Source organism: Hibiscus syriacus, unplaced genomic scaffold (genome assembly GCF_006381635.1).
Source record: "Hibiscus syriacus cultivar Baekdansim isolate YM2019G1 unplaced genomic scaffold, ASM638163v2 tig00110266_pilon, whole genome shotgun sequence".
In the NCBI taxonomy this organism is placed as follows: Eukaryota; Viridiplantae; Streptophyta; class Magnoliopsida; order Malvales; family Malvaceae; genus Hibiscus; species Hibiscus syriacus.
In genome coordinates this window covers 850,860-980,320 of record NW_024062654.1, presented here as the reverse complement: position 1 = coordinate 980,320, position 129,461 = coordinate 850,860, and the positions used below count along the sequence as shown (strand labels likewise).

General features: G+C 34.5%; 2 protein-coding genes and 2 pseudogenes across 3 annotated transcripts; all 4 read right to left on the bottom strand.

Moving 5' to 3' along the window:
• Positions 1-30,056: 30,056 nt before the first annotated feature.
• Positions 30,057-35,810, bottom strand: LOC120115586 (annotated as a pseudogene).
• Positions 35,811-38,660: 2,850 nt separating this feature from the next.
• LOC120115585 (cytochrome P450 94A2-like) lies at positions 38,661-40,316 on the bottom strand. The gene is made up of 2 exons (XM_039136252.1): positions 39,795-40,316; positions 38,661-39,728 (listed from the first exon to the last, which is right to left on the bottom strand). Exons 1-2 carry the CDS (start codon positions 40,314-40,316, stop codon positions 38,742-38,744), a joined length of 1,509 nt encoding a protein of 502 aa, XP_038992183.1. The 3' UTR covers positions 38,661-38,741.
• Positions 40,317-56,353: 16,037 nt separating this feature from the next.
• LOC120115597 lies at positions 56,354-58,615 on the bottom strand (annotated as a pseudogene).
• An 8,982-nt stretch (positions 58,616-67,597) lies between these two features.
• LOC120115584 (ubiquitin carboxyl-terminal hydrolase 13-like) lies at positions 67,598-93,149 on the bottom strand. Of its 2 annotated transcripts, XM_039136251.1 has the most exons (32): positions 93,054-93,149; positions 92,759-92,822; positions 92,373-92,517; positions 92,118-92,275; positions 90,593-90,858; positions 90,295-90,513; positions 90,088-90,196; positions 89,891-90,006; positions 89,425-89,523; positions 88,548-88,657; positions 86,118-86,192; positions 85,925-86,003; positions 85,681-85,827; positions 85,509-85,589; positions 85,308-85,427; positions 79,187-79,309; positions 78,719-78,796; positions 78,536-78,624; positions 78,352-78,460; positions 78,202-78,270; positions 77,899-78,006; positions 77,222-77,277; positions 76,935-77,112; positions 76,724-76,825; positions 76,555-76,626; positions 70,597-70,662; positions 69,295-69,360; positions 69,016-69,099; positions 68,750-68,866; positions 68,494-68,568; positions 68,316-68,402; positions 67,598-68,009 (listed from the first exon to the last, which is right to left on the bottom strand). In XM_039136251.1, the coding sequence occupies exons 1-32, from the start codon at positions 93,081-93,083 to the stop codon at positions 67,968-67,970; spliced, it is 3,339 nt and encodes a 1,112-aa protein (XP_038992182.1). In that variant the 5' UTR covers positions 93,084-93,149; the 3' UTR covers positions 67,598-67,967. The 2 variants fall into 2 exon arrangements, with proteins under 2 accessions (XP_038992182.1, XP_038992181.1); XM_039136250.1 differs by having other exon boundaries at positions 78,202-78,460.
• Between the last annotated feature and the right edge of the window lie 36,312 nt (positions 93,150-129,461).

Below are 129,461 nucleotides of genomic sequence, written 5' to 3'. Positions count from 1 at the left end.
TGCTCGATCTGAATGAAATGGAGGAGTTTCGAGCACAAGCATATGAAAATGCCAAGCTCTACAAGGAAAAGACTAAGAAGTGGCATGACAAAATACTTTTGCCACGACATTTTCATGAGGGCCAGAAAGTATTGTTGTTTAATTCTAGGCTCAAACTCTTCCCAGGCAAATTAATGTCACGGTGGTCAAGACCATTTGAAGTCCACCATGTTTACTGGTACGACGTTGTTGAGATCAAGAACATGGATGATGGGTCCATCTTTAAAGTCAATGGCCAACGCCTTAAGGCTTTCCAGGGAGTCCCACCATTGCGTGACAAGTCGGTGCTTCTCTTACTTGACGTCGATACAGGCCCGACATCTTAAGGATGCCCTGACATTTTAAATTTACTCCTATGCATAAATAATTTTTACTTTCCCATCATTTTAGTCTTTCTTATTTTTAATTAATTGTTTTTATATTATTTTTGTTGCAAAGATATCCCACGCATAAGGCACGTGGAACGTATGGTGGAAGTTGGGCAAATTTGGGCGGCAAAATAAAAACAGTAAATGAGGGAAAATTTTACTATTTCATCTTTTTACTTTTAACTTAAAGTTTTATTTTTTTACTCTTTCATTTTTGTCTTCTTCTTCCCGCCTAGACCCCACCATCCTATTTAATCTTTCCCCAAACAAAATCTTTCTTTTGTTCTTATCTTCTTTTCACTTTTACTTTACCTTTTCACTTTCACTTTCACTTTCACTTTCTTTCATCTTCTTCTTCCCTCCGGTTTGACCGAACCTCCATAGCCGACCAAGCTACAAGCTTCCTTCCTATATCTTTATTCCGTGTTTTCATCATGGTATGAGCACAACAATCTTCTTCTGCACCACCACATTTGTGGATGATGCTGCCCGAGACCGATTCCAAACCATTAAAAACCGGTGGGTCTTTTTCGAGTTGGGATTTGTCTTATCCGATGAGGAGGATACTGCCTTCGGAAGTGAGGTGCTCGATGTGGTTAACAAGCACAAGTGGCATAAATTTGCCAAGTATCCGGCCACAGTCAACGCATCAATAGTGAAGGAGTTTTACTCAAATATCTCTGAGCCAAACCAGCATGTCGTCATGGTTCGCATTATTTCTATTCGATTCACTCCTACTGCCATTAATCGATATTTTAAATTGTAGGTACTGGAAGACCACCGCACCACATTCGTACAAGACGCATACAACCAAACATACCAAGGCATTCTGGAATACCTCTGTCTTCCCGACACCCAATGGAACTGCCAGCAATTGAGTCGCAGGACCATGGACCATGGACCGGGAGAAACTTCTCCCGCAAGTGAAGCTGTGGAACCATTTTATGAAGTACAAGTTGCTGCCCACTTCCCATAACACCACCGTGTCCTGCCAGCGGATGCTTTTACTACACTCCATCATACTCGGGCGCCCCATTGATGTGGGGAAAATCATTGTAGAACAAGCCTATTTATGCCTGAAGCGAGTTGAAAGTACCCTGGTATTTCTGAATCTCATCACTGTTTTATGCCGTAAAAAGAAAGTTCCTGAGGAGCAGTTCGACAAGATTTTATCGGGTATTGCTAGGATTACCAAGGTAAAAATCCCTATGTTGCTGGGGTTGAAGGACATAAAAAGAAAAGAAAATGAGGTAACCACATCTCGTGTTTAACCATCTCCACATGCCAGGGCAAACTTAGATGCCCTGGAGCAGGCAATCCAATGCACTCAAGAGCACGTTGGGTATCTTTCCGACAAATTGATGACATATTTTGCCTACGCTAAGCGCCGAGATGAATTTTTCACCAATGCCTTCTTAGAGTTTCTCCTGTATATGAACTTCACCATCCCAGACTTCCCTGCAACACTAATGACACCAAATGAGGATGCTGAGGCATCTGCAGAAGTACCTCATCCTGCCCCTGCAGACGCTCTGAATCTGAAGAGTTCGTTGAAGCTGAAGAGCCCACCGACCCTGATCCCGTCCATGCTGTGTCACCCGATGCAGATCAAGAAGCTAACCTCCAACTCACTCATCGCTTGAAATCCCCACAATTTGTTGAACCCTTGGCGACAGAACATCCTGATATGCTGCAACCTACTGCGCCAATGGAAGTAGAGCACCCAGAAGTACCGCAGCCCACCGAGTTAATCGAGGAGTCAGAATCTGAGATACCAAGGTAAGATCCTTTACGTAGAAGCCGACGTCGCTTGAAGAAGGCATCTACACGTGAGGAGCCTCAACTCTCAGCTATCCCAGAAGGCCCTAGCACTCCTCTAGCCTCACCAGCTTCTGACTCAGAACACTTCAGCCTCGCCAAGCTGAGAAAACGCCCACGCCGCGCGACCGCTGCACCACCACCCGCTTAAAGACAAGATACCTTGTATTTGCATTGCATTCATAGCATGTAGTTTTATTTTTCTTAGTTTTAGTAAGCATTGGGGACAATGCTTCTCTCAAGTTTCGGGGAAGTAGGGTTCTCAACACATTGCATGATAGTATGAGTAAAATAAATATGCCATGACATTAGTAAGAATTTGAATAGTTTTCTGGAATTAGTTAAGGATTCCCGATGATAATGAATTTTTTATGGCTAGGATAGAATGTACATGATTGGTTGAGGATGATATAACCAACTTTAGGACTTGTTTCTTTAAAATCCTTGAATACACGATTGTATGCTTTCCATGCTTGAGAAACTTAGAAATTTTTTATAAGAGAATTCTTAAATGCCATGGCATAAAACTTTTAATGATGAAAACTCCTGAAAAAAATGAAATGAATGAAATGAAGTTGAGAATAAATTCCTAGGCATATCTGTAGAGGGACACTCCGCTATGCCATGGCATATGAGTGATTGAAAGATGTCATGGGATGACTCTACATGACTAGCTCGGGGGTGGAATGTATGCTTCATTTCACCTAGAGTGTGGGATGGTAGAATGATGGGCTGACTCCCCTTAAAGCAGAACTAATAAAAGAAAAGAAAGGCAAGGTGGGAATAGATTTTGAAAATGTCATGGCAAATTAAGAAAGCTTGTTTAGAAAAATTGTAGGTCTGTTAAGCATGTATTGGATACAAGCACGCACATACCCACACAAAGAATCTTGTTCTAGGGGGCAGTACTTGAATTCTCAAACCTAGTCTAGTATGTTGAAGCCATATGTGCTGAGGGCTGAAATTTTATCACATATAACTATTTTGCTTATGAACCTGTCATGGTATTTTTGTTTTGCTTACTATTATCCATTGCTTGAGGATAAACAATAGCTTAAGTTTGGGGGTGTGATAACTCCGTAAAAGGTCACATTTTGGGACCTTTTCACTTAAGTTATTGAGTGTCTAATAGCTCATTTAGGACTATGTAGATGCATTTAGAAGCATTTAGTTGCATGTGGTGGAATTTAGTTTGCCGCAACATTTTATTTTTAAAGTGGTGCTGCCTTATGGGAAAGGTGTTTTGTTTGATGATGTACAGGAATTGAAAGCAAGGAGAAGAGGAAAGAAAATGTCGTGACATAATGAGATTGTTGAGAAAAATTAATTTTCCAAGTTCAACCGACATTTTGAAAGTGCTTAAAGTACGAGAAGATATTTTTGAAGCCAGTTGTATCCGACTTTCCGAGAGCTCTGTCCGAAAAGTCCACCTCGAAGATTCGCCTGGAGGGACCGGTACTGCAACCGCCGGTTCTGATGATGACGCCGCCTGACCCTGTAGATACTGTCTGTCCTTGGGTGCCTACAAAGGGATTATGCCAGCTACCCAGGCTGTATCATAGCCTGTTCTGCCCGACTCCTAAGCATCTTAACTATGGTTTTAAGGTTTTCTAGGATAGTCAACACCATGTCCTAGGATTAGTTTTCCCCTATAAATAGAGGATGAAGCCACATTGTTGAAGACTTTGGTTCTCCCCAGATTTAAGCCTAAAAAGTTAGAGAGAGAAGGTTTCATCTTTCTCTGTCAATCCTACTTGCCGTGGCATTTCTCCTAGACAAGCTTGAGGGAGTGGCGTCCTGAGCGTCCGAGAGGTGCCAGTTCGTTGGGAGCAGTTCTTGGTGGCCGAGGGAAGCATTGGGCAGTGCACGTCGAAGGCTTTCTCTCATCCCCTTAGTTCTTTGCTTTCATATTTTGTTATTGGGTTGTAAGGAACGAACGGAACTTGCCTTGTACTTGTTTATTTCGAACCCCACCATGAACTAATCCTATTTGGTGGGACTTCGCATGGATGTTTAAGTTTTATTTCAATGAATGGTTGTTTTTATATGCTTTAATCTATTTTATTTATGAAACTTAATGCCTTAAGGTTGTAGGAGCTACGAGAGTAGCCTTTCCTTATGAGGTTTTGAGGGTTCGAGAGAATACCTTGGCAAAATATACTTAGTATTCGAGAGAAACTAGGGAGGAATCACATAAACAAGGGGTTTAAGGTAGTAACTAGGCCTAATCCACCTTAGAGATAAGGATAATATTTCATTCGACTAAAAGGAGTAGAGCATAAACGATAGGTTAGATGTTAATGCTGCCGCAAAAAGGTATTGCCCAGACATATCCTGTTATCTAGACCAATAGGATCACTGCAGGGGCTTACGCCAATCGGTTTTTCCAGGGCATCTTCAATCTGTCGAGTCCCTTACTAGAGATAGCATAGGGCACCTCAGTAGACTCTGTCGGGTAGGTTAGCCATAGAAGAAATACCATTCGGAGAAATAGATTTAGATTTTCCTAGTGACTCTCATCGCTCATTCCCATAGCTTCTTGTCTTGTGAGAAAACTAAAGTCCTACATATTAAATCCCGTAATTGCATTTCATTTTTCCTTGACATTTCCATTTGTTTGTATGCATCACAATTTAATTTTCCACAACATAATCAATTGTTACCACACCACCATCATTCTGTTTCTACTTCAGTCATTCCATATTGCCACAACATTCTCATTTGTATATACCATCACTAACTTTACTCAGGTGACAAAGTAAAGTGCCTTGACAAATCTATTTGATTTCTCCAATTCCCTGTGGAGACGATACTCAACTTATCACTTTATTACTTGTTCGATTGTGTATACTTACACACATATCCGCAATCATTTATAGTACTCACAAAGAGTGGACAATTGGCCATAAAAAGGGTAACAGTTCATCCTTTTTCAATCTTAGTTTGGGGGTATTTATAGTAATACTAGTTTGATGATGTCATACATAAGGTAATTATAACTATTTGTTGTATGGCAAGCTAAATAAATGGTTAGATCGTGAATCTTGCTTTAGTAGATCATGTGGGTTTATTAGAGGTCTTATCTATGCTTATAGTTAGTTTTTAAGTTATGGTATTCCAATGGTCAAAGGATATAGGTTCTACGATTTTAGTAAACGAAAAGGTATATTCGAAGGTCATGGTTGGTGGAGAACTTACAGTTTTTGGATGTTGTCTCCAGAGGTATAACAATTTATCTCCCTTGATAGAGGGAATGCTATAATGTAATATCCTAAATTTTGGACTAGTGACTAAAATGTAAATTTTGAAAGTTTATTGGCTAAAGTGTAAAGTTGGGAAAAGTTTAGGGATCAAAGTGGTAATTTTATCAAAAAGAAATTTTATACTGTAGATGAATATTTCATCCCCAAGAATGATATTTTTGTGAGTTTTAGATTTTTTATCCATAGTTTGTAATAGAAGCTATTAAGCGATAAAGTTCGGTAAATATTCGGAAAATCAGATCGAATCGAAAATTTGGAAAAAATTGAAAGATGATATTATGAGTTTAATAATATTATTTATATATTTTTAATCAGTATAATTTAACATGGATCATTGGATTTAGGTTATTTTTCATGTTAAATGGGGACAGTTGATTAAAGTGGTAAGATTGTGATTTTTGAAAAATACATGGGCAAAGTCAGAAACTAATAAAATATTAGTTCATGCTTGACTTTGATGATGTAAGGATGATGATGGAATCATGATGTAGCATGGTAATTTGGTAATTATCATGATTTTAAAGGGTAAAAAGGTCTTTTAGTATAAAATGAATTTATATTCATTTTAATTAGCCTTTTAACAAGTGTTAATAGATATTTTATTAGAACAATCAAGAATTTGCTCATCTTCATCCTCTTTTAGTCATGACCTCCATTGTTAAGGTAAAGGAAATTTTACTTTTCGTTTTCAAGCTTATTTAGTTGATTTTTGGTTTAAGACATGAAATAGAGAATTAATCTACATTAAATTCTCTATCATTTGGTTTAAAGGGGAAGTTGAAGTTCATTGAATTAAAATTGAATTAAGATGTTATAAAGTCTATAGAATCATTTCTAACCATGAATGGTGATTAAAACCAATTAGAAATGCTTAAATAAGATTTGGCCACCCCAGGGTATATGGAAGACTTTTTGAATTTGGATTGTTTTTCTTATAGGGATTTGATTGAGTTGGCATGGAAATGATGGTAGGAGCTTGAATTCATGTTGGAATCAAAATGAAAACTATCCCCTAAGGTTCAAGATATGTTCGACCCTAATGAAGAAATAAGGGAAAAATATAGAAAAATTTCCTAAGGGCTAGAATTGATATAAGAATGATTCTATATGCCTTGAAATGTGATTTGGACCAATTTGGAAAATTGTGAAAGTATAGGGACCTATTCTCATGTTTTTTTTAAAATTGAGGATTAAAGTAAAATTGTTCAATAATTGATGCACTATGCTAAAATTGAATGTTAGAATGTTAATTTTGCTGTTAGAAGGTTGATTTGGAAGTTGTTAAAGTTTGGGGTCCAAAACATAAAATGCATGAAAGTTGGGCTTCAAATGGAAATTAGTATAAAGTTGATGAATAATGTTTAAATACATTGTTGGAATGTTTGGAGTTGGTGATTGATATTGGATTTAAGGTGAAATGGCAAAGGGCCATTTTGAATGAATTTTAAAGAAATGTTATTAGTTGTTAAATGTGAAATGTTGAAAAGTATTATGAATTATCATTAAGGATGCATATTTCAGGAACGTGAAAATGTTATTTTGAAGAAGTTAAAGTTAGCATTGATCATGTGAAAGAGAATTAGTATCGAATATACATTAATTATATTTTTAGCAATTTTTATGCTATTATATGCCTATTATGTTAGTGAAGATACTAACATGTGCTTTGAAATGTGTATTTTGTGTAATTGACTTTCGTGTAGATCATAACGATAAACAAGATCAAGGCGAATTGAAAGCGAAGAAAAAAGTACGAGAGTAAAGGTTATCAACATTAAGGGTTTTATAGTGAGACCTTTAAGGTGAGTGCATTCTTACCTATTATATATATGATATGAGGAAGACTTGCGATGAGTCAATCTCGAATGATTGGGAAAGAAAATTATTTAAATCATATTTTAACTTATTTTCCTATTGTTTTATCAAAATGGTATTCAGATGATTTGCCCAATACATTTTTATATGATGTTTTTACTAAACGATTTATGATGATTTCGGGTATGAACTGTCCAATGCACTTTTATATGATATTTTGATATGTTAGTACCTATGGATACTTCTGATAAATGGATGAGATATGATTTTGAATATAAAGCCCATTGTATGTGCATTGAGAGTTATTGGTACAATTGGTATGCCATGAGGTTGAGTGATTTTGTATATGGTACAATTGTGTACATTTATCTGGCACTATATGTGGGTTATGAGTTTCACGATGTTTTGATGTTATGAGCTACCATGTCTGATTTCTAATTTTAGTATAGCGATGTTGTGTTCCTGTAATACCTCAAATTTTTTATTAGTGACCAAAATGTAACTTTTGAAGTTTGGTGGCCAAAGTATGAAACTTGACAAAATTTAGGGAATTAAGTGATAAATTCCTAAAAAGAATTTTTTTCCATAAATAGATAATTTACTCTTGAGAGTGGGGTTTTATAGAAATCATATTTTTGGATTTGGAATTTTAGTAAAGAAAATTTTGAAAATTAAAGTCCGATAAGGAATCGGTAATTCAGATCAAATTGTAATTTTATAAAAATTTGAAGGATGTTATAAAATGGTTGGAAATATTATTTTAATATTTTATATCAGAGAAATTTGGTTTGGAAATGTGTAATTTTTCTGATTTAACATAAACAGTGGAATTTAGTGACTAAAACGCAATTTTTGAAACTTTCATGGGAAATTTCGTAAATTAAAGTTAAATTAATTCATATTTGACTTTGGAAGATGATAAGGTTGATGTGTCTTGATTTTTTTGGTGAATAGGAATATTCATTCAGGGTGATTTGGTCTTATCTCAATTAAATGAATATTTTATTCATTTAAAGTGGAATTAAATGTAAACTAAGATGAAATGCACCTAACATTTCATCCAACTTGCTCATCTTCTTCTCCAAGCTGCCGTGGATTTCTCCTAAGGTGAGAGAAAGTTTCAATTCAATTTTTAAGCAATTTCCTTTGGATTTTGAGTATGCCATAAAATCGAAATTTGTTATACGTGAAAAATGCTATCATTTGGTACCAATATTGCATGATAATCTTGCTGGTGTTCAAAGATCCCAAATTATACATTTTTTTATATAAGGGATCATGAGATTGATGATGGATCTTGATGTTTGTGAGGTAGTTGATTCATATTCAAGCATGTATGATGATTAGAACATGTTTAATCTTTCTAGAACTTGTTCTTTAAGTTTCGGCCATGGATTGTTTGAGTGAGAAAAATTATGGAAAAATTATATAAAGGCTGGAAATGATGAAGGAAGTATTCTACAAGCCTTAGAAAATTTTGGGGACCATTTTGTAATTTTTGAAAAGTTGGGGATCAATTTAGTAATTTTGGAAAATTGATGGGTTGTTGTGTAAGTGTTACATAATTGATGTACTATACTGGAAATTATTGATTGGGAATTAAAAGGAGTGTTAGAATGTGAAATTTGATTATTTTGGTAAGTTTAGAAAGTTTGGTGATTTTAATGCAAATTTTGAATTGTTTGGGAGTGTGTATCTTTGTATGGGTACTTGGTTGATAATACTTTCAATACTGGAATTTTTGTATTGATATTTTAAGTTGCAAAATGGTGAAAGACCATTTTATATAAGTTGGAAAAGTTGGTGCCAAAATTAAAAAGAAGTAATAAGTGTTAAAGTATTTGGCGGTGAATAGTTTGAAGTATATTATGGAGTGATTATGGGATATGTTTATGTTAGTACAATACTAACATATGTATCGTTATGAATTTGTGATTTATACAGATCGTGATTGATTTGTGATCAAAGCAAGTCAAATAGAAAAAGGGTTTATTGTGGACAATAGTGAGGCACATATATTTTGAAAGATATAAAGTGTCAAGTTGAGTGCAATACATGCATGACAATATACATGGATGTTTTATACATCATCAGGAAGACTTGTGATAAGTCGACCTTGTTTATATCAGCATGATATTATGTTATTTTTATAACTTCGATATGACATTGATATGTCGTAATGTGAAATTTTAATGATTGTTCATGAATAATGTGATATTTTACCATGAATGTTATTTCGGGTATGAACTATCCAATGTTAAATTGTGATAATATACTTTGCCATGGATTGATCAAATAAAATAGACTATATTCCCAAGTAAGTCATTGAGGAACAGGGTATAGTTGGCATGCCATAGAGTATAGCAGCTGCAGGTTTATATTACACTATTATGTGTAAGGACACTAAGTGTATATGGTGGGCACGACCTTATGTGTAATACACTTCGGTATATATGGTGGGCACGACCTTATGTGTAATACACTTTGGTGTATATGGTGTGCATGACCTTATGTGTAATACACTTCATTGTATATAGTGGGCACGACCTTATGTGTAGCACTACGGTGCAAATATTACTCGAATACCTAGGGTCCTCAGGGTTTTATACCGGGCTATTGTCTATGGTTTATGATTTATTGGTTAATAAATGGTAAGTATGCAAATAAGCTTACAAGCTTATGGAATAAATGGCAAGTATATAGGAAAGAATTTTTATATTCAGTTGTAATAATTTGATCATGGTAAAATATTGGATATACTGGTAACATGATTTTAAGGCATTTTGATTTTGAAAATAAAACTCATGCATGAGTGGTATTGCACTGTTTATTATTTTAATTGTCTCACTAAGTATATACTTAGCGTGTGATGATTTTCACGCATAGATAAAAAGCCAATAGTGGAATAAAGGGTTCAAAGCAACATAAAGCATCGAGGAGTATATTTCAATATCAGTAAGACATCTTATGATGTAATGTTGACATTATTAGTGACATGTACTTATTAATGTTCTATTTGCAGTGTTGAACATATTTGGAAACAAAATTGTAACTTTATAGTGATGAAAGGTTAAGTTTTTATGAATTTTATTTATATATATATTTTGTTGAAATTATTGTAGCAGTGCATCGATACACATTTTAAATTCGATGTTTTTGTGCATCGGTACACTGTTCATGGTACTATTCATAAAAAATTTTGCTTTAAATTTGTTATAACAAAATATAATTCATATAATATGATATTTTTATAATATCATTTACCATTTTAAGAAAATAATTTTTAAATCACTTTTGAATTGAGAATAGTTTTAGAAATTCAGGTGACATCTATAATCTGTATAGGTATAATTATACGGGTTATGGGTGTTACAGTTATTGGCATCAGAGCTACAGGTTTAGCTGATTCTAGGACTAAATCGAGTTTTTTTAATTTAAAAAGTGTTTACATGCCACTAGGATGTCAAAAGTTACTGATAGTTGTATATATAATGTGATGACGTTTATTGGGAGTAAAGTTACTCTTTACTAATGTAAGATGATTTTGACTGTGTTCAGATGTCAGATCATCAAGAATCGAGTAGGGCAGGCGAGCATGTTACTCCTGTACAGAGTGGGAGTAATGAGGTAAAATCAGAATCCACCCAATGTTCAGCCGAATGTAGAGCCGTCTAATCTGAATCAATAGGATATGCATGTTCAAGATCGGGGGTTATTCTTACAAGCCTTAGACAATATTATTAACCGTTGAACCTCAATGTCAGTTCCGAAAGAACTGAGAAAGATGAGAGCACCTGAATTTTGAGGTGATTCAGATGCTAATCCGATGGCTGCTGATTTCTGGTTGAATGATGTTAAGAATATGCTCAACAGGATTCCTTGTGATGATCAAGGAAAGTTGGAAGGGGTTGTTTCTCTACTAATGGAGCAAGCTAGTGTGTGGTGGAATACAGTCGTCGCACAAGTTTCCACTGAGCAGATCACACGAGAATTCTTTATGAGGGAATTCAAGGAAAAGTATATTGGGGACGTGTTTTTTAATGAGATGATGCAACAGTTCCTAAACTTAAAGCAATCTGGCAAAATAGTTTATGAGTACGAATGTGAGTTTCACAAGCTGAGTCGATTTGCTTCGGAGTTTCTTTCGACTAAGAAATCTAGAATTGATAGATTTATTTCTGGATTGGATTCTCAATATAAGAGAATTCTGGTTTCTCATCATTTTACTGCTTTTTAAGAAGCGGTAAACAAGGTTAAAGCTATGGAAAAAGTTGACCTTGAAAATATAGAGGCGAAGAAGGCTCAGACTAACAAAAGGTTTGGAAGCTCTTACTCTGCACCATTTTCCAAACGCAACAAGGGCTAGTAGCAGAAAACTTATGGGCAGAAAAGGATTTTCTGGAGGAAAGTCCAAGCAGACACAGGAAACTTCAGTGGGTACTTAAAGTCCGGGATTTTGTCCAGTTGCAGAGTGTAAGTTTTGTGGAAGGAGGCATTCTGGTTAATGTTGGTTTGCTGAAGGAAAATGTTATAATTGTGGGCAAGCGGGTCATTATAAAAGGCACTGACCAGAGTTAAATCTAGATTAGACAGTATCGGGACCCTAGAGGGGTATAGGTGGCAAAATGGGTAAACATGGTACATCTGAGACTGCATCTAATCGTGAAGGTAGAACAACTGCAAGAGTTTATCACATCAAGACTGATGATGATAGAGATGCTCCTGAGATTATAGCAGGTACCTTTTATCTCTTTGATGAACCTGTTTTTGTATTGATTGATCATGGTTCTACATACTCGTATATTAGTACAAAACTGGTAAGAGATAGGGGAATCTATTTAGAACCTATTTCTAGTGATATTGTGGCAATCAATCCATTGGGCCATAGTGCAAAAATTTTCAGATTTGTAACAAATGTCTGATAAAGATACAAGGTACTATTCATAAAAAAAATTACTTTAAATTTGTTATAACAAAACATAATTCATATAATATGATATTTTTATAATATCATTTACCATTTTAAGAAAATAAATTTTAAATCACTTTTGAATTGAGAATGGTTTTAGAAATTCAGGTGACATCTATAATCTGTATAGGTATACTTGTACGTGCTATGAGTGTTACAGTTCTACAATATCTATACTTTTGTCTGGCACTAAGAGTGTAAGTTATTTCTGGCAGTTATGACTACAGATAACGTGCACACTCGTCTAACTCATGTATCTTGCATTCTCATCTGATATACATTCGACTATGTTTTATATGAATCTAAAAATTACAGGTTTACTGGTTCATTGAAAGTAAAACTTTCATTGAATAATCTAATATGAGATTATGTGACAACTGTTATATGCAAGTTATGAGGAAAGAAAGACTTTAATAAATTTGTTTATATGTTCTTATATTATTATAAGATATTTTCTATATAATGATTCTATGATATTTCTATTCCAATATGTTTCATTACTCGTTTATAATGTCTTACTAAGTTATTCTTATCGTGAGATTGTTCCACGCGTAGGTAAAGGAAAGTAAAAAGTTGCGGAGTGAGGAGCATAACGAGCATCTCTTTTGTGGAATCAGATCTATATCCAGTATCAGTATGAATATCTTTCGATGTTACTTTGACTTATATAGTGACATGTATATTATAGATGTTCTAGTTGCTCTGATATAATAATTATAGAATGGTATTGTATTATAAGATTTATACCTTCTTAAATGGATAATATTAGGTATAATTAGTCGTATGAATGAATAGTATTTTATTAAATTATGTTTTAAATGTTTATTGGTTGATTTAAATCAGGTAGTGTTTAAGCAGTTTTGATTATGATATGAAAAATATTGAACTCCCTAGTTGTTGCATGAAATCGAACTTGAACTGGATGTTAAAATATAATGTTTTGAATAAGATAATGTTTTGAATGTTTGACGTGATATCTCTAACTCATATTCGGATACATATACGAGATAGGGGTGTTACATATAAAGTGGATTAATCTGAAACTTATTGTGAAAAATATATTTTCCCTATTTTTATTTGGTTTAATAATTGAGGCATCACGACGTTCTTATTCTCGAGATAGAGGCAACACATTTCCCTTTAAGGCAAACTACAATTATGTAGGTATAGAGGTAACTCAATAGTTCTACAATTCACGGTCGTAGACATGCATCATATCAGAGAAATCTCAGGCTCTTCTAGTGATAACTTCGAGTTGTATTAGAGGGAGTGGGGACGTTTCTACACTTGTCAGATTTTCAGAGATATCTAGAGCACTTAATTTGTTAAGTGGTTGGATGTGTGTTGACGATGTTGGATGCAGAAGTATTATTTCACAGATTGTTCTATGGAGAAGTGAAGAGTCTCAACACTTAAAGACAAAGATGTTATTGGAGGTATTTGGATAGTTCGATTTGATTATTAATGGAGGTCTCTCTTATGTATTATTGGGGAAGAGCCTCGACGCTTTATACATAGGAATTAATCGAAACTCTTTTTTATGCCCTTTTCTCACTGCTCCTTACACTTTATTGTTCTCATGTAATGTTTCTTCGCGGGAGGTGGCATCTTACGCAAATAATTTAAGAGGGCATTGATCATCTCGACATTGTTCAGGGGCATTGGAGGTTTTTCAACTCTTTTTAATCAGTTACAGAATTATGGAAGGAAATTTCCCTAAGCCACCGACTGATGAAGAGACGACACCATAAAAAAAAGTCAAATAATCAAGTGGAGACATCTTTACCATTGTGACATCATGGAAGAAATGTCAACTTTCCTCTTACTAGAGTAAAAGCATCTCGACGCCAAAGTCGAGACATTTCGAGACTCTTTAAAAGCATTTTCATGTCGTATCAACAAAAGTGGGAGACATTTCTTCATCAACAAAATTTCCAAAGACTTTTCAACATAATATCATCCATGAAAACTTTTTAAATTAAATAGTTACACTTTAAAAACATAAAATAATGCGGTATGCATGAAACATGGAATAAAATTCCAGTTACCATTTAACATGAAATAAAATTTGGGTGATGATTTAGTAAAATAAATATTAAATGAAATCCATTCAATTAATTGAAATATTATATATATATAATACCACACGCTTGAAACATTCATTTATTGATTAAAAAAATAAGGGCTTTATATTATATTATTTATTAAAAAATTAAATATTAAATATTTTTTAGACTTACATCAGAAGTTAAACCTTAAAGCTAAACGCGGGGATAATACTTTTTATTGATCGATAAATATACATAATATTAATGTACTGTGTTATCCAGGGTTGTATTAGGTAAGGCGGACTAATATACGGTTAATATACGGTGGGACCGGAAACATAATAAGATACTTAACAAAGTCAATATAGCGATACCAGAAATATTGAGTAATAATAATATTGTAGGTGGAAAACATGAAGAAATATTTAAAAAATTGGCAACCGACAAACTTAGTTTATCGGTAGGTATTAGCACCTTACACACATGTATTGATACATAACAATATAATAGGTTGAAGTTTGAAAAAACCAGTTTCAATTTGACAAAACCAGTAGAGATACTGGAATTGTTGAAATTTGTATCCATACTTTTCTAAGTATATGCACTAAATTATCGGTACTTTAAGAATTTAAAAGAATTGCAATAATAGCGCCTAGAAAGTATCGATATCTTAGAAATATGTATCGGTACATGACAATATAAAAGGTTAAAATTTGACAAAACCAGTTTCAATATGACAAAACCGCTAAAGCGCTACAAGATATGTTGAAGGTATTGATACTTTTATAAGTATATGTATCATATTATCGATACTTTAGGAATTGAAAATAAAAGAAAAAAATGAAAATGTATCAAAAGTATCGACATCTTACACAAAAGTATCGAGACTTGAGTAATTGTATCGATTAAATATAAATAACATATACGGTTAAAATATCAAAGGCATAGCTATATTTCCTCTGAAAAATAGAAAAAAGAGGGTTGTAGTTTTCGAAATCGAAGCGTATTAGTTGCTACGAAATAGAAGCAATGCGTTTTTGAAAGTGTAGTTGTTTGTTTGTTGTTGCAGTCGAATCCAAAAGTACGTTGTCGAAACCTAGTTTTTTAGTATTACAGTAATCGGAAATAAGGGTTTTATAGGTTTGAGGATTTTGAAGTAAAGAAACATTTGGGACCGATTACAAGTAGAAAGTGATATTCTAGGTAGAAAATAAATATCGATACTTTTATATAATATTATAGGTAGAAAATGATATTGTAGGTTGTATAAATTTATTAATACTTGTAGTAGAGATTATTCTCATTCCTTTGAAGGAAACCCTAGTTTTTTTAGTATTACAATATTTGGAAATAGGGATTAGGGTTTATGAGTTTAGGGTTTTTGAAGTAAAGAAGAATTTGGGACCGATTAGAGTTAGAAAGTAATAAAACTTGATAACAAATCAATTAATTTACCGGTTATGTTATAATCAGATTTCTAAGGCTCCATTAGCTTAACCTTTGGTAACATTTTAGGTGTTACCTAATATGTTGATAATACTGATAGCAAATCAAGTAATTAACCTATTTTGTTATCAGGGCCGGCCCTGAGCCCAGGCGTGGGGGCGACCTCCTAGGTCCCAGGTTTGGAGAGGGCCCTGACTTTGATATTTGGAGGGGCTCAGGTTTAGAAGGAGCCATGACTTTGATGTTTGGAGGGGGCCCAGTTTGGAGGGGCGTATATGATTTCACATCCTTACCGGTAATTACTAGTGATATAATATTTGATAAATAAATTTATATGGGGCCCTTGCTTTATATACTAAGAGAAACAATTTTAGCCCCAAAGTCAATACGCCAACAGGTTTTGAAGCCCAAATAATCTTTGTTTTCTAAAAGTTGAAATAAACAAACCTAATAAAAATAAAAGGAAAACTGAAACGAATACTAGAAACTAGAAGTAATTCCTAGAGGTAACCTAAGCAGGAGCTTTTACACAAGCAAGGGACAAACAAGAAGGGAAGAAAAGTGGAAAATTTCATCTGCAGTTGATGATTGTAGATGGTTATTCGCCACTACCTTTGAAGAGGAGAAATTCACGAATATTGATTCCATGGATGCTGCATCAGCTAAAGTTTGTCCCTTTCTTTTAATTTTCTTGATTTAATATTTGTATTTGGTGACCAGAATCTTGTTTTAAGTGATGGATTGATCCGGGTTTTTACTTTGATTTTTTGTTCATGTGATGGGTCTGGTTCTTCTTGTTGTTTATTCAACTGGGTTGTTTCCTTTTCTTGATGTTAGATGCCACTAGATATTCCGCATAATGATTGGGAGAGAATTTAGGTTCATTATATTTCTATTTGAGCTCCAGTAAAGATAATTGTTATTAGCTTAATTTTGATGGAATGAAGCTTCATCATGGTTTCTTTTGTAATCTTTATTGAAGAATACTTGCTCATCCATGAAAGTTGCTCAGTAGCTTCCGTTTTAGTTCTTTTTTTTGGGTGAAATTGCCGCTAAAAAGTTAATATGAGTACTTAGAAAAAAGGGAAAACTATTTCTTCCCCTTCTTTGTTTGAATCTTTGAGCGGCTTTCTGTAGTACCCCTATATAAGGAATATCGTGCATATGAAGTTGTTGAATCTTACTAAAGTCTAGCTTCCACCGTGTTGTGCTTCCTCTGGTGTTTGTAGAAGAGATAAGTAGATGTATGGAGAGAACTCGGATTTATCATATTTGAACCTCGTGATCCTGATCTTAAGAAGAGCACATTTTAAGTACATTCTCGAAAGTGTTTTATATTAGTCATATGGTTGTCATAAGTGTCAGAGACACAACTTTGGCTTTCCTTTATGCAACTATATTTGTAGAAACCGTTCATTAGAACTTTGATTGTAGACTCCTTAACTTGTGTGATATGCCGTACGCAGATTGCGGGCTGTTGTTACTCAATTTATTTATTTATTACTTCCTTGAATTGATTTTAGGCTAAGCTTGCTCCTGCAAAAGAGAAACATGGAAGAGAAATTCGTGTATTTGAAACTGCAGGACCGTTGTCAACTCAAAATGAAGTGCCCAACACTGGTACTACCCGCCCCAAATAATGTTGGTTAATGTAATAGAATCTACTCGTATAATTTTTAATGAAAAAATTTGTTTGGCATTCACAAAATTTATTCTTGAATTTTAAGTTATTTTTTTAAGGGCCCTTATCTCTTATTTTTGCCTAGGGCCCGTAAAATGTCAGGACCAGCCTTGTTTGTTATCGTTGGATTTCTAAGGCCCCATCACCTTTAAAAGGCGCTACCTATTATGTTACATAAGCGCTACCTAATATGTTATTATGCTTGATAATGTTTTCAGTAATTAACTGGTTATGTTATCGTCGGATTTCTAAGGCTCAATCAGCTTAAACTTTGGTAACATTTTAGGCGTTACATAATATGTTGATAATACTAATAACAAATTAAGTAATTAACATATTTTGTTATCGTCGGATTTCTAAGGCCTCATCAGCTTTAAAAAGGCACTACCTATTACGTTACATAAGCGTTATCTAATATGTTATTATGCTTGATAATGTTTCCAGTAATTAATCGGTTATATTATCGTTGGATTTTTAAGGATCCGACAACTTAAACTTCGGTAACATTTTAGGCTTTACCTAATACGTTGATAATACTGATAACAAATTAAGTAATTAACCTATTTTGTTATCGTCAAATTTCTTACCCATCAGCTTTAAAAAGGCGCTATCTATTACGTTACATAAGCGCTACCTAATATGTTATTATGCTTGATAATGTTTTCAGTAAATAACCGGATATGTTATTGTCAATATTTTTTTCACATTTTACATATAACGATAACATTCTACCATTATTATTACCAACACAAATAATATTTCCGGTGAAATCATATAACATTTCCGGTATCGATTTTAATCGGTTATCTATTTAACCAATCACGAACCTTAAAGCCAATAGACAACTTGCAAAGGATTTGGTTGAAAACCGGAGTCGAACCATATTCAACAAGACTACAAAGTATTCGTCGAACCTTAAAGCCAATAGACAACTTGCAAAGGATTTGGTTGAAAATGGAGTCGAACCATATTCAACAAGACTACAAAGTATTCGGAACGAGAAAAAGTTGTGATTCCGTTGAAGAAGCCATCACCGTCACCATTGAAGAAGAAATCAGCAACGGAAGTGAGGGAGGCTGATTTAGATTTGGAATTAGCGCCCCACAAGAAATCAAGTTCATCGGGGCGCGGCGGCGGTGTTGGAGTGCCAGAAGCAGCAGCGCTGGTATATGAGGTGAATCCAGGAACAAGTTCCAAGGCGGAGGTGGAAAGAGGTGGTGTGAGATACCTAAAACAACAGAGAGGCTGCAAGCGTCATATGGAGATAGAGAAGAAGATGAGAAAGTTGAAAAACTCTAATAAGAATACCGTTTGCTTTTTTGCAAACTTCCTTTATCATCATTGTAAACACAAACCAATTTTAGCACTAATAAATATATCAGATTTGTTGTCTGCAAATTTCAATATTTTCTTGATTATAATCTTTTGGATATTGCTTAGGTTTGCATCCTTCTCTCCATGCTTCTATCTCTTCTGTTTTTTCTTTTGAAACCACCATTGTCAAAGTACAAGTCTAGCAAGAGGGAGAAAACTATAAATTGGTTAAGTTAAAGAGAAAATACAAGAGTTTTTTAATGAAAACTCATGAGATAGAATTGATTCAAGTGAGAAGAGAAGATATAGGATTCAAACTGTTCGATTTAGTTGTTTAATCTTCAAATGGATTATTTTTAATAGGCAATTTGGTTTGCTGGAAGCAAATGATGTTGCTCATGAACTTGGAATATGGTGAGTGTAATTGGATCGCGTCTATAAACATGCAAATATATACTCCATGCTTTTTGAAAATTTGTGGGTTAATAAATATTTTCAATACTTATATGTTGTTTGCAAATCGTGTGATTATAAGTATTTGAATTAATAGTACGAATCAAATAATTTTCACAATTAAAAGAATTATTATTCTTTTTTAAGATCTTAAATTCGAACACTACATATATATAAATTATGTCTGAATATTTAATATTAAAAAAATAAATTTTTAGACAAATATTACGTTATGTTATTCACGTAATAATAAAAACGTGGCATTTTATTATGGATAGAGCTTTTCATTTAGAGAAAATAACCTCAGTGACCAAAAATGCCTTATAATATACGAATTTAACTAACTTTTTTTGGATTTGCCAAAATGACCAACAAATTCGCAACGCGAATTCAAATTTCGCAACCCAGTTTCCAATTTCGCAACGCGAATATGTAAATCGCATTGCGATATTCCAAATTCGCAACGCGAAAGTCAAATTCGCAACGCGAATTTAATTTCGCAACATGTTTTAGTTTCGCAATACAAATGTTTTGGGTATATAACAACGCAGCAGCAGCAACTCATAACCTAAATCCCTAAATCACAACTCATTCCACCTCCATCTATCACTCTCTCCGGCGACATCCGTTCCTATATCCAACGACATCCTTCCCCATCTCTATTTTTTTACATAATTTTATTTCTATATAATTTTTCAATGATTTCTCTCCCAAATTATCAACTATCAACTTAATAAAGGTATGCTTTTCTCTAAGTTAGTGATGATATCTAGTTTATAGCTCGTTTGTTTAGTAAATTAATTTACAATTTTTAGAATGAAATCATCTAATGTTGATCATGTTTGGATAGATTTGTGTTTTAGAGGGTCATGGGAGAATGTTCATGGTGTTTTACAATATGTGCCTTTACCCATGAATCTTCAACTAAAACTGTCATTAAAAAAGTTAACTTATGAAACTATAATGTTGCGTGTTGCAAAGAAATTGAATTTAGAGCCTTTAAGTGGATTTAGACTATCTTATCTGAGAAAAGGTAAAGTTTATTTGTTAACCGACAATGAAGATGTTGAACGATTCATTGCTTATATTAGTGTTTCGCAAGAAGATGATGTTACATTATATGTTGTTGAACCTAGAAGTAGTGAAGTTGGGTCAGTAGCGGGTAGTAATCAACTAAGTTCTTCAACCCAAAATTTAATGGTTCCACCACAATTTCATCACCAAGCAAATTTTGTTTCACCACATTTCCAATACCAAACACAATATCAAACACAATCTCAAAACCCACAGCCTTTTCCTAATCCAAATCCCAATAAACTTTCAGCACCAAATTTCGGTTTTCGTATTGACCAGTTAGACGATTATGAGCCAACAGAAAAAATTGTGAGTACTAGTCAGTATTCGAAATTTGATCTTGGTCAATACCCGGACTTTGATATTGGTCAATACTCGGATTTTGATGATGTGATGGAAGAAGAAACAGACCCTTCATGTAATGATTTTGATATTGGTCAAAATCTAAATTTTGATGATGAAACAGTCGCTGCCGAGGAAGATGGTGTTGATGATAATGAGGAGGAAGTTATGACTGTGAATGAACATGTTGAACATCCATTCTGTAATTCATATAACCCTGAAGAAGAAAAAGAAGAAGAAGAAGTCCCCGAAGAAAGGAAAAAGAAGAAAATGCCACGAGAGTATAACTGAAATATGCCAGAATTACTTCAGATATCGGAAGAAGAGTTGGTAAAGATATCAGTTGATTGTTACACAAAAGTTATTCGTATCAAGAAAGATGATTGTTTTGATACAAAGGAAGACTTGAATATATCTTTGTATACGAAATGTGTGGAAGATGGCTATCAACTAAGAGTTAACAAATCAAGCAAAGATCGTTTCGAAACAAGGTGTATGATTGACAAAAACTGTACGTGGCGTATGATTGCTAATAGGATAAAAGATTGCGAAATGTTTCAAGTTAGGACTTTTATTGATAAACATACATGTTCAAGAACCCAAGTTTTTCCTCACCATATACAGGCAAACAAAAAGGTGTTGGGTGGTTTTCTGGCTGAGTTAATGTTTTTGAATGGAATGGTATATCAGGGACATGAAATTATGACTGACATGAATGCTTGGTTCAAGATTAGTATCTCATATTCTCAAGCTTGGAGAGCCAAATGTTATGCCTTGGAATTATTGAGGGGGTCGCCAGAAGCATCGTTTGTCCAACTGCAGGCTTATTGTCACAATTTAAAGATGAAAAATCATGGGTCGGTAACTCATATCAAAACAGATAGAGATGGACGCTTTGAGTTGCTGTTTATCGCCATTGGTGCTGTGGTTAGTAAATAATTATAATTTTGTTGACTCATTTTTGTTAGTTGCATGCATTTCACATTTAAATGATTATATTTCTTGTGTATATGATTTTGTAGATTCGTTCGTTTTATTACTTGCATGCGCCCAGTTATTATAGTTGATGGAGAACATTTGAAAGGTCGATACCTTGGAGTAAACTTATTAGCAGTAGCCATGGATGCTAACAATGGGATACTTCCAATAGCTTACGGGGTTGGCAAATCTGAAACCTCTGATTCATGGACATGATTTATGGGGTATCTTAGGGATTGCATAGGTCCTATTAACAATCTGACAATCATATCCGATAGGGCAAACTCAATTGACAATGCTGTTAGAAGGTGTTTCCCAGATGCTTTTCATGGACTTTGTGGTGTTCATTTGTACAGAAATCTAAAATCAAGGTATGCTGGTATAAAAAAATCACAAATGGACATACTGGAAGGCTGTAAAAGCTTATCAGGAAGTAGATTTTAATAAGCATATAAATTGTTTAAGACGTGTTTTGCCTCAATGTGCTCAAACACTAGAAGATGTCGGGTTTGAAAGATGGTCAAGAGTACATCAACTTGGAGCAAGATATGGTTTCATGATGTCTAATAGTGCAGAATCAATCAACGCTCTAAGTCATCATTCCCGGAAATTACCCATTACTATGTTAATGGAGTTTTTTCGAGCCTCTATTCAACAGTGGTACTACAAGAAAAGAAACCATACATGTATTATTTCTTTAAATTCGTAACTTATCATGTTACACACGTCGTGTTACACCATGGACTGAAAAAAAGATAACGAAACGTGTTGTGAAGTCAACGTCCTGGAGAGTTGAACCATGTTCAAACACTTTGTTTGAAGTATTGGATAATAATTTAAATGGGCTTGTCGATCTAAATGCAAAGACGTGTAGTTGTAAGAAATGGCAAACATCTGGTTATCCGTGTGGCCATGTTATAAAAGTTACTCTTCATTTAAACCAAGATGATTCAAGCGTATACGCTATGGATTGCTACACTACAGAAGTATATCGACAGACTTATGCCGAGATTGTCTACCCATGTCCACATCCTTCTGAGTGGTACATACCAGATGACTTACAAATAGTTTTGCCACCAGTCATGGACAGCATGCTACCTGGCCGACCAAAAAATCACGATCGTATTCCGTCTAAGGGTGAAGAGAAGAGGATATCGACTTGTAGTCGGTGCAAGGAGAGTGGTCATATAAGGTTGACATGTGGATCACCAGTGCCATCACAATCATCTTTTCCTCTACCAAAAAATGGATCCTCATCAAAATCCAAAGCTCATATGTTGCCAAGCAAAAGGAAATCAAAATCGCAATCAAAATCAAAATCCCAATCACAACCGGCTTCACCTTTTGGGACTTATTAACTTAGGTGATTTTTAAATGCAAACGTTGTATTATGTGTATTTTATGTGTGAATGCATACATTTTCAGTTAGACATTCATTAGTAACTTGAGTTTGAACATTGATATGATCTGTTCAGTTGTTTTCATGTTGGGATTTTCTCTTGTGTTTGATTGCTTGGATAGTTGTTCTCTTGCTTCTTCAAGTGTCCTTAGCTTGTATTTATAGCTTGGAATGTGTTTGATGTTGTATATACCTTAATGTTGTATGTTGCGATCAACACGAAAGTCAAATTCGCAACGCGAAATAAGCATTACGGTAGTCAAATTTACAACTCGAAATAAGCGTTGCGATAGTCAAATTCGAAACGCGAAAGTCAAATTCGCAACGCGAAATAAGCGTTGCGAATTTGACTATCACGTAGCAAATTTGACTTTCGCGTTGCGAATTTAACTATCGCAACGCTTATTTCGCGTTGCGAATTTACCTTCAACAGGTCTTTTTTACCTTCAACATAATTCATATTGAAAATTAAACAACAAATCAATTAAAAATTGTTGTGGGTACATTATTTGAACATTGTTGTGGGTACATTATTTGGAAAAATAATGTTCTGGACTTCGTTAGAAATAACCCTTTTTCATCGGATTAATTTCATTTTTGTGGGTACATTATTTGAACATTGTTATGTATAAATTTGTTGTGTATGTATGTTTTGGTTTGATTATATTGTATGTAAATTTTCATTCATATGAGATGGGCTGTGTATAACAAAACAATCTATCTCTTCCATGTGAGTACTTTATTCCAACCATGTGACAAGTGTGACAATCCCATCAACTCACAACTCAGCTTTGAACTCAATCAATATCATAAAGCATGTTACTTGAACAATATGAATCAATTATGCAATTTTCATGTTCAATTTAACACTACATTTCAAATTCATTTCATATGTAATTGGAGTTTGAATTTCAATTTCAATTTCAATTTGAGTTTGAATTTCAATATAAATTTCGGCTCCACTATAAATATTAGCCCAAGCCAATATGTGTGTTATCATTGATTATTCCTAATTTCCATTGTTTTTTTTTCAACTTTAAATGCGAGGGAAATCCCGACCATCGTATTTTTTGGTCAACTTTAAAGTATCAGAAACGTTTTGGGCGTATGATCTGGGTGATATACGAGAAATGCAACAAATGACAACTAAAAATCCCGATAATTGAGGGCTACAACTTGTAATAATACAAAAGTCTGAAATGCTTCTGAGTACCACCCAAATCATAAGTCTGAAATGCTTCCGATGCTCATCAAAATCCAAAGCTCATATGGTGCCAAGCAAAAGGAAATCAAAATACAAATCTCATATAGTGCCAAGCAAAAGGAAATCAAAATCTACAACTTGAGTTTGAACATTGATATGATTTGTTCAGTTGTTATCATGTTGGGATTTTCTCTTGTTTGATTTTTTGGATAGTTGTTCTCTTGCTTCTTCAAGTGTCCTTAGCTTGTATTTATAGCTTGGAATGTGTTTAATGTTGTATATACCTTGATGTTGTATGTTGCGATCAACGCGAAAGCCAAATTCGCAACGCAAAATAAGCGTTGCGAAAGTCAAATTCGCAAACCGAAAATCGCGTTGCGAATTTGATTATCGCAATGCTTATTTCGCGTTGCGAATTTGACTTTCGCGTTGCGAATTTGTACCTTCAACAGATCTTTTTTACCTTCAAACATAATGCAGATTGAATTTTTTAGAAACAACAAATCAACTTTTACAAATCAATTAAACAAGCAAAAAAATAATTCTTATTTACAAATCAAATTAAACAAATCAACTTTTACAAATCAATTAATCAAAAAATAAATCTTATTTCCTCATCAATTGTAACAAATCAACTTTCAATGTAAAATTCAATTGTTTACAAAGAAAAAAAGTGTACCCCAGACTGTTGTTTATGCACAAATACATTTCACGCAGCTCACTTCAGGATTAACCTGCAGAAACTAAACATTTGCTCAAACAACAATTTCTACACATCTAAAACCAACAAACAATAAATTACTGAATTCTAGGTACTTAACCAAATATTTTCAAACCAATTAAAGAGTACTGAATTCAAACTTACCAATTGTTTATGTACAACTTTCAGCACGCGGATGCAGGTAGGCAGCGTCTCGTATATATTGATCTGGCCATATAATGCCGAAACCACAAGCCTACTGCAGCTCTATCTCTATCTGTGGGAGGTAGATATTGTATACTTCCTGTCGTCAAACGTTCCAAGCACAAGCATACTAGAGGACCACAATCCCCTCTGGCTCCCTGCATTTGTTGTGGCGCAGTCTCGTCTCTGATCATTGTAATTTTGATCTTCTTTGGCTTCTTGTTTCCAGATTTTGTCCAATAATCAATCGCATTCAAGTATTTAGCCAAATGATCGCTCAATCTCTTTATAATAATATCTCTCAAATCAGACAATGGTATGTAATTCAAGTGAGTTGCGTGAAAAGACGTCGGCATAATAGTCCATCGAATATATTTTTTCTTTAATTTCCTTATTATTAGAAGACGTGACACCCATGCATCAATATGTTGTTTTATAAAAAAATAAATATATTAGTGAATTTATTAATAATTAAAAAAAATTAATCAAAATGCAATATAAGAAGAATATAATACTTACCCCCCTTCGAGGTAGTCATTATCTTCAACCCCTAATAAAATACCCCACCAAGACCGATCAAGAAACAAATGAATAGCATCGTCGATTTGGCATAGGTTAGAATAACACCCCTTGCTCCGCTCATGTAGATAAAAATCAACTGCAGTCTTAACCCAAAGGGTATTATCCGTAATTGTGTCCGGTAATGTTTCCATCTCCTGCTGAGGAATGATATTGGCCGGTAACTCATACGAAAGCCAACATGCATCCATCATATCGGGCACGGGAGGTGGTTTATCAATATGTCGACATATGACGCCAAATGAATCGGGCTCTTGAACGGCGGGCGGGACCACTTGAACGATGATAGGGGCCTCTTGAACGGTGGGAGGAGCTTCTTCGATGATGATAGGCACCTCTTGAATGATGATATGTGCATCGGGCTTATTCTTACGGAGTCTTGGCACTAGTGGGGTGAACGGAGACGTAATGGCACGTGAACGATGTCTGATGCGTGAACCCCGTCGTGCAAGAAAAACCCGACATAAAGCATCTACCTTAACGGGCCGCTGAAAATAAATTAATATATAAATCAGTAAATAAATAAATAATGTCGAAAAAAAGTTATTTGCATTTTTAGTATAGTATTAAACAAATTTACCTCATTGCGTAGAGTATTAACCTCATTATGCAATAATGAAACAATCTCGCGTAGAGCGGCAACCTCATCACGTAAGGTATATACCTCACCGCGTAGCGCACCATTGTCATCGCGTAAAAAATCTACCTCACCGCGTAAAGATCGAACCTCATCACGCCATGCACCATTATCTTCACGTAAAGTATCGACCTCATGACGCAAAACACCGACCTCATCACGTAATTCCCCTAACTAATCCCGTGGAGGTGGAGAACAGGGAGATGGAGATAGACAGAGCCTCTTTGTCGGTCGCCTATCATGAGGTGATGGTGGAGAAGAGGCTCGATGATGTGATGAAATAGGTGATGGTGGAGGTGGAGAAGAGGCTCGACCAGGTGATGGCTCTGGGTGTCGAGCTATAGAATCAGCCCGATGGGGTGATGGCTCTCGAAGTGGGGGGGTGCTCATCATCCGTCCCATCAAAAAATGGCTTACTAGCTTGCCACCAACCAGTGGCAAGCTCAGCATCTGAGGGTGTCAGCCTCTGTAATGGGTAGTTGGCCTCCTAACAATATAAAAGCTCAAACAAAGTTAAACGTGTACTAGTAATAACTTGTTTATATATGGTAGTATTTGTGTGTTAACTTACATCATTAATCGTTGTATATGGGAGTAAGTCTTCCCAATCCAACATGCGAATCCTCTTCCAGGTAATAGCCCTAGGAATATCATTTGATCTTTTTATCGCATATGTGTGCATGCTAGGGAAAGCCTCAAATATCCAAATCTACAAACAATATAATACACAAACATTAGTAATTGTTAAATAATTAATTATAATTTTGGAAACATTATATAGAAATTATTACCTTAAAGGCCCAAGTAAAGCCTGTCAAAGTGTATTTAGAACCATCGCCCCGCAAACTTTTTCGGTCCTCGAAGGCAGACGACAACTTCTTCCAGGTAGCTTTCCATATATATGAACCCCACGGAAACATGTTCCATGCATTTAGGTCCTCTACCAATAATATTAGGTCCTCGGATATTGGTTGTCTACCCTCTTTGCCTAAAAAGCCGGCATGCAAAAGTAGTAAATGGCATACTCGGACAACATCAAAGTCATCCATCCGAGTAAAACCATCTTTATCAAATAATCTCTTCAAGTCATCGACATGTATACTCGGCTTCGACTTTACCAGCTCAGGAAAAACCCGATATAACCATGATGGGTGGGCAATATGACTAGTGTACCGACCTACATCATCGTGTCCGAAGCGTAGACCGGTGATTAAGCAAAACTTCTCCCGCCCAAAAAAAAGTATACACCAGTGCCGGAGGAAAATGAAACCATATCTCTTCATCACCACGTTGTAACCCCTCGGGTAGATCGTTAGTCATGTTCTGAAGAAACAAATGTGTCAACATAGCATCTCCACCCGGATGTTGTACTTTCAACCATGGCCCGAAGCAAGTATCCTCAAACAATTTTCTTTGTAGAGGTGTAAGCGCCGACGCAGTTTTAGTGGCTATGCTTAATTTATTCCTTAAGGTCAATTGAGCCGAAAATTTTTTTCTACAAAAACAATAAACATACCAAGTTAGATATACCAAAAACTACAAATTATACACTACAAACAGACATGATATTAAACAGTGAAAACAAAAGCAAATATGTTTCAAACTAGCATGGTATTCACCCAAGTCATTATTCCATCATAGTTCACAAAATGCATCAGATAACATTCCAGAAGTAAGCACTTATATAAACATTTAAAATGACAACATATAGGTTTAGTGCAGGTTCAATGGCAATATAAAGAGTAGTAGTTTATTCTTGAAACTTAAATTAGCAACACTGTGAAGTTAGTATTTGTCTTTGTTTTTTGGTTGAAGTAATGCAATTCATTCAAGTTTCAATTTGCAGAATAAAAGAAGTTTTTGAAACTTAAATTCGCAACGCGAAAATGAAAATCGCAATGCGATTTTAATTTCCCGTTGCGATTTTCATTTTCGCGTTGCGAATTTGGTGTTGCGATTTAGGGTTTCTTCAACAAAAAGACAAAACAAAGACAAATATTAACTTCACATGGTTAAAGACTAAACAGTTTAGCAGTATTGGCAGCAACCGAATGAATTTAGCAATCTCAGTGAAATGGTTAATCTAATAATAATACAAAAATTTCAAAAAAAAATAAGAGATTAAAAAAACTAACCCTCGGTGGTTGATTTTCCATTTCTGACCGTGAATGGTTGTGAGGGTTGATCGGAGAGATGGAGATAGACGGATTTCGTTGGAAATGGGGACGGATTTCGTCAGAGATGGGGACGGATGTCGCCGTAGAGAGTGAGAGATGGAGATGGGATTGAGTTGTGCTTTAGGGTTTTAGGTTAGAGATGATTTGCGATAATATTGTTTACATTTGTGTTGCGAAATTAATATTGTGTTTCGCGTAAAAACATTTGACTTTCGCGTTGCGAATTTGATTTCTGTGTTGCGAATTTGGAAAATCGCAACGCGATTTATATATTCGCGTTGCGAAATTGGAAATTGGGTTGCGAAATTGGAATTCGTTGCGAATTTGTTGGTCATTTTGGCAAAGCTAAAAAAAGTTGGTTAAATTCGTATATTATAAGGTATTTTTTGTCATTGAGGTTATTTTCTCTTTCATATATTGAATGCGAGAATTGTTGATATGTGTGTTCATACCTACAGCCACCAGACTCAACTAAGATGACATAGCTAAAATATCTTTTTCAAAAAGAATAAAGTTAATATCGTCAATTATTGCATGTAGAATCAGACATCAAATGTATAAATGAATCAAGTTTGAATAAACAAAATTGTGTTTATGTTCATTTTTTAAGGTGATTATATTTAATTCAGATTTTGTTTAAATTTTTAATATTGTATTTATGAATATTTTTTTATTTTTAAAAGTATTTTTTTCACTTCATTTAACATTTGTAAATATATTCGTTTAACATTTAAGAACATATTCATTTAACGTTTACGAACATGTCATGATAAATGGTGAAATTATGCGCTAGTCTTTAAGCTTCACAATTTGAACTTTAAAATTCACCATGTCTTCAATTTAGTCCATACTTTCAACAATATTTAAAATGTAAAGAAAAGTAAAAGGAAAAGACGATTCAGATAAATGAGTCCATAAACAAACTTTCAAACAAGTTTGTTCGTGAACATAACCAAACCAAACATACCTTTGTTTGTATTCATTCATATATTAAATACATATAAAAAATTTATTCATACTTATTTTTTTAGCTTAATAATGAACATAAATAAATGTTATACGAACAATTCATCAAATGGTATATTCATTTACACCCACCTAACTACAATTGTCAGATAAAGTTTCTAAAATGCCTTTGTCCATAACTCTAATCAGTTTCTACTTGTGTTATTTGTAGTATAGATTTATGTTGATTCATTAAGATTTGATTTTGATTATCTCATTGAGTGTCTGAAACTCAGTTCACTCTATCATATGTGCAGACTATAGGTAAACAATTTATATAAAATTGATTTATTTTAGTTTTAAAAATTAAAATAATTAAGATTAAATATACGAAATTTAATGATCCAAATTTTAATAATCCAACTATCAAGATCTGAATACAATGAAAACAAAACTACAAGTAATCTAAATTCGAACAACCTAAACTTAAAATTGATATCCAAGTATCTATACTCAAATTAAATTACAAGATTAACAGAATTTGAATAAATTTAAACTCGAAATCGATATAGTCTAATATTGTCGGCCAAAACCTTCAACATGTAATACATAATACATATTGTCAGCTAAAACCTTCCATTATTCATTTTCCTAGTTTTACAATAATATTCATTAGAACATGAATTGGAAAAAATAATAATTCAAGTTAACTTGCAGCATCTAACCTTAAATACATGCTTCCTTCTTTCAGATTTCCAGCTGCTTGTTCTAGTGCAGCTATGGCGTTTTCTTGTTTCTACAGGCACACAGCCATAGTCTTGGATTCAAAAGATCGTCGTCTGCTATACTGGGAACGTGCCAACTACCAGTTGCCGATTCCTACATCAAAATTAACAAAATTTGTATTTTAACCAGTAGAATCATTGCATCTTATAACATTAGATATTTGATCAAACCCAAGGGTTTAACCAATCTCTCACCTGAATAACAATGGAATACGGGGGAGGCATAATAAGCACAAGACCAGTCCTCGTCATAGATAACCGAACCTACAAAATATATAAAAAAATGATCATTAATATGGGATTGTTGCTTAATTTATAGGCAGTAAGATTTGAATTCATACCTGCCGAAAGGCAATTCTTAAGAGTGGCTACTACATGAATCAAATAAGCTAAACTCTAAATTTGTATATTCATGTATTTAATTTCGACAGTCGATAAATGAGGAGTTAATGGGAATAGACAGAATACCTGATGCTTCTCCTTCCATCTTGGGAAAAAGGAATTCCCCAGTAGCTGGAACAAGTGGTCCCTCATTTCGTCATTCGTTACTACCAAACACTTGCAACTAACAGCAGCATATAGCCAATACCTACAAAAAGAAAAAGCATGCAATTGTCACCACCTCCAATAGCACAAGATTTTTTTATTCGAGTTTTCAGCACTATATGTCGGTTTACGAGGAAAGCTATCAACACTAAATTCATAAGGGGTATAGAAAACATCTTTTCTGCTATATGTTAGCTGGTTCACTCCTAATTAGATGCATGAAGCAGTAAGTTTATGAAAAGAAAATAAACATACAAAATAATGCACTATTTGTCAGAATATAACCAATAAATAGCTAATATCTAAATTCAGATTACTTTTATGGCTTTGACAAGGAGTGTTTTATTTACGAAAAAAATCGTATACTGTGTTTAAGTAACACATCGTCCTACAAATCTACCTCCATAGTTTGGGGCTGGACTAGAACCATAACCAATTTATGACACTGCCTCAATCTTATGAGGTGCATTTGAAATTATAATTTTAATCTATCAAAATCTAGCAATGTTTTAATGTAATGGAAACGGAGGATACATCTAAAAAATCAGAATATAGATACGAAAGAATAAATATGTTTCTGAACTATATAAAGACAAACCTATGGAACCAACTCATTTTACCCAAATCAAATGGAATAGATCTCAACAGGTAAATGAGCTTACAATTTTACTTTTGCTTCAATCCCATCAGTAGATCTCAGCTGGTCTTCAATTGATGCTAATCAAAAACCCTAAAGTTTCTTTTTGCAAATGAACAACTTCCCCCCTTTCCATTTTCATTTACAAACAAATGGATCAGCATTCAAACCAAACAAATTTAACCAAATGATGCCATTATTCAAAATTAACAAATTACTTAATTTGGTCATTTCCAATTTGTTTCCATGAGCTTAAGACTCGGTATAAAAAGAAGGGCATCAAACTCCTTATAATGTTTATGCCTTACATTAGAGGGTTTTGTGTTTATTTTGGGAGCCACACACTAAACTTTTAACTGCCTCCAAGATACCACCCAAAAGGTGACATGGCAGATTATTCAATTAGCAATTTAGCACAGCTACAGTGTCACATATTTATTGATAGATAATTTGTGCATCTGATTACACAATGAATACCTATAAGGCTGAAATTGAGAGCAAAGAAGAGCCACAATTGTTTGCAATATCACCAGGCTAAGGGTCATAAGACTCATAAATGAAGATACAGGATGAAAATGATGTTGAGAGATGGAGATGGAGGTGGGAGGAGGAAAGATGGGCATTGCATGAGGAAGGGATGGGCAATCCAATTGCAGATATTGAATTCACTGTTGAATTGCTTTGGTAAAATGCATATTTTTCAAGGTAATTTTACATGAACATCATTGACCACCACCCACAAAAAAATCAGATATTGAAATACGAAAAAGAAGATGATCATTTGAGCAGAATATGTTGAGAGCATCTACATTGAGAATATGGAACAAGAACTAACCAATCATCATTTGATCCATAAGGAGTAGCATAAAGTATCCCAGCCCTTTTCCACCTCTCTAACCATTGCCTGTTTTTAGGATCTCTTGCAACCCGACTTTGATGCAAAATAACAAGTGGATACCTTTTTGATGGACTCATTTGTTGTAATTGATTTACAACTTTTTTAAGCTACAACCATAAAAAGCACTCTTAAAAACAGCATAGATGTATATGTCTTGAGTCAGTATCATCTGTCCTGCATATTTCTCAATACCTCTATCCTTACAATAAGACAATTCCAGGCATCAACCCATATATGATTCTCTTTAATCAGTCAACTGGTTTAGCCTCAATTTGCAAAAATTAGATCATTTGCTTAAAACAACATAATCAACAATGAAGGTAACATTTAATTGATCCTAATACAAATATGCAACATAAATCCAACACTTTACTTGAAATAATTTAGGAATATAACCAAATTTTAGAAGTGTGGGTCAACTTTAACTTTTAAAGGTAAGCAAAACAAAATCATTAATGTATTATTAAAAAAGAGTATAATACTGACCAAAATTCATTGTTCGTGGTAGCATTAAACATGCAACATGATTTATTTTCTGTAAAGAAGCAAAATCATCTAGCAGGATAAATAAGAACCTTTCGAGAGTACCTTTATTCTTTATTATAAAAACAAAATTTTCAGGGGATAAAAACAATTTGGACATTACCCTGATTGATAATTATCTATGATTAGATTTAAAAGAATTGATGTGATTTAGTTTTGACTTGAATTAAGATAAAATACCAAAATGCTTCGACAGAGAAACAGGGAAGATGACATGGAAATATTTTGTTGATGGGGCAGAGGCTCAGCCAAATATTTGAGACAGATGATCTCAATCCATGATATGTCTTTGCTTAAAATATATCAAATTATGCTTCTACTGAAACCGCTTACCTGGTTTAAATTGAAATTTTCCGAGTTGATAAGACCCACATTTGCACCATCTATAACTGCATCAAATGGTCCATACTGCTGCAACCATTCCTGGATCAGTGCACTTTCTAATCAGTTATGCTTTCATTGAGAACCATTTGATGTAAATATGAAGCAATAGCCTAAAGCATACAGAAGTACATAATGGTTATATACAACTTGGTAAACTTAAAAAAAACACACACACACATGGCCAAGAATGAATTTCATTAACATCAGAGCACGTCATCTATATCGAGAAAGAAGAAATATAAACAGTTATACTTTCATTGAGAACCATTTGATGTAACTATCAAGCACTAGCCTAAAGCATACAGAAGTACATAATGGTTGTATAAAACTTGGTAAACTTTCCAGAAACCACATCGCCAAGAATGAATTCCACTAACATCAGAGCAAGTCATCCATATCGAGAAAGAATAAATATAAACAGATAAAGGATACAAAGCCATTACAATTTTTTCATATCATTTACAATGAAATATGGAATTCTTACAAATCACAACATCCATAAATTCAAATATTGATTCCAAACACTGATAAAAAGGAAAGTGGCATAAAAAAAACAGAGGAAAACAACTAATAAGTTATGCTATATCTGGAAAGTTGAGGACTAAAACCCCAAAGTGATGACCTCTAGATGTTATTAGATTCACCCAAAACATTAAAGAAACTGGCACGCCAAATTCTGAAACAATTCTAGTTTTTCCAGTACAGAACAGATAATTACAGTCATAATTCATGTAAATATGTAACATATAAAGCATTCAACCAGCTAGTAGCTACCACAGAGGAAAAGTGATGTGGGTAAGCAAGAGAAACAAGGGGATGGGAGACAAAAGGTGTAACAAAAGAAAATAGACAGAGGAAAAGGTATGGAAGAGAGAGAGATAGAGTAAGAATTGGATGAGAACAGGGGTAAAAGGAGGAATGAACCAAGGAGAAAATCCCTATAACAAAATCTCTTAATTCAATTCTAAATTCATCGTTTACATGAACCAACTGAAACTGAAATAATAAAAGCTTCTCTAGCCTATAATCCCTATTGCTTGTTAAAGAAACAGACTAAGTAGTACAAGTAACCTAAAATTCCTTTCATCACATACATCCATTCTTACCCACACACACATATAAATCAAAAGAACACATCCAATTGTTATTATACTTTTTCGATTGGCATTGTGATTGTTCTGCTCCTCAACAGTGTTTAAGATTAACAAATAAGCACATTGTTCTCCAGTAGATTCTAAGTGCCAAAACTTAAAAGTTTAAATTAGGTCACAGGACAAGAAATCATTGAATTTACAATACTTGAAGACTTAGAACAACTAACAATGGAAACTCCCACTTCTCACAGAAATTAGGGAATAACAAGGTATAAAGAGTTACCTGGAACCGAACAAAATCAGCTCTAACCTCTTTACTGCATGCCAATTCAGTTAATTTAGCAGCAAAATTCTGTCTCTTTTGGATCAATATCAACACAAACAAGCTTCTCCCCACATGAACGACACACACCATTCTCAGTCATTGTAGTCCTCACAACCCTCCATCTCCCGCTTCCAAGCCACCCCATTCCATGCCACCCTCCTCCTCCTCCTACAACTGTTTCCTTTATCTGCTTCACATCCCATTTCTCTACCCCAACATTTGCAGCATCCTCTGACTTAAACCAATCCTCAACAACTTGAAGGGTTGATTCCGAGACCTGCCTCACTATGGCTCGCAACCTATGCAACATCTCATACACATTGCCAGTGTTCTTGGTTTCGATGCTAACTTTCAAAAGAGCCAAAAGCTCAGGCTCTTCAGTCATTACCCCTGATTCAAGCATATGTGCATCCAGTTCATATGCTTTCTCTGCATTACCTTTCTCACAGAATCCAAGCAAAGCCGGCCCATATGACCTTAGTCTTGGAATAATTCCAAGACCCTTCATCTGCTTCACCAATTCAAAAGCCTTATCTGGGTCTTCCCTTGCTACTGCCAATCTCGCCATGCTTGTAAAAGTAGTCTCATTGGGAGAAACTTTATCTCCAACCATTTTCTGAAAAATCTCAAATCCCCTCTTAAGTCCTAATTCTCTCAACTCATTCAATTGATCCCCATCTCCACTAGCTTCACGAGCACACAAATAAAGCAGCATATTGTAATGACGCTGTGTCAGTTTAACTCCATTACTGTTGCTTTCATCATACAAACGAAGCGCTTCCTCAAGCTTACCATGCTTCGAGCACATATCAAGCTTAACTTTAAGCTGAAACTCAGGTGATTCCCTTTTTGCTTTCTTCCTTTCTTTGTTGGTCATTTCATTAGTACTACTATTAGAGGCATTCAAGCCTGATTTCTTTGCAGTAGCAACCGCAGATAAGTTTCTTGTTTTATCAACAGCAAAGAAATTCGCGTTAACATTCGAAACACTAACCGGTTTGGCAAATAAATTACAACGGCAAGTCCTATAGGGACGTAAAATGCGACGGAAACTACTCCGATAAAGTAAAAAAAAATGGGATTTTTTTAAACATTGAGAATGAAGGGACAAAAGGGTTTACCCTTAGCATCACTCTCTGATTTCTTTTTGCTTCCAAAAAGAAGACAAATTTATTGAAGCAGCAATGAAGTGAATGACAAAGGAATTATTATAGCTACGAACAGCATTGGGTTTGTTGGTGTAAATAAATGTCCATGAACTGTTTGATGAAATGACTGAAAGAGCAAAACTTTATAATAACCCGCTATGCAGTGTTTTAGGGTCTGGGGTAAGGGAATTCTTGCAAGTTTTTTTTTTTTTTTGTGTGAAGAAGTTCAGAGGAAGAAGGTAATGACGACGACTCCAATGACTCCAATAGGCGGTAGGTGGCTGGCGACGGCGGCAGGAGGAAGTTAGGATTATCGGGTAGAGAGAAAGAGAGAGGCGACCGAAGGGTGATTTTAGTAGAGGAAGAAGGAGACGAGTTTAGGATAAGCTTTTACAAGCCCATTCTCCGGCCATTGTCGCAGAAATATAATTGGTTCCTTAGGTATACAAAAAATAATGATAGTTAGTATTTAGTACCTACTATGGTCCGCATTTAATTCGAGTCAAGTTGAGTTAAAAAAATTTAAGTTAATCAAGTTGATAAGTCTTATTTTACGACTTGAATTTAATTTAAAATTTTTTCGAATTATTCGAGTTTCTATGTTAGTTTTATTATAATTATTTACAATATTATGATAAGGATTGTTTTCAATTTTTCAACTTTCTCTATCCATATAAGTTATATATATTTCATATTATTTTCACATTATAATATATTATAATGCTATTTAATATATCAAATACAATCTAAAATTATAAAATATATTCACAATATTATATTTTTCTTTATTTTGAGTGTAAAATATTGATGAGAGTATAAAAAGAGTAAATGAACTAATGATAAGAAATTATTGTAAACAATTACAGTCAAAAGATTAAATTGAGTAAAATACAATGTTAAGGGTCTAAATAAAAAAGAGAATACTTTTTAAAAATAAGAATTAAAGTTACATAGAAATTCTATTGTGATACATGAGCATATGGTTTAAATTTGGTTAAAAAAATACTTAAAATACAGGTGAATTGAAGAAATAAGGAAAGTAAGAAAAATTGAGAGATTAAATTGAAAAATTGAAAACTTGTTATCGGAAAGATGAATTGAATGTATACATGTATTATATTATGGTTTTGGAGCATATGATTCAAATTTCATTAAAAATATACTTAAAATGAATGATGAATTGAAAGAAAAATGAAAGTAGTGATTAAATCGTAAAACTGTCAAATTACATAGCCAAATTTTTAGTTTTTTTAGTAACTCAAAATTTCTAAATTTCAACTCGACTCGGACTCAAAAACCAAATTGATAATTCGAGTTGATTCAAATAACTCAAAATTAAAAAAAAAATTAATTTTTCAAATCGAATTTTGCTTACCCCTATTTAGTAATATATATTTTAGATTCGACATGTACTTTTCTAAGGTACAATCATAGTCCTTAATATATTTTTTCAATTTTTATTTGGGTTGTCTTCTCATGACCGTCCTGGTCCTGATTAATTCGAATCAATCTGCGTTACATATTTAATTTTGGTGGATGAATCTTTTAGTGAAAATTTTATACAAATATAAAGACTCGAACTTGAGACCACAATAAAAAATGGTTGTCCCTTTTTCCATATGTATGGGATAAGGGGGAGGTAAGATAGTAGGCTACCCCCAACATCAGGTTGAGAGCAGCTTCCGTAAGAGACCTCCGAATTATGAAATGCCCTCCGTGGGACTCGATCCCACGACCTCAAGGTTAAAACCTTGTGCTCTACCAACTGAGATGGATAGTCATTTAAATTAAATTTTATTCCCAATTGTTGAGACCACAATAAAAAATGGTTGAGACCACAATACTAAACTGCTTATCACTTAAATCAACACCATTGATTAATTTGGGTCAATATAGTTTTATAATATTTTAAATTAAATTTTATTCCCAATTGTTTCAATTAACTAAATTTAATAATCAATTTTTAGAATATGTTTAGATAGGTAAAAGTAATTGTAATAAAGTGTAATTATCACCGTCTTATATTTACAAAGCATTCTAATTCTTTGAATATATATATTGTTGATAAAATTTTGTTTATTCTCTTTTCTAAAAAAATATTTTTGGACAACAATTGTAGTTGATTGTTGCTGTCAACGCTTCTAGATGATTTGGGCACCAATTATCATTATTTTACATAATTATTTCACATATCTATTATTGTATTTAAATATTTGAGTTTTTTATTGTATAAATAATAATATCTCCAGTTTCTTATAATGGAATTGTTTATTTTGTCTCGTACAAATTTTAATCTTAGTTTTATATACTTTTTCTTTTGTTTTTCATATAATTTAGGATCAACTGTGGATTTAATATTTAAACTATCAGTTTTTGTTTGTTCTAATTCTTAAACTTTTTTTTAAATCATATCTAACATTTAGTTTTTGTTTCATTTTAGTATCTTGTTAAAAATTTAACGTTAAATTTTTAAAAAATTTGAAAGCTTAGGTACTAAAACAGATCAAAATTGATACTTTAAGTACTAATTATGTTAAGTTTTTAAAGACTGTTTCTAAAATGAAATTGAGATTAAATGTTAGGTATATTTTTGAAAAAATGAAAGTTTAGATACTGAAATAGATCAAAATTGATAGTTTAGGCACTAAAAGTATAATTTATCATATAATTTATTTTTGTCTCTCTTTGTTGTTTTATTTTCGTTGGATTCAATGGGAAACTAATAACGCAGCCCATTATCTTGCTAGAGTATATTGGGCAAGCCAGTTGACTTGAGATTTGGTGAGATGTTTATTGGCTGAATAATATCACTCTTTGTAAGGAATTATGTTTGAAGAAAATACCTTATAAAACAAACATTAAATCTCCATTTAAAAAGAAAAAACACACTAATCCCATTGTATTTGAAGATCAAACAAACAAGTAGGCTCATCTTTCCCTGACCTTAACCGATAACCCACCTTTCATCCTAAGAGTTAAAGACATTTGGTGTTGAGGACACTTGTCTTTCCCTTGTACTTCTATCACAAACCTCTCCATCACAGCTGCCACAATCGATTTCATCTGAATATACGCCATGTCTTTACCTAAACACATCCTTGGTCCCCCATGGAATATGGGGAATTTAAATGGATTCTCTTGCTTGTAGTTCCCAGTTTCATCTAGCCACCTTTCCGGTAAATATTCATCGCAATTCTTGCCCCATATGGCCTCCATCCGCCCCATTGCATACGCATGGTAAGTGAAAAACCAACCTTTTCTTATAAACGTGCCGTCCGGAAGTATGTCGTCGTTTACACAAACTTTTGTGTCGATGGGAACCGGTGGGTACAATCTTAAACTCTCGGAAATCGCTGCATGAAGATAGTGCATGTCACGTAGTTCGTCGAATGTATATGTGCAGCCAATGGTTTTCCGGTTTCGTGTTCGGATCGTTTCGAGTTCGTTTAGAATGTTTTGTTCGACGCTCGGGTTTAGCAATAGTAGCCAAAAGAACCAAGTCAAGGCTGAGGATGTGGTGTCTCGGCCTGCTAGGATGAAGCTTATGATGATATCCCGGAGAAATTGAGGTGAATTGTTGTCATTTCTGATGAACCTCGAGAGTAAATCTTCATCTTTGGTTTCGTATTTTGATTGTAATCTTGTTTTTATGATGCTATCGGCGAATTCGTGGACGATTTTGATCGATTTCTTCAAGTTTCGCTCCGATCCCATGTTGCAAATCCTTTTTATCTTCCATAAAATGGGGAAAGCATACATGAATCTACCGAAACTAAGCATTGTAGCCTCTTCAAAGGCACGCATGAAATGAGAACCATTTCCATTGCCACCAAGACAACCAGGGTCGACATTGAAAGCTAGTTTGCATATGTTATCAAAAGCGAATTGCTCCAAAATATCTTGCAAATCCAATATCTGTCAAAAAGAAATACTTAAAACTCAACATCCATGATCTACGTAAATAAAACATAAAACATGAACCTGATTCGTTTCCGATGCCTGGTTTAGGACTGGGATCAACCTCGTTGAAATCTCGAGCCAAACACTGTCCATGATGAAATTTCTCATAGATTTGGTGTTGAACTCGTAGCTAGCTGTTTTCCTTTGAATTTTCCAAAGAACACCATCCGAGTTGAACATGCCTTGGCCAAACAAGTCCTTGAATATCCCAATGAACCGTTCCCCTTTAGGGTAGTTCTCGAAGTTGGTCTTGAGAGCATACTCGACATTCAAAGGGTTCGCAGTCATGACCCCATGGATCTTAACTGGACGGTGAAAGACGGCGGTATTAGTCGGGCACCGCCGTAAAACTCCGTTCGTCCAATCAAGAAACCGATGTCGGTTTCTCAAGAAATCGGGCAAGGCACCGAGTATGGGGTAGATTTTGAACCCATGATTACTTCCATTCTGTTTATGGTGTAAACTGAAGTAGTAGTAACAACAAAGAATGGTTAGAGAAAGGAGCAGTAATGATTGAACTGAGAAAATGAGTTCCATTTCCATGGCTACAAGGTGGAATTGAGTAAAGTGAAAGAGATAAGATTCATGGATGGTGGAGAAAATGGAGGATTTATGAGAATATTTTAACTGATAATTTATAGGATAATGAAGCTAATTATTGCTGCCTTTTAAATGGCTCTCCTGGTAAAAGCTAGTTGAGAACAGAACGTAATATATGTTGTCGTTATGCCTGTAACTTTCTTTATTCATGTAATTATTGAAGTAGCATATTATCAAATTATTTAATATTTTTTTAAAATTGATCTGCAATATATATATATATATAATTAACGAAGGTGGCGTTTGGTTCGTTGGAATTCCTTGGAATTTGTGAGAATTAGAATCCAATTCTATTACTTTTTTATGTTTGGTTCAAGTTTTTCAAGGGAATTGGAATCCCTCATGACTTTAACTTTCTATCAAATTAGAGAAAGTGAATTCCATCCAAGAATGGATGGAATTCAATTCCTTGTTGGAGGGAATTGAAATTTGACCATACTACCCTCATAAATCTTTTGATAACTTATTCATATATTGAATAAAAATATTTTTTATTATTTCGGGTCGGGTTTCTAATTCATATATTCAGGTCGGGTCGGGTGAAATTTTATTTTGGTCGGGTCGGGTCGAGTTCGGGTTTAGGGTGAAAAATACCCGACCCGAAAATATATATAATTTTACCTTATATATTTAGGAATAATTACAATAATACCCCTCTATATATAATTTTTTTCAATTAAGTCGCTATTTTTATTGAATAAATTTTTTTATTATTATTTCGGGTCGGGTCGAGTCGAGTCGGATTTCTAATTCATATATTCGGGTCGGGTTGGGTGAAAATTTATTTTGTTCGGGTCGGGTCGGGTTTTTTAAGTGTGATATTTGGGTCGAGTCGGGTCTGGTTTTTTTAAGTGTGATATTCGGGTCGGGTTTGGGTTTAGGGTGAAAAAACCGGACCCGACCCGAAAAAAATATATAATTTTACCTTATATATTTAGGAATAATTATAATAATACCCCTCTATATATAATTTTTTTCAATTAAGTCAATGTTTTTATTGAATAAAAATAATTTTTTTATTATTTCGTGTCGTGTCAGGTCGGGTTTCTAATTCATATATTGAATAAAAATAGTTTTTAATATATATTTTTGTAACTAATTAACATACTCCGATTGGAATGTATCTAAATATTGCTTTATCTTTTAATAACTTATTAACATATTTTGATTGTGATGATTTTAACTTATAATGTTTATTAGCATGATTTTTATAATTTATTGAAATGAATAATCAATCAATAAAATAAAAATTTAATATTTTTTAATTTTTTATAATATATTACTACATGTAAGTTGTAAAATAAACTAAAATAAAATATAAAAAAAACAAAACAAGAAGGATAATTCTGTCATTTTACATCATTGAAATCAAATTCATCTGACATGTCTGCGAACCAAACAGAATATGGAATTGGATTTCAATTTCTGACGGATTCTAATTCCTGACAAATTCCAATTTTTTCTTTCATAGATTCCAATTCCCTCATAAACATTCCAGCGAACCAAACGCTACCTAAGTGTCAAATTCTTGAGGAAAATGGTGCTGGCGTTGGTTGAATTCCTGAGGTGTCCATTCTTTTGATTCCGAAAGATATTTGGGTATTCTCGCAATTCTACGGAGAAATAAGAGAAACATTTTAAAGAAAAGTTTTTGGATTATATTCACTCTTGGAGTATCAGATCAATGATTAAATTAAGATAAGAAGTTGTAAATCATAACAATTCTTTTTACTATAAAGATCTCTTACGAAAAAAATTATAATTGTGGAATAATTTTTTTTTAATTGTATTACTATGTTTGATTAGTAAAAAAAATCATCATCAGATAATAATTTATTACTAATGATATTTTTTTATAGTTAAAATGGCGAGAATGTCAGTACATTCAAATTTTTAAGTATTATACAATTCTTATCATTTTGGATAAGCAATGAATTCTTACCATTTTAGATAAACAAATATGGTGAGATTTTTGTTACAATTTAGGCCATTTGGTACACAAGGAATAGATATTTCTATGAAGATAACGCCATTATTGTGGGTGAGGTAGTTACCTTGCACCATCAATGGCCTATGCAAGGAATAGATATTTCTATGCAAGGAATAGATATTTCTATGAAGATAAAGCCATTATCGTGAATACTCTTCAATTCAATCTTGTCTAAGTGGTCCTTCTTCAGTGACTACTGTCCGTTGGAAACCTCCCGATGAGCCGATGGTCAAGGCCAATTTTGACATCCACTTTATGAAATCAGAGAATATAGCTTGGTCAGGGGTTGGAATCATGATTTCTGAAGGTCATGTTTTGGGAGCTTGTACGCGTCAAATTTGAAGCATTACCTCAATTTTTGCAGTCGAAACTGCGGCCGCGTCCCACGTTGTTCAGTTGACGATAGATATAGGCTTCATGCAGGCCATTTTCTAAGGAGATTCTCGATAAGTGATCCAAAAGCTTTCCTCGATTGACCTTGACTCTCTGAAATAAATGTTTTTTATTTGAGAAGGGCGAAGACTAGTGGCCTCCCTCCATGCACATAACTTTCGTTTCACCTCAAGGTCTGGTAACCAGGTAGGCCACCTATTGGCCACAGATTCTACATCAGGGATCGAAGACTAATTCTGGGTTGAAGAGGCTTCCCGACGAGTGGCACTTCAAGTTGCGGAGGACAGACGTTCGATCGATCCTCCTTAGGCACTGAGATTGTGTTAGTAGAAATATAAGAATTTAAGAGCTCAAGTGAAAACAATGAAAAAGATGAATGGTTAAGAGGTAATTAACTCATGCATGATTAAGGAAAGGAAATTAGGAACAAAAAGTCATGAACCATCATCTTCAACCTTGTCGTTCACCATTGTTGAAACCTTGAAAATGAAAATTATAAATCTCTATTTAAGAGATTAAGTTATTTTAATCATCCAAACTCGAAAAATGATTTCATATTTGGTACTCAACCTTACCTTTTATTTGCTGTCTTTCATTTTTAAATTGGACAAAATTATCCAAAATCTGAAACTTGAATTTGTATTTATTATATAAAGTCGTAAGGTATTAGAAGTGTCATGAAAATAAAAGTGTAGATGTTATTGAAGTTGTATTTATAATTTGATGAGAGACAAAGTTATAAGTACATACAATAATTGATTCTTAAATCAACTATATAAAGGGGTTATAGTCATTCTCGTATTTACTCTTATCATGTCAGAAAGTTTATACTTAAGGGAACTCTAACTTCTTGAAATATCACAACCAAAGAAAGACACAAGAATTTTAAATTATCAATTAATTGATATACTTCCGCATCTAATATTTTATTCTTGATGATTTGGCATGATTAAATCTTAAATTATTTGTGTTCTTGATTTTATATCAATTATGTTTTGGTTCTAACAACTGGCATCATAGCCGAATTATGTTGAATAATCGATAACTCTATATTTTTGTACGAAAAAAGGTTTATCAAATTGATTGTAGTTGAATCTGTTAAAAGTTTCAAAGTTTGGCAACCAACTTTGGAAAATGTTTTTTTCAAAGTTTGGTAAATGTTTCTTTGAAAAATGTTTTTCAAAGTTTGGTAAAATTTTGGTAGATGTTTGTTGAAAATAGGAATGGGTAAATTCACTTTAGTCATTGCACTTTAGGGTATTTTCAAAGATTAGTCCCTAAGTTTCTACTATAAATACCCTTACCCATTTAGCTTCAAAAATTATCCCAAAACATTTCTTTCTTCCTATACTAGAGAGCTTTCTTGTGAGTAGTGAGTGTTTTGTAAACACCTGTAAATTTTCTCTCTTAGTAAAAGATCTGCAGTAGCCCGGAGACGTAAGCACAATTGGCTGAACTCCGTTATCAATTTTCGGGTATTATTTTTCCGCTTTTATTTCGCATTCTCACTAATCTGGTTATAGGGAAATTACTTGTACTCGGTTTATTTTCCTAACAACTGGTAATCAGAGCTTTTGGTTGTGAATTTTGTCAAATTTTCTGCGAGGTTACTATTCATTACTATTCACGTGAATAGTGAATTTCGTGAATAGTGAAATTCGGTCGGCGATACGAGTTTGTCGACGGTGGTGTTCTAATACACGGTGATTCGCAAGAATTGTCAGAAACGATCCAAACGAAGCCAGATTCGAGTGGGAGCGATGGCTGCAGACGAAGGGAAGGTGAAAATTAAAAAGTTCGATGGTGCGGACTTTGGCTTTTGGAAGATGCAGATTGAAGATTTTTTGTACCAGAAAAATCTATATCAACCTCTCTCAGGAAAGCAACCAGAGGGCATGAAGGATGAAGATTGGGCTCTTCTCGACAGACAAGCCCTCGGAGTTATCCGACTGACGTTATCCCGCAATGTTGCTTTTAACATAGCAAAGGAAAAGACCACGGGGGTCTTATGGCGGCTCTCTCCAGTATGTACGAGAAGCCATCGGCCTCAAACAAAGTTCATTTGATGAGGCGATTATTCAATTTGCGGATGGCGGAAGGGGCATCGGTGGCACAACACCTAAATGAACTCAACACAATCACAACCCAGTTGAGTTCAGTGGAAATTGAGTTCGATGATGAAGTTCGAGCTTTAATTCTCTTATCATCTCTACCAGACAGTTGGAATGCTACTGTTACAGCAGTCAGCAGTTCGTCGGGAAACAGCAAATTAAAATTCGACGATGTTCGGGATATGGTATTGAGTGAAGAAATTCGACGAAGAGAATCGGGTGAAGCATCAACCTCCTCAGCCTTACACACGGAGTCTAGAGGGAGAACTTCAGAAAGAAATTCAAATCGTGGCAGATCAAAATCTAGAAGGGGCAAATCAAGAACAGGAAATAAAGATTTTACCTGTTATAATTGCGGCAAAAAGGGTCACTTCAAAAGAGATTGTCGAGCACCGAAGAAAAATACCGGCGCACAGGAATCTGCCAACATGACGGAGGAGACAGGTGATGCCATGATTTTAAGCGTCAACAGTCCGATTGAATCATGGATCTTGGATTCAGGGGCATCTTTCCACTCCACCCCATGCCGAGAAATCATGGAGAACTATGTCAGTGGTGATTTTGGGAAGGTTCATCTAGCTGATGATGAAACCTTGAAGATCGTCAGAAAAGGAGACATCCGACTAAAGCTGCCAAACCAGACCACCTGGAAGCTGACAGGAGTGAGACATATTCCTGGCCTCAAAAGAAATCTAATTTCTGTTGGGCAGCTTGATGGAGAAGGATATAGTACAACTTTTTCAGGCTGTGAATGGAAGATTACCAAAGGAGCACTCGTCATTGCTCGTGGTAAGAAGACCGGTACTCTCTATGTAACCTCAAATTTAGAGAATATCATTGCAGTAGCAGATGCTGATGGAAAATCAAACCTATGGCACCAAAGGCTCGGCCATATGAGCGAGAAAGGAATGAAGATACTTCTGTCAAAAGGGAAGCTGCCGGATCTAAAGAATGTAGATGTCGGACTATGCGAGGATTGCATCTTTGGAAAACAAAAGAAAGTCAGTTTTACAAAGATTGGTAAGACTCCCAAGGCAGAAAGGTTAGAATTGGTTCATACTGATGTATGGGGACCATCCCCTGTTCTATCTCTTGCAGGCTCACTATATTATGTCACCTTCATCGATGATTCAACAAGGAAGGTGTGGGTTTATTTTCTGAAGAAGAAATCAGAAGTCTTTGATACCTTCAGAAAATGGAAGGCCATGGTGGAAAATGAGACTGGTTTGAAAGTCAAGCGGTTGAGGTCTGACAATGGAGGAGAGTACAGAGACAGTAGTTTCAGAGATTTCTGCGCAAACAATGGGATCAAGATGGAGACAACAGTTCCCATAACACCGCAGCAGAATGGCGTAGCAGAGCGCATGAATAGAACTCTGAATGAACGTGCCAGAAGCATGAGGATACATGCCGGATTGCCCAAATTTCTATGGGCTGAAGCTATCAATACTGCAGCTTACCTGATCAACCGTGGGCCCTCAGTTTCTTTGGATGGCGGAATACCAGAGGAAGCTTGGAGCAAGAAAGAAATAAACCTTTCACACTTAAGAGTGTTTGGTTGTATTTCTTATGTACACATAAACTCTGCTGAAAGAAGTAAACTTGATGCCAAGTCCAACAAATGCGTCTTTGTTGGTTACGGTGGTGATGAGTTCGGTTACCGGTTTTGGGACTACGAAAATCGAAAGATCATCAGAAGCAGAGACGTCATTTTCAATGAAAATGTGATGTACAAAGATAGGTCAACCGCAGAATCAAGTAATACCGAAGCTGAAACAAAGGAATTTGCTGAGTTCGAGGATATTTCTGGAAATGATGTTCAGATCAATCCTGAAGCAGTTCAAGAAGAACCACACACACCAGAACTGAGACGCTCCTCCAGAATTCCTAAACCAACCCAACGGTATTCGCCTTCTTTGCACTATTTGTTGCTGACTGACAATGGTGAACCAGAGTGCTATGATGAAGCAATGCAGGTGGAGGATTCAGTCAAGTGGGAGTCTTCCATGAAAGATGAGATGGACTCGCTTATGTCAAATCAGACTTGGGAATTAGCTGAATTACCACCAGGCAAGAAAGCGCTCCATAACAAGTGGATTTACAGGATCAAAGAAGAACATGATGGGAGAAAACGCTACAAAGCAAGATTGGTTGTCAAAGGTTTTCAGCAAAAAGAAGGTATTGACTACAATGAAATTTTCTCTCCAGTCGTAAAACTGTCTACAATCAGACTGGTGTGAAAATTGTAGCTGCGGAGAATTTACATCTCGAGCAGTTAGATGTAAAGACAGCTTTCCTTCATGGTGATTTGGAGGAAGAGATCTATATGAGGCAGCCAGAAGGCTTCATAGAGGCAGGCAAGAAAAACCTGGTATGCAGGTTGAAGAAGAGATTGTATGGTTTAAAACAAGCTCCTAGACAGTGGTACAAGAAGTTCGATAGTTTCATGAGTAGCAGTGGTTTTACCAGATGCCAAGCAGATCATTGTTGCTACATCAAGAGGTTCGACAATAGTTTCATTATTTTATTGTTGTACGTTGATGACATGCTCGTTGCAGGCTCAAACATGCAAGAGATCATAAACTTGAAGCAAAAATTGTCGAAGCAGTTTGCTATGAAGGATCTGGGCGCTGCAAAGCAGATTCTTGGGATGAGGATCAAGAGAGACACAAAGTCGGGGACTTTGATGTTATCGCAGGCTGAGTACATCAACAAAGTACTCTCCAGGTTCAACATGCAAGATGCTAAACCAGTAAGTACACCTTTAGGTGTTCATTTCAGACTCTCCAAAGACCAATCACCAAAGACGGAGGAAGAACGTGCACACATGGTGAAGGTGCCGTATGCCTCAGCAATTGGAAGTCTGATGTATGCCATGGTTTGTACCAGACCAGATATTGCTCATGCAGTGGGAGCTGTTAGCAGGTACATGAATAATCCGGGCAAGGTACATTGGGAAGCAGTCAAATGGATCCTCAGATATCTTCGGGGTACCACAAACAAAGCACTTTGTTTCAAAGGTGGAGATATGATACTGACAGACTATGTAGATGCTGACTTAGCCGGAAATGTCGACATCAGAAGGAGCACTACAGGGTATGTCTATACTCTAGGAGGAACTGCAGTGAGTTGGGTTTCTCAACTACAGAAGATAGTTGCTCTCTCCACAACTGAAGCAGAATATGTCGCTGTTACGGAAGCCAGCAAAGAGATGGTTTGGCTCCAAAGTTTCTTGGAAGAGTTAGGCAAGAAACAAGAAAACAATATCTTGTATTGCGACAGTCAAAGTGCTATCCATCTAGCAAAGAATCCGTCTTTTCATTCCAGGACAAAGCACATACAATTGAGATATCATTTTATCCGGTCTCTTCTGGAAGATGGGATTTTGAAACTTGAAAAGATTAGTGGAGCTCAAAATCCGGCAGACATGTTGACAAAGACGGTGACTACGGACAAACTGAAGTTGTGTTCAGCTTCAGTTGGCATGCTAGAATAACAAGACCAGACATGCTGCTGCATTGATCGAGGTGTGAAGACATATTAAAATCAGTCTTCAAGTGGGAGATTGTTAAAAGTTTCAAAGTTTGGCAACCAACTTTGGAAAATGTTTTTTTCAAAGTTTGGTAAATGTTTCTTTGAAAAATGTTTTTCAAAGTTTGGTAAAATTTTGGTAGATGTTTGTTGAAAATAGGAATGGGTAAATTCACTTTAGTCATTGCACTTTAGGGTATTTTCAAAGATTAGTCCCTAAGTTTCTACTATAAATACCCTTACCCATTTAGCTTCAAAATTATCCCAAAACATTTCTTTCTACCTATACTAGAGAGCTTTCTTGTGAGTAGTGAGTGTTTTGTAAACACCTGTAAATTTTCTCTCTTAGTAAAAGATCTGCAGCAGCCCGGAGACGTAAGCACAATTGGCTGAACTCCGTTATCAATTTTCGGGTATTATTTTTCCGCTTTTATTTCGCATTCTCACTAATCTGGTTATAGGGAAATTACTTGTACTCGGTTTATTTTCCTAACAGAATCTTATATTTAGGTTTTATATTTTCCCCGACGATTGATATTCCCAAACTTTGGTTTAATTTATCGTACAATTTAGTTTAATAATCAATTAGCAAAGTTAACTTTGCATAAAAATATTCGTCTTTTAAGGGCATCATGATTGAATTCGTCTTTTTGTTTAATTCAATTTTTTTTTTTATGATTTGGATATTTGAAAACTACTTGAGAATATTCACTGTTTGGAAAATAATTATGCGATTCTCTAATATATAATTTACGATTGAGTATACCATGAAATTCATGGGTTGGCACTCTCGATTGCGATTATGAAACTTTCAATTTTTTAATATCAACTTTTGATTATGGAAGTTTAACTTTTTCGTGCGATTACAATTTCCAGTTTTTAAAAAACATGTTTTCGATTTTTTGACTTTGATTTTATTTTGGGGTTGTGACTATTCTTGCAATTTAGGATTATTTGATTTCTTATATGGTGTTTTAGTTCAATGAATTGTACCATGTTTGTTGTACTTTGGTGAATATATGGTTATGAAAATTTTGAAAAATAGTAAAAATTTAGGCTTTCGATTTCTAATAACGTTGTTTAGACAACTTTATTATAGGTTACTTCGGAAATCATGACATAATTAGAAAATTCAATTTTAACTTTTGACTATTATGAATGATTGAATATATATATTTGGCATTTATAAATTCGATTCAATTTGATTAAAAATATAATCTTTGGAAAAGTTTTTAATTCATTGTATGTACTTTGACCTTGACTTTTGGTTAAATGTTGATTGTTTTGGATTCAACTTGTTTTTTTTGGTAATTTATGAAGTTATGAATTGGTTGCATTTTTAAGAAATTCTTTAGAAACAATCAAAGACTTGAGTTATCAATTTCTAGTAACACCATTTAGGTAACCTAATTTTGGGTTATTTGATATTATAGTGCAATTAGAAATTTCAGTTTGACCTTTGATTGTTATAGAAATATTAAATTTGAATACTAATATTGTAACATCCCGAAATTCGGGTCAATGACTAAAATGATCATTTTTGAAATTTGGGGATTAATTTAGGAAAATTGAAAAGTTCAAGGATTTAATTAGGAATATTTCAGTATTGGATTAAAGGGTAAATATGAAAGAATTATAAGGGTAGTATGATAATTTAGCTTCGATGATATTTTTTTTATCTCACTATTTAGGGAGATAACACGTAGGGAAGGAGAAAAGATCCAGAAGCTCGTTTCTTGCTTTCTTCTTCTTCCTCTCGTGGCTCCAGCTCCCAAAAGGTAGGTTGATTTCAACTGTTTAATTCTTGGATTTATAAGTTGATTTTGATTATTTGGGTGTTATATAAGCTTAAGGAAAACTTATATAAGCTTAAATTATCAAGTAGAGAGAATTAAAAAGGAAATTTCATTAAGGGTTAAGAAATGATTCTTGATATAAAGAGGTTTTTGAAGTTTTTTGATGAATTTGACTTGTCATTAACCTAATTAAGGAATATGAAGTGTTAGAATTGGATTTAGAACTTGTTGTAAAGTTGGTGTAATTCTTGAATTTCATATGGATGATAGGATTTTGAGGTTTAAGAGGTGGTAAATGAGTATTAATTAGTTTCAGTAGGTGTATGTAAGTTAAGGATATGAAAGGGGTTGTTGAGCTGGAATGAAGTGATTTTCATGCTTAAAATTGATTTCTGGGCAAGGGTGTATCGGTACCCATTCAATAGGTACGACACACCTTAAGAGTAAAATTCAGGATTATGTTCAAAGTGCGCCGATACATAGGCAGTGTATCGATACCCCTTGAAAAGAAGAATTTCAAATGTAATTTGTGTATCGATACATAGGTAGTGTATCGATACCTCAGTAAGGAATGTATCGATACCCTATAGTGTGTACCAATACACTTAAAAAGGGAAAATAGAAATAGATCTTTTCTTTAATCTAAGAAATGAAAGATTAGAGTATAACAATTGGAATATTGATATGTGTCAATACATGATTGTGTAGACATCGATCGAAAGTAAAGTTCGGATAGGTCGGCAGAGTAAGATTCGCAAGAAAAAAAAGAGCTTGGTAGTGTTCATTGAGATCAGGTGAGTACATGATATTAAGTGTACGTGATGTTTAGGGAATTAAGACTTGTGATTAGTCTAATTCCGATAATAGATGACATGAGTACAAGAATACAAGCATGGTGTGATATGATGTTTATGAGTATCGGAGTATGATCATGTAGTAATATGGTGCTAGATGTATATGAGTAAATACAAATGTTTAATTGTTGAGTGCATCTTTATATATATGAATCATGTAAATGCATGTATGTGTGATAATAGGTTAGATGATCATAAGAGATAAAATAAATGATAAAAGATATGTGAAAGTGATGACTTATATGTGTTCCTATTAGAATGTTACATGATATGCTATGTATGTTAATTGAATTATGTGATGATATAAGAACATGTATATGCTATGAGATAAGACCTATGTCTATGAGTTATATGAAAAAGAATACAAGTAAATGTGAAAAGCTATGTGATACGTGAATGTGAATTACATGGAAATATGCTACGTGAAAGTAAACTATGTACCTATGTGAAAATGTTAAATGGTATAAAAGATAATGCCCATGTCATGTGTTATGAGAGCTATAGGTATAGTTGGCATGCCAAGAGTCGAGGGTTCTATGTGGTCCTTCGAGACATATGTGTTCTATGTGGTCATTCAGGACATATGTGTTCTATGTGGTCTTTCGGGACATAGTGGTCCTTCGGGACAAATTTTTACGTGCCCCTAGTAGGATTTATACGAGCTGTGGTGACAACATTGTGTACAACCTCTATGTACTCACATACCTTCAGTTCTCAAAAGTATACATGGACTTTAAAGAAAATAAATAACTTGCTATGATAATATGTGTTCTTTTGTGAAATGATATATGTGTTATTTGAAGTGTATAAATGATAAGTTCTGAATCATATGAGGAATGAGGATAATAATAATGAGTCTATATGTGTATTTGCGATATAAAGTGATATGTGTGATATATGATACTAAGAAGGTTAAGTGTAAGAATAAATAACTAACAGGTAGGAATGAATATAATATAGATAATGATATGAGGTTATTGATAATAATAACATGATCCGTATATGTGTATCTTTGATTATATGTAATGTTATACTGTTTTGTGTGATAGTACAGTATGATATATCAATGATGGTTTAAGTATGAATATGAGTATGATGTTGTGTTACATGAGATATATACATATATCTATATATATACATGAATTTGTTAGTTTACATCGTGTATTTATATGTCTCACTAAGTCTATGACTTAGCGTGTAAGTGTCTTACATGTTGGTGTGGATAAGTCAGAAGATCAAGCTTCGGATCAGTAGAGCAACATATCTCCACTCAAAGATCGGATTAGAAATATTTTGTAAAGTATGTCTTGTTATGTAATTCAGTATGTTGGCATGTAACTAAGTCATTAAATATGTACGCTCTGATGGAGTCTGTTAAGGTTTTGAACATGTTTATGTAAAAGAATTACTTTATAGAATAGAAGTTTTAAATTTTCTATGGTTTTTATAAACATACATGTTTTGAGTGGTTAATGTGACACCTCAGATTCGTATCCGGGTCGGATACGGGTTGGGGTTTTACAAATATTTTCTTTGAGATGACTTAATTAAGCAATGAGTCGTTAAAGTGACCTCAATTATAAAAAAAATATTTTATGCATTTTTTGTACATGTAACTTAAGATATGTTAGTATTGAACAGCCCAAAGGAAGATTAATAGTTGACATAAATGCGCCTACATAAGGTTTTAGTTATATGAACATAGACTTTGCACTAAGGAAAGAACAATTTCCATCTCTCATGGGGGATAAAATCCTTAATTGTTATAAGATAGTTTAAGAGCTGAATTTTGTTCAAATTGTAGGAGTCTAGTGGTCATGAAACACAACATTTTAGAAGGCTTTAGGAGTACATAACCTGAAAAGATTACTTAGGCCAATGATTTCCTTAACAAAATTGAGAAATGTTTTTTCTCTAAAAAATAATAAGGTTTAAATGATATCACTTTTGATTTCTTTGATGTTTACAAAGTATAAGGGTCAAGTAAATGTGAATGAGTACATTATGGATATGTTTCATATTGCTTCAAGACTTAAGACACTTAAAATTGATTTTTTAAGAATTACTTGTTCTTGTGAATTCAGTATCACTTCCTAAAGAGTTTAATCAAATGAGAAATGAACTCTAAATAAGTTCATTCTTCATTGTGTACAAAAGGAAGAAAGGTTGAAGCATAATAATTTTTAAAATAATCATTTGAAAAATGCATATAAAGATAAGGGCAAAATAAAATCAGAATGTAACTGTTAAGGGTCCAACTCAAAAGAGATAACAATATGTTACAAAGGATTGTTTTCTTTTGAGATATGTTAGGACATATGAGAATAAATTGAATTCTAAAACATTAAGCAACTACTTTGATTATTTTGAGCGATCTAGGGGTAATAAATTTTATGATCTCATAATTAGGAATATTTTTAAGATGAGATCTATAACAATATTTTTTAAGGATGTTGAGTTTAGAGGGAAAAATAAGATTTGAGGAATTGATTTTAATGATGAATTATATTATAACTCAATTCCTATTATCACTTTTGATGATATCCATTGTTTATACATGTCATTAATCAAGAAATGAATCTAGAATCTCAATAAGTTTATTTTGAGCAACTCTTCATTTAAGATGAGAAATCATTTCGGAAGAACAAACTCAACAACCTCAAAGAACAAGTGTCATTAAGAAGATCCACGAGATGAGAATAATAATATTTAGATTATTATGTTGTATTTCTCTAAGAAATAATGATGACAGTGGAATGATGAAGGATGATTTAATCAACTTTTATCGTGTCATAAAAGTTCTGACTCTCATAAGTGGATTAATGTCATGGAAAAAGAGTATAAGTTCTATACAAGATAATAAAGTTTAAGAAATCGTCTCATTACCTGAAGGTGCAAAACTAATTAGTTGTAAGTGAATATTTAAAACCAAAATGGATGCAAAAGGTGATGTTAATAGGTATAAGGCATTTCTTGTATCTAAAGCATATACTTATGAAGAATGCATTAATTTGGAGAGACTTTCTCTTTGGTTTTATTGAAAGACTCTTTCAGGATAACCATGATACTTGTTGCTAATATTTAATCTTGAGTTACATAAGTTGGATTTCAAAATGGTAACATTGATGAGATGTTTTATAAGGTGCAATTAAAAAAATAATTGTGTCTGATGTACAAAATTAATGATATGCAAATTAGGTTAAAATCCTTGTATGAGTTTAAGTATGACTCCCGTTAATCGTATAACAAATTTCACCAAGTGGTTATCTCGTTTGGTTTTGAGACGAATTTGGTTGATAATTGTATATATTACAAGTTCAGTGAGAGTAAACCAAATAATACCCCTTATTGATAAAGGAAACACATTTAGTCTTGATCAATGCCCTAAGGATGATTTTGAAGAAATGTAAAAGGTTTATTATGCTTCAAAACAAATAAAGAATTTATTGTATATTCAGCTTTATATGCATTCAGACTTAGCATATGATTTTATGATATTAAGTAAATATTTAAGTAATCTAGGTATGGATCATTGGATAGCATCTAAATTGATTCATACAATACATTTAAGAATAAAAAAGTTACATGCTCACATATTAGAGGTCTAATAAGTAAGAGATCACCAAGTTTATGGATTTCGACTTATTGAAATATGGATGTAAAATTTTCACATGTACTGCTAAATATAGATTAATAAGAAATACCACTTTACTTATTTTGTAACAACTAAGTTGTAATCATTTATTCATATAACAGAAACACCTTAAGTCTAAGTACGCAAATATTATATTTCTATTTGTTAAAAAAAATTTATAGTGATTATGTGTTTATAAAACATATTAGTACAAACTAATAACTACGCTTTTACTAAATAATTGTTACCCAAATCTTTCATGAGCACACTGCTCATGTAGGTGTTAAAGTGTTTATTTTCATACCTAATTTAAATGTGAGTTTTCTTTAAATTACTCAAATAACTATATGTACTATTGAAAAAGTTTTTCAACGGATACGATACTATTGATTAATTTGCTTTATTACAATTTACAACAACCTTCTACAGTGAAAATTTATAAATTTGATTTATAATTTTATAAATTTGATTTGAAAAAAATATTTTAAGTCAAATTATAAAATAAAATTTGAATAATTTAAATTTTTTTAGTAATTAATAAATTGATTTTTAAATTCAATTCAAATCTTTCAACTTTACATAATATATGCATACCGCATATAAAAAATAAAAAGAAATATATATGTATTCATATATGATTATAGAAATCCGTTTAAACTATGATCAAAAATATCATAAGATTATAATTATTTACAATTAAATTTAAACATAAATCCGAACAACTCAACTCGAATTTCATAAATTCAACTAAACTCGAAAAAGTTCAAATAAAATTTAAATTATAAAATAAGACTTGTCAAATCTATTAATTCAACTTTCTGATTCAATTTAATAGAATACTTATCCCTAACGTGATAGGTTGGTTTAATCTGAGATTATTGAGGGGTGTTTTTTGTTTTTTACCCGAACAAATTTTGATGTCCACGCAAGAGATGAAAAATGAAAATAAAAGGAGGAAGAGAAAATAAAGGAGTCAAAACTTGTGTTTTGAGCGTCTAAAACGAGTCTTTAACTTTCTATAACAAGCATAACTTATGATAGGTCATGATAATTCTAAATTTGAGGATTACGCACTTTAAAAAAATCTGTTAACTCAAAAAAATATTTTTCTACTATATACATGTGTAAAGAAATTTAATTCCAATTGTTTGAAATTTTTTTACTTTGTAAGAAATATTAACAGGAAGTAACGTGTCGCATCAAATAAAATTAACGAGAGGTAACATCAGAAGCCTTTCTAAAAACAAACTAAAAGTTCAATAATTGTATTATAAGATTTAAAAGTTAATTGACCAAAATATAAGTACCTTAAAAATTTGATGACCATTTATATAGTTTATCTTTTATTTTATTATAAATATTTTAGGAATCTCTTACCTCTACATCTTCTACTACGGGTAAAAGCTGTTCGAATCTAAGACTCAAAGAAAAAAATAATCCTTCTTTAACAATTAAAACCACTCAATAAATTCAATTACCTATGATCTTAATTCTTAGCTTGATCCATGATCCAAAAAAGTTTAAATAATCTATTATTACAAGATAATATATATTAAAAAAAATCAATTCATTTATAAATAACAACATTCTTTTTTTTGCTTGATGGGTACCTAATTTGTTCTTTATTGATCAGAGTGTAATAGGAACATATTATCCCGGGAAGCAAAATCAATTGAAGCCTCCTTTGTATAGCATAATAAAGTTGTAACCAATTGGTAAGGTACACATTAAAGTTCACCCATTTATCTAAAAAACATACGGAATTAGGGCTTTAACCTCTTTGGGAAAATCTTCAAACTTAGAGGTGTACCATCTCCTAGTGACGTAACTCCTACACACCAAGTAAAAAGCAGAGCCTAGGGTTGCCGAAAATGAGTACAAAGTCTGAGAAATCAAACTGATCCCCAACAACCCTAAAATCTCAAACAGATAGTGAGGGCAAATCACCGTCCCAAACAAACCGCCTCCGGGGATCTTGTAAGCTTTGCCACCCTCTGCTCTTAGCTTGGAAAGGAGGTAATGGTGGTAGAAATTGCCACTGATCCCTATCAGAAACAATGCAATTCCAGGGTTCTTTAAATCAACGGAGGGCTCTGGGAGTCCCAGGGTGAGAAGTTGGGTTTAACCAGGCTTAAACCGAGGAAAAAATAGCTGGTGGATATGATTATCATGGAGTCTACACCCATCTCTCCACTGTATTTGTGAATGAAACCCACCTGCAATGTTTGTTCAACAAGTTGTAAATCTCAATACATCAAAGCAAAACAAAAAGGGAGAAGAATTCTCCATAAAAGGAATCAGATTCGAACAAATGCATCATGGTATGCATGTACGTTATTGTAAACATAGAATTTTTTTGAACAAGTAGTAGCTTATAATCAAGGGTAAACTATACGCTTTATATCCCAACTATCATTTTTGTCCCCTTTGATCATCCAAATATGTTTTTTCAAATTCACTTAACATTTAATTTGAGCTTCATTTTTATCACCAAAGACAAATAAATGTTGATTTTAAAGAATAAACAAATAAACGTTAAGTCAACAATTTTGTTAGTTTTATAATAGTAAATGACCAAAATGAAACCAAATATAACATTATATATGATTTTGAAAAAAATAATTAAGTGACTAACACGAAAAAAAAAAAATAGTTGATATACTAAATGTATAGTTTACCCTATAATCAATCCAGAAAAGAAGCTGAAAAGAATACCTCAAAAACTCTCTTGAAGAAATGGATGGTAATGGCGGATTTGAGCAAAAGAAGCCTCAAGTCTCCATGTGGGAAAAGCCAAAAGGAAGCAACACTGACGAGGAAGGCTGGTGTGTAGAGGAAGAACATGCCGACTTTACTGGGAACTTTAGAACTAATTGAAGAAGAAGCATTGAAGAACTTGGAATATTTCAAGTGTCCCTCGTATCTCTAAAACCCCAAGAATTCCCAAAAAGATGAGAACTAAAACAGATGCTGTAATGACGGCCAAACTCGGTGGTAATACAACACCAAGCACCATAGGAATCACCATTGCCAAAACTGAGAGCAGAACAAGGTTAGCTCAAGCTACAAGATGTAGGAAGAAGTTGGAACTTGGATGTGGATGGATGGTTCAGTCAGAAATGGCTGAAGCGGCTACATGTATAGGGCTAACCACCGCAGCTAATCACATCACACGTTACGTAAACGTGTAGACACACTTTACATACGTATATACGTATTATATATATTATACATATTATTAATTTCGTTTTTTTATATTTACAGGCCCCAATAAATGTTTACAAAACATGTGGCCCAGCAGCCCGTTTTTCAAACCAGCATTGACCCATCTGCTGAAACTTGTGGCTCGAACCAATGTAAATTAGGGTTTGTGTGAAACCCTAATCTCCCACCTCAGCGTCGTTTCCTTCCCAAGCATCTCAACAGCGCCGCATGGAGTCAACCCCAAATCCGAGTTTCACGGTTACACGCCACCAGAGTCGGTTTCCTCGACAGACACGACACCAACGCAAAATAACAGAGCAACAAACCAAGAGTTACATTTGTAATCGAACTCCTAAAAATAAGAGTTATTTCTAGTATAAAAACATATAACTAGAACATGATTGGGGACGGGGTTTTTACATTATAAATCAGGAGAGAATACACGCCGTATTACACACGATTACTGGCGAGAGATTTACACACAAAGATCACACACGAAACATCAGAGGTATTCGAACGAAAAAAGGGAAAATACAAAAGAAACTTGGAACCATTTTCGAAAGAGAGGAACCAGTTCAAGAAAAAATACAGAAAAAATTCAAACCAAAGAGAAGAGGAGAGAGCTCTTACATTCATTGGAGCGTCTGAAATCCTACAAGTCGCCGAGGTCGCATGATCTTTCGGAAGCATCTAAGCGAAGGATTTAGGGCTAAAACAGAACCGATCGAGAAGAGTGTCAGAATAAACAAAAATAAAGAGAAAAGGCTACAAAGAAATGTCCATGGTTGTTTAATGTGGTGAGAAGCTATGTATGGCTGTGATTTAAGTTTATTTGCTTTACTTTAGGTCATTTCAATCAATAGTTGCATGATAAGAATTTGATGTCTCAAAATTAAAAGGAAAAAAAATGCCAAAAGAAAAATCCAAATTAATCACGCGTGAAAATTAAAGGATTTTTGAGTTTCATATAATTTTTGGGTTAACTAGGGCATGGGTCATTAAAGAGTTCTATATTTGTAGCTTTGGAGTTGTATTTTTATTTCTTTCAATTTGGTCACTAATTGCATTTGTTTTAATTTTGGACCTCTATTTTACTTTTATTTTAATTTAATATTTTTGTTTTATTTATTTTTTTTCTTTCACGGTTTAAGTTTAAATATTTTATTTTATTTTTTTAGTTTATTCTTATTTTATTTTTTAACTAACTCTCTTACTTTTTTTATTTTATTCGTTTTATTATCTTTATTTATTTTTTATTATTTTTTATTATTATCTTTTTTTTACTAACTTTTAATTATCTCTGTTACTTATTTTATCTTAGAATTTTTTCCCTCATATTTATTTTTATTTTATCATCTAACATTTTTTTGGCATTTTCAGTGGTAATTTCAATCGACCAAAGGTAATAATTCGAATCAAATATTTTAAATTTTAATTTAAATTTCAAATTTTCGCAAATAACAATCGATAAATTAATTGGTACCAAAAGGACGGTTCAAGGGTGCTAATCCTTCCTTGACTGTAACCGACTCCCGAATCCGCTATATCTCTGGTAAAATGTAGATCAGGTAATAATAGGGTATCCAATCAACCCATTTGCTTAAAATAAACGATCGGTGAAGACTCCCAATCCATATTTTCCTAAGTCGAAGCCCAATTCTGGGGCCCAACCGAAAGACGATTACGACAGCTTGGCGACTCTGCTGGGGACAGGTAAGTGAGTCAGGCCGAAATTAATTTTCGGTTGTCTTTTTATGCGAAAATGGTAAATGTAAATTTATTTATTCGATTCCAGTTATTTACCTTTGATTATTTTTCAAATAAATAGTTGTACTAACATTTTTTAATGATTTCAGATTTTTCAAAGTTTTCATCTCAAGCTCTATACCCGAACTCCAAACCCTATTAAGTGGGGGTAAAAGCGACGCCTTCGTGTGAATTTATTCACCGTGCGGGCCTAGCAAGCAGCCTTCGGGATTCATATACCTTATGTCTTCGTGTGGATTTATTCACCGTGTGGGCATAAGGGAATGTGTCCTCTCGAGTTTAACTTAGTTCACACAAGCCTGTGATGGGCTTAGGACTAAGGGTCTGGTAAGCCCAAGGGGGCACCAGCAAGGAGAACTCGAGTACCTTTTTAGAACCTAAACCGGGAGAGTGCAAGGAATTAGAGCCCACCCCAAGACCTCATTCCAAACCCTATATGCTTTGTTTCCTGCTTTATTTTCTGTTCAAAGCATGCGAACTAGACAAATATGCGGCTAGGATTTGTTTGAAATTAGCATGCGGGATAGAAATCATGTCTGTGTAGGAATATTAAGCATGTTCGGGTAGATTATCATGTTGGGTAGGATTTTTTATTTTTTTTTATTTTGATTTACCTCATTAACCCCTTTTATTTTTTGTTCTATTTCATTTTGTTTTCATCATTCGCATCATTTAAAACGAGGTGTTGATCCACCAAAAATGTGTTTGTTAAACATGAATAATCTGCATTAATGGACAAAGGAATTATAATACAAAGAGATAAAAAGCTCAGAAGCCCAGTCATGGTCAAAGAATACTCGGAGGCAAAGGGTGTAGGGGCAAGACGAGGAAAATGTTACTGACCCGGAGAGTCCTTTCGAAAACTGCGAGATCAAGATGGCGAAACCTAGCTAAGCTGGAGATCATTATTGATAAATTCTAGAAACAAGTCGATAAACTTTGGGTGGAGGGCTCCGATGGCACTTTCGTTTGGAACAAGCTCGACATAGAGTGAAAGCCGGCGATGCAGTCTTTCGAGACCTTTTGGGGGCAAGCAGCTCGTTATTTGCATATTTTAGCCAAAGGAGCCGGAACGGTTTGACAGGGTATTCAACCGGTGACAAACGAAGGCAGAAGACTAGTCAACCTATCAGAAGCTGTTCGGGGTCTATGCCTTCAAAATATTTTTGTCTCTTAAGACGTAACACTTTTGCCCCAATAAGGATTATTTATAATAACAGATACAATTTTTGGATCAATGCCTCGAACATTTCATGCATCATGCATTCAGACATATTGTGCATTTTATTATTTTTCTTTACATTCGCATTATTTTTCTTTTTTTTACATTCACATGTCTCATCAAAAATGAGAACATTTTGATTCTATGACATATAAGGAGCTTTACCAACAGTTGTTTGACGCACACGTGGTGTCACCATATCCAGAGAAATCCATGAAGCCCCGTACCCCAGGTGGTATGATGAGAACGCTCATTGCGAAAATCATAGCGGAGTCCCAGGGCGCACTATCGAGAATTACTCCACAATCAAGAGAATCATACATAAAATACGTAACAAGAATCGGATCGACTTCAACAACTTGGGGGCATCCAAGTGAGGAAGACCATTTCATCATTTGAGACATTTTGTTTGAATTTGTTTTTTCATTTTTTTTGTAAGGACTTTTAAATAAATTTATGTTACTTTAAAGATGTTAAACAATGAATCACATTTGCAAACTTGCAATTCTTTGAATATCATTTGAATTAAGAAACTCTGAAATGGTTCAAAGTTACATATCTTTGACGAAGTAACATGATTTAAAACAATGAATTTGACTTTACCCAGAATATACACTCAAACATCGTACCCTGCTATTGTAATTAACCAATATAACATTTTCCTTTCATAAGGTGCGAACAACATGGGGCATCCTTTTGCACATGACATTATTATACTTTTTATTTAAGACGTTCAGTTATGATAATGATCTTCACAGATGGAATAGTCGAGTAAGTGAATCTAGTTTAGGTCAGTTGCTTGAAAATTGAACTCTAAAGATGAAATTTTTTACTTTCAACAAACACCTAGACTATAACAGGTTCTTCTTGACAATCTTAAGAAATTAAATCCGTAAAATTGGGCTATTCCACTAAGGCAATTGGTTACAGAGGAAACTCGAAAGCCCTGGCTTTATGAATAGATTGTATTCAAACCATGACATTGCTCGGACACTTGGCAATTCAGTGTTTGCTCCACTGCTTTTGTCAGGCCGAAGACTTTGTGATGAGATGAACCCTTCAGTTAACTTGATAAAAATGATTATAATGATAAGTTGTCCCTCTAAAACAATTGGTTAAACGCCTCAGCTTTATGGATTCAGCTAGCCAGATAACGGTAAATTAAATCGAATTTATCTAAGCATAAAGTTTCGGTAAAATGGGCTAAGGGAATTAAGGAACACCTGTTATAGTCAATTTCACACGAGCACTCAAGAATTTCATTTTTAGACCGATATTTTTGCACTGCCTTCGTTAGAGGAGCCTACAAAGCTTGAACAAATGGAAGATTTCAGAGGACCGAAATAAAAGGTCTAGTAATTGATCATACTAGTTGCGTCATTTTGTCCGCACCCAATTGAAATACCAAAGCATGTTGCAATAACACAAAAATGACATTTTTTTTATGGCCGAAACCTTAGGTCAACCTAAAGCCAACTCATCCATTTGAACGTTTGTCAAAGAGCTGTAACTCTGAAAGCATTAAAAGAGCTATTGATTCCTTTGATAATCTTTGAACTCATGTTTATAATTTGATTCAATTGCGAACAATATTTTACAGAATTTTCATCTTTTTCCCTCCTAAAAGAAGAAAAATGAGAAAAACATTTCCAAACAGAACAGTCTCAGATTTGAAAGGTCTGTAAAGCCAAAGCTCGAAAAGAGAATTGGGGCACGATCGATTCCAGGGACAAGATTAGCAGACAAAGCACGAGACTCCATCTAAGAAATAACACATAATTCATTCATGTTGCATGCATCTTAGACATACTTAGGTGCATCACATTCATCATTTTAGCATATATGATTTTTTGTAGCTTTTAGAGTCAAGTTTCGACTTCAGGTTGAAGGATACTCGATTTGCATGCGCCTTTAAAGATCGATGGTGGTTGCTTAGCTACACCTCAACCAACTTGACATATTTACAGATATCAGAACCAGATCAAAACAAATCCAGTCCGACACAAACTCAACCATGAGCAGTATGTTTCCAGTTAACACTTTCAAGACAAATTTCAATTCCACGATGAAAGATATCCGGCTCATAAAATTTGGCGAAAGGGGCCATCATTCATTTAAAGGAAATTTACTGCACAACTTAAGTCAAGAAAAGTTGTCTGTCAACAAACAACTTTCCAACTTCATTCAGAGTCTATTTCAACTTCGCAGCGAAGAAAATTGAACTCCAGACAATGCAAGTTCAACTTCACGACGAAGGGACCGCTGGTTGTCAATAAACAATTTTCCAATTTCAGAGCCAATTTCAACTTCACAACGAAAGATATTGGACTCCAGACAACGCAAGTTCAACTTCACGACGAAGGGACCGCTGGTTGTCAATAAACAATTTCCCAATTTCAGAGCCAATTTCAACTTCACAACGAAGGATATTGGACTCAAGACAATGCAAGTTCAACTTCACGACGAAGGGACCGCTGGTTGTCAATAAACAACTTCCTAATTTCAGAGCCAATTTCAACTTCTCAGCGAAGGATCTTGGACCCAAGACAACACAAGCTCAACTTCACGACGAATGGGCGGCTGATTGTCAACAAAATTTCATTCAGAGTCAATTTCAACTTCAAAACGAAGGATATTAGACTCCAGACAACGCATGTTCAACTTCACGACGAAGGGACCGCTGGTTGTCAACAAACAATTTTCCAATTTCAGAGCTAATTTCAACTTCACAGCGAAGGATATTGGACTCAAGACAACGCAAGTTCAACTTCACGACGAAGGGACCGCTGGTTGTCAATAAACAACTTCCCAATTTCAGAGCCAATTTCAACTTCACAGCGAAGGATATTGGACTCCAGACAGCGCAAGTTCAACTTCACGACGAAGGGACCGCTGGTTGTCAACAAACAACTTCTCAATTTTAGAGCCAATTTCAACTTCACAACGAAGGATATTGGACTCCAGACAACTCAAGTTCAACTTCATGACAAAGGGACCGCTGGTTGTCAATAAACAATTTCCCAATTTCAGAGCCAATTTCAACTTCACAACGAAGGATATTGGACTCCAGACAACGCAAGTTCAACTTCACGACGAAGGGACCACTGGTTGTCAACAAACAACTTCTCAATTTTAGAGCCAATTTCAACTTCACAACGAAGGATATTGGACTCCAGACAACACAAGTTCAACTTCACGACGAAGGGACCGCTGGTTGTCAACAAATAATTTCCCAATTTCAGAGCCAATTTCAACTTCACAGCGAAGGATATTGGACTCAAGACAATGCAAGTTCAACTTCACGACGAAGGGACCACTGGTTGTCAATAAACAACTTCCCAATTTCAGAGCCAATTTCAACTTCACAGCGAAGGATATTGGACTCCAGACAACGCAAGTTCAACTTCACAACGAAAGGACGGTTGGTTGTCAATAAACAATTTCCCGATTCCATAGCCAATTTTAACTTCACGACGGAGGATATTGGACTCAGAACAATGCTACTTACATTGGATTTCAACTTCACAATGAAGGATATCCAATTACAAGGCTCAACTTCACAAACAGATTGACCTAACTTCATGACGAATGAGTCATATGTAGCACAACAACACCAAAGTCTTCAGGTCAAGTTTCACCTTCACGACGAAGTATCTTGAGCTATAAGACGATCCAAGAGCCACTTCACAATACTCTGAGTTCGATTTCGACTTCACGACGAAGGATTTCGTACTTAGAATTTTCCAATTTCAACTCAATTTCATGACGAGGGAGTCAGTTCGTGCTTTAATCTAGATTGATAAGCCTTGATATTGGATTTCAACTCTACGACAGAGGATATTCGACAAATATGAATGGGTGGTGTTAAATTTGGATACATTCACGTTGAACGAAAAGTGTCTTTTAATATTTGCCCTACACACGTTACACAACTATGGACAAAGAGGGGCAGCTGTAGACACACTTTTTTGACCAGAACATACGTATATACGTATTATATATATTATACATATTATTAATTTCGTTTTTTTACATTTACAGGCCCCAATAAATGTTTACAAAACATGTGGCCCAGCAACCCGTTTTTCAAACCAGCATTGACCCATCTGCTGAAACTTGTGGCTCGAACCAATGTAAATTAGGGTTTGTGTGAAACCCTAATCTCCCACCTCAGCGCCGTTTCCTTCCCAAGCATCTCAACAGCGCCGCATGGAGTCAACCCCACATCCGAGTTTCACGGTTACACGACACCAGAGTCGGTTTCCTCGACAGACACGACACCAACGCAAAATAACAGAACAACAAACCAAGAGTTACATTTGTAATCGAACTCCTAAAAATAGGAGTTATTTCTACTATAAAAACATGTAACTAGAATATGATTGGGGACAGAGTTTTACATTAGAAATCAGGAGAGAGTACACGCCGTATTACACACGATTACTGGTGAGAGATTTACACACAAAGATCACACACGAAATATCAGAGGTATTCGAACGAAAAAAGGAAAATACAAAAGAAACTTGGAACCATTTTCGAAAGAGAGGAACCAGTTCAAGAAAAAATACAGAAAAAATTCGAACCAAAGAGAAGAGGAGAGAGCTCTTACATTCATTGGAGCGTCTGAAATCCTACAAGTCGCCGGGGTCGCATGATCTTTCGGAAGCATCTAAGCGAAGGATTTAGGGCTAAACCAGAACCCGTAGAGAAGAGTGTCAGAATAAACAAAAGCAAAGAGAAAAGGCTACAAAGAAACGTCCATGGTTGTTTAATGTGGTGAGAAGCTATGTATGGCTGTGATTTAAGTTTATTTGCTTTACTTTAGGTCATTTCAATCAACAGTTGCATGATAAGAATTTGATGTCTGAAAATTAAAAGGAAAAAAAATGCCAAAAGAAAAATCCAAATTAATCACGCATGAAAATTAAAGGATTTTTGAGTTTCATATAATTTTTGGGTTAACTAGGGCATGGGTCATTAAAGATTTCCATATTTGTAGCTTTGGAGTTGTGTTTTTATTTCTTTCAATTTGGTCACTAATTACATTTGTTTTAATTTTAGACCTCTATTTTAATTTTATTTTAATTTAGTCATTTTTATTTTATTTATTTTTTTCTTTCACGGTTTAAGTTTAAATATTTTATTTTTTTTTTAGTTTATTCTTATTTTATTTTTTTAACTAACTCTCTTACTTTTTTTATTTTATTCGTTTTATTTTCTTTATTTATTTTTTATTATTTTTTATTATTATCTTTTTTTATTAACTTTTAATTATCTCTGTTACTTATTTTATCTTAGAATTTTTTCCCTCATATTTATTTTTATTTTATCATCTAACATTTTTTTGGCATTTTCAGTGGTAATTTCAATCGACCAAAGGTAATAATTCGAATCAAATATTTCAAATTTTAATTTTAATTTCAAATTTTCGCAAATAAGACAATCAATAAATTAATTGGTACCGAAAGGACGGTTCAAGGGTGCTAATCCTTCCTTGACTGTAACCGACTCCCGAATCCGATATATCTCTGGTAAAATACAGATCAGGTAATAATAGGGTATCCGATCAACCCATTTGCTTAAAATAAACGATCGGTGACGACTCCCAATCCACATTTTCTAAGTCGAAACCCAATTCTGAGATCCCACCGAAAGACGGTTATGACAAAACGCAACTCCATAAATGGCATTAATGTGAAGCGACATCCACCAACTATCATTTGTTCCATATCCAAACAAACAGATTTTTTTTTTCTGAATAAGATTTTTGATAAATTACTCTAAAAATCACTAAATTATTAGTTGATTCTGTTTTAAACATAAACTAAATATTTTAACGATTAAACCACTAAATTTTAAATTTATACCTAATCAAATTATTGATTATTAAATGTTAATGCATTAACGGTCTACTAATTAAACAAATTTATATAATAAATAATACATTTGATCTTCATTATATATGTTCTATTAATTTAATAAATATAATCTTTCTATCATATAAATATGTATAAATTTACTTAACAATAATATATCAATAATTCCTTTTACAATTTAACACGATCGTTATCTTAATTAGATCCAAATAAAAAAGTTAATGATCAAATTAACAGTTTGTAATTTAATGATCAAAATAAAATCAAACCAATAATTTAATCACCTTAAAATGATTCACTCAAAAGATAATCATTCTGGTGTTTTATTACTTATTATTGGTAATTCCATTAACTGATGGTGGCTCTATTATAGTAGATATAATTTACTTTTTAAGATTTTATTAAGTTCAACAGATATTCCCCGAATAAACAAGAAAATAAAAAAGTTGTCACATACATTAAAAACAAGATATACACATTTTCTCAATAAAATTGTTAAGTTATTTGGAAAAATAAAAATTTAAAAATAAAATATTTCTTCGATTTGACCCCATACTTCAATTTGATATAGTTTAATCCCTATTTCTTCGATCTTTAAAATTCCAAACCCGTTCTCATCCAACTTGATCATTTGAGTCCATGTGATAAAGCATATTACCCTATACAATTTTTGATCAGGACTGATTACAAATTTTCGAAAATACAGGGACTAGAATTTCAAAATTAACTATAATCGACCATATGTAATACACAAGCTGTGAGGGTCCCCAAAAGCAAGCAGTTGACAATATCATCATACACTTTGGGCATCTTTGCAAAAACCAATTCATGAATTTAGTGAATAAATGAAAAACGATTATAAATCTCTTAACAGTATATTTTCTATACAATCCCCACTCACCAGCCCTCTGAATGGAAAATTTCAAGTGACAATAAATGCAAAATCAAAATCTCTGAGTACTAAATTACACCGGTACTTAACACGAAATGCTTTTACCTAGACTGCGTTGACGACTCCAAACTATTGGGAAAACATGCAGGTTGACATCTTCTCATACAGCTGAATGGAACGGATCTAAAATACTTGATAACGGCTCCTGCAGTACTGAATAATGAGCCTCCTCCGGGCTTCTTCGCTTATTACAACAAAGTTGGATGTAACCTCCAGCAACAGATTTCCACCCAATAGAATTGCTGCCCATCTGATTTTTGATCTCTAATTGTAGATTTTTACAGGTTTCTCGAACGTATGACGGTTCTGTAAAATTTAATCAAGACGATAAATCATCTCACCAATGAAAGATGTATTTCCTTTCTCATCAACCAACTTATGTGGTACGGAGAGGCAACTAGAGTCGATAAAAACCCAAGTTTCCTCTACTAACAATGAGCTTAAATTTAGAATCTTATTTCAAACAAATCTCAATAGACAACTGTTCATTCCACTATAATTCCGTAATTATTGGCATCAGTTTAGAAATCAGTTATTCGTATAAAGTAGCAGAGGAACATAGTGGCTCGGTTCAAAGTTCCAGAACTAAGAATAAATTGAGAAATATTATACCTGATTTGCAGCATATGACCGTTTAGGGGCATTATCAGTGTGTTCCAGTCCAAGATACTGTTCCCAGGCACCATATACATCCCGTCTCTACAAAAACAAAGATCAATGAGAAAAAGAGCACAACATCTCAGGAAAAGTGATAAGTACAAAACTTAAAGGTGATAGATATAGAAAGAACCTGAAAACGAGTAGACACAACATCAGAGTCCAGAAGATAATCGGGACGACTTAGTGACGGAAAAGCAAACTTCCACTGGAGGGGGAAAAAAACCATGAAGCAATTACTTGGAATAATGGGCAGATTTTGTACAAGTGTTCAGTTTGCTTAAATCTATTAAAGAACATAAGGGGTAAAGAAAGGAGAAAATAATATAGAAAACATAAAAGCAATGCAATATCGATAAACCATAATAACTTGGTTTTTTGTCACATACCTTGGCAAATTCCTCATCCGGAACCTGTAATCTTTTCTGAATTCGCACTTTAACTTCAGCTAATGTTTCACCCTCGTGAATAACAAGGAAAAATGGCTCTCCAAAATTCTGAACTTGCTGTTAAGGTTGACAAAAAGGTTAATGAGCAAAACAAGTAAATCTTTATGTGAAGAGGTTTATTAAACATTCACCAATACAAAATTAAAAATATATTTGAAACAAAATTGGTCAACCCATGGGTGGGAATAGCATTCATGATCTATCACCTGGTTTTGTGTTGTATCTTTCGTAAAATGGTAAACATGAATCATGCGATCATGAGGACCAAGGTTTTTCTCCTCTTCAGGTATCTAAGGCAATAAGAAATCAAGATCAAACACGATTGAAAAAGGGAACAGAAGAAAGAAACAGTAAAACAAGAGATTCAGCAATGCGATACTCGTAAAATGTTTCAAGGCAGTGGCATGGAAACTTAAAAAGGTTTAAGATTGGTAAACTGCATTAAAAAACAAATCAGGACATGCTTGGAGAACAAAGAGCATTACCTCCTCTGCACGTAATGTCCAATATTGATCATTTATGTTCTCTATCTTTTCAGTGAGCGGGAAGATCTGCAAAACCAAAATCAGACAACAATGTTAACAAAGCAATCATAATTTGTAAGAATTCCTAAACAAACCATAAAGAGTTCAGATTCTGGAATTCTTGCATTTGTCTGCCAGGTACCTAATCGGTCATTGAACAACTCCAGCTAATGATCAGTACTTTATTTCGGTCATTGAATGGGACTGCCCCAAAGATGGACATTACTTTTTTTAGGTTCCAAGGAAATAAGGAGTGTACAATTTTCAATTTTAGACAAACAGAAACTAAAATACTTGAATGCTCCGTTTGGGAACAACTTGGATTTGGATTTTACTTGCAATGTAAATGATAAAAAAAATAAAATGTATGCACTAGAGATAAATAGTTATGATTCAATACAATATAGTAAAAACGTGTATTTATCAAATCCAAATTTACAGTAGGTATTTCAAAATCACAACTAAATAGGCTTCTTGCAAATGCGCATGGATTTGAGAAATAACAATGATTGTTGCATTTTAAAGTGTTTTATTACTCAATTTACTACCTTTAAAATCGAACTCTCAAATTTTGAAATTCAAGTTCCCAAACGCTACCAAAAATAATTTAGCAAAAGTATGGTTATAAGACAAAAAAATTAGGAAAATACAATTAAATAATGGCTATGAAACATCTAAGGAGATTTAGTTGGATCTGACCCTTGCTTACAATCTAAATGCGAGCAAGCAATCAATATGAAACAGTTCAAATAGGCAGCAAAGATATCCCAAAATATGCTGCTACAATTAGTTCAAATAGTAGGCAATCAATATGACATCGAAGAAAATTAGTATCAACACTAATTAGGGCAAGAAAACTTTACAAAAGCAATGTAAAACACAAGTCCTAATCATAACTCAGCAGGCTCATGCAGCCAAACACAGGAGCGACCACATTACAAATAGCAATTATGAAAGTCAAGTCATTTCAAATTAGACATTACTGTTATTCAGGTTTTTAATCTTTGATTTAAGAGTAGATAAATTTACGTTGAATCTTTCTAGTTCACATTTCAGGCGTAGGGCATTTCAGATTTGTGCTTAGCTGGCTTTCTTTTCCTGGTTAAATGGGTTGAGTGAGTTTTTTTTTTTTTGGGGGGGGAGAGGTTTCAAGTCTACTTTGCCAACTCTACACATACACATGCTTGCACATCAGTTTTTACGCATAAAATCCAAGGGAACGCAATAATGTTAATCAATGCTGCAAGGAAAATTATTGGATACCTTGTAAATCTTGTGATAGAAAACCTCAAGTAATCTAAGTTCGGCACCAGGATGAGACAACTCCACCTGTACCACATGAAATGCAAAGCAACTTGTTGAATTCCTATCTTCGAGGAAAAATATGGATATAATTCCCACACAAAGTTTTAACTGTACTTATTTTTCACATAAATAAAGTTATATGAACAATTAAGCAAGGATATGGATCAAGGAAAAGATGATTCTGCAAACCAGAAAATGATATTATGTTTTCAAGAAGCTAATTATACCGTCATTGTAGAAATCAGAGTAATGGTATAGAAATCCGAGTAATTCTCTGTATTTTCTTATTCTTTTCAATATGACAGATTACATATTTATATACAAAATATCTCTCTAAAGTAGGAAACTCTAAGAAAGGAAAAATAATAATCCTAGAATATGATCCCTTAAAATAAGGGATTGTAGAAATCTATTTACAAAATCATCTCATGGTAACAAATCATCTCTATAATTCCTACACTCCCCCTCAAGTTGGAGAATATACATTGTATAATCTCAGCTTGAATAGAATTTATTGAAAACAGGCTTTGGCAAAACCTTAGTAAGAATGTCTGCAACTTGTTCTTCTGAAGGAATGTATGAAAGTGTGGCTGTCTTTTTGTTAACTTGATCAGCAATAAAATGCCTATCAATCTCAACATGCTTTGTCCGATCATGTTGAACTGGGTTCTTGGCAATTTGAATAGCAGATTGATTATCAAACAAAACTTCAAAGTGATCCTCTTGATTAGTGACAAGTTCTTTCAGTAGTTTAAGTAGCCAAATTCCTTCGCATATTCCCAATGCTAGTGCTCTAAATTCAGCTTCAGCACTACTTCTTGAAACGACAGATTGTTTCTTACTTCTCCAAGTTGTAAGGTTTCCCCAAACAAAGGTGCAGTAGCCACTAGTGGATCTCCTTTCAGTAAGGTCTCCGGCCCAACTAGAATCTGTAAAGATCTTAACAGTTCTGTCTTGTGTCTTCTTAAACATTAAATCGTGTCCTGGAGTTTTCTTCAAGTACTTGAGAATTCTATTTGTTGCTGCCATATGCTCTTCAGTAGGATTGGTCATGTGTTGACTTATCACATTTACAGGAAATGCTATATATGGCCTTGTCAAGGATAAATAAATTAGTTTCCCAACTAATCTTTGAAATTTCTCTTTGTCTACTAAGGACCCATCTTTGTTGAATTTCAAGCTTGCCTCCATTGGTGTATCATTCAGCTTACAACCAAGAAAACCAGTTTCTTTGAGTAAATCAAGTACATATTTTCTTTGGATGATCACAAGTCCTTCTTTTGACCTTGCCACCTCCATTCCTAGGAAATACCTTAGTTTTCCCAAGTCCTTGGTTTCGAATTCCTTATTTAACAACTTCTTCAAATTGCAAATCTCTTCTTCATCATCTCCGGTAAGAATTATGTCGTCCACGTACACAATAAGGATAACTTTCTTATCTATAGAAGTTACCTTGATGAAAAGAGTATGATCGGCGAGGGACTGCTTGTAGCCGTTTTTTAGGATGACTTTAGTGAACCTCTCGAACCAAGCTCTGGGTGATTGTTTTAACCCGTATAGAGACTTGTTGAGCTTGCAAACCTTATTGCTACCTCCAGCAGACTGTAAGCCAGGTGGCATTTTCATATAGACTTCTTCTTCTAGCTGGCCATTAAGAAAAGCGTTTTTTACATCAAGTTGGTGTAATTGCCAATCGCAATTTACAGCCAAACTTAGGAGTACTCGAACAGTATTCAGCTTCGCCACAGGTGCAAAAGTTTCTGTGAAATCTATCCCATATGTTTGCGTAAAACCTTTGGCCACTAGTCTCGCTTTGTATCGTTGGATGCTACCATTAGAGTTATACTTTATAGCAAAGATCCATTTATAGCCAACAGCCTTTTTTCCTTGAGGAAGGTCTGTAACAGTCTAAGTAGCATTTTTCTCTAGTGCAGAAATTTCCTCTTCAACAGCCCTTCTCCATTTAGAATCCTTTAGAGCTTCAGTTATGCTTGTGGGAACCTGTTCTTTATCCAAGGTTACTGTAAATGCTTGAAAAGAAGGCATCAGAGAATTATAACCAACAAATTTTTCAATAGGATGCTTGGTGCACTGTCTAACTCCTTTTCTAATAGCAATAGGGAAGTCATCTAGAGTAGTGGAAGTAGACTTACTGATTTCTTCTTCTATTTCGGCAACTGGACCCAAATCAAATTCTCGACAAGAATCAGATTGCAAAACAACCTCAGGAATGTGTTTTCTTTTCCTTGTATAGAAACGGAGTTGTTTGATTGGTGTTGTTTGTGCAAGATTTTGAATGGGAGTAGGTATATTTTCAGAAAGGGTATTTAAAGTGGGTATGGGTGAAGTAGTGATATGAATTACCGGTGGATCAATGGGAGTAGTTACAGGTGACAAATCTATAGGTAAAGACAAGGATGATGGCAATTCTGAAGGTTGAGAATGAAAAGTGAGTGGAGATACCTGATATGGCTGAAAATCCCTCCATGTCTCCCCCTGAATTTCAGCCTGAATGAAATAGGGATCCTGCTCATAAAAAGTGATATCCATAGTGGTGAAAAATCTTTTAGGAGGATGATAGCATTTATAACCCTTCTTGAGTGAAGAATACCCAACCAATACACACTTTATAGACTTAGGATCTAACTTGGACTTATTAGTAGCAGTGTTTTGGATAAAAACAGTACAACAAAATATTTTAAGAGGTAGAATGGAGGATATAGGTTTAAAATGTGAAAAGTATTGCAAAAATATAGATTGAGGTGTTTTAAAGTGTAAAATCTTACTAGGCATTCGGTTGATTAAATATGTGGCAGTTAATAAGGCTTCCCACCACAAATATTTTGGAACATTAGTGGTAAATAGAAGTGAACGAGTAACTTCAAGGAGGTGTCTATTTTTTCTTTCAGCAACGCCGTTTTGTTGTGGGGTTCCAACACAAGAACTAAGCTGAACTATACCCTTTTCCCTGAAAAAAGCACCCAAAGACTTAGCAAAAAATTCACTGCCATTATCAAATTTAAAGAGCTGGATTTTGGTTCCAAATTGAGTGAGAACCATGTTATAAAATTGGGAAAAAACACCAGCAATTTCGGATTTATCTTTGAGCAAATAAGTTTAAGTTATCCTACTGTGATCATCAATGAAAGTGATAAACCACTTACCATTATCAACATTCTTCACCCGAGAAGGACCTCAAATATCACTGTGGATCAAGGCAAAAGGGTGAGAAGGTTTGTATTTAGAAGGAGAATAAGATGATTTAGTGTGTTTGGCAAGAGAGCAAACTTTGCAAGAAAAGGAAGTTGGCTTTTTATTAATGAATAGAGTAGGAAACATCTTTGCAAGATAATGGAAACTAAGATGGCCTAAACGAAAGTGCCACAACATAACAGTATCATTTTGTTCTAAAGCGGTGAACGATTTAGAGATCTCGATTGTAGTAGATGAAGGGAGGATGTAGAGGCCATTCTGCAAGCTGGCCTTGCCAATCATCTTCTTCGAGTTCAGTGCTTGCAAAGTACAGTCAATATCAGTAAAAATTGTAGAGCAGTGCAAGTCGATGGAAAGTTTACGAACTGAAATGAGATTGCAAGCCAGAGTTGGTACAAAGAGAACATTTTTAAGTGTCATATGTTCATTGAGAACCACAGTGCCATGACCTTCTATTTTGCACATGGAACCATCAGCCGTTTGGACTTCCTTACCGACGTTTGGGAAAAAATTATAAAACAACCCCTTGTTACCAGTCATATGATCCGTTGCACCAGAATCGAGGATCCAATTAGGAGTCCACTGAGAAGATAAAAAAGCTGTAGGATAAAGGTTACCTTCTGATTCTTTTATGACCAGATTACTTTCACAAGGCCCTTGAAACTTTTCAAACAGTTTCTGAAGTTCAACAATCTATTCTTTGGTGAAGCGAGTGACAGAGTTGGCAGCGACTAGGCTAGATTTATTATCTTGAGAGGTCTTGGACTTCCAGTCCTGAGGTTTACCATGAATCTTCCAACACTTCTCTTTGGAGTGGCCGGGCTTTTTGCAATGTTCACACCAAGGTCTCCCCCGTTTCGAAGTATTAGATGATTGATGAGTAAGGCAGATCCTTCAGGAGTGGAATATGGTTCATCAGGCAACATCACACACCGACGACTTTCTTCCTTCTTGACAATAGCGAAAGCCTCTCGAAGGGAAGGAAGAGGAGAAATAGCCAGTACTCGGCCACGAACCTCGTCTAATTCCTTGTTTAAGCCTTGGAGAAATTGAAAAAGTCTTCGCTGAGTTACAATTTTTTGGTAAAGGGTAGCATCTCTTGGATCTGCCCAATCATGTTGTGCATACAAATCTAATTGTTGCCAAAGGCCGGTTAAGGTATTGTAGTAAAGAGTGACAGGCATGGTTCCCTATTTGAGAGTGGCTGCTTGATCTTCAATGTGATATAACTCGGCAATATTATCAGTGCTGGAGTATGTTTCGCGGACTGCACTCCAGATTTTAGCGGCTGTGTTGTACAGAAGAAAATTTCTGCTGATACTCGGGATCATGGAATTGAGGAGCCAAGTCATAACTTTGACCATTGTCACGCATCCACTTAGAAAAAACATTGTCAGTCGCAGCAAGCTTATGGATTTCACCAGTAACATAGCCCAATCTTTCTCTGCCTAAGAGAAAATTTTTAACCGATTGGGACCATTCAAGAAAATTGTTGCCATTCAATCGATGGCATGTAATAACCAGACCAGATGATTCTGTTTGAGTGTTAGAATCAGACATATTTTCTGGATTTGAAATAATCTTCTGAGTTAACGAAGGAGATGTAGGAGAAGAAGTTGTGGACATGGTCTAGGTTGGAAAGAAACCGTAACCTAAGCTGATACCCCATGTAGAAATCAAAGTAATGGTATAGAAATCAGAGTAATTCTCTGTATTTTCTTATTCTTTTCAATATGACATATTACATATTTATATACAAAATATCTCTCTAAAGTAGGAAACTCTAAGAAAGGAAAAATAATAATCCTAGGATATGATCCCTTAAAATAAGGGATTGTAGAAATCTATTTACAAAATCATCTCTCTATAGGAATGGTAACAAATCATATCTCTATAGGAATGGTAACAAATCATCTCTATGATTCCTACAGTCATACATGTCACTTTATCATCTATAAAACGAAAACATTAATACAGCAACAAAACAAATCTTTGTTACGAAAAATGGAGCAAGAAAAAAAATTTGGCTTTCTAATTTTTCTAGAAAACATTATAGCTTATTGGAACCAAAAAAGGTGTCATATAGGTGGGTGGGTGAATAACTTTAACCATTAAAGAAAAAGAAAATTATCAATCCGAAAAGAAACTTTTAAAATCTTCCACACCACTATGCTAGAAATATTCTTTTTCTTTTTTTACTTTGATCTTCTCAGTCTTCTTCCACTATAAAAGCAGGACATGCCTAAATTTTTTGTAATTTCAGTTGGAACAAACCATGATGTCAAAGTAGTTGGACTCAACATTTAGGTCTACAGAGCTGGAGAAAGGCTCAAACTTAAATGGATATGGATCTGTGTCAGATCATTAGACTCATTTGAGGAGATAAAACCACAAATTGGAGAGTGTGATGCAAAGAAAACGCCAAGGGAAAGAGAGAAAAAAGGGAAACTAAAAGGAGGGTAAAAATATTGGAAGAAATAAACTATTATAGGTGAAGAGAGCATAGGAGAAAAGTTACTTGGGAGATGGGTAAGAGAGATAAATGGTAAGATGAGTGGAGAGCTGAAGAAAAACAGAGTATTTTAATTTCTTAATAACAGTAATTAGAAGTATTTTTATAAAGGCAATAGATACATGGAAATGTTACCCAAAGAACAACATAGTTTGCTTAATAAATTAGTGTAAAAAAATTGCAATCGTTACCATTGTCTTCAGGTCAACAAGAACATCCCTTACAGTGCTCTGCTTTGGCAATCTAATAGTATGAATAACTACCTGAGAATTAACATAATTTATGAGGGGAACAATAACTGACAATATACACTAAAATAAACAATAATTGAAGTAATTTAATTTTATAATCAACACTCACTTCATCTTTGGTAGCATGATGAAAAGCAACTTTCAAAGTTTTGAGGCCTTGGAGTTCTGGCAAAGGTATATCCAACACTTCATAATATAGAATATCAGAAGTCTACCAAAAACAGAAATATAAATTGTTTCAGAAATAATCAAAATTATTATAATCGACTGAAAAATGTTAAAGGAGCAATGACTGGTATCAAAAAGAACTAAAACAAAACCTGATTGTAGTGAATCAGCATGTCAGACAAATGTTCCACTCCTCGGTATTTGATAGGTTGGGGTTTAGGTTGCTGAGAATAACAGTTATGGGATGTAAGCCTAATTTTGGAAGGATCATCCAAGCCAAGATGTCGAGCCACCTTTTCAACAACATCATCATAATTATGAAGCTTTGACCTAGGCAAGTCATTATGAGTGTGAACAATATAAAACGAAATTCAGTCAAACTCATTACTCTCTGCTCATAATGCATCCACTTAAAGTGTAGAATTTAGTAATAACTTACAACTCGAGAGAAAATTCATCATCCTTTGGCTTTTCTAGAGATCTGAACCGAACAACCTACATATCAAAATAAATAAAAATTTCAAGAATAAAAATCCTCAATTACACTAAACCTTAAAGCATGTACAATATAATGGGTTTAAAATAAAAGCCACAGACCTCCAACAAAGCATCAGTTACTAGTCCTCTACTAGATTTTGAACATATATTACAGATGCTGATTACATAAAGGTAAATTTAACTGACTGAAATAAAAGTCTTCCCTCTCTACAGTTCCATTTAATAGATGCTTTTACACTATTTTTGGGGCAAAAGAAAAATGCTAGTATGCAATAGAAAAAGAAAAACATAAAAATGAATAGGAAAAAAAAAGAGAGAAATGGCAAAAAGTAAAAAGCAATCGTCCAAGCCTAAAACTTAATGTTGTGAAGGATAGAAATTAAAAAGATGAAACCCACATCTCGAGTTTCTCCCCCCAAGAAAGCACAAAACTACAGCTAAAATTTTAAAGAAAAAAAATCTGCGATCAACATCCAGAAATCTCGATCCATAAAGAACATCAAAATAAATTGCTGCAGCCAGGAAAAGAAAAAATAGAATCTCATCAATGGTCCAATCTTCATATGGTAACAACTTCTCAAGGAAATAATACAGCTACCAAGGAGATTATTCATATACCTGACGATTGTGCACATACTCCAGAAACGAAGGAACATCAGGATAACGGCATTGTTCGCTAACAACTTCAGAAAATTTTTGAAGGCATATAATATCACCATCTTCAAGCTGCAAACATACACAGAGACTAATTAATAACAAAAATGATAATAATAATAAGCGCTAATAAAATTAGGAGAAACGGCAAAAATTGTTCAAATATCGAGATACAGATAATTGATTAAAAGAAGATTAATGATTTTATAATAAAGGCTTGCCAACTTATGAAAGAAAACTTTGTAATTGAGAATTGATTTGCCACACCTGACTGGTACGGAAAGTGAGCTTCTTGTCAATGCATTCACACATGACATTGGGTTCAAATTTTATTTCCTGTGAGGAAGAGACAAGTGAGATGTGGTAAACACATTCTTTGGAAACAAGATGCAACAAAAACATAATAACCAAAGCAACCTCATAAAGTTCAATCTCTTCATCAGGATCAAAGCCCGCCATTTTGTTGATCCTTGCCAGTATTTCCATTGGCTTCCCTGCACCCTTCACAAACATCCTCCCGATATAACTGACATCATAGAAATGAAAGCATCAGTAATAACAAATAGTTCCACTCTAAATAAAAGCAGGATGTGGGAATCACCGAAGCTCCTCCTTGTACGGATCATAGAGTTTAAAGAAAAGAAGAATATCTTCTTTAGTCTTCTCGGGCAGAGCTATTGGCTGCAAATCCTGAATAATGCTAAAGATCAGAAATAGAGCACCATCACAAAAACAAGAGCTTCAAGCAAAGCCAAAATGTAAAAGATATTTATCAAATAAGTACCGGCCCAAGCTCCTCTTCTAGAAACAACTTCAGCTCTGCATTGTTTGCCTTGTTTGAAACCTCTCTCAGTTGCCCTACCTAGTTGAAGTTATTACAGAGGTCAAATGATACACACAATACTGTATTAGGATAACATAAAAGAACAAGACATACAACAGTAAGCAAAGCAGATAATGTAGGTAGACCACTAGGCTACAGCTGCCAGAAACCTGGAAAAAGTTTACTACAAATGTTACTACATATCCATATTTATGACTAGCAGAATGCACATCAATGGAATCACACAATCAACCATACTACACATTATTCAATATATAACCAAAATTCGATTAATGACTAGAGAGTTAAATCAATGCTAGGACCCGGGTACAAGGGTCAGCTGCTGATACGAGTTTAAACCATAGGACATAGGTCATAAAACATGCTTCAGGTTAAAAGTTAAAAGCAGAGGAACCAAAGTCCACTTACTGATTGTGCTTCCTCCTGATGAGTTAACGGTCGATTTGGACGGTATGTATGGTTCTGCCGCTTGGCCCACAACCAAAAACGTTGGTATTGTACAGGAATACCAAATTCTTTAGCAACTTCTTCCTGATAATAAACAATAGGACATTAAGTGTCTTAAGACTTCCAGCTTTTGCCTGGCATTAACTTCCAAACTTGCAGACTACAGAAATTTATGCTGGGCAAAATAAATAGCATCACAAAATAAAAAGAAAATATGAACATATCTAACCGGAAAGAATACCCTCCAAGGACCATGCATGTGGAGAAATCCATCAAATTTTAGTTCAAATACAACAGAAAATACAAGCAGAATAAAGTGAGTGTTGGGCGCGGGGGGAATCCACATTTAATCATCTCCAAAATTAAGACAGAAATTTTGGTTATAAGTTCTGGCTCCCAACATACCACCAATACATAATATCTAAGTTTTACTGAGGCCACCAAAAGTTCCTCAAAATTGATATTTCATTAGAATAAAATCATACAAGAATGGCACTAATACAAGCTTTCAGAATACATGCCTTTAAGATTGGGCCTATGGATCTTGGGCAGTAACCTTGTAAAGAGTCTTGATAGGCTAGTTAGATAATTATTAGTATATATGTAAGTGGCTGCAAATATTGGATGCGTAAGAAGAACGATTATGATATTCAGTATCCATTTACCCTTGACTCTCACTTTTTTCTCTCTGTTCTCCTAATCTTCTATCTTCTCCTACTTCTTGTTTCTTATTTATATGGTCTGTTTTTAGAAAGGCCATATCAAGTACATAGCATGGAAAGCTAAACAACATATACAGGATACTTGACTAACAGGAAAGTACAGCATTTCAAAGAGAGAAGATTTGGAGAGAAGGCTGTAGGAATTATAGAGATATATGATTTGTTATCATTCCTTTAGTTAAGGGATTCTGTAAATAGTTTTCTACAATCCCTTATTTTAAAGGATCATATCTTCTAGGATTAGTATCTTTCCTTACTTAGAGTTTCCTACTTTAGAGAGATAATTTGTATATAAAGTTGTAATCCGTCCTATTGAAAAGAATAAAATACAGAGAATTACTCTGATTTATACATGGTATCAATTTAGGTTACGGTTTCTTTCCAACCTAGACGATGTCCACAACTTCTTCTCCTACTCCAAAGATCACTTCAAATTCAGAAAATCTTTCTGGTTCTGCTGCTCAATCAGAAGGTAATCTGGTCATGAAAGAATCAGAAGGTAACCCTTATGTTACAATTTTTTTCTCCTCCCAGTTGACCCTTAATTAGATCCTCGATTCTGGTGCTACGGATCATATGACTGGTAACAAGGATTTGTTTTGCAATTTTTTTCCCAACTTTGGTAAAGCTATCAAAACGACTGATGGTTCCTTGTGCAAAATAGAAGGACATGGCACTGTTATTCTCAATGAACAGATTGTACTTAAAAATGTCATCTTCGTATCAAATCTAGCTTGCAATCTCGTTTCAGTTAGTAAACTTTCCACCGTCTTGCACTGCTCTGCATTTTTTACTGATATTGATTGTACTTTGCAAGCACTGAACTCGAAGAAGATGATTGGTAAGGCCAGCTTGCAGAATGGTCTCTATATTCTTCATGCCTCTACTAAAACCAAAATCTCAAAATCTTTCACCGCTTTAGAAAAAGTTGATACTGTTATGTTATGGCACTATCGTTTAGGCCATCCTAGTTTCCACTATCTTGCAAAAGTTTTTCCTGCTCTATTCATTCATAAAAGGCCAAATTCTTTTTCTTGTAAAGTTTGCTCTCTTGCCAAACATACTAAATCATCTTATTCTCCTACATACAAGCCTTCTCACCCTTTTGCTTTGATCCACAGTGATATTTGGGGTCCTTCTCGGGTGAAGAATGCTGATAATTGTAAGTGGTTTATCACTTTCATTGATGATCACAATATGATAACTTGTACTTATTTGCTACTGGTGTTTTTGCCCAATTTTATAACATGATTCTCATTCAATTTGGGTCTAAAATTCAGCTCTTTAAATCTGATAATGGCAGTGAATTTTTTGCTAAGTCTTTGGGTGCTTTTTTCAGGAAAAAAGACATAGTTCAGCTTAGTTGTGTTGGAACCCCACAACAAAACAACATTGCCGAAAGAAAAAAACAGACACTGCCTTAAAGTTACCCATTCTCTTCTATTTACCAATAATGTTCCAAAATATTTGTGGGAGAAGCCTTATTAACTGCCACATATTTAATCAACCGAATGCCTAGTAAGGTTTTACAATTTCAAACACCTCAATCTATATTTTTGCAATACTTTCCCCATTTTAAACCTATCTCCTCCATTCTACAACTTAAAATATTTGGATGTACTGTTTTTATCCAAAACATTGCTCCTAATAAGTCCAAGTTAGATCCTAAATCATTAAAGTGTGTACTGGTTGGGTATTCTTCACTTAAGAAAGGTTATAAATGTTATCATCCTCCTTCTAAACGATTTTTTACCGCAATGGATATAACATTTTATGAGCAGAATCCCTATTTCACTCAGGCTGAAATTCAGGGGAGACATGAAAGGATTTTAAGCCACATCAAGTATCTCCTCCTACTCTACATTCTCAACCTTCAAAATTGCCACCAATTTTGTCTTTACCTACAGATTTGTCACCTGTAGCTACTCCCATTGATTCATTTGTAGTACCTATCAATACTTCACCCACATCTACTACACCCTGAAAATACACCTACTCCCATTCAAAATTTTCCACAAACATCACCAATCAAACAATTTCGTGTCTATACAAGGAAAAGAAAACATATTCCTGAGGCTATTTTGCAATCTGATTCTTGCTGAGAATTGGATTTGGGTCCAGCTGCCGAAATAGAAAAAATCAATAAGTCCACTTCCCCTACTCTAGATGACTTCCCTGTTGCTATTAGAAAAGGGTTAGACAGTGTAAGCATCCTATTGAAAAATTTGTTGGTTATAATTCATTGATGTCGTCTTTTCAAGTATTTACAGCAACCTTGGATAAAGAACAGGTTTCCACAAACATAGCTGAAGCTCTAAAGGATTCAAAATGGAGAAGGGTTGTTGAAGAGGAAATTTGTGCACTAGAGAAAAATGCTACTTGGACCGTTACAGACCTTCCTCAAGGAAAAAAAGGTTGTTGGCTGTAAATGGATCTTTGTTGTAAAGTATAACTCCAATGATAGTATTCAACGATACAAAGCTAGACTAGTGGCCAGAGGCTTTATACAAACATATGGGATAGATTTCACAGAAACTTTTGCACCTGTGGCGAAGCTGAATACTGTTCGAGTACTCCTAAGTTTGGCTGTAAATTGCGATTGGAAATTACACCAACTTGATGTAAAAAACGCTTTTCTTAATGGCAAGCTAGAAGAATAAGTCTATATGAAATTGTCACCTGGCTTAAAGTCTGTTGAAGGTAGCAACAAGGTTTGCAAGCTCAACAAGTCTCCATACGGGTTAAAACAATCACCCATAGCTTGGTTCGAGAGGTTCACTAAAGTCATTCTGAAAAACGACTACAAGTAGTCCCTCACAGATCATACTCTTTTCATCAAGGTAACTTCTACAAATAAGAAAGTTATCCTTATTGTGTACGTGGACTACATAATTCTTACCGGAGATGATGAAGAAGAGATTTGCAATTTGAAGAAGTTAAATAAGGAATTTGAAACGAAGGACTTGGGAAAGCTAAGGTATTTCCTAGGAATGGAGGTGGCAAGGTCAAAAGGACTTGTGATCAACCAAAGAAAATATGTACTTGATTTACTCAAAGAAACTGATTTTCTTGTTTGTAAGCCGACGGATACACCAATGGAGGCAAGCTTGAAATTTAGCAAAGAAGATGGGTCCTTAGTGGACAAAGAGAAATTTTAAAGATTAGTTGGGAAACTAATTTATTTATCCTTGACAAGGCCATACATAGCCTTTCCCGTAAATGTGATAAGTCAACACATGACTAATCCTACTGAAGAGCATATGGCAACAGCAAATAGAATTCTTAAGTACTTGAAGAAAACTCCAGGACACGGCTTAATGTTTAAGAAGACACAAGACAGAACTGTTAAGATTTTTACAGACTCTAGTTGGTCGGAGACCTTACTGAAAGGAGATCCACTAGTGGCTACTGCACCTTTGTTTGGGGTAACCTTACAACTTGGAGAAGTAAGAAACAATCTGTCGTTTCAAGAAGTCCTGCTGAAGCTAAATTCAGGGCACTAGCATTGGGAATATACGAAGGAATTTGGCTACTTAAACTACTGAAAGAACTTGGCACTAATCAAGAGGATCACTTTGAAGTTTTGTGTGATAATCAATCTGCTATTCAGATTGCCAAGAACCCAGTTCAACATGATCGGACAAAGCATGTTGAGATTGATAGGCATTTTATTGTTGATCAAGTTAACAAAAAGACAGCCACACTTTCATACATTCCTTCAGAAGAACACATTGCAAACATTCTTACTAAGGTTTTGCCAAAGCCTGTTTTCAATAAATTCCTATCCAAGTTGGGATTATATAATGTATATTCTCCATCTTGAGGTGAGTGTAGGAATTATAGTGATATATGATTTGTTTTTTTTATAAGAATTTCAGGCCTCGTTAAAAACCTCCTTCTTGATTAAAGGTGCTTGCAGATAAGCTCCATAATCAGCGGAATGAGAAAAATAGTGCCTTAGGATTTTATTGAACATAACAATAAAATACATAAGATACATCCCTATAAGTGCACTAAACATAGGCAAGTAAACACAAGGCAACCTAGTGACCCATATACATCAACATTTAATCAACCAATTCCTTCTTTAACTAAGGCATCAGCCTCTAAATTGGTTGTCCTGTTTACCCATCTAACCACACCTTCGAACACATTAAGCCAGTGAACAATGTCTCTAACCAAATAAGCATAAACATCAGGACAGAATTCAACCCCCTTAACCCAATCCACTGCCATCTTGCTGTCACTTTCAATAATCAACCGATCATGTATCCTCTCTCGAAAATCAGCATAGAATAGTAGTCCCTTTTGAATAGCTTTCTGTAAATAGTTATCTACAATCCCTTATTTTAAGGGACCATATCTTCTAGAATTAGTATCTTTCCTTACTTAGAGTTTCCTACTTTAGAGAGATAATTTGTATATAAAGTTGTAATTTGTCCTATTGAAAAGAAGAAAATACATAGAATTACTCTGATTTCTACAAAGGCATCCATATTTGCATCTTAATTGGTGATGCCATGGCTTGAGTGCCTTCCACCACATGCCACAAGGCCATGCTTCTCATCCACATTCTAAACCAGATTAGTATTAAAGTAATCAGTCATGAATCTTGTCAGACACTTGAAAAACTTCAGACAAGTGATAGCCATCACATCAACATTAGGGAACTTATCTAGCGGAATTCTAATTTATGCAACCATATTCTTCATCAATTTCCCTATTAATTTTATTAGTCAAAATACTCAACTCCAGAATACTCTTACAAATTCTTCATGCAAAAGCTCACAAGAACAAGTAATAATGAAAACCACAATGGTTTTTCCATGCTTTTCAATCACATCGAGTCGTCCACCGTTTCAAACTTCTAAGAGGAAAACAGAAATCAACACACCTCAATTTTAATCAAGGCCAAAGATCTTCAGGAGAGAAAATGGGTAATTCGGATCTTTAAATTATATAAAACTTTAGTTTTTCAAAGAAAAATAAGGTTAATGCAAAATTACTACTAAAATAGAGTCTGAATACACTGATCTTTTATTTGGAACCTTCAACTAAAAAATCTCCAATGTGGCACTTTTTACCTCAACATCTTTTTTTTTCAATCCACTCGTTTACTCTGTTACCAGCAGATTTGGTCAGTTCTTTCAATATTTGGCACGAAAAAAGATCTAACCAATCAATTTGTTCTCCAAATGCAAAATTGCCTCCTACAAAATACTAGAATAAGGGAACAATTCCACACATACCAGGAAATCCTAAGAAATTACAAACAGAATTACTTACCACATTTTCACATTTCTTTTGTACAAGAAAATTAAGAAAAACAAGTCAGAAGATCTAGCCTGATATTCAAGTACCTTGAAAACATTATAAGGCATCTGTTTCTGAATTCGAAAGCTACGAACTTTTTCATGATCCACCAGATCAAAGTATATATCCCTTCCAATCTGCTCAACTAGATTTTCATTGCGTGCAACCTGATGGCATAACAAAAACAAGATAAGAAATATATAAATCTATAGAGAGAGTGAGAGAGAGCAGCACAAGGAAGGTTGTACCTTTATAACAGTATAGAGATGTGCCTCTGCTTTTTCTTTTCTCTTTTGCTCCTTTTCTTCTTGCTCTTTCTTCAATCTTATCTGAAATGTGAAGTTCAAAGAACACAGCAACAAACATAAATAGCATTGCAAATTTAAATTAGTAATCACCAAAAATCGGGGGCAATCTTACTCTGAGGTGTTCAGCGATGTCCTTCTCATCCACATTACAGATTATTTTGTCCTTGTCACTTTCTCGTATATACACAAGCATATATGCATTTGAATATTTAGTAAATTTAAATGGAATGTTGTTGAACCCAGGATTTGTCTGCGGTAACTGTTGAAGGACAAGGGTAAGATAAAAAGTATCTTCTAAAAGAAAGGAACCGCGAAAGAAACATCAAGTTTGGCACACGACAATCAGAGAACAGTACCTCTTCTTCACCACCATACTGCTCCTCCAATGCCCTCTTAATGTCTTCTTTTGTTACCCGTTCATCATCAAACTTGAACCTTGATGACCAATCCCAATAAACATTGAAGTGAGCATAAATAAAACAGGAAAACAATGACAGGCAATCAGCATAAAATCCTAGAATCAAGAAATTTACAAAACATGATAAGTACCACTGATCTGAGAGGGTTGGCCTGATATAAGCATAGTAGTGCCCGCCATGCACCCCACCGCTATGAACCAAAACACTGCATACAATGTGACAGAATATGACTATGTTTTACTACATTTTGCACACTCATCCAAGCAAGTTATAAAGGAATAGGTTACATTTTTTTGATAAGCACTTGAGAGAAAAGATGAGGAAAGTTCAGCAAACAGAAGTAACAAAAAGGCAGAAACAAAGTCTGTATTTGCATCTTAATCAATACAAAACCAACAGTCTTAAGTTGACATTTTCATTACTATTCTGTTTGAAATATGGTAAATAACAGAATTGGCCTATACCAAATCCACAGAGACCAACTTGATTAGAATAATATTGCACAAAATAATAATCATTGTAAATAACTGAAATGTGTTTATCCATCAGTAGAAACATGCACAATTTATAAAAGGAAGCAGAAATTTTCCAGTAATAGACAACTTCACTAAACCAACAACAATGTCAATAAATACCAAGTAACCAACAAAGACTAAAACTATATTTGGATTAACAGTGGTAAAGGAAAAGAAAGAGAATAGAGTACAAGATAGGAAGTTAAGGAAAGTAATTGATTATATGTTATCTTCTTTGGATAATTAAATCAGTAAAAGAAGTGAAAGTATGGTTCTTCATTTCCCTTCCCTTCCTTTACCCAAATCCAAACATAGGTAAAATTAATTGCTACAGGACAATGATGGCACCCTTAGGGCAATGTTGTCAAGGGTACCAGGCACACTCAAGACGCTATGACCTCTATATAGCCTGCGGCACAAGACGCATAGAAAATGCTTGCCCAACTAAACTAAGGCACACATATAAATATAATATAATATAATGTAATACATGTAAAATATAATTGATAAGGTAAAATAAATGCACCAAATATAGATAAGAGAAAATAATAAAAAAGAAATAAATACAATACAAAATACAAAGCCAAAAACTGGGCTCTGTTTTTTAACACAAACAGACAACGTGTCCTAAATTTTTAAACAACAAAGTGCACCTTAAAACAAACCATAAATAAGGAGAAAAATATTAAAAGAAGGGAAAATGATAGAGAAGATTGAGATTTAAGCAAAAAAAGTGTGAAGGTGAGCACAGATTGAAGGTTTAAAGAGAGGATGAAGATGTTACAATTTTTGAATTTGTTTTGAAATTTCAACCTAATAAAGTTGGTAGGTGTAATTCTAACATATATGGTATTTTGATTCCAAAATCCAGGGAAGCGACAGAAAGAGAGAGAAGGCAAGCAGTGAAGCTGGCTTTTTGGGCTTAAACTAAAGCGCAGCACAATAAGTCATCGCCTCTTTGAAGTAGCCTTGCCTGGTATACTGTAAAGCAGTTTTGCTTCTTTCTGCTGCGCCTGAGCACCTCAGGCATCACTGCCTTAGGGGTGGTGGTTATTAGGTTTTTTATTCTTTAGTTATCCCAAAATAACGGTGATGGTGTTAATGCTTTTGGATATGACAATAACAACAATAAATCAACCAAATCCTTTGTCCAACAAAAAGAAAGACCCATAAAACAGAAAACTAAAGAAACCAAAATAGAAACATTAGCTACCTGAAATTGACACTTTTCTGCAGAAAAACAAGATTATTATGGTAGTTATATAAGCTCATGTATCTTTGCTGTTACTTATGGTAGTTGATTGGATTCTGTCACAAGTTTCTGCCCCTACGTTTCTCAGTACTTTGGTTGGGGAAATTGGGACCTTAGTTTCTACTAGGGGTATTATTGTTAGATGGATTCCTAGGAGTTGCAATTCGGAGGCAGATAAGTTAGCTAAGGAGGGAATTGGTTGATGATTATAGCTTTATGGTTGGTTTGGTTTGTATTTTATTTTGGGAAGTTATGATGTAAGATGTAAGATTATGTAATTTTGGTTTATTAATAAGATGAGGTACTCTTTTCCTCCTTCCGATGTTACCTCTTCCACAAGAGCCAACTAAGGAGGTTTTTAATGAGACTTCCTATTCCTATAAAAAAAAAGGTTGCTCTAACTATAGGCTAGACTGGTTTGGTAGTATTCGGGTTAAAGCAGGATTTTAGCAAATTGGAACTGATAAAAATCATTAAAAGATGTGAATACAGGTTAGTAAGTACAATGCTTATAAAACAAAACCTAATGGTTACATTATTCTTATATTTTCCTTTGTCTTGCTGGCTCTTGAAACTTACTGCAGGCACCTTTTGGAATTCTACTAAACATTAAAATCTAATTGAATGGGAGTTCTGCGTGTTTTTACATAAATGATTAGTTTTGATTAAATGTTATACCATTAGACATCCTTACTTGAATAAGACCTTTACTTATGTCCCTATCGTTGAATGAGGAAAGGAAGGAAGCTGCTATAAAAATTCATAGGGACAGCACAACAAACTGAAAAACTACCTGTGAAGTGTATAAAGGTTGCGAACACTTCTGTCAGCCTCAGGTGATAAATACTTGCCATTCTCCCTATCCAGATCAAGTTGCAAGGGAAACTCATAGCGATCATTTATCTATACAAAAAGTATGATAAATGTTAATAAAGAAATGTTTCCACAGATATCAGAGACTAAAGATGACAGATTTGAGCCAAATGCATACACATGCACATAAATGAACATAAGAGAATAGAACGGAAATGTTGGCTAGGTTCTTGTCCATTGTTTTGGGTGCACTCTTTTTCCTCCATTCAGGTCTAGGGAGGTTTTTTAACAAAGCCCCAAACAATGTGTTTCCATTTCCCTATTAATAAAATATCTACTTTTCAAAAAAAAATTAAACTTCAGGCAACAAGTTACCCAGAATCAGCACTAATACGCATGAAAACAAGTCACTTATGTACCATTCCATAATATTGAGGGTAGAAACCTTAGGACTATATCTTTTAAGGAAAATATTAACCCAACATAGAAATACTCCAGGAAATTATATTTTTTCCTGCATATACTTGCATTAACAATAATAAACAATTCAGGTATCCTAATTCTTATTTTGATAATTCAGGTATCCTCATTCTACTCATAAATAAAGGAGAATATATTAGCAATTCCAAAGATAATTTAAAAAGATGATTCAGTACTACTTTTAAAAGTAAATTCTGACATTAAAAAAAATTGTGGGTAATTAGAGAAAGTTAACACAGACAATCATTCAGATTAACATCACCATAGTATGCTTACAATTGAAGATGCAGTAATAAATGCAGACAAAACAAGAATAGCATACATAAAAGCAACAGAAATATAAAACAATGTATTCAATTGTCTATTCAGCTACTAACCTTCACCATAGTATCCCGCATGAAATCATACTCAAAACGTTTTAACTGAAGTTGAAGAACAGGGGGAAAGTCGATGAAAAGAACTCCTTTCCTGGCATCCTGAAAAAGGCACAAAACCCCAGAAATTCTTTGAGCACCATCGTTTTAGCGAATATTTAAGCAAGTATGAAAAGTACAGAACATTGAGCCCTGTGGTTCATGAAAAAAACTATAACTCCTACAGTCAAGGAGTAGCCAGAGAGCATGAGGAAAACAGACTGATTTCCTAAGAATATTTAAACAAATATTTTTTTATAAGAATTTGAGGTCATATTTAAACAAAGATAGAAGGTACAATACAGACCAAACAAAGAAATGCAGATCTGAATCAACTTACTGAGTCCACAGTTTTGTATAATGTAGAATCTGATTACAAAGTTATAGGTTCCAGGTAAAAAAGATGAACTGATGATCCAAGGCATCTTACCTGTAAACCATACTGTTCAGCATGATACCTATTGTCACCTTCAAGACACTCCACTTCAACATATTTGTCAAAAGATGCATAAACATCTTTACAGCCTTTCACATCAAGCTGAAGATCTACAGATTATTGTGTCAAATTATAAGTCCCACGATCAATCTTCTATAATCTAGTATCTATTGTAACCTTAAAATCTGTACCATAAAATGACTCCTTTCTTGTTGACTTATAGTCCACATTAACACATTCAATATAATTCATATGATGCCCTTCAAACAACTGTTGAATTGTACCCTCCACAACTGTTCCCTGAGACAGTTTTAAAATAAATAATTTTTTTTACTACCATTTTAAATAAATTTACAAGCAAACAATCACAAAATACTAATTGAAGAAAACCCATATACCTTCATTTTGTCTTCAAGCTTTTCACAAAGAACCCTATTAAGTTCCTGGACATCATGCTGCATGAAAGAATCATAAGTGTCCCACCCAAAAGATTTTGTTAACTCCTTTGTTGCCACACTAGTGTCACTATACTGGAGCTTATAAAATAGACTCTGCAAAGCTAATGGAATACTCCCTGTTGGCATGTCATTCTCAGTTGTTGGCATATGGTACACAGCCTGAAATGTATGGTTCAAACATTTAACTTCCTCAAGAATTTTAACTATAAGAAATGTAATGAGGAATAAATATGCCGACCTTTCTGAAGTAGGGAATATGATAGAGTGTTTGCAGAAGAGAATTCATATAGCAGGTGGCTCCCTGATTCTTGAGTCCAACATAACCAGTCTCCTTTTTCGAGTCATGAGACCAATAATCAGCAACTTTGCGCACAGCAACATCAGCTTCTACTACACACGTGTCATTCACAAGAAAGCCTCTACTAGGGTCATATAGTTCACCAAGAGGCATGAATGAAGTGAAGCCCCAATCACTTTCACGTGCATTAAACTGATGCTGTGTGTCTGTAGAGAACAACGAATAATCAATCACACAAAATTGAGCTTACATGATAAATCAAAAACAAGTGGGCACAAAGACAATTCAAGAAATAAAAAATCCATCCAATATATCACATTCCGAGTCTTTAAGCAGAGCATTTTTATGTAAATTCATTTTAAAATTTGACCCACCTCCTCTTTCTTCTGAATTTCAATAAATTATAGGAGACACACCCAATATATGACACTCAGAATCTATCAAGAAATAAAGAACCAAAATAATATCTACATTCTTGCCAACATTTTTTTCATATTAATTTCAAGGATAAAAAGTAAATGCAGTGCACCACACATAGTGAACAAAAGAATAAAAAAGAATATGAAGTAAAAATGTGGAGAACTACTTTGCTCTAATGCCAAAATGTTCCTTTATTTCAAGGATAAAATGTAAATGAAGTACACCACACATAGTGAACAAAAGAATAAAAAAGAATATGAAGTAAAGAACCAAAATAACATCTACATTATTGCCAACATTTTTTTCATATTAATTTCAAGGATAAAAAGTAAATGCAGTGCACCACACATAGTGAACAAAAGAATAAAAAACAATATGGAGTAAAAATGTGCAGAACTACTTTGCTCTAATGCCAAAATGTTCCTTTAATAGATATCAAGGAGTACAACTTGATACCTCTATATTGAGGTAGTTACGACATCCAATCTTAATGTAGAAGTAACAAGGGCCTTTTATTCAACGGGGTCCCTGGCCAGTTTAATAACAAAAGGGATCAAGACTTGAGCCAGTTGTAGACCGAATTTTAGCCAATACAAAAATATCTGATTTTCAGAAAGCTAAAATGGTCAAAAAATGACTTGGAAGACCATATTGACTTATATTTTGCAGTTCATGAGAGGGTAAACAGAGTATGTCTAGCAAAGTCAGAAACTTGGGGCCATTTCAAGGCCATTAATAGCAAAGCCCAGATTGAGTATCAGGATTACTTAGACAATTAAGCCACAAGAAAAAAGCTCATAATTCAAAACAAAAGGCATTTTAGAATTAAGCCATTTCTTAAAGAGGAAGAAGTGGAAATGGAACAAAACAACACTTGAAATGTATAAAATTGATGCACAAACTAACACTCAGAGAAGTAAAGAATTCATGAGAGAAACAATGCCAATAACAAGCTTTGTATTACAAACAGCATGATATAATAAAAGAACCGCTATATAAAGTAATTGAATCATAAGAATTCCAGTACTACCAGTGTCAGATATACCTTTTCTAATTGTATACTTATTATGTGTTTGGTTGCAGACAGCTAAGCTGAACTGTGCATATCTACTCCATCCATAAGGTAAAGTTGCTGAATCCGCAACATCAAGATACATTGACAAATGATCAACATTGTTACCCTTGGGGAAAATAAGTATCCGCCTGTGCAATAGGATCCAATGCAAATCTTATTGATTAATCAATGCAAAAACAAGTTAGCTAGAACTCCAAAAAGAACAAATCGATCAACTAAAACTACCATTTGTAGCCTCCAATAAAAAATATGTCAGAATACAGCTTCTTAGTATTAAGCCTCGAAAAATTATCAATCGTCCATGTATACCGTCCTGACGGCGGATCATCCACTGCTTGTGCATCCACTTTACTTGCAGCTTCCTTCGCCACTGATAATAAATAACGCAAAAGTTCAAAATGCAAATCATAAAAAACATCAAATATATATGAATCATTAAAGAAAACAGGGCACAGAATATCCATAAATAATCAAAATAATGCAAATATGCCATTCCATTCAGCTGAATCTAAAAACAGATGAGAAAAGGATTCAATTCTTTAAAAGAAATTCAACTTGCAATCAGTTTCTCGATAAACATAGGAAAAAAAGAATTGAATTGAAAAAATCACCTTCCAATGGCTGAGGACCTTCGACGAAGTCATTGTGTGGGACCAACATCTCATCGTCCTCCTGCTGCAAAAAAAAAAGAAACACAAAAAAATGAGAGGTGCAGTTCCGATCTGCTGATCAAAACCCTAGGAATCCAGCCATGGACTCGCAGATAACGATGAATTCTCTCTTTCAAGTTGGATAGGAAGAAGCATTGAGATAGTTGAAAAGCGCAGCGTTACGGTGATCGAGACTGAATGGAAGTGAAATAAAAAAATTAGATAAAAAAACAAGAGTGAAGGATTCGATGGTTACATCTAACGGTGGAGGAGTCATCAGAGTCATGGGCGGCGATCGGCGGCTGTTCGATCGACTGAATCTGTCAGAGAGAGAGAGAGAGAGAGAGAGAATATGATGGGGTGTGCCCGTAGAAAAAGGGAAAACTGGTTTTGATAGGTCAGGGGCAAATCAGGTATTTCAACCAATGTAATTTGGCTTTTGGCCGGAGTTTATTTGAATATTCATTTTATTCGCTTTTATAATTAAAAAAACATGCATATATATCTTCTTTTTTAAAAATACAAAATTTTTTTAAAATTAGGATTTGAATAATATTTTTAAAATTTATAAAATTTATAAAAAATATTTATATTATAAAATCATTTAATTAATATTTATTAAAGATTATAAAATTAATTATTTATAATAATGTTATTTATTATTATAATAAAATTAAACTCTTATATAATATTATAAATTGATACCGTTTACTGTATATCTTTATTTTTATGTATTTTCTCTATGAAATTAATAATACTAAATTAAATGACACCAAAATCAATTGAATACTTTATAATATTAAATTTCATCATATTCGAATTTATGGATAAAAGAAATCATTTTATATTAAGAATATTTTTTTAAAATTTTATCTATTAATAATTATAAGTTGAGTGGTAAGAATTATATACATATATGTTATTAGATGTGGATTCGTTGATTTAAATTTTTTTACTTATTATATAAAAATATGAAAATAAAAGTAATATTATAATAATATTTAATTATTATTAAAAGAGATGGAGTTTTTAATAATATGCTAACTGAATTAACGCAAAATTAATTAGTAATATTAAATCAATTAATGATTTAATAAATATTAAAAAACAGAAAATAAATATTTTATATATAATATATTTAAAAAGTTTAAGACATATACTACCTGTCAAATTAAACTTGGATAAATATAAAATATGTTAATATCGCATTTAAAAAAAAGCTTGTATGTAATTTATTTTATTGTTATTATCTATATTTTTCTGAATAGATATTGTTACTATCTACTTTTATATCATTCTATTGATTAAGTTAGAATTAATCCAACTAGTTTTATTGTTATTATTGCACTGATAATTATATATTTTATAATTAATTTGTAATATTTAAATGCAACTTAAAAAGAATTATTTTTTAGAATAATATATGGTTATTATAAGACCGTGTTTATTTACAATTTTTATTAATAATTGAAAACGCACATATACCCATAGACTCGGTTGCTTGAACCAAGAAAGGAGAATCATATTCTCTTTAACCACCGAAGTCATTTTATAAGTTTACCGAATAGAATTATTTAATTCATAGTATTTGAAATTAAATTCCATATCATGTATAGCTTTTTCATGTATAACCCAGATGGTGACTAGGCAAAGTATAATTAAGTCATTGCTTAAAAAAGGTGGAAGAGGGTCAAATAAGAATGAAACATTGGGAATTGTATATACAAGAGATAGAAAAGTAAATGATTCATATTGCCTTATGGCATAATTTGTTCGATAATAATTAGGATTAGTGGTAAAAACCCCAATAATAATAAAAAAGCCAATTGAACTCTCAAGTATTGGTGCTAGTGAAGGTCATGGTAAAGGGTCATCCCGACAGAGCAGCAGCGAAAAACCAACCGCAAGCCAAAGCAATAGGAACAACTGCAGCAGCATCACAGTGACTCAACCAGGTTGAATCAGATACCTCTTGTAGACCAAGCACATTACCATAAATGTAACCCCTACACTTATGTGTTACGACTAGGTCTAACGGATTACATTAAATTTTTTTAAAATATTTTCGATAATTTAAAACCGTATTATAAACAATATTTAACTAAAAGGTCACATAGTTAATATGGATAAAAACCAAATGAGTAAGTATATAAAACCGTCAATGACTGAGTAATATATAATACATCAAATATCCATATCATAATAATAATCATAAAATAAGTATTTCAAAATAAAGACACATGTCACCGTAGATAAAAGCAGCTCGGAAGATAAAAAACATTACAACAAAATTCTCTGTAAGAATGTGTCGATCCTCCAAGTGTCTGGTTCAGGGTGCTATCCAAAAGTATTTGAAATGAGGAAAACAGTTTGAAAATGGTGAGTTAGGGAGCTCAGTATGTCCCAATAGTGCAAATAAACATGCTAGGTAAAATAATCCAGAGTGTTTCAGTAAGGTATCATAAAAAATTATCGATAAGTTGAATTTAAAACTCATAATTACCCTCCTCCTGTACACCAAAAGGCAATTCCCCTAAAACTACATCCTTAAGGGTTTACTTTATACCCATTGGGTACAGGAGTCATCCTAAGGGAGTATCTTGGGGGCCTGAGAGCCTACCCAAAAAAGTTTTTGGGACCTCGGAGCCTACCCAAGGGTCGCATTAGGTCTGTAACCTCAATACTCTAGTATCCAATCCAAAATAATATATCAATAAAACATTTCACACAGTAAACAATAATTTTCATGAATCTGTAATCAACATAATCGTATTTCCAGTGTAAACAAGTAAGCAAATAATATATATCAAACAACCATAATTCATAAACAGTAATCCAGTAAGTAAGTAAATCAGTAATTTCGGAAAATCACATTTTAAAATAGGTAAAACATTTATATGACACATAAGGAACACACCTCGTAAAATGGAGTCGACCAGGGTATCTACTGAGCACCTTCTTCACCACGCTCTACAACAGTGCTCAAACCTAATTCATAGTAAAACTGGGTTACTATCGAAGTAACATTTTTAATCTATGTAATCATAAGGTTTACGGGTCATACAAGAGACTATTGGCTCATGAGGTCAAACAGATCGAGATGAGCTGGGTCGAGCTGTCAAACGATCAGGAGAGTATTGTGTACCTTCAAATAACAGTATCATATCAATCTCTAACCTTAATTTAATAATTCCTAAATAAAACACTTAAGTACATATGCATGCTCATGTTTGACGGTCAATTCAAAGGCTTTCGGGTTCGAATTTTGCAAAACGGACTTCAGATTCAGACTCAAGACGTCGAAAAACATAAAATATGGTTTTTCATAAAATTTGACTTTTTGATCAAAGTCAACGGTCAACTCTGGTCAAAGTCAACTATCAGTCAAAGTCAATGAGTTGACTATGTTTGAGTTGACTCAATCGGGTTGACTCAGGTTAACCTGGTTTAGCCTGATTGGACCGATTCTAAAATGCTCCTGGACCGACGGAGGAGTCCCACGCGCACTACCGGCGCGTGCAACGGCGACGGGGCTCATTTTGACCGATTGACCTTTCCTGGATCATCTACACACTCCAATTAATCAGATTTCAACCCAAAATCACCCCAAGACTCACCAATTTCACCAAAAAAAAATAAATTGATCTTACTCACTCCGACGATGATGAAAACAGCGACAAACCTCTTACACACGGGTTAGGTTATGAGCACCCAGGGACGACGAGCACAACCTTGGTGGTGGTGAGGTTAATAGACAATGGTGGCTGTCATATTTTGCAATTAACTGAGGTGACGTGGGGGGTTTTGATGGTTCTTCAATGGCTTCTCCACGATGATCGACGACCGATTTCGGTGAGGGGTAATAAGATTTTTTGGTCGGAGCAAGGTGGCAGTCACGGTGGGGGTGGTGGCAAGCTCCAAAGGTAGTTGGACGGTTAGGGCATGAGTGTAACATCCTCTATACCGGGTCAGTGATTAAATTGTGAAATTTTAAAAGTTATTGATCAAAGTAGATAAATTGAAAGTTGAAGGAATTGATTGAAATATTTGGTGTAGGATCAATTAGCAAAGCATGGGGAACTAAAGGGGCAAATGGGTCTTTTGGCAAGGAAATAAATTAAATGTTTTTTTAAGGATATTTAAATCCACGTGGTAAGCTTATGAGAGAAACAAGGTTCTGGATATTTCTTTCTTCTTCTTTCTCCTTCTCTACCGTGAAGCCAAGCTAAAGGTGAGTTTTCTTGTGATCAAATTCTTGATGAATTTAAGGTTTCTTATTGATCCTTAGTTGATAACTAAGCTTAAGGAAAGCTTAGATTATCTTAAAACCATAAGATGAGGAGTGTATGAAGAATTAAAGAAAGGAAGTAGAAAAATGAAATTTTGGAATAGGGTTCTTAATAAGAATTAGAAGTGAAATTTGACTTGTCATTAAGCTAACTAAGAGGTATGAAGTATTAGAATTCAAATTAGAACATGTTGAAATTTGGGTTAGATTCTTAAACTCTACATGGAGAATCGGATTTCTAAGTTTTGAAAGTATGGAATGAATAATAAGTAGTTTAAGTAAGAGTATGTAAGTTAAGGATATAAAAAGAGGGGTAATATAAAATGTTAAGTAGACTAAGAAGAGATTGCCGTGCTAAAATGACAATTCTGGGTAATGTGCATCGATGCACATTCATTGTGCACCGATGCATCAATGATAAATCCCAGAAATTGTTTAAGGTGCATCGATGCACATGAAGTGCATCGATGCATTAATTTAAAAAGAAAACATCGAATGCCATCGATGCATCGATGCATAAGGAGTGCATCGATGCACCCCATTAAATACAAACATCGAATAAGATTTATGCATCGATGCATGGTGTAATGCATCGATGCATACCTCCATTAAAAGATGAAAATGACTTTTCTTTTAGCCTAAGAATGATAGCTTAGAATATACTAACTAGTATACTGATAAGTATCAATGAAGTACTATGTAGATACCGAGCCTAAACGAGTTCTGGAACCATCGACCAGTAGGATCAATCGAGGGAAAGACAAAGAAATCTAGGTGAGTGCATATGCATAGCATAAATATGTATTCTATTCAGTTCTAGACTTGTGATAAGTCTAGATTCAATATTATGATACTTGATATGAACTTATACCATATGAATTATGTGACCTGAATATGCAAGAAAAGTTATATGAGTTATGTGATAAATATATGAAAATAATATGCCTATGCGATATAAATTATGTGAATGGTGAAAACCCATGTTATGTAGATGAGAACTATAGGTATAGTTGGCATGCCAAGGGTAGAGGGTCTATGTGGTCCTTCGGGACATATATGTATTCTTTGGAAGAGGTGTGAGGTCTGTTGAGACACATACTTGATCTTTGGCATATGTATATGATTCTTAAGGAATGATATGTGGTCCTTCGGGACATATATGTATTCTTTGGAATAGGTGTGAGGTTTTTTGAGACACATACTTGATCTTTGCCATATGTATATGATTCTTAAGGAATGATATGTGGTCATTAGGGACAACTTTATATGGCACTTCGGTGCATTTCTATGCGGCACTACGGTGCAATTCTACGTGGCACTTCGGTGCATTTATACGAGCTGTGGTGACAGCATAGTGCACAACCTCACAGTACTCACATACCTTAAGTTCTCAGTATGGTATCATGGGCAAACAATCTTATTAATATAAATTCATGAATGTCAAGATATTATGATGATAGGTAAAGAACATGATGATATAAATTGCATGGTTAAGTATTTGATTTTCATATCATTCCATTTAATTATAGCGTCTCCAGTGCATTTCTTTGTTATCATTATTATTATATTGTCTCACTAAGTCGATGACTTAGCGTGTGAGTGTTTCACACGTAGGATCCGATAAAGTAGACGATCGAGGTTAAGCGGCTGGACAACCTTACTCCTGCAACTATCAGATCAGAAGCAACTTAATCAGTAGGTCATTTTGTTATGAAAATGGATGTTGGCATGTAATTAAAGAGTTAAGTTGTGTATGCTCTGAATATTTTGGTAAACTTATATTACCATATGTATATTATTGTATTTTTCTTAATATAAGTTCAAGTATTTTATTATTATTTGTAATGAGTTATGTTTTAAAAGTCAATGTAATATCTCTGACTCGTATCCGGGTTGGGATACGGGTTGGGGGTGTTACATTTAATGGTATCAGAGCTATGGTTTAGTCGATTCTAGGCATAAACCAGAGTCTATAGAGTCTTTAAATGGAATACATGCCAACAAATAGGGAGAACTTCTGATCTGGTATAGTATGAGTATGTTGTTTTGCTAATAGAACAATGTGTTTATTCTTATTAGATATCCGGACATAATAGCTCCCGAAGTGAAGCGGGAGAAGATAGGCATGCTGAAAGCAGTAATTCACCTGCCCTGGCCAGGCAAGTTGAAGAACAGGCATCTCAAGGAGTGCCTGTGCAAGATCAAGATATGTTCTTCAGAACGTTAGACGCTATTCTAAAGCGTCTTCAACCTCCTACTCCACCAACTCAAATGATGAATATAGAAAAAGAGTTTAGAGGTTTAGTGTAACACCCCCAACCCGTATCCAACCCGGATACGAGTCCGAAGTGTCACATTGACTTTTCAAACCTTGACTCTTAAGAAAAATCCCGGGAAATTTAAAACTTTATTTAAAACAAAATACAGACTTTATCAGAGTGCTTGTACTTAATGACTTATTACATGCCAACACTTTATACATAACCAAATACATACTTTGTCAAATATTTCTGATATGATCTTTTGGTAAGGAAAACTGACCTGTCTTGCTCCGCATTACTCTTTACTCTTCTCGAAACCTACGTGTGAAACAATCACACGCTAAGTCGAAGACTTAGTGAGGCATAACAACTTATAATGCACCTTATAACATATACCGATACATACATGTTCTGTTCTATCATGTTATAGCAATTCCATGCATTTTTCATATCGTATAAAATCATATCAGATTAATTACAGTAAATCCATGCATACACATAATTCATCATTAACAGTTTATCATGTAATCACATACTTTTTCAATCAAACTCTATACACACACAACATCATATCATTTCTATAGCATTTATCATACCACTAACATATATTTGTTCATATCTCTGGATTAGCCCATGTACATATGTGAGAACTATCGATATGTGAGTCTATAGAGGTTGTGCACTAATGCTGTCACCACAGCTCGTATAATTGCACCGAAGTGCCGCGTAGAATTACACCGTAGTGCCATATAATGATGTCCATAAGGACCACATAGAATTCCTTAAGAATCATATACATATGCTAGGGATCAAGTATGTGCCTTTCCAGACTTCACACATGTTCCAAAGAATATACATATGTCCCGAAGGAACGCGTAGAATTGCACCGTAGTGCCATATAATAATGTCCATAAGGACCACATAGAATTCCTTAAGAATCATATACATATGCTAGGGATCATATATGTGTCTTTCAAGACTTCACACATGTTCCAAAGAATATACATATGTCCCGAAGGACCGCGTAGACCCTCGACTCTTGGCATGCCAACTATACCCCTAGCTCTCATGACACATAACATGGGCGTTATCATTTATTTCATTTCAAATATTCACATAAACTTGTAATTCACTTTCACATATCACGTATCACATAGCTTCTTTTCATATTATCACATAGTCACGTAGTTCACTTACATGTAGATCATTTCCATATAATTCGCATGTCACATATGTCATGTTTTCATATAATTTCTATCATTTCTCATCCAATCACCTTTATTCATGTAACATACTTATCATATCTTGTTCACATAAGATCATATACTTCATATAATTTATCAAAACACCTAAAACACTTTCACGTAGCTTATAGTCATAGGTCTTATCTCATAACATATACTTGTTTTCACATATATATTTCATATCATTTCTTATACCATCACATAATTCATTTAACATACATAACATATTATGTAACATTATAATAGAAATACCTATAAGTCATATCACTTAGAGCACATATATACTTATAGTCACATTGCTTATATCTTAATCTTATGCCTTCTCTTAGACATATATATTCACATGTTCAGGTAATCCACCATTTCATCACATAATTATGTATTCATATAACTCATTTCATTGCATTTCATATCTATCTATATATATATATCCTCAAGATTTATCCTAATATAAATCATATAGCACTCTTATAATTCATATTCATATTCATCTAGGGCAGACTTATAAACATATCTCACTTCTATTATTTCATTATATATATAATCTAATCTGTTTACTTAATTCAATTTCATATAACTCCTATAATCTTCTCATATAACTTCATAAATTTCTATCATACAACCCATGTGTTATAGTTTTATTTAAACATATGAATCTTTCCCATCTAGCTTATCTTATATGATCATCTTATCATTTATGTTCAAATCTCCTAGTTAGTGTACTATTCTCACTTCATCCTATAGATCAATATTATCCAGCTTATTTCACTTATCATATAATAATAATTATATTTTACTATGATCACATAGTTTATATCTCATATAATTCATAACCTTTCTTATGTAATTACTTATACTTTATCATCTAACACATAAAAGAACAGATCAATCCATATAATCAAGCATACATACATGCATATTCAACTCATGCCTTTAATCATGCATTCATGTGTAACACTTCAGGAAATAGACTCATCGCAAGTCTTATTCCCATCGCACATCATATACTATTGAATATGCACTCACCTGGCCTCACTAGTCAATTCAAATCTCTTATCTTTCCCTTGATCGATCTTACTTGCCAAACGTTCCGGAATTTCTTTATGCGTAAAATCTACATAAATGTACATTTCGAGGTAATCATTAGATACCTACACCTTGTAATTGAATACTAGCAACTTAAACGAACTTATTAAACCAATATGTACATTTTCCTTTAGGGGGAATCGGTTCCCTACTATGGGGGTATCGATTCCCTAATGACATTCTGGAAATGTTGTTCGTTTGAAGGGGTATCGGTTCCCCTTGAATGGGTACCGATTCCCTTGCCCAGAAATCATATTTTCAACCCGAAAATTACTTCATTTCCACTCAAACACTTCATATATCATCCCCTTTTTATTCTTAACTCTAGTACACATACTTAAACCAATCTATATTCATTTATTTCATCTTAAACCTCAAAATCCTATCTTCCATATGAGATTCAAAAATCATACCAAATTTTCAATGTGTTCTAATTCCAATTCTAACACTTCATACTTCTTAATTAGATTTATGACAAGTCAAATTCATCCATAAAACTTCAACAACCATACCATATCAAAATTTCATCTTAAAACTCATATTGCAAATTCCTTCATAATTCCTTTATCTTATTGTTTAAATCTCATATAAGCTTTCCTTAAGCTTATTTAATACCCAAAGAATCAAAACTAAGCTTAAAACTCCAGAATTAACCAACTAAAATTAAACTTACCTTTACCTTGCTCTCCCACGTATGAAGAAGAAGAAAGGAGCAGAGAACTCTGGATACTTCTCAAATTTCCCACGTTTATATTACCTTAAAAAAAATTATAAAAATCTTTCTGGTTAAATGACCATAATACCCTTAATTTCCTTTAATAATTACCAAATAACCTTCAATATATATTCAAATAATCATTGAATGCTTCCTTCTTCTACTTTAGTCACCAAATTCTGAAACTTTACAATTTGGTCACTAACCCGGTATTGCGGATGTTACAAATCTCCCCTCCTTTTAAGAAAATTCGTCCTCGAATTTTTCACTGAACATCTTAGTAATAACATATCTTCTAATGTTCTTATGTTGCTTCCCTGACTTATTCTTTCTTATCATCATCAGAAACTTACTTTTTGATCCTTTAGTTTTCCAACTATCTTTTTCGTTTATACATTCATCCTTTGTTGTTTATCATATAAACAATAACCAGTAATACCAATCCATTGTTGTCTTTTCTCTCTTTCGATTATGCATTTTTCCTTTGACCTTTCTAAAATTCCATATAATGTCACTCATCATGTTGACAGTAACATCCATCTCTACATCATAAATCCATCTATTTCTTCATAATTCTCTAATTACCTTATAATCATACCAAACTTGTATTTCGTCATCATTTGACCAAAACACAACTTTAAATCTTCTTCAATGTGATTAAACATATACTTTAAGGAGTCAAACAATATTTTCACATCACCTTGCACACTTGTCTTATTTCTATATCAAAATTGTCCTCTGTACTTCCATATTTATCGGATCTGATCCTTTTAAATTAATCCCTTTCATTTCTTTATTCCTTCTTCCTTATACATAAATCATATATTTCCTTTCATGTTCACATACTCTTGTCTTATCACTTATACTCATCTTTATGTGCCAATCTTCATTGAATCCTCATTACTCTAATAACCCATTTCTTATACATAACTTCATTCTTTATCATTCTTATACTTGTATTTTCCTTCCTGAAGGTTCCATGCAAATACTTATCTCTGTTTCTACATCATAGCTATCTGCTCAGAATATACAACTATATTCAAATTCACATCATAATCAATTAACTCTACTATATCTTTCCTCCAATCTTATAACTCTAGCACCTTTACTCTGACAGCTAGATAATAACTTTTGTTCAATCTAGGGCACAAGCCCTATTATACCAATCATATACATCCTTTCCAATCTAAATTATCTCAAAATTTGCTTACTCAACTTATCAATTTCACCTCTATTCTCATACATCCTGAAATTTCTTTTACTCAAACTCAACATTCTGACTTCCTGTGTCCTATAATCTGATCATCGATATACAAATTCTCAAACTCTTATTATCAATCCTCAGCTTTACTCAAATATACAAATTCTTACTTCCTTTTCCTTTACTATACCACATTACTATGATCCAAATATGCAACTGTATCCAGATCCATTTCAGATTTGGTTATCATATCCTGACAATATCTTATAATCTTATAATTCCAGTACATTTTTATCATATACTCTAGTTAGCCCATGCTAACTCTTTCCATCTTAACTGTAAACCCTTATCATAACCCTACTCTTGTTTATGCGCAATACTATCACTTCATTTCAAACTCATAAGCTCTGACTTTATACATCTTATACACTTGTCACTGATGCACTTATCCTTGAGTTCTTCTATACGTACTCATCACGTCCTTAGATCTTTTTAACCTTCTTATGGTGACACCTGTTCACCATATTCTATCTTATCCACATAATAACAAAACTACTCTATATCGTTTTTCCGATTCCAAACGATGAAAACTTTCTATCATTATTCAGATAAGATTTCAGCTTTCTGAAATCAACTTTTGATCTTACTAGGCATTTCCTGAGGTGTCCGCTCTTCATCCTGCCTGGCCAGGGCAGGTGAATAGCTATCACAATCAGGAATATCACCTTTCACTTATTTCGAAATTATCACGATCTGATTTCTACTGTATTAAACTATTCTTATTCTATTAGCAAGACAACATATTCCTTACACTATCAGATCAGAAATTTTTCAATTTATGTTGGCATGTACACCTTTTATGACACTTTGGACTTCGGTTTATGCCGAGAATCGGCTAAACCATAGCTCTGATACCATTAAATGTAACACCCCCAACCCGTATCCAACCCGGATACGAGTCCGAAGTGTCACATTGACTTTTCAAACCTTGACTCTTAAGAAAAATCCCGGGAAATTTAAAACTTTATTTAAAACAAAATACAGACTTTATCAGAGTGCTTGTACTTAATGACTTATTACATGCCAACACTTTATACATAACCAAATACATACTTTGTCAAATATTTCTGATCTGATCTTTTGGTAAGGAAAACTGACCTGTCTTGCTCCGCATTACTCTTTACTCTTCTCGAAACCTACGTGTGAAACAATCACACGCTAAGTCGAAGACTTAGTGAGGCATAACAACTTATAATGCACCTTATAACATATACCGATACATGCATGTTCTGTTCTATCATGTTATAGCAATTCCATGCATTTTTCATATCGTATAAAATCATATCAGATTAATTACAGTAAATCCATGCATACACATAATTCATCATTAACAGTTTATCATGTAATCACATACTTTTTCAATCAAACTCTATACACACAACATCATATCATTTCTATAGCATTTATCATACCACTAACATATTTGTTCATATCTCTGGATTAGCCCATGTACATATGTGAGAACTATCGATATGTGAGTCTATAGAGGTTGTGCACTAATGCTATCACCACAGCTCGTATAATTGCACCGAAGTGCCGCGTAGAATTGCACCGTAGTGCCATATAATGATGTCCATAAGGACCACATAGAATTCCTTAAGAATCATATACATATGCTAGGGATCAAGTATGTGTCTTTCCAGACTTCACACATGTTCCAAAGAATATACATATGTCCCGAAGGACCGCGTAGAATTGCACCGTAGTGCCATATAATAATGTCCATAAGGACCACATAGAATTCCTTAAGAATCATATACATATGCTAGGGATCATATATGTGTCTTTCAAGACTTCACACATGTTCCAAAGAATATACATATGCCCCGAAGGACCGCGTAGACCCTCGACTCTTGGCATACCAACTATACCCCTAGCTCTCATGACACATAACATGGGCGTTATCATTTATTTCATTTCAAATATTCACATAAACTTGCAATTCACTTTCACATATCACGTATCACATAGCTTCTTTTCATATTATCACATAGTCACGTAGTTCACTTACACGTAGATCATTTCCATATAATTCGCATGTCACATATGTCATGTTTTCATATAATTTCTATCATTTCTCATCCAATCACCTTTATTCATGTAACATACTTATCATATCTTGTTCACATAAGATCATATACTTCATATAATTTATCAAAACACCTAAAACACTTTCACGTAGCTTATAGTCATAGGTCTTATCTCATAACATATACTTGTTTTCACATATATATTTCATATCATTTCTTATACCATCACATAATTCATTTAACATACATAACATATTATGTAACATTATAATAGAAATACCTATAAGTCATATCACTTAGAGCACAGATATACTTATAGTCACATTGCTTATATCTTAATCTTATGCCTTCTCTTAGACATATATATTCACATGTTCAGGTAATCCACCATTTCATCACATAATTATGTATTCATATAACTCATTTCATTGCATTTCATATCTATCTATATATATATATATCCTCAAGATTTATCCTAATATAAATCATATAGCACTCTTATAATTCATATTCATATTCATCTTGGGCAGACTTATAAACATATCTCACTTCTATTATTTCTTTATATATATAATCTAATCTGTTTACTTAATTCAATTTCATATAACTCCTATAATCTTCTCATATAACTTCATAAATTTCTATCATACAACCCATGTGTTATAGTTTTATTTAAACATATGAATCTTTCCCATCTATCTTATCTTATATGATCATCTTATCATTTATGTTCAAATCTCCTAGTTAGTGTACTATTCTCACTTCATCCTATAGATCAATATTATCCAGCTTATTTCACTTATCATATAATAATAATTATATTTTACTATGATCACATAGTTTATATCTCATATAATTCATAACCTTTCTTATGTAATTACTTATACTTTATCATCTAACACATAAAAGAACAGATCAATCCATATAATCAAGCATACATACATGCATATTCAACTCATGCCTTTAATCATGCATTCATGTGTAACACTTCAGGAAATAGACTCATCGCAAGTCTTATTCCCATCGCACATCATATACTATTGAATATGCACTCACCTGGCCTCACTAGTCAATTCAAATCTCTTATCTTTCCCTTGATCGATCTTACTTGCCAAACATTCCGGAATTTCTTTATGCGTAAAATCTACATAAATATACATTTCGAGGTAATCATTAGATACCTACACCTTGTAATTGAATACTAGCAACTTAAACGAACTTATTAAACCAATATGTACATTTTCCTTTAGGGGGAATCGGTTCCCTACTATGGGGGTATCGATTCCCTAATGACATTCTGGAAATGTTGTTCATTTGAAGGGGTATCGGTTCCCCTTGAATGGGTACCGATTCCCTTGCCCAGAAATCATATTTTCAACCCGAAAATTACTTCATTTCCAGTCAAACACTTCATATATCATCCCCTTTTTATTCTTAACTCTAGTACACATACTTAAACCAATCTATATTCATTTATTTCATCTTAAACCTCAAAATCCTATCTTCCATATGAGATTCAAAAATCATACCAAATTTTCAATGTGTTCTAATTCCAATTCTAACACTTCATACTTCTTAATTAGATTTATGACAAGTCAAATTCATCCATAAAACTTCAACAACCATACCATATCAAAATTTCATCTTAAAACTCATATTGCAAATTCCTTCATAATTCCTTTATCTTATTGTTTAAATCCCATATAAGCTTTCCTTAAGCTTATTTAATACCCAAAGAATCAAAACTAAGCTTAAAACTCTAGAATTAACCAACTAAAATTAAACTTACCTTTGCCTTGCTCTCCCACGTATGAAGAAGAAGAAAGGAGCAGAGAACTCTGGATACTTCTCAAATTTCCCACGTTTATATTACCTTAAAAAAAATTATAAAAATCTTTCTGGTCAAATGACCATAATACCCTTAATTTCCTTTAATAATTACCAAATAACCTTCAATATATATTCAAATAATCATTGAATTCTTTCCTTCTTCTACTTTAGTCACCAAATTCTGAAACTTTACAATTTGGTCACTAACCTGGTATTATGGATGTTACATTTAGGAGCTCCCAAATTTAAGGAAGAAACCGAAGAAGGTCCGGTTGCGGCAGATCTTTGGTTAAATGATTTAAAAATCATGTTGGATGGTCTCCACTGTTCTGAAGTGGAGAAGTTAGATGGAGTTGTCTCGTTGTTGAGAGGTCAGGCAAGAATATGGTGGACGAACGTCACCATGAGGATGCCCAGTGACCATTTGAATTGGTCTTTATTCTTAGATGAATTTAAAAACAAGTACATTGGAGATCAATTTATTCGACAGATGAAGCAGGAGTTTTTGAATTTGAAACAGATGAACCGCTCTGTTTATGAGTATGAATGTGAGTTCAACAAGTTGAGTAGGTTTGCATCTGAGCTTGTGCTTACTGAAAAAGAGGCTTGTGAATGGTTTGTGGAGGGTTTACGCCCTAGATTGAAAGAGATGCTGATAGTATTGAATTTGTCCTCATTCCAAGAGGTTATCAATCGTGCCAAGGCTCTTGAAAGAGCTCAGAATGAGAGATTCGGGGATTTTAGAGTTCAAACATCAAAGAGAACGGGTGCTTCTTCTAGCTCAGTACCATCAAAAAGGGGAAGAGACTCAGGATTTCAATCACAAGCTAGATCAGAATCAGTTGCATCGTCTGCTAGGGGAGTAAGTCAGGCAAGACCTAGACAGACGCAGTCAGTGGGATCTGGTGCTAGGAGATCTACTATGAGTAAAGCGAGACAGTGTCAGCACTGTGGGAAAACCATTCTGGGGTTTGCCGGATGGTTGCTGGGACTTGTTTTCGATGCGGAGATGCCGGACATTTTATCCGGGATTGTCCATTGATTGTTGGTGAGCCTACACCATCTGAAAGAGTTGGTTCTTCCTCACAAAGAGGACAAGGAAGAGGCAGAGGAAGGAACCCGTCTGAATTCTCTGCTCAACCTGAAGTTCGATCAACCGCACGGGTGTACAATCTAAAGACAAGTGAAGACCGTGATGACCCTGATATTATAGCAGGTACTTTTCAGTTGTATGATAAATTAGTATTGGTACTGATTGATCCGAGTTCTAATTATTCTTATATTACAAGTAAGTTAGTAAAGGAATTGAGGATTCCCTTAGAAGCTACGAGTAATGAGATTATAGTAACAACTCCGTTAGGCCATAGTGCTCAGGTGAATAAAGTCTGTAAGGGGTGTCCCATAAAGGTTCAGGGAATTGAATTCCCTGCTAATCTGATGGAATTACCCTTTGACGAGTTTGAAGTGATTCTGGGAATGGATTGGTTGTTCCGTTACTATGGAGATATTAATTGCAGATTGAAAAAGGTAACCCTAAAAAGTACATGAAGAACAGAGATAAGTGTGAGTAGTGAAAGGTTTAACCCTTTAGTAAATGTAATATCAGTAATGTCAGATACGAAGCTGTTGCTACAAGGATGTCAATGATTTCTTGCAAATGTGATAGATTTACGAGCTACAGAGAAATGATTGAATGAGATTTTAATAGTTCGAGAATTCCCTGATGTTTTCCCGGCTGAGTTGCCAGGATAACCTCCAGATAGAGAGGTCGAATTTCAAATTGAAGTAATGCCAGAAACCGCTCCAATTGCAATGACACCTTATCGGATGGCTCTGAAAGAATTGCAAGAGTTAAAGAATCAATTGCACGAGTTGTTAAAAAGAGGATTTATTCGACCCAGTGTGTCACCTTGGGGAGCTCCGGTGTTATTTGTTAAAAAGAAGGATGGATCAATGCGTCTCTGCATTGACTATCGACAACTCAATAAAGTGACAATCAAGAATAAGTATCCTCTTCCACGCATCGACGATTTGTTTGATCAGTTAAAAGGAGCTTCGGTATTCTCGAAGATTGACTTACGTTCCGGTTATCATCAATTGAAGATTCAGGAGAAAGATATTCCGAAGATGGCTTTCAGAACGAGATATGGTCATTATGAATTCATCGTAATGCTTCGGAGTAACGAATGCACCAGCTGCTTTCATGGATCTCATGAACAGGATTTTTCAACCCTATTTGGACCAGTTTATTGTTGTCTTTATTGATGACATATTGGTTTACTCGAAGTCTATTGAAGAGCACAGCGCACATCTGAGGCTAGTTTTGCAAATTCTCAGGGATAAAAATCTCTATGTGAAATTGTCCAAATGTGAATTTTGGCTAAACGAAGTAATTTTCTTGGGGCATGTGATCTCGGCAGTTGGGATTAGAGTAGACCCTCAGAAGGTTAAAGCTATAATGGACTGGGAAGTTCCAAAGAATGTATCTGAAGTTCGGAGTTTCCTTGGACTTGCCGGGTATTATCGAAGATTCGTTAAGAATTTTTCGATGATAGTACTGCCTTTAACAGAGATGATGAGAAAGAATGTACCGTTTGTTTGGACTTCTAAATGTCAAGAAAGTTTTGAAGCTTTAAAGAGAATTCTGACGGAAACTCCGATATTGGTTCAACTGGAATCTTGCAAGAATTTTGTAGTATACAGTGATGTATCCCATAACGGGTTGGGGTGTGTATTAATGCAAGAAGGGAAGGTGGTAGCGTATGCATTGAGACAATTGAAACCACATGAAAAGAATTACCCCACTCATGATTTAGAAATGGCTGCTGTAGTATTCGCTCTCAGGATTTGGCGTTATTATCTTTATGGGGAGCGTTGTTACTTATATACGGATCATAAGAGCCTGAAGTACCTGATGACTCAAAAAGAGTTGAATTTGAGGCAACGTAGATGAGTAGAGTTCTTAAAAGATTATGATGTGATAATTGACTATCATCCCGGAAAGGCTAATGTGGTAGCAGATGCTTTGAGTAGAAAGACGTTTGCAGCTTTACGAGCTATGGATGCAAGATTATCTTTAACGGAAGACGGTGGTCTTTGTGCAGAGTTAACCCTTAAACCATCATGGTTGGAACGAATAGGAGAATTACAAAGTAAAGATGAAATGTGTTTGAAAAGAATTGAACAAGTAAAGAACAAAGAGATTAAAGACTTTGAGATTAAGTCAGATGGAAATCTATATTGTAAAGGAAGAATTGTAATACCCGACAATGACGACTTAAAGAAATAAATCTTAACAGAGGCTCATTGCAGTCCGTTAACGATGCACCCGGGTGGAACCAAGATGTATATGGATTTGAAGGATCGATTTTGGTGGTCAGGGATGAAATGAAGTATCACCAAATTTGTGTCTAAGTGTTTGATATGTCAACAAGTCAAAGCTGAGCATCAAGTTCCGTCAGGATTATTGCAACCGCTTTTCATTCCTCAATGGAAATGGGAAAATGTTACGATGGATTTTGTTTCGGGGTTACCCTTGACTCCGAACAAAAGAGAATCAATCTGGGTAATTGTTGATCGATTAACTAAGTCAGCGCATTTCCTTCCGGTTAGAACGGATTTCTCTATGGAAAAGTATGCAGAGCTGTATATTAGAGAAGTTATTAGATTGCATGGAGTGCCTATTTCTATAGTCTCTGATCGAGACCCTCGATTCACTTCTAGATTCTGGAAAGCTTTGCATGGAGCGTTGGGAACTCGCCTTAACTTTAGTACGGCCTTTCACCCTCAGACGGATGGGCAATCAGAGAGAACTATTCAAATATTGGAAGATATGTTGCGAGCATGTGTTATTGAGTTTAAAGGGTCGTGGGAGAAATATTTACCACTGGCGGAGTTCGCTTACAACAATAGTTATCAATCCAGTATTAAAATGGCACCTTATGAGGCGTTATATGGGAGGAAATGTCGTACTCCATTAAATTGGTATGAACTCAAAGATAGAAGTGTTCTTGGTCCGGATTTAATTCAAGATGTAGAAAAGAAAGTTCGAGAAATTCAGCATAACCTCAAAGTGGCCTATGATCGGCAAAAGTCCTATTCTGATCTTAAAAGAAAAGAGATTGAGTTCGAGGTTGGAGATAAAGTTTTCCTTAAAGTATCTTCCTGGAAGAAAGTATTACGTTTTGGTCGGAAAGAAAAGTTAAGTCCTAGATTCATTGGGCCATATGAAGTTGTTAAGAGGATAGGACCCGTGGCATATCAGTTATCCTTGCCACCGGAAATGGAAAAGATCCATAACATCTTCCATGTGTCCATGTTACGAAGATATAGGTCCGATCCCTCGCACATCATTGCACCAGAGCAAGTAGAAGTCCAATCGGATCTGACATGTGAAGAAGAACCAGTGAGAATATTGGCTTATGATGTCAAACAGTTAAGAAGTAAGACAGTTCCGTTGGTCAAGGTTCTTTGGAGAAATCACAAGGTAGAAGAAGCCACGTGGGAACGTGAAGAAGATATGCGACTTCAATATCCCCATATGTTCGTAAAATGAAAATTCGAGGACGAATTTTCTTAAGGGAGATAGATTTGTAACATCCTCTATACCGGGTTAGTGATTAAATTGTGAAATTTTAAAAGTTATTGATCAAAGTAGATAAATTGAAAGTTGAAGGAATTGATTGAAATATTTGGTGTAGGATCAATTAGCAAAGCATGGGGAACTAAAGGGGCAAATGGGTCTTTTGGCAAGGAAATAAATTAAATGTTTTTTTAAGGATATTTAAATCCACGTGGTAAGCTTATGAGAGAAACAAGGTTCTGGATATTTCTTTCTTCTTCATTCTCCTTCTCTGCCGTGAAGCCAAGCTAAAGGTGAGTTTTCTTGTGATCAAATTCTTGATAAATTTAAGGTTTCTTATTGATCCTTAGTTGATAACTAAGCTTAAGGAAAGCTTAAATTATCTTAAAACCATAAGATGAGGAGTGTATGAAGAATTAAAGAAAGGAAGTAGAAAAGTGAAATTTTAGAATAGGGTTCTTAATAAGAATTAAAAGTGAAATTTGACTTGTCATTAAGCTAACTAAGAGGTATGAAGTGTTAGAATTCAAATTAGAACATGTTGGAATTTGGGTTAGATTCTTAAACAATACATGGAGAATCGGATTTCTAAGTTTTGAAAGTATGGAATGAATAATAAGTAGTTTAAGTAAGAGTATGTAAGTTAAGGATATAAAAAAGAGGGGTAATATAAAGTGTTAAGTAGACTAAGAAGAGATTTCCGTGCTAAAATGACAATTCTGGGTAATGTGCATCGATGCACATTCATTGTGCACCGATGCATCAATGATAAATCCCAGAAATTGTTTAAGGTGCATCGATGCACATGAAGTACATCGATGCATTAATTTAAAAAGAAAACATCGAATGCCATCGATGCATCGATGCATAAGGAGTGCATCGATGCACCCCATTAAATACAAACATCGAATAAGATTTATGCATCGATGCATGGTGTAATGCATCGATGCATACCTCCATTAAAAGATGAAAATGACTTTTCTTTTAGCCTAAGAATGATAGCTTAGAATATACTAACTAGTAAAACTGATAAGTATCAATGAATTACTATGTAGATACCGAGCCTAAACGAGTTCTGGAACCATCGACCAGTAGGATCAATCGAGGGAAAGACAAAGAAATCTAGGTGAGTGCATATACATAGCATAAATATGTATTATATTCAGTTCTAGACTTGTGATAAGTCTAGATTCAATATTATGATACTGGACATGAACTTATACCATATGCATTATGTGACCTGAATATGCAAGAAAAGTTATATGAGTTATGTGATAAGTATATGAAAATAATATGCCTATGCGATATAAATTATGTGAATGGTGAAAGCCCATGTTATGTAGATGAGAACTATAGGTATAGTTGGCATGCCAAGGGTAGAGGGTCTATGTGGTCTTTCGGGATATATATGTATTCTTTGAAACAGGTGTGAGGTCTGTAGAGGCACATACTTGATCTTTGGCATATATATATGATTCTTAAGGAATAATATGTGGTCCTTCGGGACATATATGTATTCTTTGGAACAGGTGTGAGGTTTGTTGAGACACATACTTTATCTTTGGCATATGTATATGATTCTTAAGGAATGATATGTGGTCCTTAGGGACAACTTTATATGGCACTTCGGTGCATTTCTATGCGGCACTATGGTGCAATTCTACGTGGCACTTCGGTGCATTTATACGAGCTGTGGTGACAACATAGTGCACAACCTCACAGTACTCACATACCTTAGGTTCTCAGTATGGTATCATGGGCAAACAATCTTATTAATATAAATTCATGAATGTCAAGATATTATGATGACAAGTAAAGAACATGATGATATAAATTGCATGGTTAAGTATTTGATTTTCATATCATTCCATTTAATTATAGCGTCTCCAGTGCATTTCTTTGTTATCATTATTATTATATTGTCTCACTAAGTCGATGACTTAGCGTGTGAGTGTTTCACACGTAGATCCGATAAAGTAGACGATTGAGGTTAAGCGGCTGGACAACCTTACTCCTGCAACTATCAGATCAGAAGCAACTTAATCAGTAGGTCATTTTGTTATGAAAATGGATGTTGGCATGTAATTAAAGAGTTAAGTTGTGTATGCTCTGAATATTTTGGTAAACTTATATTACCATATGTATATTATTGTATTTTTCGTAATATAAGTTCATGTATTTTACTATTATTTGTAATGAGTTGTGTTTTAAAAGTTAATGTAATATCTCTGACTCGTATCTGGGTTGGGAATACGGGTTGGGGTGTTACAATGAGTGGTATTTTCAAGGGATAGGGGTTCAAACCTCTATAGTCACCAACTCCTTATTTTATTTTTTTCATTACCGATAGAAAATAGAAAAATTTAGGACTAAGTCCCTAAACTTTCTATAGCTTCTAAAACTGGTTGCAAGTCTCGAAAACTTGTAATTTGGTCCATAATTTCATTAAATTAATTCTTTAAAAAAATATTTTTTCTTTTATTTTAAAATGAGGTTATTACAATTCTTCAACTAAAAGAAATTTGTTCCTCGAAATTTACCTGCAGTAAACAGATGCGAAAATTGAGTATTCGTTGATTTTTCTGTCTCTCATATGCCTTTTGTAGGACTACGGTTACTTCACTGAACATTTATTATCGGGATACGCTTACTCCTCAGTACTCTCTCATCTCGATCCAAAATTTGAATTAACCCCTTCTCATATGATAGATCTGGCCTCAACTCAATATCCTCCAACTGAATGATGTGGCTAGGGTCTGGACGATAGAGCCTTAACATGGACACGTGAAAGACATCATGAATACGACTGAGCTAGGGAGGCAACTCGAGCAGATAAGCAATAGGTCATACTCTCTTCAAGATACAATATGGCCCAATAAATCTCGAACTCAATTTACCTTTGTGGCCAAATCTCAAACACTTTCTTCCATTTAGATACTTTCAAAAAACCTGATCTCCAACATCAAACTCGATGTATTTCCTTTCCTGGTCATCATAAGACTTCTACCTATTAAATGCCTCCTTTAGGGCGGTCACGGATGAATCTGACGATGTCCTTAGTCTCTCGTACTAACTCACATCCTAAAGTCTTTCTATCACGCAATTTTGTTCAACAAATCGGAGCACGACCTCTACGCCCATAAAGTGCTTCATACAGTGTCGTATGAATGATAGCCTGGTAGCTATTATTGTATGCAAACTCAGCCAAGGGCAAAAAGTTCTCCCAACTACCACGAAAATCAATCGCACAACCCCACAACATATCTTCAAGAACTTGAATCACTCGCTCAGATTGACCATCAGTCTACGGGTGGAAAGTTGTACTGAAATTTAGTATGGTACCTAGAGCCTCATGCATTGCTTTCCAGAATCTCGAAGCAAATCTCATATCTCGATCAGAAATGATAGATAGCGAAACACTATGCAATCTGACGATCTCTAAGATATACAATCTAGCCAGTTTGTCTAAAGAAAAATTTACCCATACCAGAATAAAACGAGCTTTCAAAATGAACAGTAACAAAATCCATAGTAATATGTTCTCATTCCCATTCGGGAATCTTGATAGGTTGTAACAAACCCGATGGATATTGGTGCTCTACCTTAACTTGCTGGCAAGTCAAACATCTAGCCATATAATCAGAGATGACCTTCTTCATTCTGACCCAATGGTACCTCTCTCTTAGATTCCAGTACATCTTATCTCCACCGGGGTGCATAGCATAAGGGATATTATGAGCCTCACTAAGGATAACCTATCTCAACTCTACATCATCAGGCACATAATATCGACATTTGAAGCATAAAACTCCATCCTGGTCAAAATCATAATCTGAGGTAGCACTATGCTCAATTTGCTGAAGGATAGGGAGCAAGGAGAAATCAAGAACCTGATTGCCTTTATCTTTTTAGCCAAGGTCGGCTTAACTTATAATTATACTAACAAGATATCATCATAATATAACTTCATCCTGGCAAAGAAATACCTCAGATCAGTCATCGCCTTCTGACTCAAAGCATCTGCAACGCATTAACTTTACCTGGGTGGTAGTCAATCTCGCAATCATAATCCTTTAGAAGCTCAAGCCAACGATGTTGCCTCTGATTAAGCTCCTTCTGGGTCAGAAATACTTCAAGCTCTTATGATCAGTAAAAATATAACACTTCTCTTCGTAGAGACAGTGTCTCTAAATCTTTAAAGTAAATATTACAGATGCCAACTCCAAATCATGGGTCAGGTAATTGCACTCATGTGGCCTCAGCTGACGGGACCCATAAGCGACTACCCTCCCCTCTTGCATAAGAACACAACCAAGTCCAAAGTGTGAAGCATCACTATACACCATAAAATCCTTCTCAGGCTCAGGTTGAGTCAAAACTGGAGCTTAAGTCAAAGTCGTCTTCAATTTCTCAAAATTCTCCTGTTGTGCATCGCTCAGTCAAACGGAACATTCTTCCTTAACAGTTTCGTCAAAGGGGCGGCAACGATCGAGAAGCCCTCAATAAAATGTCGATAATACCTGGCTAAGCCTAAGAAACTACGAATCTCAGAGATATTCTTAGGTCGCTTTCAACTCACAATGGCCTCAATTTTACTCGAATAGACCTGAATACTCTTTGCTAAAACAATATACCCAAGAAACAACACCTCCCAAAGCCAAAATTCACATTTTCTCAGCTTAGCATACAAATGATGCTCCCTCAATGTCCGCAGAACAATCTTCAGATGTTCATCATGTTATGCCTCATTCTGGGAATAGACCAGAACATCATCAATGAAAACCACTACGAACTTATCGAAATAGGGCCAGAATACACGGTTCATCAGATCCATAAAGGCTGTGGGAACATTTGTGAGACCAAATGGCATCACCAGGAACTCATAATCCCCATATCTAGTGCAGATGGTAGTCTTCGCAATATTTGGCCTCTTGACCTTCAACTGATAGTACCCCGAGCGAATATCAATTTTAAAAATACAGTAGCTCTTCTCAATTGGTCGAATAAGTCATCAGTCATGGGTAGTGGGTATTTATTCTTAAACATCAACTTATTCAACTTTCGGTAATCAATACAGAGCCTAAGCGATACATCATTCTTTTTCACGAACAGAACAAGAACTCCCAATGTGAGGTATTATATCTGATGAAACATCGATCAAGTAATTCTTACAACTGGACCTTCAACTCCTTAAGTTCCTTTGGGGCTATACGATATAGTGCCATAGAAACAAGTGCAAAACCGGGATAAGTTTCAATCTCAAACTCTATCTCTCTATTTAGAGGTAATCCTGGCAACTCCTCAAGAAATATATTGAAAAACTCGCTAACTGTATGAATATCCTCAATCTTAGACAGATAATCTTTAGTGTTCAAGATACAGGCAATGAAAGTCTCACATCCCTTCTGGATCATTCGATCGACAACCAAAGTTGATATTATATTAGAAAGATAGCCTCGACGCTCACCAATCAATACAATAGTCTGACCATCAGAAGTTTTTAGAGTAGCTCTCTTGTACTCACAATCCAGGTTGACCTAATGTTCATTCAATCAATCATCCCCATAATCAGATCAAACTCCTCTAAAGAAAACTCCATAAGGTCGGTGAGGAAAATTTCACCTTGAACCTCCAGAGGGCGATACCAGAATACCTTATTCACAACCACCGACTGTCTTACTAGAGTCATTACAGTAACAACAGTGTCAATATCCTCTATCAAAATTTGAAAGTCCCGATATACCGAACTAAAAACATCATAAATAATAAATGTATATGTGATAACCTCTGGCTCTTCTCTATCATCCCGACATCTAGTGGCATACACCAGAGCTTGTTATCTGGCCTCTGATACTACTGACCCTCTGTTCTGCTAGTATCGAGCTCTAATTTCTACCCTGGACACTGTTCCAAAAGTCTTTCTCTTGCTATAACCTCTAGATGGGGTCTAAACTGAAGCATGAGAATGTGCAGGAGTCCAGGTACCTGACTGTTCTGTCAAAGTTAGTTGTAGATAGCCCCTCCAAAAATGACCATTGGATTCACAATGAAAGTAAGCAACCTTCTTCTTACGACAATCTGCTCTGTGTCAATTTCCACAAAAGTAACAAACAGGCACCTGAGGCAAAATCGATGAACCACCTCGACTAACAGCTGGGGGTGGAGGTGTTGCAGGCCTGGAACTGGTATTACTCCTATAAGAGGACGAAGTACGAGTCATCTTCTCAGAACGTACCGAAGACTTGGTCAAGATGAAAGACCTCCTACACTACTCTCAATCTACTCAATCTCTAACCAGAGCCAAGGCATTCACCTCCTTATCATCCTTTGCTTTACCCACCAAAACATCAAAAATCTCATCTTATGGGTCATAATATGCCTACGTAAATCATATATGAGTCCTAAAGTAAACTTGCGGCATCTGTCCCTCTCAGTGAAACCAAGCTAACACCATAGGTGAAAACATTTTGATGTTTCGATATAACAAACTAAGTATAAATGAATTTTAAGATTTTACAAAGAATTTTATAAGTATATTCGATTCAATTAATCGAATATCAAATTATTACTCCAAGTCTTTCAAGATCAATTTCAAACTTTACTAAATGTGTAAAATTGTGTTTTATACTTAATATATTTTTGAAACAATTTTCACAAAGTATTTTGAACCAAAATCAAGCTTAAAATCAATTTTTCAAAGGGATGCACCGATGCACCAATCCATGCATCGATGCACCAATGAATAAATTGAACATCAAATGCAGTTTATGCATCGATGCACTCTTCATGCATCGATGCACTCAGGTTTTAATGAAAACATCGAATGCATTTGATGCATCGATGCACAATCCATGCATCGATGCACTCAGACTATTTTGAAACATCGAATGCACTCATACATTGATGCACTCTTAGTGCACCGATGCACTAAGGGTTCAATGGTAAAAATATTTGAATTTTACACTTGATGCACCGATGCACCTTGTGTATGCATCGATGCATTGACACTCCTAACTGATTTTATTAATTGTTTTCACACTTAAACGACTCTATTGACTCCACTAATCATCCCTAATGTTCAGAATCAATTGAAGGAGTATTTAAACAAGCCTAGAAACCATTGATCAACAACAAGAAACAACAAGAATCAAGAATTAAGAGAGAATCAAAGAGAAAGCATTAAACCTCAAGTTTGAGCATTTCAAGCCTATTTTTCATTCAATATTCATTTTGCTTTCAAGAACACTACTTGTACTCAATTGTATTCATTTTTGAGTGTTCTTTTCTTTGTTTTAGAATTGTGCAAACAATCTACCTTGTGAGGATTTCCTTGTAAGTTTGCAAATTTGTAATCATCTCTTTGAGAAAGAGTGTTCTCAAGAATTGGGGAGTGTTCTCAAGAATTGGGGTATATTCTTGAGGGTGTTGTAAAGTTATCTCTTTGGCCTCAAAAGAAAGAACAAATTAGTGAATTTGTTGGAAAATCCTTAGTGTGGATAGCTAAGGTAGTGGACGTAGACTTTGGTTGAGAAAGTCAAACCACTCTAAATCGTTGTGCAATTACTTTCAATTTTCTGTAAAAGCTTCCACTAAAATTTCAAATGCCAATTCACCCCCTCTTGGCCGATTCCATCGATCGATTAACTCAACAATTGGTATCAAGCCTTACTCATTTTAAGGTTTAACCACCTCTTGAGTCGATTCAGGAAAGAGTTAAATCGATAAAGATGGTGTCTACTTTCGGTTAATTCTCCATGGAAGAATCCAGACCAATTGACATGCCTCCTTACTTCAATGGAACAAATTATCGTTGTTGGAAGAGGTTCATGATGATATTTATCCAAGCACATGATATGGAAGCTTGGATGATAATAGAGATAGGATATTCTTCTCCTACGAAGAAGGCAAAGAAGTTAAGTAATCAAGAACGGAAGAAATCTCAACAAAATACAAAGGCTATGCACATGTTGTGTTGTGCAATTAATCCTAATGTATATAAAGGAGTTTCTTCTTGTTCAAATGCCAAGGAGATGTGGGATAAGCTTGAGGAGATCTATAGAGACAAGGAAGAAGAAGAACCAATAAAGGTGATGTCTCTATTAGCTCTCACAGAGCCAAAGGTATCTTCTAACTCAAATGGATTAAATTCAAAATCTTTTAATGAGTTACAAGATACTTATGATGAATTATTTTCGGAGCTTGAGACCATGAACTCCAAATATAAAAATATAATTTCTAAATTTAGTGCTAAAAATGATCTTCTTTTGAAAGCTAAAACAGACTTGGAAAATCAAAATGAAAAGTTGAGAAATTATATGGCTTCTCATTTATTGTATGTCATGTAGCATCAACTAGTAATATTGTATTACCGAGCTTCCCAAAACTTACTCTGTTACTCATTTTCAGGTTAAAAAAACCGTACCAGTGCATCTATCGACATCAGTAAGGGAGTTCTTCCGGCGTTGCTTGTAGAGTATGATACATGTGATTAGGGGGCTTATAGGTTGTATTTTGTTGTATATATATGAGTCTGAAAATCTTTTATTTCTGAATACTGTAAATTTTATTTTGTATTCATAAATCATTTTATGAGTTTACATGTTTTGATAAAAAAATTAAATTTTCCACTATTTTTATAATGGGTCGCTCCGGTGGCCCTAATGTGACACCCCGGATTTGGTTACCCACATCGATATGAGGGGGTTACAATTATTTTACATACCATGTTTATTTGCACTATTTGGGAAACACTGAGCTTCTTAGCTCACTATTTTCAAACTATTTTCTCATTTTCAGATATTTTTGGATATGTACCCCGAACCAAGCACTTGAAGGATTAACACATTCTTACAGAGCATTTTGTTGTAATATTTTTATATTCCGAGTTGTTTTTATCTACGGTGACATGTGCCTTTATTTTGAAATACTTATTTTATGTTTATTATTGTGATATAGATATTTGATGTATTATATATTACTTAGTCATTGACAGTTTTATATATTTACTCCTTTGGTTTTTATCAATATTAACTGTGTGACCTTTTAGTTAAATATTGTTTCTAATACTATTTTAAATTATCGAAAATATTTTTAGAAATTTTTATGTAATCCGTTAGACCTAGTCGTAATGCATAGGTCGGGTCTAGAGGGTTACATTTATTTGTATAAGAGCTTTTGGTTTTTAAACCCCATACTGTGAATGGATCTTAAATAAATAAAAACACTATTTTGAAAATGTTTTACGACTTCCTATATGGCCATATCATCGTTTTTACAAGTTTAATTGTGTTCGGTACTCCGAGTGCCTAAATTGACCCGAGGTTTAACTCTTATGTAGTGAGCCTTGAGATCCTCCTCGATGAGTACTAGACAAGGTCGTCGACTTGGCCATGGGCAAGGTCGAGCTACTAGGATTACTGACTCGATCAATGACTGATGGTTGATCCGTCGCCTGCCCTTGTATAGATATGATGACACCGATCAGGAGAGCATCAACCTTTGATGATGAGCCTACGAGAGTAGTGTTAGATGAGACTCTAGTTAAGTAGTTTTAATAGCTGATTCAGGGTACAATCAGAGCTACTGGTACCACACCTAAAGTTTTGATTATGCAGACCTTGATCACCAATGGGGACATAACTTTTGGAGGTTCAACTAGATAAGCTCCTACTGAAGCTGAAGACTGAATCTGTGATACAGACAGACATATGGTTCAGATGGGTTTGGATCTATCGAAGAGGCATCTAGGAGTTTTTTCTATGCTAGATGAAAATGCCCACACCTGGTGGGAGTCGATAGTGAACAGTGTTCCCGCTGATTGTCCGACGTGGGATTTCTTCAAAGAGTGCTTCAAGAAGTGTTTTCTTGCATAACATTATTTGGATGAGAGGCAACAATAGTTCCAGGACTTGGTGTAGGGAGATATATCAGTTTTTGAGTATGAGATATAATTTTTAAAGTGTGAAATATGGTTGTTGAGTTAATCGATCGATGGAATCGGCCAAGAGGGGGTGAATTCGCAATTGAAATTTAAGCTTTTGCAGAAAATTGAAAGTAATTGCACAATGATTTAGAGTGGTTCGACTTTCTCAACCAAAGTCTACATCCACTACCTTAGTTATCCACACTAAGGATTTTCCAACAAATTCACTAATTTGTTCTTTCTTTTAAGGCCAAAGAGATAACCTTACAACTCCCTAAAGAATATACCCAATTCTTGATAACACTCTTTCTCAAAGAGAATATTACAAATTTGCAAACTTACAAGGAAATCCTCACAAGGTAGATTGTTTGCACAATTCTAGAACAAAGAAAATAACACTAAAAAATGAATAAATTTAGTACAAGTAGTGCTCTTGAAAGAAAAATGAATATTGAATGAAAAATAGGCTTGAAATGCTCAAACTTGAGGTTTGATGTTTTTTCTTTGATTCTCTCTTAATTCTTGATTCTTGTTGTTTCTTGTTATTGATCAATGGCTTCTAAACTTGTTTAAATACTCCTTCAATTGATTATGAATGTTGGGGATGATTAGTGGAGTCAATAGAGTCGTTTAAGTGTGAAAATAATTAATAAAATCAGTTAGGAGCATCATTGCATCGATGCATACACAATCGGTGCATCAAGTTTAAAATTCAAATATTTGACCATTGGACCCTTAGTGCATCGGTGCACTAAGAGTGCATCGATGCATGAAGTGCATTCGATGTTTCAAAATAGCCTGAGTGCATCGATGCATCAAATGCATTCGATGTTTTCATTAAAACCTGAGTGCATCGATGCATGAAGAGTGCATCGATGCATAAACTGCATTCGATGTTTTCATTAAAACCTGAGTGCATCGATGCATGAAGAGTGCATCGATGCATAAACTGCATTCGATGTTCAATTTATTCATTAGTGCATCGATACATGGATTGGTGCATCAGTACATCCCTTTGAAAAATTGATTTTAGGCTTGATTTTGGTTCAAAATACTTTGTGAAAATTGTTTCAAAAATATATTAAGTATAAAACACAATTTTACACAATTAGTAAAGTTTGAAATTGATCTTGAAAGACTTGGAGTAATAATTTGATATTCGATTAATTGAATCGAATATACTTATAAAATTATTTTTAAAATCTTAAAATTCATTTATACTTAGTTTGTTATATCGAAATATCAAAATGTTTTCAACAATCTCCCCCTTTTTGATATAACAAAACATTTGTGCAATTTTAAGATTTTCTTTGAAAATAAATTTTGAAATCAAAAACAAGTTTGAAATTACTCCCCCTTACTCTAACACTTCTCCCCTTTTACACTTTTACACTTCTCCCCCTTTTTGTTAAATCAAAAAGACTTTAAACACGTTTTAAACAAGGTTTTTGAAAAACATAGCCAATTGATTATTAATAAATATAGCTTAAGCTACTAAGATCAGAGATCAAGAGAAATGTTAGCCATTAGTTTTCATAAACAATATTCATATACATGTAATGGATAATTGGTCATATATGTCTAATGATGCAAAAATAAGTATTAATATCAAAAAGAAAATTCAAACCAAACATATATATATTAAGATTTAATATCCAAAACAACCAAAACATTAATCCAAACATTCAACCATCCAAAATAAACAATCCAGAAACATCAAAATCAATCCAAGTTTTAAATCCAAGAAAGCATAACAAGGAAAAATAAATCTAATCCATCGGAGGATCGGGAGGAGGAAATCGTGCTTGCATCTCAAGAGAGAGAGCATCCATACGTGCAAGTATCTGCTATTGAAACTCTATTTGTTGAGCTTCCAAAGAGTCTAAGCGATGATTCATCGCTTCGTTGTTAGCAGTCAAATGGGATTTGATGGAAGCAAACCGTAGATCAAATGTCTCAAAAACGAACGAAAATATGGAGGCACTTTATCCTCTTGAAGTGCCGGCGCATTGTCGGGATCGTCAATGTCTTGAAATAATCCTTGAAGCTCGGGATCGAAAGTTCTCAGGCCACAGGGCCTACCCAAGTAAGATCTCAGGGCCGCAAAGCCTACCTAAGAATGATCTCAAGGCCACGGAGTCTACCCAAGAAAAATCCCAGGGCCACAATGCCTACCCAAGAATGATCTCGGGGCCGCAGGCCTACCCAAGAGTCACATTAGGTCCGTAAAGATTTACTAGCTTGATTAGAGTTGTACATCCATGATCAATCCTACCTAAAATCAGTATCTCTAAGATACAATTTGTACAATAAGTAGAATTTCCATAAATCCGTAATCATCGTAATCATATACTAGTGAATACCGATAATAAGATAACAATCATAGTCCATAAGCCATCATCAGTAAGTTAGTACATCAATAAAATAGTAAACCATAGATTTTGGTGTACCATATTTCAAAATAGATAACCAATTAAATAGTACATAGGGAACACACTAGAGGGTCTAAGTATTTTTTAGAGACACTTGGTAGTTATCAAATGATAACATGAAACTGATGTCATTTGATCAAATTCCAAGAATGAGGTCCTATTGAAGAGAATCGATTACTAACCGATCTAATCAGACATTTAAGGTTGATACTTTAAAATCCCACTATGTTTCATGTGCATCAGGAAAGTGTTTAGGTATGACCAGAGTGATTTGAGCTGATAAAGGAGAAACGAAAATTCATGGCACTTACCATCCATGTCAATCGATCGGATTATCGAACAACTGAGCTGACAACTCCCAGAACTGATGCATGTCAACTGGTCAATTCATTGTCCTTCCAGGGTATTCACTCTTTAATACAAAAAATTCTTGTCCATAGATCATCTTCAGAATCATCATTGAATATATCTTAAGGAAGCGAACAGATATTCTAATAATCTTTATTTCCTTTCCACATTGTAACAATGTCAAGAATTGTCAACGTATTTAACTCTTGGTTCATAATCCATAGGGGTCGTACATCATGCAAGCTCATTGGTGTTCCCAGACTCATCCAATCACCTACTAAATTCTCATTCATTAAGGTTGCTTAGTTCATTTAGTAGTCAAATCTATCCCAATTACTTTAGAGTTTTCCAGAGTAATTTGGATTTTTTGAATTTCAGATACATATTGTACTTCAGTTCAATTTGGTCATATAATAAAGTCATTTTAGTATTATGGTTGATTTATCTCATGAATATCCACTTCTTAGTACCGAATGCGCTCTAGAATTGAGCTGAACTATTTCTAGAATTATCATCGATCGAAACTTGAAGAGACAACAAATATTCAAGTGGTATATATACCATTCAGGTACTGACATAGCATTAAAGTTGGACGACCTACTTAAGTTGTGTTCCATAACTTTTAAGGGCATTACCACACCCATGTTTATTTGGATTCCTTAATTAATCCAAGACATTTACTTATTATAGGTCATAAGGGTATTTCGATCATTTTGGTGTTCAATGTTATTCCAGCCATTTCAGAGCTTGAGTATATCGAATCATTCCTGAGCTTGGTGATATTCTTGGGTCATTTGTATTCTAGGGGTATTTTAGTCATTTTACAGATCTAGGATTTTTCAATTCTTTCATTCTATTCGATCTTATTATTTAATTCAACTTATCATCTATTTCAGTCATTTCTTACAATTTTGACAAAAGATCACCCTCAATAAATTATTCTTCAGGTATTTACTCATAACTCAGAGATTTTCGGGTCAAGTGCCTTCTCAGATGTTACAAACAGGTTATCAGGAATTTTCTGTACAAAGACAAGATCTTAACAATTAAATCTGTAATTTATCAGGTTAGGTACAAATTCTTAGGGTACTTTCTCATTCAGAGTCAACTCAGACTATTTTAACCTCTTAAGGGCATTTTCGTAATTCATTAACTAGGTAACTTTGGTATTAAAACTCTTAACAATGATAAATAGAATTTAGAGATCATAGAGTTAAATGTTTTCCAAATAATCTTTGAACTTGAAATTATTCCTTATCAAACTTTTAATTCTTTACAAGCGATCATAATTTTTTTCAGTTACCGACTTTTTACCGTCTTCGTATCGAGTGTAGGAATTACCTAACTATAAAGATGAGAGCAAGCATCTTTCTTATTCAGCATTTACCAATATCAACATGTTCCATAAAGCATGAAAAGGTACTAATGTATTACCTCAATTTTTATATCATACTGATCGACCATTTAAACTTCATTCGAACGCCCTTGATCTTGAAAACAACTTCCAATAATTCCTCAAATACTTAACAACATAAATTTCATAAAAAATGGAGCTTGATTACAAAAATGGTTTAAATCGGATAATTAATCAGTGAAAATAGCTTATCGGGTTCGAATTTGATGAAACAAACTTCGAAATCAGACTCAGGACGTCGAAAAACATAATATATTACTTTTCGAAAAATTTTGACTTTTTCGGTCAAAGTCAATAGTTAACGGTCGGTCAACAGTCAATGGGTCAGATCTGGTCAAACCGGGTCGGGTCGGGCTGGGTCGAACCGAGTCGGATGGGTCAGTCGGTTCAGACCGGTCTGGCCAAACAACGCCCACTCTCAGGGTTCGGCGCGTGCGACAACCTAGAAGGTTGGAAAAATTCCACAAAATTTCTAAAACTATTTTAAGGGATTTTGAGACACTTACCAAGCTCGTTTCACAATTTTGAATAACGGAGAGCTCGATTTTAAAACGTCGAAAACTTTAGCTTCCTCACCCCTCACGCTCTGGCGACGGCGAGATAAAAAGGACATCGGTGGACTCATAACAATACAAGGAACACGATGGTACAGAGGTGTCGAAAACAGAACAACGATCAACGCCGAATCAACGATTTTCATGGTGGTGGAGTTTAAAACTTCCAAACTTTGAGTCGAATTTTATGGAGAATGGCACCGATTCACGACGAGAGGTTTGAGGGGTTTTGTTCACCGGTCGACAAGAATACGATGGTGGTTTCGGATCGATGAACGGTGGCCAGACGGTGGAGAAATCGGAGCTCAAAGGAGGGTTGACGAAAGAGAAACTTTGGTTTGGTTTCTGATTTGAATAACTTAAACCAAACGTGCTTTATTTATTTTTTGCCTATCGACACAAAATTGTCAAATTCAGGACTAGGTCCCTGAATTTCCTACACTTCCTAAAATAGTCTATCAACTTTGCGATTTTATAATTTAAACCTCAATTTCTTCCAAAATACCATTTAAAATCAACTTTATAATTTCTAAAATTTAGCCCCTAAATTGGGGTGTGACAACAATCCAGAGTGTTTAGTAATGTATCATAAAAAGTCATCAGTAAGTTGAATTTAAAACTCATAATTACCCTCATCAGTACACCAAAATGCAGTTCCCCTATAACTGCATCCTTAAGGGCTTACCTTATACCCATTGGGTATATGCGTCATCCTAAGGGAGTACCTTGGGGCCTGAGAGCCTACCCAAGAAAGTTCTCAGGGCCTCGTAGCCTACTTAAGGGTTACTTTAGGTTCATAAGGTATTACCAGCTTGATCAGAGCTGAACCTCCATACTCCAGTACCCTACCCAAAATAATATCTCAATAAAACAATTCACACATCAAATAGTAATTTCCATGAATCCGTAATCAACATAATCGTATTTCCAGTGTAAACAAGTAATCATATAATATATATCAAACAATCTTAATTCATAAATAGTAATCCAACAAGCCAATAAATCAGTTATTTCGGAAATTCACATCTTAAAACAAGTAAAATTTTTATATGGCACATAAGGAGCACACCTCGCAAATGGGGTCGGACAGGGTGTCTACTAAGCACATACTTCATCACACTTTGCAACAGTGCTCTAACCTAATTCATAATAAAACTAGTTACTATCGGAGTAACATTTTTAATCTATGTAATCATAAGGTTTACATGTTATACAAGTGAATATTGGCTCATGAGGTCGAACAGATTGAGAGAAGTTGGCTCGAGCTGTCAAACGATTAAGAGAGTCTCGTGTACCTTCAAATAACAATATCTGATCAGTTTCTAACCTTAATTTAATCATTCGTAAATAAAACACTTAAGTACATATGCATGCTAAGGTTTGACGGTCAATTCGGAGGCTTTCGGTTTGAATTTTGTAAAACAGCTTCGAATTCGGACTCTGGACATCGAAAAACATAAAAATGACTTATTAAAAAATTTAGCTTTTTGGTCTAAGTCAAAGTCAGCGATGGTCAAAGTTAATGGTCAACTCTGGTCAAAATCAACAGTAAGTCAAAGTCAACGAGTTGACTCTGTTTGAGTTGACTCAATCGGGTTGACTCAATGATTTGACTCAGCTCAACCCGGTTCGGCCTAACTGGATCGATTCCAGAATGCTCCTAGACCGGCGAAAAGTCCCACGCGTACTACCGGAGCGTGGAGGCGACATGGCTCATTTTGACCCGTCGGTCTTCTTTGGATCATCTACACACTTTAATTAATCAGATTTCAACCCAAAATCATGCCAAAACTCACCAATTTGACTGAAAAATTAAAATTGATCTTACCCACTTCGACTTCGATGAAAATGGCGACAAACCTCTTACCTATGGGTTGGGTTATGAACACATATGGACGACGAGTACAACCTCAGCGACGGTGAGCCTAATGGACGACAATGGCTGCCAGATTTTGCAATTAATCGAGGCAACATGAAGGGGTTCGACAGTTCTTCAACGACTTCTCCACGACGATCGATAGTCAATTTCACCGGGGGTAAGAGGGCTTTTGGTTAGAGCGAGGTGACAGTCACGGTGGAGGTAGCGGTAAGCTCCAAAGGTGGTCGGACGGTAATGGATTTAGAGGTGAAAGGGTCGGTGGGTTAGGGATTAGGGGTTTTTCGATTTGGGGGATTTTTGGGGCAATTCTTGGGCTTTAACCTATACATTATATATTTAATAAAATTATTACCAAAAGTACCCAAGGCATGGGTCTTTCCCGAGGACAAGGGTTCGAACCCTTCAGCCACCAACTTCATATTTTATCCAAAAATATTTTGACTTTCTTTTATAATTTTCCCATTTATCCCAATTTCGAAGTTAAGAAAAGAGTTAATTGCATCATATGTCTCTAAACTATAACCCTCATTTTAAATTGGTCCTTAAAATTTTAAATGTTCCAATTTCATCCCGAAACTATAACTTTCATTATATAGTAGTCCTTAAACTTTTGAAAATTATAATTTCATCCACAAACTATGATTCTCTTTCTAAATTGATCCCCAAACTTTTCAATATTTCAATTTAATCCCAAAATTCATCCAAATATATAATTAGTTTCAACCATAATTTAGCCTAAATTTTGTCTTTTCAAACATATAATAATATAAGTTATAGCTTGGCCTAACGATTTTATTAACAAGGGATGTAATTGGTAT

Bases quoted from the DNA above. Each gene is read 5' to 3' on its own strand.
- LOC120115585 (XM_039136252.1), bottom strand. From the start codon at position 40,316: ATGGAAATGGAACTCATTTTCTCAGTTCAATCATTACTGCTCCTTTCT. The intron at 39,729-39,794 runs GTTCATGTTTTA...TCTTTTTGACAG, and splicing joins AGGCATCGGAAACGAATCAG to ATATTGGATTTGCAAGATAT.
- LOC120115584 (XM_039136250.1), bottom strand. From the start codon at position 93,083: ATGACTCTGATGACTCCTCCACCGTTAGAT. The intron at 92,518-92,758 runs GTGATTTTTTCA...ATTTATTATCAG, and splicing joins AGGTCCTCAGCCATTGGAAG to TGGCGAAGGAAGCTGCAAGT. The intron at 90,514-90,592 runs GTCGGCATATTT...CATACATTTCAG, and splicing joins ATATTCCCTACTTCAGAAAG to GCTGTGTACCATATGCCAAC.